This window comes from Bacillus rossius, assembly GCF_032445375.1.
Source record: "Bacillus rossius redtenbacheri isolate Brsri chromosome 9 unlocalized genomic scaffold, Brsri_v3 Brsri_v3_scf9_2, whole genome shotgun sequence".
In the NCBI taxonomy this organism is placed as follows: Eukaryota; Metazoa; Arthropoda; class Insecta; order Phasmatodea; family Bacillidae; genus Bacillus; species Bacillus rossius.
In genome coordinates, this window is record NW_026962013.1 from 4,881,647 (window position 1) to 5,025,825 (window position 144,179).

At 41.6% G+C, this 144,179-nt stretch overlaps 1 protein-coding gene and 1 non-coding gene across 2 annotated transcripts; one reads left to right on the plus strand and one right to left on the minus strand.

Annotated features, from left to right (window-relative positions):
- Nucleotides 1-11,073: 11,073 nt before the first annotated feature.
- Nucleotides 11,074-11,188, plus strand: Trnal-caa (transfer RNA leucine (anticodon CAA)). The gene is made up of 2 exons: nt 11,074-11,111; nt 11,144-11,188. It is a non-coding gene; the product is annotated as a tRNA-Leu (tRNA).
- Nucleotides 11,189-34,953: 23,765 nt separating this feature from the next.
- LOC134542808 (protein drumstick) lies at nt 34,954-99,473 on the minus strand. The gene is made up of 4 exons (XM_063387353.1): nt 99,344-99,473; nt 43,458-43,805; nt 39,636-39,695; nt 34,954-37,320 (listed from the first exon to the last, which is right to left on the minus strand). Exons 2-3 carry the CDS (start codon nt 43,670-43,672, stop codon nt 39,680-39,682), a joined length of 231 nt encoding a protein of 76 aa, XP_063243423.1. The 5' UTR covers nt 43,673-43,805; nt 99,344-99,473; the 3' UTR covers nt 34,954-37,320; nt 39,636-39,679.
- Nucleotides 99,474-144,179: the final 44,706 nt, after the last annotated feature.

Sequence of the window (144,179 nt, forward strand, 5' to 3'; positions counted from 1 at the left end):
CCACGAACTAAAATTAAAAGGAGGTACTCCCATTATGCTATTGAGAAATTTAAGCCCTCCCAGTATGTGTAATGGTACAATACTTTTGATAAAGGAATTACGAGACAATGTGATTGTAGCAACAATCATCACTGGGCCCGCGGCCGGACAGCTCGCTCACATTCCGCGAATCCCGATGATTCCGACAGATTTGCCTATATCCTTTAAAAGGTTACAGTTTCCTGTGAATATATCATTTGCCCTTACGATAAATAAATAACAGGGACAAACTTTTTCGATTTTTGGCATCGACCTAAGAAAAGAGTGCTTCTCTCATGGGCAATTATATGTTGCCCTTTCTCGAGTAGGATCTCCTGAAAATCAATACTTATGTTTTGTTATCACCTACAAATACCACTGCAAACATAGTGTACAGTGAAGCTTTAAGGTAAAAGTTTTGTAAAATAAAAGTAAGAACCAATATAATTAAATAAAGCTTTAAAAATTACAATGACAGAAAAACTCTTTAAAATAAATACACACACCTAAAACAACAAAAAAATTTAAAAAACAAAATTTATTAATAAAAATGTATATATAAAAAAACTTAGGAAATTTAATTAGGTAGGATCAGATAAAAATGGAAAATGTTAATAAAAAATACCAAGTAATATGTCTCCCTAAAGATTAAATAAGTTAGACTACTATAGTAAAAAAACAATGAACAAATTCGGATTGTAAGTATAGGCCTACATAGATAATGTGATACTGTGTTAAAAATAATTATAGAAATTAAACAACAAAAAAATATAAATAAAAGGTAAAAATATAAAAAAAATCAAGTCCACCCGTGCGAAGCCGGGACGGGCCGCTAGTGTATAATAAAAAAAATCTTTTTTCTCGTTCTGTAATCACGTGATACGGCCTACTGGTTAAAATTAACTAATTTATTCTACTAAATAATTACAATAAAATCAGAATTTTCAATAAAAAATGTGAGATAATAATAAGAAATATTTTTGCAAAACTCCGTTCCCCCGGAGAAACCCCCGGAATGGCCACCGCATGGGGAGCCCAAGAAAAGAAACGGGCTCCCCATTTGGAAGCCACCTGGAAGGTTTTTTTCTGTTCCACCCACCGTTTCTTTGGTAGCCTGACTTGTTACAAGGGATTGTATTCCTACCAGAGAAAATGCCGCCATTTTGTCTGGGCAATCCGCCTTGGAGGAGCCGGGGCGCGAACCCGGGTCCTACAAGTCACAAGGCAGGCGCTCTACCCCAGAACCAGAGTGGTAGAGCGGATACTTGCAGTCTTCTTAACACTGACATGATGTTATTCCAATAGTGCACTGTAGTTATTAACACGTGTTTATTTCTGGCAGTTGATTTGGGAAACAAAATTACCTACGTAAAATATAATAACCACGTGAGCGGTTGTTTTATTACGGTGATGTATAACATCAACTTCGGTAAACAGCAAATTAAAATGTTTTAATGTTGCAAAAACACTAACAAAACGAAACTCGGACACGAAATTTAACGCAGAATTATTTAAAAAAAAAATCTGAGTTAAACGTGAGGTTGCGAATTACATCGTTTAGTGGCGCCAATGGTTCCAGAACCACACCGGGTTATTTTATAGGCAGAATTTCATGTAGATTTATGTGTAAAGTATATATATATATATCTTTCTGTTCTAGTTTACATTGCAGTTATGTGGTTTATGGTTATTACGAGTATTAGTATATGTTTATAATGTTGTAAATTTAATTTTTAAGTTATTATGTTACGTTAAGTTTAATACTGTCGTAAGATTCTGCAACTTAGTCAAATGGTTAAGTGTGAGTGACTTTGCAATAAAGTCGTAAATGAATTTTTTAAAAAAAATATGAAGGAGTCTTTCAGTACCCGCCAGTGATGTGAAAACACCTAACCCCAGGAACGTTGCAAATAAAAAAAATTTAATACAAATCTCGAACAAGAAATTTTACGTAGTATTTTTTTTTTTTTTTTAGTAATGCCGAGTGTGTTTAATATACGATAAATGTGTTTTCAACTACAGTTCTTGACGCGAATTGCACGTAGTTTCCGCACCCGCCACTAGAATTCGCTACCGGAGCAGCTATGTCGACCATCGAAATTTTGTATTGTATAATTAAACGACTCCGATAAAAGCGAAAACGTTTTGAAAAAAAATTGGTTGTCTGTAAATTCGTTTTACGGACGATAGTTTAACGTGACAACATCATAACAAAACATTGCTGAATTGATTGCATACTTTTATAAATAAAATTTAAACATTTTTATCGAATTATCACTATTTTGTATGGATACAAAGGAGTGAAATTAAATGTACAATTTAATTAATAAATTTACTTTTATTTGCACTCATTAATTGAAATATATTTATTACTTTTGAAATGTTGCGTGCGCCATATTTATTTTTACAAGTACAAAAAAATCGCAGCTACCGGGATTCGAACCGACAACCTTTGGATTGGAAGTTCAATTCAATTCAATTTAATAGGTTTTTATTCATACATTTTCACACTTTACATGTTTTGGACATTTTTTGGGATGGCACCCCAGCACGCAGTGCTCTTTTGCCAAAGTTATTTTATAACTATTTACAATTATCCATATTATTTACAGATTTCGGTTTGAATAAAAGGAAAATTTTTTAAAACCTTTTGTTTTGTTATTTGGAGCCTTCGTTGGCTCTATGTCTTTTTCATATAAATTATTTACACAACAATTTACATTACAACTATATACATTATGGAGCACTATTGCTTTGAACTATTTCACTTACGACACTGTGGTGGGCGTTCGTATTTGGTCACTGCATTGGAAGTTAGCGATGCTGACCGCACGGCCACGAGGCCATACTTAAAAATTAATTGTTTCAGATGTTATATACAATTTATAAAAAAAAATTTCACGGTAGGGGAATAATATTATTTCGTTTTTATAACAAATATGCATCCCAAATACACCAAACTTATCTATAATGTGTTTTAATATTTTTTAAAACATTGTGCCTAAGATCCCGGGTGTAATTTGAATTATTATGAGTTACTGTAAAACACCATTGTTGGTTCATAACGTATTAGAATATTCCACATTACTTTTAAATAACCGTACCGATTGTGCTGAAAATCGGTGGACGATCGTTAAATTACATAATATTAATCATTCAAACGACGAAAATATGATTGAAAAGTAAAATCGATGGTTGTTCCAATCGAGTGAAAGAGAGATAGTTGCGGCGCAAGCGTACAATGAGCGTAACGGGACACAGCGTACGGGACACTTTCGTGCGTGCAGCCGGCGTTCATCGATTTATTAGACGTCACGTCAAAAAAAAAATACTAAAACCCGGTTTTAGACCTGATTTTCGACAAGTAATTTTACTTAAATATTGTTTGTCTTTTTTAAATTTTTTTCGCGCATTTTGCCACAGATTTACTTCCCAACTTCCGTCACATTCACGAAATTACTCCTACCAATGCCGTTTCCCGAGGCCGTCAGCGAAATAAACCCTGAAGACGTGTCCGCGGCTGGGGGTGCTGTCACAACTTAGAAACACATAATATAGAATCTTCTAAGTTATGCCTGTTCTAAGTTGTGTGTTTCTTAGTTGTGATGGTTCTAAGTTATTACTTTCTAAGTTGTGACGTTTCTAAGTTGTGTGTTTCTACGTTGTGTGTTTCTAATTTATGTGTTTCTAAGTTATGATCGTTCTAACTTATGACAGTTCTAAGGTAAGTGGATTTTTTCGAGGTTTCTAAGTTATGACTGTTCTAAGTTGTGTGTTTTGATGTTATGTGTGGTTCTCCGCGGCTGCACTGTTGACGTGGCGGCTCGCGTGGTGAACGGGACGCAGCGCGCGCCGGCCGGGGAAAGCCTGGGAAAATTCCGGGAAAGCCCGGGAAAGCCGGGGGAAAGTCTGAGGAAGCTCCGGACACCGCGACAAACTGGCGGAGGGTTAACGGCCCCTCTTGGATCCCAGGGGGGTGCTGGGGTCGTCGGGTGGCGGGAGGGGGGCAAGGCGGAAATATTTACGGTTTTATTGTGACAGCGGGCGTGAAGCATCGGCTGCTGTCCCTCGGGGTCGCTGCCCTCTGACGGACAACAGCCGGGGCCGGCACCTGGGGGACACCGACCCTCCCCTCCCTTGGACAACAGGACACAGCTACTGCCCCTGGAACAAAGGCTGCTTTCACTCGGCAAACAACACCCCCGTGGGCCAGCGCGCCCGCAACTAACTGCCCCTACCCCCCATTCAGCTACCACCAGCAACCCTCCAGCGCCACTGAGTAATACATCTGTACCATCACAAAACTGTAGTTTGTCTGTCTGTTCGACGTTGGCGCAAAAAGCTACTGGACCGATTTTGATGAAAAGTTTTTTTTTTTTATTATTTAAAAATCTGGTGTAAATATTTATCTTGCTGCAACGGAGGGAGCCGGAGATATAAAGTTAAAACCTCAGAGGTGTGTCTGTCTGCTTGTTTCTTTGTTTTATTTGTTCGAGCGTGCAAAATCTAATGAACCGATTTTTATGAAACTTATTTTGTTTAAAAGCTTATTATTTATACGTAAAAACTGGCATGTATTTGATTTAGCTACGACAACGTGAGCCGGAGATATAAAGATAAAACCACGTGTTTTGACGTGATAACGTCTTATAAATCGATGATCGCCGGCCGCACGCACGAAAAAGCATGACTCATTGTCACGTTCCGCCTGAGCCGAGCGTGCAAGAACCGGCCAACCACCGTGCGAGAAAATTTTCTATAATATCAAACAGGTTAAGGTGTGCAATTTTTCATCAATGTTTTCTTATGACGTTATCGCGTAAAATTATCGTCCGTAAACCGACTTTACAGACAACCAATTTTTTTTTTTTCAGTCGTTCCCATCACAAGAGACGTGCGGAGAAGCACGGGAGCCAATCAGGAAGGAGAGTGCAACAGTTCCGCCCGGAAGCCACGAGACCCGACTGAGGACGTGCCCAGGGGGAGGGGTGGGGGGAAGTGTTTTGACGGCCCGGCGGGGGTCGGGAGACCTGGTGGGTAAGGGGAGTGAGATATCAGGAGTTTCTCGCGGGCAACCAGCGACGGGCTACACGCGCTCGCATGTAAATGTTCGGTGCGAGCGCGCGCCGACGCCGGAATACGAATGGGGCGGCAGGAAGGCAGCGGCGATGGGGCCCGCGAGCGGTCCCTGGAAGGGGTCCCGGGGGCGGAGGGCGGGGAGAGGAGAGGCCTCGACGGCGCCAGGAGAACGGCCTGGCTGAGGAATGTCCGGCGACAAACCGCCTCCCGCCGGCCGCTAAGTTATTTACTACTGACGTCACAATGACAAAAAAAAATATTTCATTTTAGTTATTCAAATTATAAATTTATTTTATTCTATTCAGTCTCAAAATAAAATAAAAATATTGAATATGAGTAATTGAAACAAATTAAAAATACTAAATATAAGTAATTAAAATGTTCATTTGTTACAATAAACTTCCAATCAGTAGGGACGCCTGTATTTCGCGAATACATTTCGCGTCAAGGTATTTCACAAAATACTACAGCTTTTCTCCTGTGGTTATTGGCTGAGGTCGGTGAGAGGTGTCGCCCCGCTCTTGACGGGGCCAATGGGAATGTGGTCACCGTACTGCTGCACCCTCACAATTTGCCATGACTCTTAGAAACAGCTACAGTGTTTTGTGAAATACCTTGACACGAAATGTATTCGCGAATTACAGGTGTCCCTACCAATTAGCCATTAATGTTCACGTTATATAATCGTTTCAGCTAAAGCGTCAACACTACATGGAACCTTTTTTGTTATCTTAGAGCAATCAAGTTTTTCTACTTGGAGACCATCCAGTGACTTTACGTGACTAAGAGCTGCATATGCCTGTACGGCAGCAAAGAGACGCTATCCCAAATAAACAACTGCATAATCTACAGTATAGCCTCACATTTTATGCACTGTAGATTCCCAACTCAGTATTAATGGCACCACGCAACGAAATTTTCACACGTTGGAAAAAAAAAGCTATATACAAATAAAAGTTAAACCTAAATATGCCTTTAAATCATATAATTTAGTGATTCATAATGAACACTAATCCATAAAATTTAAAAATTATTAGTGTATTTTTAAGTATTTATAAGCATAAGAGAGGTCATGTTCCCGTATGTGTAAACTCTTTGCATTATAAATGATAAATTTTACATTATTATTTAATTAAAGTGAATAAAATAATATCGATTATTTATCTATTAAATTATTCGTGTATACACTTGTTTATGTTACATTGGGTACCTACTGAGAATTTGTTTCATTTATTTTTTAATTTTATTGTATTTATACTTAACCAAACGTATTGATAATATCACTCCAGTCTTTTTATTATTTTTTATTTCCATTAATTATTTATATGTTAAATTAAAATTATTTTGATCACGCCAATTAATTATAACTTCTTACGCGCGCACATAAGAACATGCAACTTTTTTTTTATTTACTTACTAATGTTAAAGTGGGGGAATGACATCATTGTTTAGGTCATAACTATCTTCTACCGTTAAATTTTCAAAATTCGGCTCCGTCAAAGCATAATAGATGTATAAGTCAGTCGAATGCCTTAAGTTTAAAGTGATTGTCTGTTACAATAATTTCTTGTGTGAAGTCATTGGCAGTTAGTATTAATTATATATTTGTAAATGACTAAAAATTTCATAATACTACCATTATTAGACACTATTACGTTATCTCTGCCTTAAAACCATGGCCCCACTATGGTGGGGCTGGGTGGATACCTGAGTCCAGGGCCCGGGCCTGTTTATTGTTAAATGTTCAACTATCATAATTTTTTACAAACTAGAAAAAAAATTGAATGTATTGTAGAGTCAGCTAGTGTAAATATTGAAATTATTTAATGTATTTAATAATTTCGTTTTCTCTAGCCTACCTCTCTCAGTTTTAAGAATTGTATCTAGGATCTTGTGTCTGAAAGTCATAAAGTAAAGTGTGTCAAAAGTATGTTAAATACTAATATCGTGACTAGACCTTGTAATAACGTGTAAACAAATTCAAATATAATATTTATATTTGTGTGTAATGTTTGTGAAGACGGTGACAATACACTTTGACATGCACAAAATCACACTTTATATAAATAAACTTATCTAACTAAAATAATTTATTTTAAACTACAAATGGAATTTGTTATTACTCTCAACTTCAAAGCATCTAACAATTCTTTCACTTGAGTGAATTATCTTTACAATCAAATGTTAATTATTTGGATGTTATTTATTTTAACTAACTTCAGTCCGGTAGAGCGTGGACTACTGGGTACGTAACTTGCAGTACCAGTCAACCAAAATAGCAATACGTTCTTCCAATGTCAAATTCCATCTATACTAGCTAATATTATCTAGTTCGGAATCGCGATTCCGGAATTTGATTTGTAAATCTAAAGATGAACAAGTTAATCGGTTTTTCTGTACAAAGAATATGCTCTATAATATAAAAGATTCTAGTTCTGCGAAAATGTTCGTCTTGTTTAAATTGTAATTCGTTAGGGTACTTCTATATTCAGCGAGTCTTCGGGTGATGGGGTAAGGGACCAAACCTTGCTGCAGGATACCCACGAGACGTGTAGGTTCTCGGAGAATCCTTGGTTCGACTCATCCAGGACTGCGAACTTGGTGTTGCACCTCCGGTCTCTAGCGTGCGGCAGGAATACGCGCCGTCACGACTCCATCCTTCAGACTATGAGCTGCAACTGGGCTGGACTGCGCAACGGTCATCCTTCCCGGGCTCGAACTGCGACTTTTCAATCTTCGACAGGATTCTTCTTTCTTCGGAATTGTAAACGGCATTTATTCTTCGTAGTTTCAAAGCAAATTAAAGTCATTTGACGATCTCTCGAACATGTATATTTGTCGACTTCTCTTCTTAAGTAATTATTTAAAATCTTGACGTCTGAGTCTTATCTTCGTCGATTAAAATTATTATTTCCTTCAAAATCTCAGTCAATATTGGCATTTGGCATTAATAACCATTTTCAATCTTCTATAAATATTCAATTCTAAATTAATGTCAAAATCGTTGCGTTCTAGCTGTTGTCTTAATCAAGTCTCAATTCGTTCTAAAGAAAAATTTTCCCGTCTCTAATAAACTATTTTCTTTAGTTTGTTGATAAAACAAAAACTAGTAAAATTACTTACCATTAGATACTGACGTGTTCATCTTTAAATTAATAGTGGTTTCAAAAAATACTGCTATGCTAGCCTTGACAATATTTTTAAAATAAAAATTAACATAGAGTAATACATAGACAAAACGATAACCAAAGAAATTTACAGTCTGAATTAATCATAGATTACAAATATAAACATACGGAATAAAATGTAATTAAACAAAATAAATATTAAAGGAAATTAAATATTTACTTTCTATAAAGTGTAAATATTGTCTTTATAGTATTATAAATAATGTTTAGTTTGGACTTCTAAAATAGTAACCATAACCATTCCCAGTATTTTTATGTTAATTATCATTCTAAAAAGAGTGTAGGTCATAAATAAGCATTCAATTATAATGTAGCACGTGACTGTAAAAGTGTTTTGGGGGGGGGGGGGGGGAACTTCTCCGAAGCTGGGTCCAGGGCCCGTAATCGAATGTGGAGGCCAAGCTAAAAATGGCTAATTTTCTATATCTGATGTTTAAAAAAAAATTGTTGAGAATAATGTGATGTCTTGATTTTGTCTTGAATGAAGTACTTTGAAGAAAGCACAACGCTTGAAAAAAAAAATGGTTGTCTGTAAAGTCGGTTTACGGACGATAGGTTAACGTGACAACGTCATAACAAAACATTGATGAAATGATTGCATACTTTTATAAATAAAATTGAATAATTTTTATTGAATTATCACTATTTTGTATGGATACAAATAAGGAGTGAAATTAAATCTACAATTTAATTGATAATTTTACTTTTATTTGCACTCATTAAGTTGTGTGCTGCCACTGTCTTTATTCTCCTCGGACGCATAGGCCAATCGAGTGGAAGAGAGATAGATGCGGCGCAAGCGTACAATGAGCGTAACGGGACACAGCGTAACGGGACAATGTTCGTAACGGGACACTATTTCGTGCGTGCAGCCGGCGTTCATCGATTTATTAGACGTTGTCACGTCAAAAAATAATAAAGTTGTGAGTAGAAGTGTGCGTGTGTTGTGGGAAACCTGGGCGGTTGAGCGGTTGTGTCGCTCAGGTCGCGGTTACTAACAGGGCGTGTGTGGCGGGCGTCGAGGCACGACGAGTCACGAGTCACGACGAGTCACGAGTCACGACGAGTCACCGCAGCGATGGAGGGTGGGGGGAGAGCGGAGTGTGACCACCCCTCCACTCAGTCACGTCACACACGAGGCATCGCAACCCAAGGCTGAGGCATCGTGCATACGCTCCGGTGCTGCTGCAGGTAAGGCGACATACGTACGTTGTTCCCCTTGCAGGACTTCAAATAAATACAGGGGGAAAAAAAATTAATTGCGATTCAATATGAAGTAGCTTGGCTTCTGGGTTGTAGCCGTGTCATTCATTTGCAAATAATTCACCGACGTTTCGGTCGACATTGCAAGTTGCCATCATCGGGTGGCAGTTACCTACCCGGCGACTGCAATGTCGACCGAAACGTCGGTGAATTATTCGCCAAGGACGGAACTACAACCCAGAAGCTAAGCTACTTCAGACAATGGCCGTGAAAGCCTGCGAACATTGTTACTTTTCAATATGTTTATTCGGTATAGGCCTACGTGACAAAATTAACTGTAGTTTTTTTTTCTCGTCATTTACATTTCTGTAAACTCAACATCATACCCAATTGAATGCGTTGTTCTGTCATAAATTGGTACGCCAATAAAAGAATGCCCCATTTTCTATGGTATTATTATAAAATTTAAACTAAGTATTTACAACGAATCATACAACACAAAACGAACACGTTCAAGCTTATATATTTGCTGTGTTGTCCAGGTTTTGTTGCCTGTCTGCATGTACTGTTATTATTGAAACTGTCTCGTCTTTGTTAGCCCGCTGTGTTAGTCTGTGGTGGGGTTGTTTTTTCCGTGACTAAATTCCTACCACGGAATTCTTGTGCTGTCTGAAATTTAAGTTTGAATGTGTTCGTCTGTGCTGTGATCGTTTTTTTTTTGTCCGTAATACCTTCTTAGGTTCATCTGTTGAGGTTATCTGTTTGACATCAGCTAATTTAGTCTTGTTTTCTTTTGTGTTTATGTTTTAATTCTTTTCATATTTTGCATTTATAAATTTTTCCCATGCCAAACAGTGCAAAACTACAATAGCGTATGTCCAAGAAATTCTATTAAAGCTTTAATTTATATATTTTTTTAAATATCGGGTGATAAACTTTTCAGTTCAGCACATTTTACTAAAGTATTCTGACTCAGAAAGTGACATAAAATTTTGTTCCGATGAACAAATTTTTTTCCTACTAATTCCTTCTCCATAATTTTCTGTGCTACGTTTCTTTTTTTTTACATTGCCTTAATTTGGCTTGTTTTCTGTGTGTCTGCATATTTATCTTTCTTGTCTGCTATTGAGGTTTTCTTGTGGCATACAGTCTAATAAACATTGGCGTATTTCCTTAAATAGGTACAACTTGAGTTAATAAATTTAATGTGAAGTCTGTATGCGGAACATGAAATGTCTAGTTTACACGAAACTAACACTGAACATTTTTTTTTAAATAGGATTAACTTTTTATAAACATAACTTTTAAATACCACTCAGCAAAATAATTTTTTTATTTTAACATGCATGTAAAATGTATGTCTTAGTTCTAGGTATCGCTGCCGGCACCATTCAGTTGGAGTCAGCCGTGACATCACAGGCAGTAAATGTTCCTTTGTCATCTTGCTGGTGTTTTCTCGGACACTGAAGTCATGTTTGTCACGACAAATCACGAAAACTACTAGAGTATTAGAGTGTAATGTTTAATATGACAACATGCATTAAAATAAATCACATCTATAACATCATTATTAGAACACTATTAAGTCAGGATGGCCGAGCGGTCTAAGGCGCCAGACTCAAGAATTATCTTGCCTGAGATGTCAGGTCTGGGAATTCTGGTCCACTCTGTGGGCGTGGGTTCAAATCCCACTCCTGACAACCTTCTTTATTTTTAAATTTCAAGGTTCATACTAATTTATATGATTTTAATATAACATGCAATACAGTATGTCCATAAAATAATGATCCTTTTTTAATGGTTTATATTATCACAGATTAATTTAGACCATTTACGACAAATCATACATCAAATCGAAGGTAAACTAACCTAGTTTTTCTTACAAATATCCATTATGCGCACCTTTAGTTACACGGCAAAAATCCCCAGATACCAGCATTATGGGTATTTACTTCCCACTCAGGTGAAAATATCATGCGATAAAGAAAGTCATCTTTCCGTTTAAAACACTTGGAGTACAAAGTTGCATCGTACACCGTAGTAATCTGGCTTAAAGGCATGAAGCATCTGTAACCGGTATGGACGCATGTGTAAACGTGTTGTTAAAACCTCCCACCCGGCCGTCTTGGCCACTGAAGTTCAAGACTTGCTTTCCGAACGGATTTCTCAGGACTACGCAGGTAAGATGCTGTGATTCGGTCGACATCCTGTACAGACATTTTTTGTCGTCCCTTTACCAACACATCCTTGTCGTCTTTAATGCCTCTGGCATCGGCTGATGTTTTTGCCACGTGGGGGATCGCAGTTAAAAATTCAAACGAAATGGACGCCGAACTGAAATCACAGATTCACTCTAGCAAACTGCAGAACACAAAACGCCTAGGAGTCGCCACAGTGCACAGAGACGTAACAAATGGCAATTAAATAAGATTGCATTTCAAGGTTACGAAATTATCATTTGAGTAAAAAAAATAATTAAGTTTCGAGATAATTACACGGTCGGGATTTACATTCCGTGGAGGCGTGTGGCCCGCCTCGCGAGAGTTTATCCTTGTTTTGCTATAATTCTGTTACTGCCATTTAGGACGTATTTATTTCTTTAGCTCTAGTTGCCCTTTAGTTGTATTGCCTACTGAGCAGTTTTTTGTGTTTAGTCTGATTTTATTATACTGTGTTCATATTCATTTGGGTAATCTAATTTGCACAGAGACGTGGGCAAATATTTTTTACACTCGAACCACGCGTTAGAGACTTTGGCTGGGTTGCAGTACCTGAGTGAGCAAAAGTGACAGTTGGCAATGGTCAGTACCTTTTTGTAAGAGTTGGTAGCAAGTGCCGTGTGACGCGTAGTGCGAGGGGATGCCTACAACTCACGTAGTTTCGGTTCCCTGCAAGAATTTCCGAAGATTTCCGAAGTTTTGCGTTTTGATACTAACGCCACTTCAGCCGCTAAATCAGAAGTTTCCAATGAAAACAAGCATGTTGTGACTGACCTAACCTAACCTAATCCTTCGATTTTTTTTTAATTTCAATTTTTGAGATAAATCCGAAGTTGCACGAACGTGGTAGGGAACCGAAACTACGCGAGTTGCAGGCTTCCCTAGTGCGAGTGCGTTTCGGGGGGAAGCCTACGATTCACTCATCCTTCTGGACATACCCGAATACTCACGTTGGCAAGCCTTCTTTCAACAGACGAGAGGCGAACGCCCGATCGTGCATCTTCGGTTTTTTTTTTTTTTTGTTTATTGTAAATAAATATGCAACTCATGAAAACTAATGATCAATTAGGTTATGTTAGCTACATTATAAATACTTCAAAACATTGTGGATGGTTGATTTGGTTAGGATAGCTACATTAAAAATACTGTGAAATCATGTAAACGGTTTCCTAGCGCTGGATAGCTACATATTAAAAAGTTATTTGCTAAGCAACCATAAAATGATTTTACAGTTTTTTTAATGTAACTATACTTACCTAATATAACCAACCATCCACAGTGTTTTAAAGTATTTTTAATTACTTCTTGCTAATTTTAAGAAAAGAAGGCTTGCCAACGTGAGTATTCGGGTATGTCCAGAAGGATGTGTGAATCGTAGGCTTCCCCGTTTCGGGCGGCTGTGACGTCAATGACTGACAGTGAGACGAGTGTGTGGGCCGACGCGCGGCAGTTGCGATCCGCGACGGGAGTGAATGCCCGGCAGCAGGGAGCGAGTTACCGGACAGCGAGTGTGGTCGCTGAGGACGAGGCGGAAGCAGTCGTGTGCGAGGCGCACGCGACCCAGACGGCTGCAAGCACACCCAACAGGGGCCTGAGCTGGGGGCCTTTCGACAACTGCAAACCACGAGACATTCAAGTAAGGTCGTCGCCGTTTGCCCACCCCTCGACTCGTCTTTAACCCTCTCCTATGCAACATTAACGTGTCGCCTAGATTTTTGAAAAAACTGTACTGATTGAGCGTCGCCTCTGATGTAAGATTTGGTCCGCTATTTAGTGATATTTCTACATTGACTTTAACGTTTGCGAAGTTGACCAGCTGCAAGATTAGCTTTCACGAACAATGTAATTGAGAACTCATAACGCTAAAGACTGGAAGTTTTGTTTAAATCATTTAATTTCTCCACTTCAGCTTTTTTTTTCGTTAAAAACGAGCTCAACCCATTTAACACCGGTTGCTGTGCACGCTTCGTGACGTCACTACGTGTCACCTGCGCACCCAACAAGTAAACATGCAATAGACAATCAAAGGTCTTTCAGACTTTGCATTTCCGTAAAAAAATCTTGGTACGAGTGCAACCTACGGACTTGGACTCTTATCTTTGAACGTACTGTAATATCTTTTTTTTTGTGTTACTGTTGTAAATTAATTTGTATTCAGACGTGTAAGATCAGGCGTGTAAAACCGTCCCTTTTTATGAAGTCAAGCTTTTTGTTTGAAAATAAATGTATCGCAGTCGTAATCCAAGAACAAGTCATTGTAAGTTGTTTGCACACCATGTAGGACCTAACGTTGCGCTTATTATTCTCATAATATTCTCCGCTAATGTTTGTTTTACTCTGCTTGTTTGCGTGGGTTTAGACAGTGCGTTTAGTTGGTCGAATTTTTGTGAGATTACAGCTGGTCTAGACCCAATATTTAAGTTGAGGCCCACCCTGTGGTTTAAAGCCTCATCCGAATAAATAAAACACACTTAATAGAACACTATAAATTCTTATACCTACTTGAAAACAATTTAAAGGTGTCTCGAACATAAGCTAACATGGCTACCACCGCAGCCAAGCACGCGCGGAGCGACGTAAGCGTAAGAGTTGAGCCCTGCCGAGCTGATCCGTAATAGGCCCGTGACCGCATGCGTGACGTTACGTAAACCCCGTTCCGAGAGATACGTCTCCGCTTCCGTGTCGACGTGGAACAGGGCCTCGGGCCGGTCAGTTCCCAGAGAAAAGTGTTTCCTTCGAGCCACGAGGCCCGGCTAACAGTTCACGTGACCCGCGCTACTACCACACACGCGCGGACAGCCTTCTTTTCACAGACGAGAGAGACAAACACCCGATCGTGCATCTTCGAGTTTTTTTTTTTTGTTCATTGTAACTCATGATAACTAATGGCTTTGAATATATATATACTGTATAGAAGTCGCGAGTGGATAGGATTTACTCTACGTTTTTCAGAAGCGTATGATGAGCAGCTTGGGAACTTCACCGCTGCAGTGCGCTGCCGTAATGCCCTGTATCGTCTTAGTTGTTATTTACACGTTAGAGCGCAGCTCTGTCGCCCGCTTTCATTCCCCGCACCCCCCATCTATCATTCACTGCAGCTCGAGGTCGTACAACGGGTGGGGAAGGGGTGTTTGAAGAGTTCGACACTTGTCCGCTAGGGACCACCACAAGTCGATGCCCTAGAGATGGTGGCGATTGCGGCGGTGAATTAACCAACTACCTCAAAACCATATTAGAAATTTTAACCTGGGCTGGCGACTTCTATACAGTATATATATTCCAAGCTAATGGTCAATTAGGTTAGGTTAGCTACATTATAAATACTTTAAAACATTGTGAACGGTTGATTTGGTTAGGATAGCTACATTAAAGATACTGTGAAATCATGTAAACGGTTTCCTAGCGCTGGATAGCTACATATTAAAAAGTTATTTGCTAAGCAACCATAAAATGATTTTACTGTATTTTTAATGTAGCTATACTTACCTAATATAACCAACCATCCACAATTGTTTTGAAGTATTTATAATGTAGCTAACCTATCCTAATCGACCGCAAAATGTAATGCCACACCGGTTTATACAATGAGATAGAACGGGAAAAAAAAGCGAGCATGAACTTCGGTGAACTTCGGGTGTGTATCTCTCGTCTGTGAAATGAAGGTTTCCCCTACTACCACACACACGTCCGCAGAGCCCTCATTTCACAGGGTTGGAAGCGACAACCACAACACGAACCGTTCCGAAATGAATGCAATGAATAATAATTCTTTATTCCCCCCCCCCCCCGGGAGATTGGGTTAGGTTATCGTAATCAACATTGATTAGGTTACGTTAAGGGGCCCGCCTCGTCAGGGGTGTATGTGTGTCAGTGAGGCGGGATGATAAGCGCGACGCTCGCTGGTGCTTCTAGCGCGGTGTCGCCTCTGGACTGGCGCGCAGTCTTCTCGTCGTACACAGGATAACTGCTGGTAAATTTGAGCGGTGGTCGTAACGTTATATGGCCGAGAAATGAAGATAAAGGTGTAATGCAAGTCCCTTAAGTGCTTTCAAGAATCTGTACCGGTTGTTTCACGCATAAAAAATACTCTGAAAACATGCGTTTTAGACATTTTTAACTCTTCTAAAAAATACGGGTTAAAAACTTAAATCCGAAATCAAAAGTACTTTTCGGCCCTCGGCGAACTCTTAAATGCTTTTCGTAAACAGACCAACGCTCGGATATCTTGAGTAGTTTTGAAATCGCGTTGTTTTTCCTGAAGTTCTGCCGCACCGTGTGTGTGTCCGGGTGGGTGGAGTCCTTAAGGGTTATTTACGGCCGTAAAATATGTATATTTAATTGCAATGTGGTAGGTAGTGTTTCACGGGGTATTCGAGAAACTTCGGAGAACTTTCGGGACGGTTCAATGTGTGGCTCTTCGTCGCTGTGAACTATTGGCTTCCTGGAGGAGTCCGAGCTGGTGACGTAACTGAACATGTTGGGGGGGAGTGGGGGGGAGGAGTGTAGCCGCAGATCGCGGCGCGAGATATCTGCGTCCGGGTGTAGAGGCCTCAGGCGGCCTGCTGACGGCCCGTCAGCGCGTGCTAACCCCCTCCCCCCGTCACAACAGCTGCCTGTGTGACGTGACTCACTGCCTGTGTGACCTGACTCACTGCCTGTGACCTCAGACACGGCAGCATTCCCGGCCCGGTATCCGCGCGAATAAAAACTTTTTTTTTTGAACCATGAAAAAAAAATCGAAATTTCAACCATTTCTCTTTATTTTGTTTCATTATGCTTATTAAGGTGCGCAGTTAATACTGGAAAGCTATTCAGGAAACGGATTAAAAAAAAAACTTCAACTATTGGAGGTACTGGGACAACAGAAAGCATAAATGCCCTACCCGAACCCCACTTTTGAAATGATACAGTTGTTTTCATGTAAATGTGCAAATAAAAGAAAAAAGGGGGGGTATGTCTGTAAAGTCGGTTTACGGACGATAATTCTACGTGATAACGTCATAAGATAAACATTGATGAGAAACTGCATACTTTTTTTAATTTTCAAATATTATTTACAGTTTTTTTTTTTTGCAAATTTAATTTAAATAATTCGTTTAAATCTAATCACGAGCAATTAGTTAAAAAAAGCCCGCCTTAACCTGTTTGATATTATAGAAGATTTTCTCGCACGCTGGTTGGCCGGTTCTTGCACGCTCGGCTCAGGCGGAACGTGACAATTTTTCGTGCGTGCAGCCGGCGTTCAGCGATTTATGAGACGTTATCACGTCAAAAAAAATTAGATAAATAATTGTTTTTGTTATCATTTGAATCGGCACATGCTAAAAGGGTCTCAGTCACAAAAAAAAAATGCAAAGTGAGTTAAGCAGGAAAGCGCATGTTATAGGATAGCTTAAACTAGCTATGCTAAAAGGGTTTGAGTCACACGCTAATATCAGCTAGGGAAAATTCTTAATGTATGCTAAAAGCGTTGCTTAGAGACAGATTTATTAGTTTTTTTCTCAAAACTGGGTTGCTTGGACTAAGGACCTTTTAGCATGTGCCGATTCATTTGCAGACTGTAAAAGCCGGACAATACTGTGATAAAAAAATATAGTTTACATGTGTTTAAAAAATATATAATTTTTATTTTAGAATGTTATTCTACGATCCAAATGTAAAATTATATCACTTTATAGTATATATATTTAACGATCTAATAAATTCTGGATAGGGTATTTTATTGCTTACTGTACCGAGTAAGTAACTTCTCTGATTATCAAAATTCACGCATCTTGTACGTTGATAAACTACGAAATTGTCTAAAACTGAAATATTATTTGAATTTTACATATTTTTCACTTTTTTTATGTAAAGTTCAAAATAAATAAGTAAAACAAAAATATTTTATTAATATTTAAAAATAAATTTCTGCAAATTTTAAATAAATTCTGCGTGGTTTTCATATCTGGTTGTAGAAAGTAAGGCAATTTAAACTTTCTTATGAAAAAATGTATTCTCTATTTAATTAAATTATGTATTTCATACATATTATTAAATTCCATAAACAAAGACAAAATAAAAACGTGTCAACCCGACACAACTGAAAATAAAACACCTAATGATCATCAAGGAAACTAACCAAAACCATAAACCAAAAATCTTATCACTTTTCAACACAGTCGAGAAACTCTAAGCGGCCTGTAACTGTGGGTGCGGCGCAGGAAAGATAAAAGGATGTTCGCCCCTGAACACACGCAGCCTGCCCACTCCTGTAATGACACCTCCTTGGACCACGGTGCCTGGGGCTGTGAGCCGGACACACCCCGTGCTCAGCGCCTCTTGGTCCAAGGAATAACAACCCCCGGGGGGTCGTGCAGATGAGCAGGGATGCTAAGCGGGTGTTTGCCCCTGAACACACGCAGCCTGCCCACTCCTGTAATGACACCTCCTTGGACCACGGTGCCTGGGGCTGTGAGCCGGACACACCCCGTGCTCAGCGCCTCTTGGTCCAAGGAATAACAACCCCCGGGGGGTCGTGCAGATGAGCAGGGATGCTAAGCGGGTGTTTGCCCCTGAACACACGCAGCCTGCCCACTCCTGTAATGACACCTCCTTGGACCACGGTGCCTGGGGCTGTGAGCCGGACACACCCCGTGCTCAGCGCCTCTTGGTCCAAGGAATAACAACCCCCGGGGGGTCGTGCAGATGAGCAGGGATGCTAAGCGGGTGTTTGCCCCTGAACACACGCAGCCTGCCCACTCCTGTAATGACACCTCCTTGGACCACGGCGCCTGGGGCTGTGAGCCGGACACACCCCGTGCTCAGCGCCTCTTGGTCCAAGGAATAACAACCCCCGGGGGGTCGTGCAGATGAGCAGGGATGCTAAGCGGGTGTTTGCCCCTGAACACACGCAGCCTGCCCACTCCTGTAATGACACCTCCTTGGACCACGGTGCCTGGGGCTGTGAGCCGGACACACCCCGAGCTCAGCGCCTCTTGGTCCAAGGAATAACAACCCCCGGGGGGTCGTGCAGATGAGCAGGGATGCTAAGCGGGTGGTTGCCCCTGAACACACGCAGCCTGCCCACTCCTGTAATGACACCTCCTTGGACCACGGTGCCTGGGGCTGTGAGCCGGACACACCCCGTGCTCAGCGCCTCTTGGTCCAAGGAATAACAACCCCCGGGGGGTCGTGCAGATGAGCAGGGATGCTAAGCGGGTGTTTGCCCCTGAACACACGCAGCCTGCCCACTCCTGTAATGACACCTCCTTGGACCACGGTGCCTGGGGCTGTGAGCCGGACACACCCCGTGCTCAGCGCCTCTTGGTCCAAGGAATAACAACCCCCGGGGGGTCGTGCAGATGAGCAGGGATGCTAAGCGGGTGTTTGCCCCTGAACACACGCAGCCTGCCCACTCCTGTAATGACACCTCCTTGGACCACGGCGCCTGGGGCTGTGAGCCGGACACACCCCGTGCTCAGCGCCTCTTGGTCCAAGGAATAACAACCCCCGGGGGGTCGTGAAGATGAGCAGGGATGCTAAGCGGGTGTTTGCCCCTGAACACACGCAGCCTGCCCACTCCTGTAATGACACCTCCTTGGACCACGGCGCCTGGGGCTGTGAGCCGGACACACCCCGTGCTCAGCGCCTCTTGGTCCAAGGAATAACAACCCCCGGGGGGTCGTGAAGATGAGCAGGGATGCTAAGCGGGTGTTTGCCCCTGAACACACGCAGCCTGCCCACTCCTGTAATGACACCTCCTTGGACCACGGCGCCTGGGGCTATGAGCCGGACACACCCCGTGCTCAGCGCCTCAGTTAGAGAAAGAAAGAAGAAATAGATAATGGACGACATGGAGAAGAAGATAGTCTTTGAAGGTTATGAAAAAAAAGAGAATCCTTGACTTCTAATGGTACATAAGAAAATAGGTAAAGAGATGTAATGAATAAAAAATGATTATAAACGAAAGGAAATTTTATATCTACAGAGATAGACAGGAGAGAACAACAAGGTAGACAAAAAAATAGGGGTAGTTAGATAAATTTTGTGAGGACTTGCTATCTAGCAGGGCATGATTGGAGTATCTTAATATGTATTTGAATGTAATTGATTATTATACAGAAGTCATTAAAATCAAAATTGTAGCCAAATATAGACACAAATATTAATATATATGATGCACTAATACTGAAGCCCCTAGAAAAAATAAAATATAAAAGGGATTAATTTAAAATCTAATGCGAAATCTAAAACCTCTAGTATACCCAAATATGTTTCGGATATAGGTGCTAAATATATATATATATATAATTTATTAATTTATTTATTTATTAAGTACCGGACAACATACATATTCAGAAATAGGCTTGCACTATTAAAATATAAAACCATGACATTGAAAAAACAACATAAAAATAAAATAAGGAAGTATATGTATTGTGAGAATTAACTGCTGAGTGTGCATCGTCATTGCTGTCTGTCGGAACAACTGCCGAGTGTGCACTGTCGTTGCTGCCCGTTGGACAGTGTACCGCTCATGTTGTCCGCCTGACTGTAGGAGACCCACTTGCTGCAGTACCGCGTTTATTCGAGGCACATAGTTCGAAATGAAGTCTTGAAGCCGCCACAATTTCTACACTTCCCATCTATTCTGTAACATTATTTATTCAAAAAAAAAATAGCCAGTCATGGGGACTGTCAACAGAAGTGAAAACTTAAAACTTTGTTTTTAACGTGTAAAATGACATCATTTCTACGTCAAATATACGTAAGAAAATGATTTTGGTATTATACCAGTACGATGTCAGCATGATATCATTTTTCCTTACATCATTTTTTAGTCACAACAGATGTCAGTGGTATGTACAAATTATGTCAAAATGCATTACCTAGCTATGACTTACCAGTGATGTCAGACCTAGTTCATGTATTCACGTGGTCAAATTAACTTCACTTACTGCTACTACAGCATGTCGGTGATGCGAACTCACGAGATTTTACCCATCCAAAAAAAAGAGTACAACACGCACATGATACAGTCAAGTATATACAATGTATTAGTGTGTATATTCGTATACATGTACACAGGCCGCTGAGATTCGCCAGTCTGGCGCAACACGTCACTAGCATGTCGGTGACGCGAACCCATAAGTTTTGCCACTACCGAAAATCGCTCAACGCGGCTTAAGAAGTTTTCACTTCAAAAATCCATTTTACTAGCGAGGATGAGGACAGTTTCTTCCAGTTTGCTGTTGGTAACATTACTCTTTTGAGAACACCAATCCTTTTTTTTTTCTGGAGAATTAAAAACCGACTTATATGTAAATCAAGCAGTGAGTTATTTTGTGGCGAGGACTTGTCTTGGTTGACAGTTATGCAGTGTTACGTCTTGGAGAGGATTTTTGTGTTGGGGGGGGGGGGGGGGGGCAAACTGGGGTCCCTGTTGGAGTGTCCGCAGAACTAACTGTATGACTCACATTTACACGAGCAATTGACGAACTTTTTGTCGAGACCAATCACAAACCGGACATGAGTCACCGCTTGAGGGCATAAACCACGATCTGTTCACACGTCAGGTTGAAACTCAGATACGTGAAGCGCTATCGAGAGAGAGAGAGAGAGAGAGAGAGAGAGAGAGAGAGAGAGAGAGAGAGAGAGAGAGTTCAAAGCTGCCGCGACCACGATTGTCGAGCGCTATCTCCGAATATTGATTGTAATAATCGGCGCTGTGTGCGTCGACGGACCTCATGTGGCCAAGGCGGGAGGGGGAGGGGGTAAGAGGCCCCCCAACAAGCCCCCAGGGAGGGGGGGGGCGATGTGCCAATCACTTTCACTGCATCGCCGCCGTGTCAAGGTCACACGGCCCGAGGTCATCTCCTCTCCTCTCCTCAGACTCTGCCCGTCGCTAGAGAGTGGAAGCCAGCCACTCATGCAACTGTGTGTGTGTGTGTGTTTCCCAACTCACACTTCTCCAGGCGCGTCATGAAAATGTGTTTGGGAGTTAATTTTTACGATGCCCGCGTACCGTGCAGCGAAATTATACCAACAAAAAATGATATACCTATGTACGCTTTTAAATCTTGTACCTACTCAAGTGATTGACATTGAACACTGATACGCAAAATAATAACATAACTGGAGTGATGTTTAAAATACGGTTTGGTAAATTATAAATTTAATCAAATTCAAACAAATAAATACTCAGTAGTCAACATTAATATAAACACGTGTATGTAATTAATTATTTAATTTATTAAAATAATTGGAAATTTTTAAATTAAACATGTAAATCAATAAATATAATGAATATATATTCTAATTGATAGATTTTAATTATTTATTAATTAATATAAAGATTTTTAATGCAAATAAATTATAGATGGAAAATACACTTGAAAAAGCTTATAAACGCAATTTATATCACTAATTTATATAATAAATTAATATTTTTTACTATATGGACCAGTATTCAATATCAATCACATATATAATTTTTATTTGACTGTAGCCTTTTTTTCATCCTGTAATTTTAGTTGCATGCTGCGCGGTCATCGTAATAATTTATTCACTCTCATCATTTTTTCATAGCGTGCCTAAATAAGTATAATCTAACTTCACTTATATAAATAAACTTTAAAACGTTTACAGACACAATTTTTTTCACTAATACTCACGATAAATATATATATGTATATTTAAATTATATGGACCAGTATTCAATGTCAATCACTTAATTATAAGATTTAAAAGCACATATAGACTATAATTTGTATTTGTGTATATCCTTTTTTTTTTTTCAGCCTGTGAAAATTTCGTTAGATGGTGCGCGCGCATCGTAAGAATTCACTCTCATATTTTTTTGACGTGATAACGTCTTATAAATCGATGAACGCCGGCTGCACGCACGAAAAAGCATGAACTCATTGTCACGTTCCGCCTGAGCCGAGCGTGCAAGAACCGGCTAATCACCGTGCGAGAAAATCTTCTATAATATCAAACAGGTGAAGGTGGGTTTATTAACTAATTGTTCGTCATTATAATTAAACAAATTATTTAAATTAAATTTTGCAAAAAAAAATGTAAATAATATTTGAAAATTAAAAAGTATGCAATTTTTTTTCAATGTTTTCTTATGACATTATCACGTAAAATTATCGTCCGTAAACCGACTTTACGGACAACCCCCCCCCCCCTTTTTTTTTTTTTAGTAAAACGCGTCTAAAGAAGTATAACTTCAAAAAATATCTGTATGGGAAAATGAAAATAATATGCGTTGGACACACGAGACTGCAGGTACTGCAGTAGTACTGGACGGAAAATGGCTTCCAATTTTCTTCATTAAAAAATTTTATGCAGATAACATCAAATAATTTTTCAAACATGTCACACTATCAAGGTTTATTTTCAGTCTGATCTATCTCAGACTTTTCAACTACTAACCCATTTTGAAATTAAATAATTCATCAGAGTGCTGGATGCAATTTTCTGAACTTGTTAGGCTATTAGGGCATTTAAAAATTTTTAGAAGATATAATTTAACACACATAAATGCTATATAAACATAATTAAATTTTTTAAATAAAATTATTTTGCATACGACATTCATATTGACATTATGTAAGTAATTTATCTTTCACAACTTCTTTAACCGGCCATGTGTTCTCCGCCATTTTAAAGATTCGTTGAATCGGAAAGGGATGTCAATGCCGTTTTCGCTAGGCACGATTCTGATTGTCTGATTGCATCAAAAAAAAATTTAGAGCCCACCATGCAAAATATCTGATGAAAACTTAAGTCATCCAACTTGTCAAACAAACAAGTCTCCGGTAGTGACTTTTCAAATGACGACATTGCCCTCCAACTTTATTTGACGCAACATATTGTAATTTTATGGAAGCGAAAGTTTGACAGTTTGACAGGGCCTTAGCCACCTTTAGCCCTTTAGCCTTTAACCAATTCCGCGTTTGACTCCCTCCACCCCGGGTTACTGCGTAATTCTCCGCCTCACACCAATCATTCTCAATCACGTCCGCGCCGCGACATTACGATTTAGTGTTTCCCGTCGACTACTTGTTTGCCACGCCTGTGTCACAACCACCCCATTGCCATAGAGTCAGGACTGGCGTAAAGGCTCCCAGCTCCAAGCCAATCCACGACCATCCCTCTTGCCATAGAGTCATGACTGGCGTAGATGCTCACAGTTCTAAGCCAGTCCACGACCAACTCCTTGCCATAGAGTCATGACTAGAGTAGAAGCTCCCAGATCCAAGCCAGTCCACGACCAACTCCTTGCCATAGAGTCAGGACTGGCTTAGAGGCTCCCAGCTAAAGCAAGTCCACGATCATCCCCCTGGCATAGAGTCAAGACTGGTGTAGAGGCTCCCAGCGCCTAGCCAGTCCACGAACATCCTTCTTGCCATAGAGTCAGGACTGGCGTAGAGGCTCCCAGATCCAAGCCAGTCACGACCATCCCCCTTGCCATAGAGTCAAGACTGGCTTAGAGGCTCCCAGCGCCAAGCCAGTCCACGACCATCCTTCTTGCCATAGAGTCAGGACTGGCTTAGAGGCTCCCTGATCTAAGCCAGTCCTCGACCACCTCTTTGCCATAGAGTGAAGACGGGTGTAGAGGCTCCTAGCGCCAAGCCAGTCCATGACCACCTCTTTGCCATAGAGTGAAGACTGGTGTAGAGGCTCCCAGCGCCAAGCCAGTCCACGACCATCCTACTTGCCATAGAGTCAGGACTGTCGTAGAGGCTCCCAGCTCCAAGCCAGTCTACGACCATCCTACTTGCCATAGAGTCATGACTAGAGTAGAAGCTCCCAGATCCAAGCCAGTCACGACCATCCCCCTTGCCATAGAGTCAAGACTGGCTTAGAGGCTCCCAGCGCCAAGCCAGTCCACGACCATCCTTCTTGCCATAGAGTCAGGACTGGCTTAGAGGCTCCCTGATCTAAGCCAGTCCTCGACCACCTCTTTGCCATAGAGTGAAGACGGGTGTAGAGGCTCCTAGCGCCAAGCCAGTCCATGACCACCTCTTTGCCATAGAGTGAAGACTGGTGTAGAGGCTTCCAGCGCCAAGCCAGTCCACGACCATCCTACTTGCCATAGAGTCAGGACTGTCGTAGAGGCTCCCAGCTCCAAGCCAGTCTACGACCATCCTACTTGCCATAGAGTCATGACTAGAGTAGAAGCTCCCAGATCCAAGCCAGTCCACGACCACCCTCCTGCCACAGAGCAAGGACCGGCGCAGAGGCGTCCCCACCACGCACCGGAGTGACTCGTCAGCGGGTCACGGCCCAGCACGAGCCCGCCAGCCCTGGGCGCCGCGCGGTACCCGCCCCTCCCACCAGCTGCCGCGGTGAACGGTACCCGCAGACACGATGCCCGTATCGGGTGCCCGCCGCGTGGGCGAGCCGCTGCCGTCGAGTTGCGCTGTGAAGGCGCCGACCCGCCGCTTCCCACCGCGCGCGTACACCCGCGCGAGTTCCTCACGTGCTGCCGGCCGTCTAGCGGGTTTTGTTCCGAGCTTCTCGTGCATTCCATCGCAAGCCCTCGACATAGAATCCGACAGACTTTTCACTCTCCGATCAGAACATATCAACAAATGCTATTCTTAGTGCTCTGACGGTACGTGGGTACGCTCTCTGGCAATGTTCAGGTCTAGCGTAACATTACCGTAATATTTTTCTAGCTTGCAAATTATATTTTTAACAATTTTTTTAGTAGTATTGACACCAATTCATAATGAACGGTTTTCAATATTGCTATTGCTTATTGTTAAAATATTGTAGATGTATATATTTATTGTGTGCGTTAGCATTATGTAATGAAAAATTTAACATTTTGCAGTAAGCACTGTCGTGCGAGAATTACCATCCCCATTACAGAGGTTTTTGTGTAGCAAGAGACTGCCAGAATGACCAAGGTTTTTTTATTGACATACATATCGTTACTGTTGGTATTAACGATTAAATATGTTTCTTTGGCTCTGCACACCTGCTCTTTGCTTTCGAGTTTCCACCAAACTCAACCAGTTGTTGGGACAGGCAACAGTACCAGGCAGCCAAGAAACGGGAGGTGACGAAGTGTGGTGGGTGTACCAGGCAGCCAGGAGGACGGGAGGTGGCGAAGTGTGGTGGGTGTACTAGGCAGCCAGGAGGACGGGAGGTGGCGAAGTGTGGTGGGTGTACCAGGCAGCCAGGGAGGCGGGATATGGCGAAGTGTGGTGGGTGTACCATGCAGCCAGGAGGACGGGAGGTGACGAAGTGCGGCGGGTGCGGCGGGTGTACCAGGCAGCCAGGAGGACGGGAGGTGGCGAAGTGCGGCGAGTGTACCAGGCAGCCAGGAGGACGGGAGGTGGCGAAGTGCGGCGGGTGTACCAGGCAGCCAGGAGGACGGGAGGTGACGAAGTGTGGTGGGTGTACTAGGCAGCCAGGAGGACGGGAGGTGGCGAAGTGTGGTGGGTGTACTAGGCAGCCAGGAGGACGGGAGGTGGCGAAGTGTGGTGGGTGTACCAGGCAGCCAGGGAGGCGGGATATGGCGAAGTGTGGTGGGTGTACCATGCAGCCAGGAGGACGGGAGGTGACGAAGTGCGGCGGGTGCGGCGGGTGTACCAGGCAGCCAGGAGGACGGGAGGTGGCGAAGTGCGGCGAGTGTACCAGGCAGCCAGGAGGACGGGAGGTGGCGAAGTGCGGCGGGTGTACCAGGCAGCCAGGAGGACGGGAGGTGGCGAAGTGCGGTGGGTGTACCAGGCAGCCAGGAGGACGGGAGGTGGCGAAGTGCGGCGGGTGTACCAGGCAGCCAGGAGGACGGGAGGTGGCGAAGTGCGGCGGGTGTACCAGGCAGCCAGGAGGACGGGAGGTGGCGAAGTGCGGCGGGTGTACCAGGCAGCCAGGAGGACGGGAGGTGGCGAAGTGCGGTGGGTGTACCAGGCAGCCAGGAGGACGGAAGGTGGCGAAGTGCGGCGAGTGTACCAGGCAGCCAGGAGGACGGGAGGTGACGAAGTGCGGCGGGTGTACCAGGCAGCCAGGAGGACGGGAGGTGGCGAAGTGCGGCGAGTGTACCAGGCAGCCAGGAGGACGGGAGGTGGCGAAGTGCGGCGAGTGTACCAGGCAGCCAGGAGGACGGGAGGTGGCGAAGTGCGGCGGGTGTACCAGGCAGCCAGGAGGACGGGAGGTGGCGAAGTGCGGCGGGTGTACCAGGCAGCCAGGAGGACGGGAGGTGGCGAAGTGCGGTGGGTGTACCAGGCAGCCAGGAGGACGGAAGGTGGCGAAGTGCGGCGAGTGTACCAGGCAGCCAGGAGGACGGGAGGTGACGAAGTGCGGCGGGTGTACCAGGCAGCCAGGAGGACGGGAGGTGGCGAAGTGCGGCGAGTGTACCAGGCAGCCAGGAGGACGGGAGGTGGCGAAGTGCGGCGAGTGTACCAGGCAGCCAGGAGGACGGGAGGTGGCGAAGTGCGGCGGGTGTACCAGGCAGCCAGGAGGACGGGAGGTGGCGAAGTGCGGCGGGTGTACCAGGCAGCCAGGAGGACGGGAGGTGACGAAGTGCGGCGGGTGTACCAGGCAGCCAGGAGGACGGGAGGTGGCGAAGTGCGGCGAGTGTACCAGGCAGCCAGGAGGACGGGAGGTGGCGAAGTGCGGCGAGTGTACCAGGCAGCCAGGAGGACGGGAGGTGACGAAGTGCGGCGGGTGTACCAGGCAGCCAGAAGGACGGGAGGTGGCGAGCAGGTAATGGCACATTCGCACGGCCCGCTGCAGGTCTCCGCGCTGACCCGGTCGTGACCCGTGACTCCCGCGCACAGCCGCGCTGACCCAGTTCCCGCGCTGACCTGCCCCCTTCCCCCCCGCCCTGTTGCAGTGGCGAGGGGGCGTCATCGCGTCTCGTTCCGGGGGATTGGGCACGGCGTGCCTCACACTTTCTCCTTTAGTCATTTTCGTTCGGCTATTTAGTGGCCCACTTTCTCAACTGCACTTGGGAATAATACCTTTCCACTTACCCCGGGTTGCATAATTTTCTTTTTGTTTCCCCTTCTACAACTTAAGGACTTCGTTAAAAACACGAATTTAGTACATTTCATTACCATGTGATTTAAAACATTATAGTTTAAAATCTTTTGCTTGCATGTTTGCCTTGTTAAATTAAAAAAAAAAATAGTTGAAAAATCTATGACCCTGAAAGCCTACGATAAAGATTAAATGTCTACATGGCGAGAAGATGTTTTAGGTTCTAGATAACTGGACAAACTGGACCTACTCAGCAGAATCTGATTGGCCAGGGCATCACCCAACCATGCCTACGTTTTGGCCTACGTTGCCAGAAGACCAGGCCTTCAGGTGTTTATCGTCCTGATGATGGCTGCACCTCATGCAAGCCGAAACGTGTAGCACTTCATCAATTACGTGGTCTAAACACACACACACACACACCTTACTCCAACTCCCAATAGTTGAGCGAGCCTTCTTGTACTCGCCAGATATGCGTGAACAACAGACCTTGGTAACGAGAAAATTTCATGTGCTCTAATGTTGCAAACACACTAATAACACAAAACTCACGACACGAAAATTAATGTAGGATTCTTTAAAATATCGATAAGCGCAATAAATATAGGCCTACGCAAATTGTTGTATTTTCAACTGCGTTTCTGGACGGGAATAACACGAAGTTTCCGTAAACCCCCGCTAGAAAGCGCTGCTTTAGCAAAAATTTTAAACTACGTATGTAACCTAACAGCTCCGATGAAAGCGAAAAAGACTTCGGGAAAAAAAAAACACCGGTTTTCTACAATAAATTGTATTAAAATCAACTAAAAAGTTAATACTGTAAAAATTCCCATTGGATTTTTGATCTTTGCTTTTCGCCATTCACCACAGATGGCAGCACCGTTGTTGCACATTTCCCATTCACTCCTCGGAAAGAGTCGAGAAGGAGCTGGGAGACCGTCGCCAGGTAAGCTTGCGACGAAGACCACAAACGCTGGCTGCAGAAGGCGCGCAGCCGCGCCCAGACCTTGTCAGCTCTCGGTGACAGTCCTTGTCAGACCCGCGTCTGAGACTCAAGGCCCCGCCCGCAAGGGCGTATCTCCCATTTCAAGTCATGGTTTTATATTTATATTAATCACCGATCAACTTTTAGACTTTTTCGATTGTTTAAATTTCGCGACGCTCGCTGGTGCTTCTAGCGTGGTATCGTCTCTAAGCGCAAAGGCTGTGTGGACTGCCGTAGTTACATACGACAACTGTGAGATTTGAGCGGTACTAGGCAAATGAAGATAAAAGATGCAATGCAATTCTCTGGAGTGCTTTACAAGACTTTCAACCGGGTGCTTAATGACTAAAAATTATTCTGACAAATCGCACACACTTATAAAAATACATTTTTTAAAAAACTAAATAAGAAGTATTTAAATTGTATGGATTTTTTTTCCAAACCTCTGCGCACCGTAAACAAGAGGTAAGAAAAAATTCTGTAATTCTGTACTTTTACAAAAGATTCCTGTGGAAACCAGTTGCCAAAATTTTGTTTTTTTGAAATATTTCAAAAAAATATATTGTATCTGACTGTGTACAACACGTGTCTATGGCTGTTTTTGCATGCATGAAATACGTTCTTCAAGATAATACTGAACATTTCTTACGAAAAATAAGCGCATAATTTTATATATTATGTGAAGTTTCATTCAAGCATGATTTATTTGATAGTTTGACATTGTCTTGTTATAGTGTGGTTCCTAACGGGCGCAGTATTGCCGCGACCGCGTAACATAATTTAGAAAATGTTTGAACTCATCTATCCAAATATATTTTTAATGGCGAAAATTGGAAGCCAAGCAACCCAATCGTCGAGTCTCGCAGCCAGTAGCCAATGTGAAAATAAATGTTCGTAAAAAATCAATAGTATTGCTGCATGAGATCACTGTACGATGTTTCCCGACGATCATCATAAATTGAGGTTGCTTTCTAAACGTCCAGCTGTGCTTTTGTGCAGAGCACTTAAGGGGCCCGCCTCGTCAGGTGTGTGTGTGTGTGTTGGTGAGGCGGGATGATAAGTACGACGCTCGCTGGTATTTCTAGCGAGGGTTCGCCTCTAAGCGCAAGGCTCTGAACTGACGCGCAGTCTTCTCGTCGTCACAGGATAACAGTGGGTTTTTGAGCGGTGACCGTAACATTAGCTACATGGCCGAGAAATAAATATAAAGGTGTAATGAAAGTCCCTTAAGTGCTTTCAAGAATCTGTACCGGTTGTTTTACGTCGAAAAATTACTCTTTTAGCCATTTTTAACTCTTCTAAAAATACAGTTTAAAAACTCAATCCGAAATCAAAAGTACTTTTTTGCCCTCAGCGAACTCTTAAATTCTTTTCGTAAGCAGACCCCGCTCGGATATCTTGAGTAGTTTCGGAATCGCGTTGTTTCTCCTGAAGCTCTGCGCACCGTGTGTGTGCCCGGGTGGGCGGGGGACCTTGAAGGACAGGCTGGATCGCTACAGATCATTCCGACCTTACGGCCGGCGTTCTCGCGTTCCCCTCCCACATATGCGCCCTAATAGGGTAGGGTGGGAGTAACATTACAGTTCTCTTGATTTTAACATTCCAGAGCTTTTAAAGTAAACTGAACTGCTAGGGATCGCTCCCTGTTGTTTGATCGGGAGGGTATTAGGGCTTCGGCACCGACCAGCGGCTGGGACCACCAACCCAGCTGACCAGACAGTTGGCTGTGTCCTGAGCCCCGAGACTATATCAGCACTGCTGGCGTCTTCCCCGATCTCCCACATTACGCTGGGACCCAGTGAACCCGTGGTCCGGTGGAGGCCTATCCAACCTCCGCCAGCTGTCCAGGCTAGCACCGGAGCTGTGTCGTCGCTCACCACGTCGACTCCGCATCAGCTAGGGAACCCTTGGAGCCTGCTCCAAGCGATCGGAGCACCACTACCAAGTACGAGGCCAACCCAACAAGAATCCAGGGCCTTGGAGGAAACCTCAGCGGTACACCGTTCAAACTTGATGGATCCTTCCCGCACTACTACCAACTTGGCGTCGATTCTGCAGACTGTCCGCCAGCTGCTAACCGACTGCCACTCTTCATAGTTACTCCACTGGATCAAGCGCGGCTCCAGGAGGGGGGGGGGGCGACAGCCCCTCCCGAGAGACCAATATCATTGATTAGTGTATATTTATGTTTACTTAAATACTTAATTTCATATGTTAAACTTTTATCTCATCGAAAGTTGCATGGAGCTACTAAGGTTCTGCATTTGAAACCTGTAATTAGTAAATAATATTCCAAGGCCAATATATCTGACCACTTTCATTTTTTTTGCAACTACGACCTTTCTTTGTGCGAAAAGTCATCCTGAAGCCGCCGTCGCACTGGATGTCCTCGTCTCCTCGGACTACCCTCCGACCCGCGGTACCTCGACCCGGGCGGATGTACAGCCGATTGAGGCCCGGAAATGCCCGAACTCGTCCGGCGGCGGACGCAGGAAGCCCTGGCCGGGAACGACGGAGCGGTCGGCTGGGGTATCTCCCCGCGCGGAGAGACGCCTGCAGGGTCAGGGCAGCCGCCGAGGACCGCCGCGGGAAACACAGGCGCCGTCAGCCGCGGGCGTGACACGCGCGCTTTGTTCCCGCGGGGTCCATTGTTCGCGTCCCGGCCCGGGGCCCCGCGCCGGGACCATTGTGAGACCCGCGGGGCCCCTGCGGTATGACCGCCAGGAATTTGATTCCGAGGGTCGATAAAAGATCCACCACCCCCTTGCCCCGCCTCTCCACCTTTCCTTTTTCCACCCCCTTCTCGCGGGCCCGCGGTGGGGGGCTGGTTGGGAGGGGGGGAGGGGAAGGGGGGATAAGGTCGCCGGGGTCAAGTATTCAGGGAATTTCAATAGGCGGCGAATCGGCCGCGCTCTCTGCCCCGTCCATTAGTCATCGGGCGCGCATCGGCACGTGTTACGGGAATTATAACACGACCCGAGGGCGGAGACGTCCCTCAGCCAGGTCCTCGTGGTCTCCTGCCCCCCCTACCCCCCCCCCCCCCAAACAAGGCCATACCACCTCGAGGTCACCCTCACCTCCTAGAGTCGGGACTCAGTCGGGAGTCGAACACAGAGACGTGTACCCGGCGCTGGTTACCGGCGGTTTCTGTTCCAGCTACGGTTATTTATGGTCGAATCTGTAACTTCTGTGAAAATTATTTTCTTATATATATATATATATATATATATATTGAACGTGAAATTTCAGAACTCAATATAAGTAGTCTGAAAAGTTTCCGACTTCTACATCTTAGATAATACTGGTTTAAGAGTTCCCCAGTATCATAGTCGACTTACGTCTACTTTCTGTACAATCAAGAGAAAAAAAATGATATTATTTTTAGATTAATTAGCAATTATAATCGATTAGACCTAATGGTAACAAGCTTAACCAAGTAATAAATTAGTTTAGTAGCACTTGCAGTCAACTCAATTAAATGTGTATCTTTGTTTGGTAGCATTCTAAATTTACTTTTATTCTAAATTCATTAATTTTCTGTATTTTTTAATTTATTAATTTTTGTTTTTAATTTTTCTTGTTTTGTGTCCTTTGTCTGTCTCTTGTGTATTATGTTTGTTTTTTTGTACCGTGCACACCCTTGTAATCTCTTCCCAGAGTGTTGGTGTACATGTCACAATTTATAAATAAATATAAATAAATAAATAAATAAAACATGAACATGGCAGCACTGGTCAAAAATAATTGGGGTATGTGTTTGCTCATACTTATAATGTACTCTCTGGCATTTCAGCCATTTTGGATGTGTATTTTTTTCTTTCTTTTACCAGTCGCGTGAGTCGATGTACGTGTTTTTTTGTTTTTTAAATTGAATTTTGAGTGCCTGAGCTATCATCAAATATTTTTTTTTCGAAAGGCAATATGCATACGCAAATGAAAGACGAGTTGAATGCTGTGTACCGGGACTCTGCACCAACATTTGCAGCAGTGATATTTTCGGCCAGCTGAATTTGAACGTGGTCTTACCAGCTTCGGTGACTACGAAAGTTTGCGACGGGGGAATCAGTTTAAAAAAAAAAAGTAAAGACTGTTGTTTCTTTGGCCGAGAAAGTGATGATGACAGTTTTATAGGATAGTCATGGAGTTGTCTTAATCATATTATATTGTTCGGATTACTGGATTGGATCTTCGTATTTGCTACGTCTGATGACGACTTCGAGTTGAGTGTTTTATAGCAAACAGGGTAAACACACGGCGTGGGAGGAAATATAATGTTATTTTCTTTTGCTGTATGTTTAGAGACCGGAAAAATTCGCGGATTCATTTCGTGATAGCCTGAAATTCAAACATGTGTACAATTCTGCTGGTTCTGCTATTGGCTCGCAGTTTAAACTGTAGCTCTCTGGGCCAATGAGGGACCATCGACCAAAGAAGCGTCGAATCACAAGCTACACAGTGGAGACGACTCACAATTTAGTACCCAATGAACACGCGTGTTTACTTGAGATGTGCAGAGGTTAATGGAGGCTATCCTAGAGGTCATTGAATCCGCGAATTTTTCCGGTCCCTATGTATGTTCAACAAGATTCTGAATGTTTTGTTAATATGATAAGAGTTTTATTATTGTCTTATGTTGAAAGTACACTTCGAAGAAATGCCATAAATTTACGAAGATCTTCGTAAATTTACGGTGAAAGGTGATTCCCCATGGCATGACTAGAGACTGGAAAAATTCGCGCTTTCGATGACCTCTAGGATAGACTCCACAATCCCCTACACACTCAGGCAAATGCCACCTGCTCATTGGCTATTGACTCGTGACACCTATTAACTGGGCCGCTGGCGATTCGATACTTTTTTGGTTGAAGGTTTTCCATTGGCTCATAGTCCTTCACAGAAGAAATATAAAGATACAGTTGTTTGGATTCTAGCATACCGTGAAATGAATCCGCGAATTTTTCCGGTCTCTAGGCATGACAAGCTAGGCCTCATACGCCATTTTGATTTTTTTTTAATTTTGTAATTATATTTACTAAAGGGTAATATCTAATATTTTAATTCGATACCTCCTTTATTACATTTATTGTTATAAATTATATTATCAATTAATTTCCATTAGTGTGATATCATGGGTGTGAAAACTCAGAGTATAGCTTTACTTACCATTAGTTTGAGGTCTGCAATTTAAAGCACACTCACTCTCTTTATCAAATGTACTGCATCTGTTATTAGCAAAGTTTTAGACATTACTTATATCATGAAATATTTTTTCGTCACCCAATATTAAAAAATAAAAATTATCCATCTGGCGAACAGTGGGCGCCATTTTCTCTGTAGACTGTTGACATCTAATCGCGAGGCAGACTACGGCAGTAGATCGGCGAGCGTGGTTGGTCAAGCAGAAGCATATACGGCTCGTATGCCGCAAGTTAACACACCAATCTTATTATGATAAGGCCCCAAATTGGTTTTCAATAACCATTCCGATACCTGCACTTAAAGAAACCGGAAAAAATTCGCTGATTAATTTCACGATAGGCTGAGATTCAAATACGTATCTATTTAAGCTGCTTTTTTGGTATTGGCTCACTGTTCATCTGGACGACTCTGGGCCAATGAGAAACCTTCAACCAAAGAAGCATCAAATCGCAGGCAAACCAGTTGAAACGACTCATGAATCTGCAGCCAACGATCTGGCGTTTTTTTTCCCGAGTGTACAAAGGACTGTGTAGTCCACCATTAAGATCGTCGAACCTGCGAATTTTTCCAGTCCCTGCCTATACTTGTTACGTAATAGCCATGCTGCTCTTTCCCGCTTTTTTTAACAGCGTAATAAACATTTTTCATCTTTGTTTACCAGACGTGTTAAATTCGTCCATTCCTACTTCTATTCTGGAAACTTTTTCGTTAGTTGTTGCATTAATTCAAAGTTTAAAGAATTTCTTTTTTTTTTTTTCATAATGTGAACAGCATTTACTCCCTGAAAAAAAAAAATTGTCGTTGTTTAAAGTAAATTTAATTCAAAAGAAAATAATTTTATTGTTAATCATTTTCTTAAAATTTCACTGGTTTTCCCAGAACACATATTTTATAAATTAATTGTTTAAATTGCATAACAAATAAAAAGGTTTTTTTATAGTTTATTATTAATGCAATGTCAAAGTGTTCACTGTATTTCCTGAAACAAGGAATGTACGTCTTGAATATGATTTTTTTTTGTTCCTGTGAAAACAGACGCTACAGGAAAAAGGTTTTTTTTTTTTAAGTACGCTCGCTCAAGCTCAAGAATAATTTTGTTCTTTTTTTATTTAGCAAACAGAAGGGACATTAAGATAAATATATATGTTAGTCGTGCATCATTCATGACATCATATGTTACAAGTCAATCCTAACATCTGTAATCACTAACTTATTTAAACATATAAAGTTGTTACAACACAAAATATAACACTCGAAGAGAATCTACACAAAATTTCATGTCTTCGTTTTGATTGGGAATCAATTGCTGAAATTAAATAACAAGATATTTTTCTTTACAAATATACTGTGAGCTAAAACTTGAAATATATATTTATATAACATAAATCTAATCTAATTTATCACAAATATTTACACTGAACACACGCTCACTTATAAGCTCTACATCATGCGTGATGAAACTATGCTTATTCTTAATCGATATTGTACAGCCATTGTTACTTAAGAAATTGAAAACATCGCAAGAAATACAGTATAGGCATATGTTAAGACATGTACTACATTCAGACTAGAATTAGTTTTACTGTACGGACTACCAACTATTGTGCGTGCTTTGGCAGTTCAGTGTGAAGGTTCAAAATTTTCAGTAGCGAAATAAAAGTTTTTAAATCACTGGCCAAAATTAGAGGATGCGGAATCTAAAAGTAATGTTATTGTTTACTTTTTGCATCGGATAATCATATTCGAACTCTGAAACAAATATTTAAGCATGTTGGCTACAATAAACATAAAATCAAATGGTAAATAATTTATATTCTATACAGAATAGGCACAAATAAAATTTTATCTTGAGGAGACAGAAAAAATTACATCTGCCTTTTCACGCACATAGAAAAAATAATACTTCCTCAAAATATTTATCCTAAAATGTACATTAAAATATATTTTGCCTCCGTTTTTATCGACATGTCATTATGAATGAAAAATATTACAACTTAGATATTTCTCCGTTAGCTAACAAATCACAGAATCTGGACAAATTAAAATTATTTTTTTAATGAAATGGTAGGTAGGTTTTCCCTATAATAGATCTAACGAAAAAATATATAAACATTGTTGAAAACTATACACAAACATATTTACTGGGTGTGATACAGGCTACTAAGACAGTTCATTAGGGGGCAAAAACTGGTAGTTATATACATGGCGAACGCTCTGACTAAATTTGAAACAATTGCACATTAAAACATCTCATCAAAAGTCAGAAAACTCACAAACGATTTTAAGCCAATGTTATCAGAGTACAATCTGAAGTGTACGATGATTGATGTAAGCGCGACCATGATTTATAAATAAAAATGTATTCCTGCTATCTACAACTATAATCACACACTCTATTTAAACGCTTGCTTTATGTGGTGCTAGTGCAAAGCGTATAAATTAAATTGATTCTTTAAAAATATATTTTGCTTCAATAGATTAATAAATTATGTCTCTATGGTCAATATATTACATACTATATTTTCAGAGTCTAGCAAGTTGTGGCTACCAAGTGTTAATGGTTCGGTATCTGTGAAGTCACTTGTTATTCAAAGTGTTGAATGGAAGGCCACAGAGTCAGGGAGAGATTTCAGTTTGGATTCGCAGTCACTGTCTGGTCTATTTGCTTGTGGTTGCTTTGTAAAAGTTGACGGCACAATGCAGCATTGCGTTACTGTTTACTGGCCGCAGACAGCGATGGTGGTTCATTTGACGATGCTGCAACACAGTCATAGCACTCTCGTCAAACGAAGCCATGCTGACGAGGTTGGTCCAAAGGAAGGGGCCCTCTGGAAGTGGAAGATCTCTCCTCCCTGCTAATTTCACTGTGGAAATCACTTCAGAAGGCCCTTCAGTCCCGGTCCTGTACTGTTCGGTTTACTCTGCAAACTTGCGCACTCGGTTGGCAGCACTGGGAGAGCTCGAGAGTGGAACTGTTGGCAGTCCTGGTTGGGTGTCCCACGCCGTGTTCAGTCCGCGCGGTGGGTCGGGGGATCCCCGGCGCGGGAGAGACGGGAAGTGTTTGTTCGTGAAGCTGCACTGAGTTGCACTACACTGCACTGCACTCGGCCGGTGGGAGGGAGGGAGGGAGGGAGGGAGAGAGGTGCTTGTCTTGTTGTCGAGGTTGGCGGCAATGCAGTCGGGTGGAGTCCTGCACCGCGCCGCACCGGGTCCTACACCGCGTTGCACGCAGGGTTGCACGGCTTCCGCGCTACTACTCTGCGCCGCACGCTAGGTTGCGCACTGCGGTCGTGTGGTCCGGGTGGTGGTGGTTGGTGGTTCTGGTGGCTGAAGAGTCGGGAGGGGGGGAGGTTGTGGTCTGTGACGACTGCCTGGCCGCCCGCGGAGTGTCTGCTGGCGTCCGGAAGAGAGTCCATGCTGCGCTGTACAGGGTGGGTGGACAGACCTGCAACACAACGTCTTCAGCACCTCACTGCGCATCTCAACACCTCATGTCGATTGACTCAATACCACAATACGTTCTTTAAATAGTTCATGCAATGGGGAATTTAATTTTTATTTAAAATAATTTTTGGTCATACGCCATTGCTAGGGACACCTGTATTTCGCGAATACATTTCGTGTCTAGGTACATCGCAAAACACCGTAGTTTTTTTCTTGTAGTTATTGGCTGTGGTCGGCGAGAGGTGTTTTCCCGCACTTGACGGGGCCAATGGGAATGTGGATACCGTACTGCTGCACGCACACGATTCGCCATTACTCTAAAAAAAAAAAAGCTAGAGTGTTTGGTGACATACCTTGACACGAAATGTATTTGCGAAATACAGGTGTCCCTAGTCATTTCACTGTTTGTAATGAAAAAAAAACTCAAGAACGCAAAACAAGAACTAAAAGTGAGAACATGTACCCACAGATATCAAGCCTTGTTAAATGCACCATTGAGATTTTTCCGTGACAAACAGTACAGAACTGCAATGCCGTATCTAAAAAAAAGTGCACGTGAGCAATTTGTCATAATTATTACATCTGGCAGTACAATAAAACCTAATTAATTATATAAGCAAGGGTGATTTGTATTGTTTGGTGGTTGTAAATATCGTAATCCTGTCCGAATGCAGTATCCCAAGTAGATTTCTTGGTCTCTATTCCAGTCAAAATTTAAAAAACTGGAACTTAAAAGTTATAACTTTGCTCTACAATAAAATACCTAGTTCTTCTCAAAACTGCAAGCGAAATTTTTTTAATTTTTTGTACACATTTCTTGTAAGAGTATAAATTAAACCTAGAACGTTACACAATTTATAATATTTACAACCTACAGAGAATTTCATTTACTATTGTATTAAGTTTCACCTGGTTGACAAGTGTTGTTAAAACTGAGGTACGAAAATGCTCCTCTCAAGAATATATAGGTAACAATTATTCGTATTTAAGGATGAAAATCAACAAAATAGATTATAATTTGCTTACAATAATATCATTCTCATTCACTTAGCTCCTAGAAATATAAGGTAAACCAAGAAAAAATTTAGAAATTAATAATATATTACTTTCAATGAGATATTTACATTGTCGAAGTTTTTTCCCTTTCATAGACGTTCATGCTGTTAGAAACATTTTATACCTACATGTCAAAAAGGAAAAAAAGAAAAATAGCAAGAAATGCTTTACTGTAGCACATATAAAGTATTAAATTTTTTTAATTTAGGAAGTCCGTCATCAAATGTATAATTTCAAGCTTCATTTCCATTTTTTTTAAAAATAGTATTAGCATAAATCAAATATCTACACTTACAAGAGCTCTGACAACACGTCTTTGTTCCTATATGTTGAAACACGATTATTTAGAAAAAAACATTTCTTCGGCCACAATCTTGAAACAAAAAAGCTCTCGATTTTTTTCCCGCCATAAGTAACGTTATTATCTGCAGTAAAATGCGTTAACCATCTTCCCGGTGAAGTGAACACAGTCGAACACAGCACCATAATGTAATTGAATCGTTTCGTTATAGCTTCCTTCATTCATCTGGGCAAAGCTTATGTACATCACTTACCGGTGTTGTGAATCATGTTCCTGGTTAAGTGAAGAGTTTATTTTTTACTGAAATATCTTCTCAGCCATGCAAAACACTTTTTTTTTTTTTTTTACAATTTGGGAATCCTAGGAAAAACCCTTACCTGCGAAGAAACATCACAAGAAAATGTGTATGTGTTATGATTTTGGGGTTTTAACATTGAATATTGATTTTTTTTTATGTTTTTAGTTACAGATTTTTTTAAACTTACTCTCGTCAAAATGTGTAGCATTGTTTAGTGTACACATTTTAAAGTGTCTTGCCACGAATTTTTAGAGCAGTTGATCAATGGTAGTTGTGCTTGATTATCGGCATCATCACGTATGTTTAAATTGCTAATGGCTAGAGACCGGAAAAATTCGCGGATTCATTTCGTGATAGGCTGAAATTCAAACATGTGTATAATTCTGCTGGTTCTACTATTGGCTCGCCGTTTAACTGGAGCTCTCTGGGCCAATGAGAGACTATCGACCAAAGAAGCGTCGAATCACAAGCTATACCCAGTGGAGACGCCTCACAATTTAGTACCCAATGAACACGCGTGTTTACTTGAGAAGTGCAGAGGATAATGGAGGCTATCCAAGAGGTCATTGAATCCGCGAATTTTTCCGGTCCCTAGTAATGGCGGTAAACAACAACACCGTGTGGCCACGCCGACAGCGCAGGTCCTGGAAGCCGGACTTACACGAGCGGAAGGCGCGGGCAGGTTCTGGTCGCCTGGCCGCCGCATCACCGCCACCCGCACCTGCGAACACACACACACACCCGTCCGTCAACAAGGGCACACTCGGGGCAACGTCCGCCACGTCTCTCACCGGCGAGGGATGCTGTCACCACTTATAAACACACAACTTAGAAACACAACTTAAAAACACACAACTTAGAAGCACATAACTTAGAAATACACAAGATAGAATCTTCTAAGCTATGACTGTTCTAAGTTGTGTGTTTCTAAGTTGTGTGTTTCTAAGTTGTGTGTTTCTAAGTTGTGTGTTTCTAAGTTATGTGTTTCTAAGTTGTGTGTTTCTAAGTTGTGTGTTTCTAAGTTATGATAGTTCTAAGTTATGTGGTTCGGCGTTGTGTGTTTTTAGTTTACGTGTTTCTAGTTATGACCTTTCTAAGTCGTGTGTTCTAAGTTGTGATAGTTCTAAGTTGTGACTTTCTACGTTACGAAGTTTCTAAGTTGTGTGGTTCAGCGTTGTGTTTCTAGTTTACGTGTTTCTAAGTTATGACAGTTCTAAGTCGTGTGTTTCTAAGTTGTGATAGTTCTAAGTTGTGGCCTTCTACGTTACGACGTTTCTAAGTTGTGTGGTTCTGCGTTGTAGTGTTTCTAAGTTACGTTGAATTTCGAGGTTTCTAAGTTATGAACGTTCTAAGTTGTGTGTTTCTAAGTTACGCGTGGTTCCCCACCGGGGCGTGACCTCGCCGAGGGTCGAACACCTGAACACCAGTGGCTGGCGGCCGTCAGCTGGAGACGTTCGCTGCCTTGATTGCCCGGGGTCGCTCCCGCGCCGAGATACTGTGACTGGTGTCGCAACACTAGACATGAACTCGCCCAGTCACGAAACACAGACGATGCTACAGTGTTTCAACTTTCAGCCAGTCTGGGAATCTTCTCGCGAAATATTGATACCTCTGTTCATTGCCCTTCTTTCATCACCAAAGCGTCTACGTACCTACACTCTCTACATTACACTTCCGCATTATTTCAAAGTTTTAGTGGTTTAATATTTTAATTAAATAATGTCTATTATCTAGCCTGTACATATAATACATTAAACATTTATTTTTTGTACGCACTAAAAAAAAAGAATGGAAATAATCGAAAAATGTTCCGATCTCGTGTCTTCGTGGGACTGCAACGCGCAGTGGCAGCGACTGTCTCGTTGGGCGGCTCTGCCTGGGGGTTGTGACCCATGCCAGGAACAGCAACGCGCAGTAGCAGCGACTGTCTCTCTGGGCGGCTCTGCCTGGGGGTTGTGACCCACGCCAGGAACTGCAACGCGCAGTAGCAGCGACTGTCTCTCTGGGCGGCTCTGCCTGGGGGTTGTGACCCACGCCAGGAACTGCAACGCGCAGTAGCAGCGACTGTCTCTCTGGGCGGCTCTGCCTGGGGGTTGTGACCCACGCCAGGAACTGCAACGCGCAGTAGCAGCGACTGTCTCTCTGGGCGGCTCTGCCTGGGGGTTGTGACCCACGCCAGGAACTGCAACTCGCAGTAGCAGCGACTGTCTCTCTGGGCGGCTCTGCCTGGGGGTTGTGACCCACGCCAGGAACTGCAACGCGCAGTAGCAGCGACTGTCTCGTTGGGCGGCTCTGCCTGGGGGTTGTGACCCACGCCAGGAACTGCAACGCGCAGTAGCAGCGACTGTCTCGTTGGGCGGCTCTGCCTGGGGGTTGTGACCCACGCCAGGAACTGCAACGCGCAGTAGCAGCGACTGTCTCTCTGGGCGGCTCTGCCTGGGGGTTGTGACCCACGCCAGGAACTGCAACGCGCAGTAGCAGCGACTGTCTCTCTGGGCGGCTCTGCCTGGGGGTTGTGACCCACGCCAGGAACTGCAACGCGCAGTAGCAGCGACTGTCTCTCTGGGCGGCTCTGCCTGGGGGTTGTGACCCACGCCAGGAACGCAACGACGTAACAGCGCAACACGTAACCAACACGGAAGGAAATCACAGTCGTTTACGAAGCACGCGAGTCGCAAGACGTTACCAACCATGGAAATTAAAAATTGTGAATCAGTAGAAAAATTACTACCCCGGGCTTCTTTTGGTAATTCAAGTTTATCATGAAAAACAAAATAAATTTATTTAAAAGTGTTAATTTTTTCACTGTTTGAAAAGTTAAACAAGTGTGAACATGATGTAGGTATGCACATGCAGATAACATTTGGATTTATAAACGTATTCGGAACACATCTCTTCAAATATGGCCGTCGAAAAAACGCAAGAAAGTTGGGAGCTCAAAAATACTTGCGCTGAGTTCTTGTGCCTTACATAGTTTATATACAAGCCCTCGAGGCTGGTTTACACCGTGCCAGTAATTTAGTAGAGTGGTGAGTGGGCGAGTGGACGAGAAAACGGTATACGAAGGCGAGTGGGTGTTCGCACGAGGAAAGAAGCGAGTTTAGTGGCTAGTAGTTGTTCAAGTGCAGTGCAATAATGACCTCCCTGTAGAGGGCTTGGTGGGGGAAGCTACTGGATCATGCTCACTCGACTGAACAAGGCCAGTTCACGGCGTGAAGCGGCCTGACTGGCAGCCGTGCACGAGGTGACGCAGTGGTAACAAGCTCGACTCGCACTCGGGAAATGTCGAGATGGTTGTCCTGTTCCAAGCTCCAAGACATGAAGTGGGGGACGCACCACAACGCCGAAATACCACAACGCCGAAATGCCAAATTGACCACAACGCCGACAGCTCTAAAACTGCTGTGTACCACAACGCCGAATTACCACAACGCTGAAATACACTAACGCCGAAAAATGTCATTGCAGGACTTCCACAAAGGTTAGGTTAGGTTAGACTAGGTTAGGTTAGACTAGGTTAGGTTAATCTAGGTTAGGTTAGGCTAGGCTAGGATAGGCTAGGTTAAGTTAGGTTAGGTTATATTACGCTAGGTGAGGTTAGGTAAGGTTAGGTTTGATTGCGGTATTTCGGCGTAAAGGTACATTTAAGAAACACACACAATTTCATTCAGTTGTTGTTTCGGCGTTGTGGCACACAGCAGTTTTCTAGCTGTCGGCGTTGTGGTCAGTTTTGACATTCGGCGTTATGGTATTTCGGCGTTGTGGTAACGACCCCATGAAGTATTGCGTTCAAACGGCAAGGCGGCTAACAGGTGTCACACAATCACAGGTATCTGACCACACATGGACATTCAAGTATTTATTCCCCGTGCAGAGTGTGGTCAGTCCCGCTAACGAGCACACGTCAAGACCATATTTCATAGATTTTTTTTTATTTTTCCACGTAAAAGAGTTGTGCATGGACACTAAAATTGTAGTTTTTTTTTTGTTTAAGAAGCATAATTTTCACAATATTTCACTTCAAAGTTGATAATTCACGTCTTTTTTGTACCAATGTTTTGATTAACTATCCATTTTTTTCCCTAATGAATTGTATTTGATGTGATCTTTACAGAAATATGCCCAATAAAATAACATATTACGAAAGCGATAAATCAATGGCTGAATGTTTGCTGTAATCATCAGTGTCGCTTGAATTTAGACGTTATTATTTTGATTAAAAAAAACAACCATTAATCTCTCGATGAAAAAATTTCAGATTTTGTTAATCGCTAGTTTGAAACTTAATCTGTAAAATAAAAATAAAAATGAAATAAGAATCATCTGTAGCACAAAGCTGTAATTTCTCAGATATTATGCCGTTAAATAAAAAAAGACCTTGTTTTCCAGAACATTGCTCGACCAGGGCAGCACCGAGCAAGTACTAAGTACCCAGCGGTGTCCACACCGCCAAGCACCGAGCAAGCACCAGCTAGGTACCCACCTGTGCTGCTTGAGGTTGTCCTGGCGCTTGAAGGTCTTGCCGCACGTCTCGCACGTGAAGGTCACGTCGTCCTTGTGAGTGCGCTCATGGATCATGAGGTTGTAGGGCTTGGTGAAGCGGCGCTGGCAGTACTTGCAGATGAACTCGCACTTGGCCCGCATCTTGCGTCTGAACTCTCGCCGCTCGTCCGTCTCTATGGGCATTATGGCGAACATCGCAGAGGGCTCTGGGTGTCTGTCGCTCCTGCGGCCTCCAGAGTTGACGACGGCGACTGTTGCTGTGCCCTGGGCGGTCCCCCTGGTCGGCGACCGTGCTGCTGTCTCCTCGCCTGCTGCGTTCCTCTTCCACCTGCGGGCAGAGGGCGGAGTTCTCTCTCACTGACACTTGGGGCTACCTGTACCTAGGGACCGGGAAAATTCGCGGATTCAATGACCTCTAGGATAGCCTCCATTATCCTCTGCACATCTCAAGCAAACACTCGTGTTCATCGGTTATTAAATTGTGAGGCGTCTCCACTGGGTAGCTTGTGATTCGACGCTTCTTTGGTCGATAGTCTCTCATTGGCCCAGAGAGCTCCAGTTAAACCGCGAGCCAATAGCATAACCAGCAGAATTATACACATGTTTGAATTTCAGCCTATCACGAAATGAATCCGCGAATTTTTCCGGTCTCTACCTATACCAGTCACACCTGTATGTACTTTTACAAGGATAGTCAGCGATGTCACTTGTGAAGTTTGCGTGGCAGAGCTTCGTACCATTTTGCAAAGCTATTAACTGCGATTTTTTTAAAGTGATATCTTTGGCAACTGAGTTCCCCAGGATTTTCCTTATAAAAGGTACACTTTTTTTGTTTTAAATGCACTGACTTCTTTTTCAATTAAAATATCATAACTTATAACGTCCATTAACAAATGCCGTACACAGAATATATCTGCTGTTTCGGCAAGGGGAATTATTTATATAATTCCTCCTGAGAATCGACCCTCACACCTAAATCCCGAGAGACGCTGTCCCCGCCAGTCTTAGGTGCCTTGCCGGCATTTACTGTAGTGACGTTGATAAAAAAAACTCAGGAAACCACCCAGGTACCATCATTTTAAAGCTCGTGTAAATAGCTACACTCTCCCAGGCCTGCGCCCACCTGGGAGGTCACAAGCAAGTGTCTCTCTCTTTTAAGGACGCCGCCTACCTGGGCCACGCATACCGTCTGTGCAGCTTTCAAACAAACCACGCGATTGGGAAAATTGCTGCCGAAGATATTCCACTGGAGTTTGTTTACGAAACGCATTCTAAATGGCCTGTTGTGGACGGATCAGTAGTTCTGTTTCCGGATTTAGTTTTTAAACTATATCTTCATAAGAGTGAAAATGTCTAAAAACCGTATAATGTTATGGTTACCACTCAAATATCACAGTTGTCCTGTGACGACGAGAAGACTGCGCGCCAGTCCAGAGGAGACACCGCGCTAGAAGCACCAGCGAGCGTCGCACTTATCATCCCGCCTCAACGACACACATACCTACAGCCCTGGGGACATCCAAAACTGCAGCTGACTGGGGACCTCCCTGTGCCAAAAAGTGATTTGGTGGGGGGGGGGGGGGGTCCACCACATGGCACACACTCCCGCAGCAGCCGACACTGTCCTGATTTCAAGTCAGCGCTTGGCATCAGTGGACGGATGGTAACTGAACCGTCAGCTTGCTGTTTCTGACTGGCAACTCAGTGTAACATGTGCTTGTACACCAAAGGAGAATGACTTCAAGGTTTCCTCGAGAAGCGCATCTCCGCACTTACGCCCTTACGAGATAACTTTTTTTAAATCGATACGCGACATGATTCCGAACGCACGTTTTTTTTTCGGTACATATTTCATAGTTAATTTGGGGGGGGGGGGGGAGGGGAGGATTCTCCTACATGCCAACCTGAAACAATGAAGCAACCCAGATATTGGTGGTTAGAAAATTAAAAATGCTACAAAACTACACTGACTAGCTGTTCCAGGAACGTGCCTAATAAACAATTTAATTGGCCATTTCACACTGTCTTCTCTCAACTCACTGCACTGTTAGAAAATACAATTAAATTCACGAACTTTTCAACGAAGAGGTTTTAATTATTTCACATAATGTGGACATTCGCAAGGGATCGATTTTTAGAGTAAAACCAGAAATAATGTTTTTGTTTTTTGCAGGGAGTTTTTATCATTTTTTTTTAACGTGATAACGTCTTATAAATCGATGAACGCCGACTGCACGCACGGAAAATTGTCACGTTCCGCCTGAGCCGAGCGCGCAAGAACCGCCCAACCAACGTGCGAGAAAAATCTTTTACTAATATCAAACAGGTTAAGGAGGGATTTTTAACTAATAGTTCGTGATTTAAATTTAAACAAATTATTTAAATTAAATTTTGCAAAAAAATGTACATAATATTTGAAAATTAAAAAGTATGCAAATTTTCATCAGTGTTTTCTTATGACGTTATCACGTGAAATCATTAGGGACCGGAAAAATTCGTGGCTTCAATGACCTCTAGGAAAGCATCCATTATCCTCTGCACATCTCAAGTAAACACGCGTGTTCATTGGTTACTAAATTGTGAGGCGTCTCCACTGGGTAGCTTGTGATTCGACGCTTCTTCGGTCGATAGTCCCTCACTGGCCCAGAGAGCTCCAGTTAAACCGCGAGCCAATAGCAGAACCAGCAGAATTATACAAATGTTTGAATTTCAGCCCTTCACGAAATGAATCCGCGAATTTTTTCCGGTCTCTAGAAATTTTCGTCTGTAAACCGACTTTACAGACAACCCCGTATTTTTTTTTTGATAGTATTGACGACAGCCGGGTGCAGGACGACTCCGCGGCGGCGGAAGGGACATCACCGACACCTGGTGGGAGCGCTGCTCGGCCCACCAGACACGCCGACCAGCTGGACCGAGAGCCAATGGCGGCTTCAGGATGACTTTTCGGGAGGGGCTGTCGCACAGAGAAAGGTCGTAGTTGCAAAAAAAAATATTGTGGTCAGATATTGGCCTCGGAATATTATTTTGCAAATTACAGGTTTCAAATGCAGAACCTTAGTGGCTCCATGCAACATTTGATGGGATAAAAGTTTAACGTATGGAATCAAATGTTTAAGTAAACATAGATATACACTGACCAATGAAATTGGTCTCGGGAGGGGCTATCGCCCAAACGCCCCCCCCCCCTCCTGGAGCCGCGCTTGCCGAAGAGGGAGGACGTACACACGGAGGTTGCTCCGGAGGAGTGGTGTCGGAGGCTGGGCGTATGCCCCGGGTGTCGACGGCGGGGACCCAGGGGGGCGCGCGCAGTGACCTCACCTGGCTGAGACCGCGGCTCTCCTCGCGGGCGCGACTCTGGCGAACATCTGCGGCCCGGAGAAAGCCGCCGCGGCGGGCAGAAGGTCCGCACCTTCCCACCGCGCCGAGTCGCGACCCCACCTCGCGCCGCTGTGGGTGGTGGGGTGGGGGGCCCTCCGCGCTCCTGGGTCATGCTTTCCCGTCGACCACCCACCCCTGCCTCCCCTCCCCGCCCCGGGGTCCCTGCTGGCTTCCTGCAGGCACCTGTGCACCGGTGTGCAGTTGCGAGGCGCCCTTCAACGGTAGCTATCCCGTGGAGTAACAGTCGCGTCTCGCTGTTCCTCCAGAACACGCGTCTGCGAAGACCGAAACAACGAGACAGAAATCTGCGCGATAACCTACATATCTCGTGAACTGAACAACATTGTGCGATATTTGATAAATGTTTGAAAAATAAAAAAGTAGGTATGCAATTTTTCATCAATGTTTTCATATGACGTCACGTGAAACTAAACCGACTTTACAGACATTCCCCTCTATTTTTTGCAGTGCTGCAGTTTCTTTCGTGTAAATGTACAGATGAACAGACCTGTGCAGTGTTGACGCAGAGTTGACGCGAGAGCAGATTCAGTAGAGTAGTCGTGCGCCGGAAAGGCGGAGAGCGAGCAAGGTGCGAGGCGTGTTGCCGCCGAGCAGGGGGCGTGCGGGAGGTCAGTACCGCGTGACCCCTGACCCCGGCCCGCTAGCCGCCCCCCCCCCCCCTTCCCCCACTGCCGGCCCCCGCCGCACGGTAGCGCCGACTCCCCCAGGTTTCCCGAGTGTCTTGGCCACGTGGTGCGGGTCAATGCAACGAGTTCCTGCAGACCAGCGGGCGATTATCATTTTTGACGTGACAACGTCTAATAAATCGATGAACGCCGGCTGCGCGCACGAAAAAGTGTCCCGTAACGCACATTGTCCCGTCACGCTGTGTCCCGTTACGCTCATTGTACGCTTGCGGCGCATCTATCTCTCTTCCACTCGATTGGAACGACCATCGTATTTGACTTTTTCCAGGCACAATTTAACTTGGAACACTCCCATTCGTTTCCTACTTTTCCTATCATCGTCCTATCCTTAACAGAATAACACAGATTGGAAGAAGTTAAATAGCAAACATGTATAAAAGTTATAGTTAAAATAATCTGTTCGTTAAAGTAATAAACATATTTGAATTAATGAGTGCAAATAAAAGTAAATTTATCAATTAAATTGTAGATTTCATTTTTCTCCTTCTTTTTATCCATACAAAATAGTGATAATTCAATAAAAATGATTCAATTTTATTCATAAAAGTATGCAATCATTTCATCAATGTTTTGTTATGGCGTCACGTTAAACTATCGTCCGTAAACCGACTTTACAGACAACCAATTTTTTTTTTTTAAGATGCAAGAAGAATTGCGTAATGAAGGATAAAATCACGTTTTCAGTTAATAAGACTTCTGCACAGTGAAAGCAAAAGGCTCTTTTAAATCAGATGATTAAGAATTTCACACGTGTTAGTGTAAACATTTAATATGATAAGAAGCACGACGAAGAAAAATTCTTCTGTAGTTTTACAGTTTCAAATTGTTCACGGCTTGTGACTTGAGTGTTTTATAAACTACCGTGGTTTCCTTAGGGTTTTTTTTGCTTCTTTTTTTTTATGTTCTTGTGCTTTTTCGTTTCTTTGTAAGCTTAACTGGCGAGCTCGCTCTGACTAACGGCAGCAAAGAACGCCACGAAAACATTAAAAAAAGGTAAAACAAAACTTGTTATTTTATTGAAGTGAAAACTTATATGGGAAGGTTTCGATAGGGAGTAAATTCGTGTAAGTCGTCATCGACATGGTCACGTGACGTGTTGACGATAACACTATACTTATCTGTTCCTATTAGTGTTCAAATTGTGTTTTTGTTCAATTTTTATTTAAAATCTAAAGTATACGATTACTGTACAGTTAAAAGTGAGTATAAAATATATTAATATTCTCACAAAGATATATAAGTAGTTTGAATAACGAAGAAAACGGAGTCTTTGCAGCAATATAACCTAAAAGTTACGAAACTCATTATTTATTGTTTTAATACTTAAAATTAGAATGCAATGCATATGTATAGTAATTTAAGAGTTATTTTACTAACGTGATAAAACAAAATTGTTGTGTGATAATATTTTTTTCGTAAAAATTGAGAAAAATTCTCTGATTTTTGTCAAAAAATATTGTCTTATGTTACACAATTATATTTTACAAAGTTAGTATTTCTTATTTCAAATTATATTTGTATTTTCTTAACTCTGTTATTAATATTAATAATGGTTACCTTGATTTACAAGTTTTAATTTAAGATCAAACAATTAATTTGTATATCCGAAAATAACAACTGATTGTTTATAGTTTTTAAGTTTTCACTTCTGTCGGCAGTCCTCATGACTGCTTTTTCACTACATAGTATAAAACAAAGTCGCTTACCGCTGTCTGTCCCTATGTATGCTTAGATCTTTAAAACTACGAAACGGATTTTGATAAGGTTTTTTTTTAAATAGGTAGAGTGATTCAAGAGAAAGGTTTATATGTACCTATAACACATGCATAATACCTATAGTAGAGAAACACTGATAATTTTAGAGATTTCTAATGTGATGTAAATAAACAAAATTTTTGCGCTTACATTGCAAACGCTGGCTGAACCCTACGAGATATATCAAAATAATGTACTACAGTATTGTACACCTTAAAAAGGTCTACAAAAAAGTCCGGATGGTATATGTATTTCTCTTAGGGATAACCCACAATAACCATTTTTTATCCTTTACTTTTTACGAGGAATAATGCGGTACCGGAGAAGATGTATTGATTCCCCGAATTCCTCTGATGCCATCGGATTTACCGTTCCAATTTAAACGCCTACAATTTCCGGTAAAGATATATTTTGCAATGACCATTAATATATCGCAGGGTCAAACTTTCAACGTTGCAAGGCTTTGATTTATTTGAGCGTTGAGTGTTTTTCACATGGCCAATTATATGTCGCTCTTTCAAGAGTAACCACTAGAGAAACACGTTTGTATTGTCTAATAACAAAAAAATCTGTCAACGTTGTATATATAAATACATTCTGTAGTTTATTTAGTACCAGCATTGCACCCGTGCGAAGCCGGGGCGGGTCGCTAGTTATGTAATAATTAGGGACAGAACAAATTCGCGGATTCAAGGACCTCTAGGATAGCCCCCATTATCCTCTGCACTTCTCAAATAAACACGCGTGTTCATTGGTTACTAAAATGTGAGTCGTCTCCACTGGGTAGCTTGTGATTCGACGCTTCTTTGGTCGATAGTCTCTCATTGGCCCAGAGAGCTCCAGTTAAACCGCGAGCCAATAGCATAACCAGCATAATTATACACATGTTTGAATTTCAGCCTATCACGAAATGATTCCGCGAATTTTTCTGGTCTCTACCTATTAATAGAGACATGCAAAATTCGCGGATTCATTTCGCGATAGGCTAGCTTCAAAACAACTATATCATCGTACCGCTTCTGCGATTGGCCCACATTTTATCAGGGGAACTGTGAGATAATGGGAAACACTAAACCAAGAAAGTGCCGAATTACGGACAGCCTAGTTGAGACGTCTCACGCGTCAGTAGCCAATGAACAGGTGTCATTTCCGCGAGAATTTAAAGGACTGTGGAGTCTATCCTAGAGGTCAATTAATCCGCGAATTTTGCAGGTCTCTACCTATTAATATGTACTTAGCTACAAGTTGCAAGTGCCACTATCGCACGCAACACCGCCGTGTGTCCGCGTAAGGGAACGAAGCCCATGCGCCCACGTGGTCACGCGATGAGAGACACAGTGTACTTCACCCACGCTATCCGACGGACGATCTTTGCGTGTCTGCGCGTCCTCTTTCTCTCATTTGCATATCCGCGTGGTTTTCTTTCCATCCCGTCCGTCTAGTTCTCATCCCACGATTCTTGTTCGACGTCATTCGCATTAAGTTCGGGGGGAGGACACGCCTTTTTTATACTAATTTGGCGTTCCACCCATTCACGTGCTAGGGTTCCATTATTTATTACGGTGATTCGAGTTGTAATTTGTTTCAATATTTCGTAGCCAGCAGGCACAACATTTCCAGAAAAAAATAACGGCGTGATATATATTGTTCATACGTGTCCGCGCATCTTTTGTAATTTGCCTGAAGTTAAATTAATAAATGAATAAATTAAATTCGTTTGATTAAAATGAAACTTTATAAACACACGCATGGCTTGTGTACATGGGAAATATTCTGTATTTTTTCCAAAATATATCTTTGTAAACCAGTTGCCAAGTAATAGTTTGTAATATTACAAGAAAGATATCGTAACTTTGTACGACCAATGGCTATGGTTATTTCTGCATACATGATAATGCCGATTATTCCTTTCGAAAATTGGCGCATAAATTTTATGTTTTAATTTATGTATCATTCAAGCATATAAGCGATTCTTTTAAAACACATGAAAAATATAATCGAATGTTAAATTATTGAACTTCATTTTGTTTTATTATGCTTTGTGGACGTGCGCAGTTAAAATTGGAAAGTTATTTAGGGAACGGCTTACTGGGTAAAAACCGGAAGGGGGGGGGGGGGGGAAAATTGGTTGTCTGTAAAGTTGGTTTACGGACGATAGTTTAAGTGACAACGTGATAACAAAACATTGATGAAATATTTGCATACTTATATAAATAAAATTGAATCATTTTTATTGAATTATCAATATTTTGTATGGACACAAAGAAGGAGTGAAATGAAAACTACAATTTAATTGATAAATTTACTTTTATTTGCACTCATTAATTCAAATATGTTTATTAATTTAACGAAGAGATTATTTCAACTATAACATTTATACATATTTGCTATTTAACTTCTTCCAATCTGTGTTATTCTGTTAAGGATAGGACGATGATAGGAAAAGTAGGAAACGAATGGGAGTGTTTCAAGTTTAATGTGCCTCGAAAAAGTCAAATCGATGGTTGTTCCAATCGAGTGGAAGAGAGATAGATGTGGCGCAAGCGTACAATGAGCGTAACGGGACACAGCGTAACGAGACACTTTTTAGTACGTGCAGCCGGCGTTCATAGATTTATTAGTAGGGACCGGAAAAATTCGAGGATTCATTTCGTGATAGGCTGAAATTCAAACATGTGTATAATCTTCTGGTTCTGCTATTGGCTCGCGGTTTAACTGGAGCTCTCTGGGCCAATGACAGACTATCGACCAAAGAAGCGTCGAATCACAAGCTACCCAGTGGAGACGCCTCACAATTTAGTAACCAATGAACACGCGTGTTTACTTGAGAAATGCAGATGATAATGGGGGCTATCCTAGAGGTCATTTAATCCGCGAATTTTTCCGGTCCCTATTTATTAGACGTTGTCACGTCAAAATTTTTTTTATATTAATGCAGTTTTTTTCTGTGAGTGTACAAATTTTAAATTTATCTGTAGTTTTACGTGAACATTCCTGTTTCATTTACAAACACAAAAACAAAATGGCGGTGCTGACGCCTCGTCATGCAGGCGAGTCGACGCGCACAGACAAAAAGGTTTGATTGAATCAGACAAATATTTGTTCATATAATGGCGAAACAAATATTTACTTGGTGGAACAAAATATTTTTATTAGCTCAACCAAACTCGGTAAGTAACAAAAATGATTTGTTACACCTAACCAAATATATATTATTTGAGTTAATAACATCATTTTGTTGGGTCAACAGAATATTTCCTACTACAAAATATTATAGTGTTTTAAATAACAAAAAATATTTGTTTCGCCATATATAAACAAAAATTTTGTTGAGGCAAACAAACCTTTCTCTCGGTGGCGGTGTTGGGTTCGCAAGATGGCCGCCGCGAGAGACGTCCCCTGGCCCTGGAAGTTGGCGGGGTTGATAAGGAAAAAAGGTAAGAGGGGGAGGGGGGCAGAGGTTGCTGATCGCAAATATCTCCCCTCGGGGCGGAGTCGTGGGCGATAAGCGTTATTTACGAGCGGGTGTCACGTCATGGCGGCGGGGAGTTGCGAGGTGTGACGTCACTGCTGCCCGCTGGACAGGAAGGAAAGAAAAGTGCGCACTTACTTATGTACGCACGTCAGAAGTTACACTTCCTTTTGATTTAAGACACTGAACTATTTTGAAATTTACTATAACAATTAACAGATATATCAAAACATGCGTATAAAAAGTATTATAGTAATACGATAAACAGATAAAATGTATTCATATATATTTGCTTAAAGCACAATGTGTAGATATAATCTAGTAAACTGTAGAGACCGGAAAAATTCGCGATTTCAATGACCTGTAGGATATACTGCATGATCCTCTATGCACGCGGGGAAAATTACATTTGCTCATTGGCTACTGACTCGTGACACCTGTTAACTGGGACGCTAGTGATTCGATACTTCTTTTGTTAAAAGGTTTTTCATTGGCCGGGTATCATTCAGATAAATTGTGGCCCAATCACTGATGCAGCAAAAGGGCAAACTTTTTTTGGATTCTAGACCATCCCGGAATGAATTCCGCGAATTTTTTCCGGTCTCTAAAACATCTGTCTTCGCGCAAGTGTAGAAACGCAGACATGTCTGCGCGGGAGATGGCTGCTAGTGCCGGCAGAGAGAAGTCACGTGGTGGCGGGCAGGCCTGCGCAGTGTCCGTGTGTCCGTGTGTCCGTGTATGGCGCGGGCGGTCGGCGCGACGTAAACAGCCTCCATCCTGGGCAGAGACCGGCAACCCGTACAGCCTCATACCTCATACGGCATACACACGCACCCAAGCGGCGCTTCAGATCGCACCATAGATAGCGCTACTGCAGCTACACAGTTCCTATCTCAACTCATAGATAGGGACCGGAAACATTCTCGGATTCATTTTGTGAAATGCTACAATTCAAATAATTATACCTTAGTGCTGCTTCTGCCATTGGTCCACTGTTAATATGGAGTAATGAGGGCCAATTAAAGACCCTCACTCGTAGAATTGTCGAATCACAGGCCACCCAGTCGAGACGACACACAAGTCAGCAGCCAATGAACAGGTGGCATTTGCCCGAGTGTGTAGAGGATATTGGAGTCTATCCTGGAGGTCAATGAACCAGCTAATTTTTCCGGTCTCTAGTTTTTACCCGATTGATTCTATAATAACTGATGAAAATGAAATCATCAATTTTTAAAACGAAAAATAAAATAAAAAATCAGCTTTCTGAATTTGCATCGATCACAGTCTTGGGAGCGAGGCTGATAGTGACTACGTTTGAGCTTCAAAAAAAGAAACTGTTGTCGATCGATTTTTTTTTTCAATACATTCTATCTTCACGCAATATCGATCACGTTACTTCATCTTGAAATATCTAGATGGCAGTGCAGACGGTGATTTCATGCGGGTACGGGAAAACAACGCAGAGTTTCCAGTTTTTCACATGTTGTGGTCGTTGGTCGCTTCGTCGACATCTCGTGCTCTTCAGGCGACCTTAGGACATCTAGTGCTTGTCAGGTGGCCTATTCAGGGACAACTCACTCCTACCACTACCAGTACAAGTACACCCCATTAGTGCGCCTCTTCCTGACCTGCGGAGTCCAGGCGCTTCTCCGTCTCTCTGGAAGGTTCCGCAGGTCCCTAGAACACCATCACGTGAAGTGGAGTTACTAGGACGCCGTTGTTCTCGTAGCTTCGAGTGCTGAGTCGGATGGACTCTGATGGGGCGACACATAGAAGAGAGTTACGAGACCTTTCCACGAGATTTATATGACGGGGTGGAGCTGCAGAGAAAGAGAGGCTGGTGAATCTTTGGAGCGATACAAGAGTGAAGTGAAGAGGGTGAGCGACCTTCCTTGGCGAGCGATAGAGGGCGACGAGATACGAGTATCGTAGCATCGGGGACGGTGTTGTGTGTGCGGCGGACGTGAGTAGCGCGAGGCAGTCTGTCGGGACCGAGGTGCGCGATAAGAGACGAGCAGTAGTGACAGCCACTGTCTCTAGATAGTAGAGTAAACTGTTTTAATTGTTGAATTTAACTATCAGTGCTTTACTAGCTAGTAAAAATAACCGCGATTCATTAATCAGACCATTATTTACTGACCTCTTTCACCCACTCGTAAAAATATTCATTTTGAAATGTTAAATCACCATGTTGACTCCCTAGGAAGCTGTATGATTTAAATGCATTTTTCAACGTCCCATATTTATGCACAGAAGCAACATTTTTTAAACAACCGTGTAACCCTGTTTGCAAAGGACGACAGTTAAAAAAAAAATATATTTTTTTTTTTAGAATATTTCATTACAGGGTAGCCTTCAAGCACTCATTCTCTACCAAGTTTGTTTATTCGAGCACGTATAAAGACTTGCATGTACATAGAGAATCACGTCACTTCCACATGTAAGACCCTCTCTCGGAGATATCGGCTAGCGAAGAGTAGAAGAGGACTGAGGCGCTCAGCTATGAAGGAGTCTTCATGGCGAAGAGACCTCCTCGTGACGCTGGTTGGAGGAGGAGGAGGATAATTGCTTGATGCGAGAGAGAACACTTCTTGTGATCACTAGAGACCGGAAAAATTCGCGGATTCATTTCGTGATAGTCTAGAATCCAAAAACCTTTGCCCTTTTGCTGCATCAGTGATTGGGCCACAGTTTATCTGAATGATACTCGGCCAATGAAAAACCTTTAACAAAAGAAGTAGGTATCGAATCACTAGCGTCCCAGTTAACAGGTGTCACGAGTCAGTAGCCGATGAGCAGATGTAATTTTCCCGCTTGCATAGAGGATCATGAAGTCTATCCTAGAGGTCATGGTAATCGCGAATTTTTCCGGTGTCTAGTGATCACGCTTAAGGCCACAGCACACACGAGCTGTCGCTTCTGCTACATTGCGAACTGCAGTCGTGAATAAGATGCTTTGCGTGCGGTACAAACTCGAGTGACGCGCGCATCGAGTTAAATCAACGGATGCGTATATATATATATTTTTTTTGCGTTGATATTCGGGACGTAGAATAAATTGTAATCAAATAGTGGTGTCGTTCGAGGAAAACTCCTGCTGGAACTCTATAACCAGTAACTCTCTTCTTGGCTACGCTCATCCTGAACCCGTGAAAGGACTTCTCGTCAGGTAGGTACGCACGTCTGGTCCACGGTGTGCGAGTCGTAAAAAAGCACGGGTAGTCAGGACGGCCTACCATAAAAGGCCGCGAATGGGGTTTCCCCGAGAGGAGTGAAATGCGATGCTTAAATGCTCGCTCATAACTGATTAACATCCGCCGGGATTCTGTTCGGCCAATTATATTCAACTGGCTTCTTGCCACGTCGGCGCATATACTCACTCTCTCTTCTCCGTCTCTGCTCATTCCCTCCCTTCGTGGGGAATGTTCCGAAATAAGAAGATACCGAAAAATTTCACGGATTCATTTCGTGATGAGCTAAAATTCAAATATGCATACCTATGTGCCGCTTCTGCTATTGGTTTAATTTTAATCCTGAGAAATCTGGACCAGTTGGAAACCATCAATAGGGACCGGAACAATTCCACTTTTCAATGACCTCTAGGATAGCCTCCATGAACCTCTATGTACTTGTGCAGATCACACCTGCTGATTGGCTACTGACTCGTGACACGTGTTAACTGGGAAGCTTGTGATTCGATACTTCTTTTGCCGGACGTTTTTCATTGGTCCACGAGTCCTTCAGATAAACTGTGTCCCGATCACTGAAGCAGCATAAAAGGCGAATGTATTTGGATTCTAGCCTTTCGCGAAAAATGAACCCGCGAATTTTTCAGGTCTCTATAATTATCACAGGAATATTTCACAGTGTCCGAGTCTGCGACATGTGACGCACGCACTCGGTGTTCGGAACGCAGCGGCCGCTGGAATGTCTCGTCCGACGGACAGGCCTTATGACGACGACCCCCGCGGCGCGCGTGGGCGCCCCCTCCCCCCCTTCCCCCCCCCCCATTCGTCCGGGCGCGGGCGCCGTTTAGCCCCCGATTTATCGCGCGGCCCGGCTACCTCGCGCCACAACAACAACGGGGCCAATCAGAGGGGCCGGCGGGAGGCTAATTCCCCCGGGGGCGCGCTCCCTAGTGAAATGTTTGACGAGCGCCCGGAATTTATGGAACGATAACACTTCCCCCTCCACGGCGACGACGACGGGGGACCGTGATGACATTATAAAGCCCAGTTTATCGCCCGCGCCCGCTACTCTCGTGTCGCGCCGCGGGGTAATGCGTGTTTACGACGGACCCGGGGGGTCAGGCATGCTTACAAAGTACGCGCGGTCGTTCCTCCGGACGCGAGGGCTACAGTGCGATGACGTCCGACCTCGACACAGGCCGTGCCGCAGTGCCACTCCACGTCGTTAAGTTTCCGACACGAATCTCACTGCGTTCGGCCGAGGATTCGACACCACCAAAAAAAAAAACTCGTGAATAGGGACAGGAAAAATTCGCGGATTCAATGACCTCTAGGATAGCCTCCATTATCCTCTGCACTTCTCAAGTAAACACGCGTGTTCATTGGGTACTAAATTGTGAGGCGTCTCCACTGGGTAGCTTGTGGTTCGACGCTTCTTTGGTCGGTAGTCTCTCATTGGCCCATAGAGAGCTCCAGTTAAACTGCGAGCCAATAGCAGAACCAGCAGAATTATACACATGTTTGAATTTCAGCCTATCACGAAATGAATCCGCGAATTTTTCCGGTCTCTACTCGTAAATCATGAAAGCTACAGAGTTGAAGTAAATGTATCTGAGTAAAGCAGATTTTTTCTCGTGGTCGTTACGTGTGACTCTGACCGGGTTAAACATTTGCGGTGATGACATAACGAGCGTTGGTGGGGGAGAGTCGAACTGAAGTCAGCGAGAGCTGCGACTCCGAAGGTAGTCGACCGACTGCGTGAGTTAACTTCGAGTTGCCCGTGAGAGAGCACCGAGTGGTGCTAGTTGAGTGGAATAACTATATAAGTTACTAATATTGGTTTTGGAGCCATTAATAGCAAAATGCCTAAGCGAAAACAGGTTATGTTGGTGGGAAAAAAAAAAGAAAGACAAAAGCGAAATAGCCCGAGCAGAGAAGCAATTTAAAATGCAGAGAAGTGACGTGGGTACTGAATGAGGCAAAAGGTAGCCGAGAGAAATGAGCCAGTGGGGCAAAACGAGTCCCCGAACGAGGCGCGGAATCTGCGCTCGAGCGAGCCTCAGCCGCCTCGCGACGGGGAATGCAGGACATTGTTAGTAATGGACGTTGATATGCTCTATGATGATTCTGATGTTGATAAGTAGTCAATTTAGCCAGTGTCTGTTTACCATGGACCAAGTTTGTCGCCGTTTTGGTGTCGCGACCGTCAAGTAAGACGTTCATCATAATATTCATATATAAGAAAATTAAAGCAACGTCAATTTTGTTGGGTTATTCTGTTTATATCGTACACAGCATTCCTAGAGACTGGAAAAATTCGCGCTTTCAGTGACCTCTAGGATAGACTCCACAACCCCCTACACACTCAGGCAAAATCCCACCTGCTCATTGGCTATTGACTCGTGACATATGTCACCAGGGACGCTTGCGATTCGATACTTTTTTTTGGTTGAAGGTTTTCCATTGGCTCAAAGTCCTTCTGACAAACTGTAAGCCAATCACAGAAGCAACATGAAGGTACAGTTGTTTGGATTCTGGCATAACGCGAAATGAATCCGCGAATTTTTCCGTTCCCTAAGCATTCCCGTTCAGCGCGTTTGAAATCCACGGAACAACCCCTGGAACACGCAGCAGAACGTAGCCGTGGACGAGGCGAGGACGGACGCAGCCTCCCCCTGAAGAACAAAGAGCTCTCCCGCCGCTAACGAGCTATGCCCCGCGGGCCGCCGGCAACTGTGTTTACACGGAGCTGGCCAGATCGCGAGGCTGCGCGATGGAGCCGTTAGCGGGGCGAAACAAAGGGCCTCCAGGGGGGGGGGGGGGCTCGGTGTATCTGGGGTTACCCCCCCCCCCCCCACACCCACCCCTCCCCGGGGCTACGCCCTGCGGCCCAGCTCGGCGTGTCGCGGCTCGGGTGATGAATGAGGTCTCGACGGGCGGTCGGCGCACCGCGAGAATGTTTATCGCCGACGAGCCGCTAATGGCGCGGGGGTCTCCCCCCTACCCCCACCATCCTACCCCCCCGGGTGTCTCCGGGGGACCGCACTTTCAACTATATTTCAAAGGGAATACGTCAGCAGTCCCGAACTATGAGAAAAGAAACGAATTTTTTAAAAGAATGAAGATAACGAACGTTTATAGCAACCGGCTGGCTGAACATTCTAAAAAGACCACACGAAGATTTATGAAGAGGAAAATTTCGAAGAAAACCAGAAAACCCATTCCTATATATACACACACAAGCACACTAGCTGAAGTACCCGGCGTTGCCCGGGCTAAACACATCACAATATAAGGAACACCACTACCGGGTTTCAAGTCTGTAGGACATACACTTGAAAAAAAACTGGTAATTTTTTTTTTTTTTTTTTTTGGATTTTAAAGGCCCATTGATTACACAATCTCGGCGCATCAAGGCCACGCATCGGCAAAACCGGGACGCCAATCTTCCAGTTTCATTTCGTGGTAAGGCAGGCAACCCCTAGGCAAGACGTGACGGACGCACCATAACGATAGCGCGTTGCAAATTCAAGGCAACACCATCTATTGACGATGTCCTAAACGAAACTTTTATTAGCGCCTTTAGTTCTCTAGCAGGCGAGGAATTTCAAACACTTGGGGGCGAATAAAGGAAAAAAAAAAATGAACCAAATCTCTAAATGTTTATCAGTTGGCATTTATTTCCGCGACTGTGCAATATTTCTCTTAGTATTTTGGTGTTATATGTAGGTATAGTTAGAGACCGGAAAAATTCGCGATTTAAATGACCTGTAGGATATACTGAATGATCCTCTATGCACGCGGGAATATTACATTTGCTCATTAACTTACTGACTCGTGACACCTGTTAACTGGGACGCTGGTGATTCGATACTTCTTTTGTTAAAGGTTTTTCTTTGGCCGAGTATCATTCAGTTAAACTGTGGCCCAATCACTGATGCAGCAAAAGGGCAAACGTTTTTTTGGATTCTAAACTATCACGAAATGAATCCGAGAATTTTTCCGGTCTCCAACTATCAAATACAATGTACAATGTCCTAAGGAAGTAACTTTGTGGAGGGGGGGGGGGGTAATAGGGGGTTAGAGGACGATTGTTGTTTTAAAGAGGGAGTGATGGACACCCTCTGATTACTTAACCTCGTTGGACTGGGACAAGCACCTTTTTTCCGCTTGTCGGGGGGAACTGTCTGCGTGTGCTGTGTCGTGAACTAACTTGTCTGTTCGGCGACAACTGTTGCGTGAGGCGGGCGGCTCGACGCACCGACGCGAGAGGGGGCCTACCATATTTGTCCGAGTGCCCACTTCTCCGAACGACCACTTGTCCGAGCTCCTTTTGACGCGAGACGCAGCGCGGTGCGGCCGCAGGTAGCGCGCCGCAAGGGGCTCCCAGACGCACCGCGTCGTACATCAGCGCTCCTGGGTCGGTCCTCCGGGCCAGGGGGTGGAGGGGCGACGGGACGGATTGGCCGCTGTAATTTACACCCCAGCTCCCCGCGGGCGGCGCGGCGGCGCGAGGAAGCGGACATAAAACCTTCTCCGCCGGGCCTTTGTGCCGCCGTGGTCGCCGTCGCCGTCGTCCGGGTCTCGGGGGCTCCCGACCGACGCACCGACGCGACGGCGACAGAGCGTCTCAACTCTGGCTGCGAGCTGGCCAGGGCTAGAGACCGGCAAAATTCGCGGATGCATTTGGTGATAGGTTGAAATTCAAACATGTGTACAATTCTGCTGGTTCTGCTGTTGGCTCGCGGTTCAACTGGAGCTCTCTGGTCCAATGAGAGACTATCGACCAAAGAAGCGTCGAATCACAGGCTACCCAGTGGAGACGACTCACAATTTAGTAAACCAACGAACACGCGTGTTTACTTGAGAAGTGCAGAGGATAATGGAGAATATCCTAGAGGTCATTTAATCCGCGAATTTTTCCGGTCCCTATGCATCGGTGATTGGGCCACAGTTTATCTGAAAGATACTCGGCCAATGAAAAACCTTTTAAAAAAGGAAGCATCGAATCACTAGCGTCCCAGTTAACAGGTGTCATGAGTCAGTAGCCAATGAGTAAATGTAATTTTTCCCGCGTGCATAGAGGATCATGGAGTATATCCTACAGGTCATTGAATCCGCGAATTTTTCCGGTCCCTATGCATCGGTGATCGGGCCACAGTTTATCTGAATGATACTCGGCCAATGATAAACCTTTAACAAAAGAAGTATCGAAGCGTCCCAGTTAACAGGTGTCACGAGTCAGAAAGTTAATGAGCAAATGTAAATTTCCCGCGTGCATAGAGGATCATGCAGTAATTATATCCTACAGGTCATTGAAATCGCGAATTTTTTCCGGTCTCTAGCCAGGGGTCTTGTCTTCGTGATTCACGGCCGTTTGGGTTTCCTTACCGCGGAACATTTGCAAGCACAGAACTGATATTTTGACTATAATGTTGTTGTTTTTTGATCCTTTAAAAACTTTCCTTAAATCCTTCTAACACAATGTCTCTTCTCTCTCTCTCTCTCTCTACCGTTTTACCCCTTACAATATTTACGATTCGAGGTACGTGCATGTGTATTTCTACTACAACTGTCAGTTGTATTTTGTCGCATCGTTGTGTAAATATAGGTACCTACATTTAGCTACAATAAACATGTAACTATTTTATGTTTTGATGAAAAATGGGTACTTCGAAGAAACTTTTGTCGTAAAAATAGATAAACACATAGTAGGTGTAAAATTTAACTAACTTCGGTGTGCATTCTACTGTCACATTTAAGTATTTTTTTTTTTCGTAAAATCGCATCATTATATTTTTATGGTGAAAACATGCGTCACCCCCCCCCCCCCACCCAAAGCTCGCGCTGGTTTGGTTTCCCAGTTTTAAAAAAATCAGCTTATGCCTTTTTTTTTCAAATATAGGTCTGGTAGGAGAAGCAGTCATCAAACCACTTAATCTGAAATGGCTAGGGACCGGAAAAATTCGCGGATTCAATTACCTCTGGGATAGCCTCCATTATCCTCTGCACTTCTCAAGTAAACACGCGTGTTCATTGGTTACTAAATATGAGTCGTCTCCACTGGGTAGCTTGTGATTCGACGCTTCTTTGGTCGATAGTCTCTCATTGGCCCAGAGAGCTCCAGTTAAACCGCGAGCCAATAGCAGAAACCAGCAGAATTATACACATGTTTGAATTTCAGCCTATCACGAAATGAATCCGCGAATTTTTCCGGTCTCTAGTCATCAACCGTGGCGCGAACGTGTGCGCGGCTGTCACGTGACGACGATTACGTCAGCGTGGGCAGGCACACGCGAGGTCATCTCGTGACCTCGGAAGCCCGAGGTCACGCCCGACTGCAAACAACGTCCCAGCTCAACACGCTTTGCGCGACACTCACACCTGCGCGCCCAGCCTGGAACAAGCGTCCAGAATGCTAGAGACCGGAAAAATTCGCGATTTCAATTACCTGTAGGATATACTGCATGATCCTCTATGCACGCGGGAAAATTACATTTGCTCATTGGCTACTGACTCGTGACACCTGTTAACTGGGAAGCTAGTGATTCCATACTTCTTTCGTTAAAGGTTTTTCATTGGCCGAGTATCATTCAGATAAACTGTGGCCCAATCACTGATGCGATGCAGCAAAAGGGCAAACGTTTTTGGATTCTAGACTATCACGAAATGAATCCGCGAATTTTTCCGGTCTCTAGTCATAGCCCTATATTTGTGTTCCCTGCAATGTTTCCTAACCCCCTTTGTAGGGGCAGGCATTTTTCGCGAAAAGATCTGAACACTTACTAGACTGCAACAAGGTATACCCGCACCTGTGGTTTCTTCCTTGTGATTGGCGGCCATCTGCGAGAAGAGTCGTTGCCTTGTTTGACTGAGTCACTCAGGACGTGTTTGCTTCCGCATTGAATCACTGTGATTGGTTTTGTTACAATCGATTCGTACTTCGGAGTAACTCACCCAATCACGAAACACAGACTGTGCTACAGTGTTTTAACTTGCATCTAGTCTCGAAATATTTTCGCGAAATCTGCATGCCCCTACCCATTTGTGAAGTGTCACTGCTAACACACCATTTTGTGCCAGTGTGTTTTAAACGTGTGCTATATGGTGGGGCATTTATGCGATAAATCACTGTCCCACCCGTCGATTGCTCGTCTTGAATTAACTCGAACAGCAATTCTTGTTACGTCTCAGCACGTCATGCTTCAAGGACGCAGAATATGCGTTTCCAAACCGGTAAGTACCTATAATTTACGTGTTAAAAAAAAATACATGTGGGCGTTTTTCGTTCTGTGAGGAGGAAATAAAAATGAAATTCGAAACGGTCAAAAGCGTAATTCATCCGTCATGAACAACGCAATAGGCGCCTCGACTTCGTAAATCGATTCGTCGCAGCTGAATCCTCGCAAACTTCGAATCGACGAGTGTTTACTTTATCCGACTCGAATCCTGTCGAGACTGACGAAGAGGAATGCGCAGTAAATTTGGCCGACGGAAGATAAAGCACCGGTGTTTTATAGCAGGTGTGTCTGAGCTATGGGGGAGTTGCGCTTCTCTTCGATACCTGTGTGGGGGCGTGGCAACAGACCTAACATCACGTGAGCACATTAACTTGAAGTAGTAGAAATGTTGTGAGACAACGAAATACCTGCAATATTTTTTTTTACCGCAAACATGGTGAATGACCTGCGGTTTACAGGGATTTCATATAGAGGAGGCAAACTTTTAGCAAATGACTTAGAGGAAAATGCTTGAAGGTAAAACGTATCTAATAATGTTTATGGCAAACCTTTAACAAAATAAAAAGGGTTGTCTGTAAAGTCGGTTTACGGACGATAATTTTACGTAATAACGTCATAAGAAAACATTGATGAAAAATTGCATACCTATTTTTTATTTTCAAAAATTATTTACAGTTTTTTTTTGCAAATTTAATTTAAACAACACAAGCCGAACGCTTAGGCCCATCGTGCCTTTCTGTAGCTTGTTCCGCGCTCTCGCTTGCACGCTCGGCTCAGGCGGAACGTGACAATGACTCATGCTTTTTCGTGCGTGCAGACGGCGTTCATCGATTTATAAGACGTTATCACTTCAAAAAAAAGTGTGTTAACCCAGGGAAAAAAAGTTAAGAAAACTTGTCTAGGGCTAACACAACATAGAAAACATAACTCATTCGTATTTTAGTCGCAAGAAACTCTATTGAAGACAAAGAAAATTCTGCTATGCCTCTTGCGCCTAAATTACCTACCCAATAAAAATATTCTGAGTTTAACGAACAACTCTTTGGTATATTTAGATGCCGAGACAAGTTTCACAACACTTCTACTAGAACATTGTACTAGCTAGATACCTACTTGTTACAGATCACTGCCAAACATTGAAAATAATGTTTCTATCCACACATTTCTCAAAAACATGAATAAAATTAGCAGGCCTGCCTACTTGCTTTTTCAGATGTACAATAAGTAGGGGCAGGCATTTTTCGCGAAAATATTTGAACCTATACCCGCACCAGCGGTTTCTGCCTTGTGATTGGAGGCCGTCTGCGAGAGAAGTCGTTGCCTTATTTGACCGATCCACTCAGGACGCGTTTGCTTCCGCACTGAATCTCTGTGGTTGGTGTTGTTACAATCGATATATGTATCTGGAAGCAACTCACCCATGCACGAAACACAGACGATGCTACAGTGTTTTAACTTTCAGCTGGTCTCGGAATCTTTTCGCGAAATATGCATGCCCCCCTAACCATTGGGAAAGCAAGCGTTGGTTGAAATTTAGTCTGAGGCCGAACGAATTTGCGATGTTCCGTGGTATCTACGAAGCGAGAACGGCGAGTGCAAGTGGATGCTAGCCGGCGTGCCGCAGCGCGTAGTTCGCGCAAGAGCCGCCAGAGGCGCGGCGGGCGCTCGGCGTCGTGTGGGTGGAGGGGGGAGGTCGCGGGCCGCGGCGATTGGTGCGCGCGTCACACCAGTAGCCGGCCGAGTAATTGAAAGGGTTCGCGGCTACTGGTGTTCGCCCGCAGCGGTGGAGGAGAGGGAGGAGGGTGGGTGGCCAATGGGGGAACAAAAGAACCCGCGGCCGCGGCCTGCTACTGGTTACCGCCGCCTGCTTCCCCCCCTCCAACACACCTTACCCCCACCAGGCGGCTCGTAGGGGGGCAACCCTTCCCCTCTGCTCCCTTTGCGCGCGGAACAGTAGCCGGCCGGGCGTCGGGCGAGAAGGGTGTGTCGTGTGCACTGCTCGGTACGTCTTCGCCGGCCCGACACACGTCGAGTACGAGTGCACACTTGCAAACTGCGAGCTATTGGCTGGTGCCATGCTAGACTCCACTAACCTGTTCTTAAGATACTCGGAGTCAGTTTATTACCAGAGACCTGAAAAATTCGCGGGTTAATTTCGCGATAGGCTAGAATCCAAATGCATTTTCCTTTTATGCTGCTTCAGTGATTGGGACACAGTTTATCTGAAGGACTCTGGACCAATGAAAAACGTCCGACAAAAGAAGTATCGAATCACAAGCTTCCCAGTTAACACGTGTCACGAGTTCAGTAGCCAATCAGCAGGTGTAATCTGCACAAGTACATAGGGGATCATGGAGTCTATCCTATAGATAATTGAAAACGCGAAAATTTCCGGTCCCTAGCAATGACTTCTCTTGCATACGGCCGCCAGTATTAAGTAAGAGATCGCTGGACTAGGCATAAATTGTTGTCGGTCCAATAAGTGGATTTCCACTTCCCCCCCCCCTCCAAAATAGCGCCGTTCCGTGTTTGTGTAGGTATACGTAGAGGCATGCAGATTTCGCGAAAAGATTCCGAGACTAGACGAAAGTTAAAACACCGCAGCACAGTCTGTGTTTCGGGATTGGGCGAGTTTTTCCGAGGTACAAATCTATTGTAACAACACCAATCACAGTGATTCAGTGCGGAAGTAAACGCGTCCTGAGTGGCTCTTGTCAGACAAGGCAACGACTTCTATCGCCAGACGGCCGCCAATCAAGAGGAAGAAACCCCCAGGTGCTGGTAAACCTTGTTGCAGTCTAGGAAGTGTTCAGATTTTTGCGCCAAAAAATGCCTGCCCCTATGTATGAAGCAAGATGTACACCAGTGTATGACAGTTGTCTACATGGGCTTAGATCCCGGGGGGTGTATGAGGCGCCCCCCCCCCCCCCCCCCCCGTGGAAATGAGGTCCGTTGCGCTTGCAACGTGTTTGATGTTAAAACTTGTCTCATGGAAAACTTTCTGAACCTATATTATAAAGTTTTTCGCTCTTTGCATGCATATAGGTCAAAATATAGGCAGTAGGTATACAACATACAAGCACCCTACCCAAAGATGACTTGTGTCAGTCGAAACCCACCCGCAAAATTTCGCATCCCCACCCACCATCCGCCCAAAAAAAATATCCGTGAGGCCCTCTTGTGAATCCGTCAGATATGCGTTCCTAGTTGTCTATAGGTCCCACTGTACCCGATAAAAGTGACCATAGGAATACAGGCTGTTGTTAGTGCCTGTTCTAAGTTGGTGTTTCTAGGTTGTGACGATTAGGTATAACGTATAAGTTATGTGGTTCGGCGTTGTGTGTTTCTAAGTATGATAATTCTAAGTTGTGTGTTTATAAGTTATGTATGATAGTTATAAGTTATGTTGTTCAGCGTGGTGTTTCTAAGTTACGTTTCTACGTTAGGATAGTTATAAGTTATGGTGTTTCTAAGTTATGTTGTTCAGCGTTGTGTGTTGCTACGTTAGGACAGTTATAAGTGGTGTATTTCTAAGTTAGGGTGTTTCTAAGTTATGTTGTTGAGCGTTGTGTGTTTCTACGTTAGGACAGTTATAAGTGGTGTATTTCTAGGTTATGGTGTTTCTAAGTTATGTTGTTGAGCGTAGTGCATTTCTACGTTAGGACAGTTATAAGTGGTGTGTTTCTAAGTTATTGTGTTTCTAAGCTATTTTGTTGAGCGTAGTGCATTTCTACGTTAGGACAGTTATAAGCTATGGTGTTCAGAGTGGTGTTTCTAAGTTACGTGTTTATTCGTTAGGATAGTAATACGTTAGGGTGTTTCTAAGCTATGTTGTTCAGCTTCGTGTGTTTCTACGTCAGGACAGTTCTAAGCTATGGTATGGTGTTTCTAAGCGACGCCGCAAGAGCCCGGGTGATGCGTGACTCACCTCGCCTGCACCCACGCCGGCAAGTCGACGGCCTGGCGCGGCTCGTAAACGCGGATCGCTTTGATAAATGTGTCGCCGGCTCGGACATAACGGGCGCCTGGGCGTGGTGGAGGGGGAGGGTGGAGGGGGGAGGGTCTACATCGCGACGGGGACAGCTTCCTGAGCGCGGGTAGACAGACTGGCTTCCGCAGCTCCGGCGGCACCTAGCAACACGCTTCCGTCGACGAGTAGGGCGAACCTCGGTGATTTCGCGATGAAACACTATTTTTTGATCATTTAAATGTTAGGAATAATTGCAAATCAATCGTTAGAGAGCGGGAAAATCCGCGGATTCATTTCGCAAATAATTGTACATTAATGCAACTGTTGAACCTGGAGGACTGCGGGCCAATTATAGACCCTCGGTCAAAACAGTATCGAATCACGAGTCTCCCAATTGAGACGCCTCACAAGTCAGCAGCTATTTAACAGGCGACGTTTGCCCGAGTATGCACAGGATCGTGGAGTCTATCCTGGAGGTCATTGAATACGCGAATTTTTCCAGTCCCTATCAATTGTTAATATGTCAGCATAATAAACACATTTTAATTCAATAGTAGTCTATTGATGTAGGCTATTTTAAATTGTATTATACTAATATTGTTATTTATAATTAATGCTTTTCTACATGCATGTATAATTTCGTGGAAATACCATAATAGGTACTTTCGTTATTATTTCTTACTGAGTTAACTACATTAAGGAAAAAATTTTAATAAGTTGACGTCAATTTTAATATGCTGGTTTTTAAGTTTTGCATGTTCATTTCTTTTATTTATTCCCAATAACACTAAAAATTATGTTAACCATTTCTGTAAAAAAAAAAATTCATAGCAAATTATTGGAACATAGTTTCAAAATATTAAAAAGGGATATTTCAAACAATGAAACATTTACCTATCCTACGTAGACTGCTCGCTGTAGCCGAATGTATACAAGCAAAGTCCAGGGAAGGGAAGTTGGGGGAGGGGGTAAAGGAGTGATAGCATCACCCGAGCCCGAATTTCATTGATGTGTTTTATTTTTAGTCCATGTTTATGTTTACTTAAATACTTAAATTTGTGTGTTAAACTGTTCTCTTTCATCTGGTGGCCCACACACAGCTTATAAACACACAACTTACAATTGTCATAACTTAAAATTCTCGAGAAAAAAAATCGTCATAAGTTAGAACGACGTAAATTGGATAACTCATAACACCACCGAAACACACAACTTAGAGCTGTGATAACTTAGAAACACGCAACTTGAAGCACGAATAATTTAGTAAAATTTTATCTTGTGTGTTTCTAAGTTGTATGTTCATAAGTTATGAAAGCGCCCATTTCATCTGTTGTTGTATGAAACTGTTATTAAAGTTTAGTATTCGAGACTAAACATTCGTAAATATTTCAAGACCTATCTCTAGAGACCGGAAAAATTCGCGAATTCATTTCGTGATAGGCTGAAATTCAAACATGTGTATAATTCTGCTGGTTCTGCTATTGGCTCGCGGTTTAACTGGAGCTCTCTGGGCCAATGAGAGGCTATCGACCAAAGAAGCGTCGAATCACAAGTTACCCAGTGGAGACGACACACAATTTAGTAACCAATGAACACGCGTGTTTTACTTGAGAAGTGCAGAGGATAATGGAGGCTATCCTAGAGGTCATTGAATCCGCGAATTTTTCCGGTCCCTAATCATTGATAAGGCCAGCTTATGCAACTCTCTGTTTCTGCTTAGGTACGACCTGTGTGGCCCAACTGCCGTGTATCGGTGATCGGTGATCGGTGGGACGCCCAAGCGGTGTCTCGAGATATGTTCCCAGTCGCCTGATTGTTTTGCGATTGTTCGGTAAACGCGCCGAAGAACACATGGAACACTTTACAACACGGGTGGGTGTGATTTCCCTTAACCACCCCGTTTCTCTTGTCAGAGGGAGGTGGGGTTTTTTTGGCGTGGTTTGGAGGAAATCCGTCGAGGCTCTGCGCCAACGCGAGTTATGCAAATGTCTGCCCCGCCAAGAACGTCTTGGACGACACAACAGTCCGTCAGACTGTGGGGTGGGGGTGGGTGGAGGGGGGGGGGGTGTTAGCCGGGCCGTGATTGGCTCGCTGCAGGCGCCCACGCGCCCTCGGTAACGACGTGTTTTGTCCTGGTCGGCGCGGGTGGTGGTCGGTGGGAACAATGGCGCCGCCCGGAGAATCGAGAGCGGGCGGTAATTGCGGCGAGAGCGATCGGGCGCGTGTGCGTCTGTCGTCAGGGGGCGGCTACACCCGCCCCCGCCCCCCTGCCCCCGCCCCCCTGCCCCCGCCCCCCTGCTGTCCGGGTCGAGGCCACGGGTGGCAGCAGCGACCAATGAACGCCACGTAACCACATACCAGCATTCCACCACAGCCGAGAGGCCAAACAGCCTCCCACCCTGCCACGGACTCCAGAATCATTTACACCCAAACAACAACAAAAACGTACACACAGATATTCGCGGATTCAATGACCTCTAGGATAGCATCCATTTATCCTCTGCACTTCTCAAGTAAACACGCGTGTTCATTGGTTACTTAATTGTGAGTCAGTCTCCACTGGGGTAGCTTGTGATTCGACGCTTCTTTGGTCGATAGTCTCTCATTGGCCCAGAGAGCTCCAGTTAAACCGCGAGCCAATAACTTAACCAGCAGAATTGTACACATGTTTGAATTTCAGCCTATCACGAAATGAATCCGCGAATTTTTCCGGTCTCTATACATAGTTGATTTCTCGCCTCTGAAGTTGCCTGACGTAACGCAGAGCAAAAAGTCGGTTCATTCTACCACTTCGACGCAAGCTAACTTTGAAAACCAACCTAGTTCAATATTTCTGGCTTGTTCAGTAGGTATCCTTGGCTATAATCTCTTGTCTGAGATGGGTGCAGATTACTGCCAAGAATAAAGCCTAATTCATTTTTTTTTCCTGGAGGCGTTGTTAATTTCTTTAAAGTTTTACTCTGAGTTAGTTTAGAGGACATTTCAGTCAGGTTTACCCGGGGGTATCACACAAAGAGTAAACTTTTACTGTTTTTTTCTGAATAAATATTGACACATTCTATACTCGTGTGACTTAAAATTGTGCCTATCAAAAACTTCCTTGTTCTATCTTGTAGCCACTCTCTATTTCCATGATACCCAAACTTGAGTACGCACTTTAAAAAAAAATTATTCAATGAAATCTCAAGCGATGAAAATATTCCTACAATTTTTTTTCTTCGCCTTTTCAGTGTCGCATACATTATTAAGTCCAGTAAAACGCATTTACACCATTCATAGCTCTTTGATGCTGTACTGAAATATTTTCAAGGTATTTACGCTCAACCTTTCTGTTTTTTTTTTTAAGTAACTCATTATGGAAACACATTTTTAACTTGCGTTGAGTATCTTCCCATTGTATGTAAATGTTGTTTTGTTAGCCGCTCGGAACACGTTGCGACGCGCCTGCCCCAACGGCGTTTCGAAATTAAGGCGTAGGACTCGTCGTCGGAACCAATTTCCTTGCGCCATGTTGCATGGTAGTTTGTAGTCATTTAAAAACATTAAAGCATTTCAATTTCTGTGATTTAAAGAGAGGTACGACACGAATAATCGATGGGAAAAAATGTAAATATTTTATTTATATGCAGTTGAACATTTTCAGTTTTATTCCTGTGTCACATTCATCCCGAGCTGTATACATCTGTGTAACAACAGAATTAATTAACTGAGAAGTAGGGGAGTCTGGGGACAATTGTAACAATTTTTAGTATTTATTTTTTTTCGCCACTAATTATACATCATTAGATAACGCTGATAGTTATCGGAGACAGTACTTTGATGATCTGTGGTACCTACTAGTCATGCAGTTAAAAATAATTTCAATATATAGGTACCTATATCAATAATGAAACACAGGTGTATTTACAGTAATGTGTTCTGTTACAATCGACCCCGTTTGAGGGTCATTTGTAACACATATAAGGGTCGTTTGTAACACACATAGCTACGGACACATGTATTTCGCGATTTAATTTCATGTCAAGGTATTTCACAAAACACTGCAGCTTATTCTAAGAGTCATGGCAAATTGTGAGGGTGCAGCAGTACGGTGACCACATTCTCATTGGCCCCGTCAAGAGCGGGACGACACCTCTCACCGACCTCAGCCAATAACCACAGGATAAAAGCTACAGTATTTTGTGAAATACCTTGACACGAAATGTATTCGCGAAATACAGGTGTCCCTACACATAGCCTACACGACATAAACTGTAACAAAATTAGAAGCATTTTTAAATTCGTAACAAATATAAGTAAACACTTATGCATATTGCCCTATACAAAATACGCTCATGACATATAAAGTGTTTGGTTGGTGAAAATAATCTTTATTCTTTCGAAAAACGTTCCTTGATCTACACTCGATCTTTCATATGGGTATCGTGTCAAAAATGTGATGTTTTGATATAAGCCCATTAATATTGTGTACTTATTCCATTGGCTCTTAAGTATTTTATACTTATGCTACTTTCGTCACTGAAACGCGCCTGAAGAAGTATAACTTCAAAAAAAATTATTGGTGTGCCACACTTTTGTAATGCCAAATAGTAACTTAGCCAACTGTACGGAGAATAGGCGCCTTTTGATATCATTTTTTGAGAATGTAATAAATTAAATTAATACAATACACGCAATTTCTACAATAAATATTTAAAGTGCCACTAAGTGGCCAGTTAGAGTTGACAAAATTTTGTTGCCAATTATATATATTTTTTAAAAGCTATAGAAACCATTATTTGGCTGTCAACGCGAAATATTATTGGTGGAGCCTATATTGACAAAATATTGTGTGGCAGCGCTGCGTATGTATGTATGTGTGTATGTATGTGTATATCTTTACTAATATTATAAAGCTGAAGAGTTTGTTGTTTTGAACGCGCTAATCTCAGGAACCACTGGTCCGATTTGAAAAATTATTTCAATGTTGGATAGTACATTTTCGAGGAAGGCTATTATCAATAACATTAGGGATCCTTACTAAAAGTCCAATTTAGAATCAAATGCGTTGGAGGGGGTTAGATACAACATGCAGTACACGTACGAATTGTGTGTTGGCGATGCCGCAGGCGCTAGAAGTTAACGACTATTTCATTGTTAGTGCAGTCCTCATCACCGTTGCAATTTTGCGGGTACTTTAAATATCAAAAATTGCCCCTTTTTTCAAGTATATATATTTTACAGACTTGAAACTTCACAGTAATGTTCCTTATGTTACACAGGATGACATTTTCCGAAAATTAGATCCCATGGGTGGTTAAAACCAGGCAACAGTGGGTACTTTGTCTGCATGAGAACAGGATTTTGCATTGTTCATGCCTTCTGCGTCTCCATGGCAACGGGCATCGCGCGGCAGTGGCGTATCCACAAGGAGGGGCATGTATAATGAGCGGTGCAAGAGTGATCTGCCTGTAGACTGCCGTAGCGAAGTACGGGTACATCAGTTGTACGTTGCGTGCACGAGTCGGGAAACCATCGGTGCTATTCGTTTTCTCTCCGGTACATTATACAGCATTGTAATATATTTTCACTGAATTTTTTTTTATTTACCATTACTGTAAATGGGAGATGTGGCTTATTTTTTTTCTATTAGTATAGCCGTGCGAAGCCGGGTCGGGCAGCTAGTATAATATATACCTATATGGTGTTCTGGATCCAGCTTCGAACATGCACCAGTATCCATCACAACCAGGACAACGGCTGGACTGTAAAAGTATGTGCCAAGCTTCCATTGTTTCCGGGAAATATGAACTACTGAAGCAGATGCTTATTCCGAATACCTCCTGGACCATTTAGCACGTAGTTGTGGCGGGCGGGTCAGTATCGGCTTTGAATATATATACTGTATAGAAGTCGCCAGCCCAGGTTAAAATTTCTAATACGGTTTTGAGGTAGTTGGTTAATTCACCGCCGCAATCGCCACCATCTCTAGGGCATCGACTTGTGGTGGTCCCTAGCGGACAAGTGTCGAACTCTTCAAACACCCCTTCCCCCTCCCGTTGAACGACCTTGAGCTGCAGTGAATGATAGGTTGAGGGGGTGCGGGGAATGACAGCGGGCGACAGTGCTGCGCTCTAACGTGTAAATAACAACTAAGACGATACAGTGCGTTACGGCAGCGCACTGCAGCGGTGAAGTTCCCAAGCTGCTCATCATACGCTCCTGAAAAACGTAGAGTAAATCCTATCCACTCGCGACTTCTATACAGTATATATATTCAAAGGTATCGGCGAGGGTCGCGGAATGACAGGGGAGGGGGGATAGGGAGGGGGGCATGCCGGGAGGAAGTGGCGCCCTCGATGTAGCCGGGACAGGATGTGCCGAGTCAACAGGTGGAGGGACCTGGGGCCCCAGCGCCGCGGTCAATATTTGACTGCTTTGTCTCGGCGTGACGCCCGCAAACAGGCGGGCTATCTGCCCCGCTGCGCGCGGGCACACATCCTGCCCCCCTGGGGGGGGGGGGGGGTCTGGCTGTCCGCTTGTCCAAACAAGTGGCCGGCCCCACCGCGGGCTGACCGCCTCGTCATGTCTCCTGTGAATTCCTACACGTTAATGCATGCCAATTCGCATCCCGCATGAATGACGTTTGCAAGCCGAGATATAGGTACACCGTTGAAACAAATTTTCTGCTCCGAATCGTCCTACCGCTCAATACACAATTCTACAAAAAAAAAAGAATAAAAAATTGTTAACAATAACAACAGTAATAACAATTTATACACGAAACAAACACAATGCGATACACGAAACCGGAGCGCCCCGTTTTTTGATCGGTCACCTTGTTCATAGGACTATCACGTTTTCTTTATTTATAATATTTTCAATAATTTTAATTCTCAAATTAAAATTATAAACACAACTGAATGCCCCGAATTGTAATGTGAGAATTAAATTTGTGTATATAATTTTATTAGAATTATAATTATGTACATAATTTTAATTTCTCAACAGAATTTCGTGACTTAAAAGAATGCACTTAATTTTATTTTAAATATTTTAACCTTGCACATAGTGAAATTTGGCAATGTATATTTTGGTGGGCCCAATACAAATTCCGTCCGATATAAAATGTATTTAAATTAATTGAATTATTATAATTATTGTGGTATTTAAATTATAATTTGAAATAGCACGCAGTCATATAATTTTAATTCATCGAATTTAAATTAAAATTATTGTGTGGCCCATTAAATTTTACCAGCAATTTTAACGACTTTGAAGCTGAAAAAATGCATTAATGTTTTCTTATACCGTAATAAAAATGAACTAAAATGATATCTAGACAAAAATATCAATTCCAGGTTTTTAGTATCCTTTACTGTTATGTTTTGAATTAATTTTATGTATAGACATAAAATTCTTCTTTTGCAAATAAGTATTCAATTTGATATACAAATAAATATTTTATAAGGTAAAAGCAAAAAATCTATAAATAAAATTTTATAAAATGCATAATTTAATATAAATAATATTTAAATTTTAAATTTCATCTTAAAAATAATACGCATTCAATTTGATGAACAAATAAATTTTTGTGTGGCATAAATTCATATAAATTAATTATATCAATAAAATTTAATGTCCAGGCACAAAATTATTTCATTATTTTTACTCTGACTGAAGAAAAATGGTTTCGGAAACTATTAGTTTATGTTAAAATGAAATATTGTTTTATTTTTATTTATTTATGGTTCGCTATTTTTTACAATAAATAAGAAAACGACGTGCCATAAGCAACACGATTCTATTTCAAAACGGCGCGCTTATACGTCGATACATAGGTATAACGCTCGACACATGACGGCCAAAGACGAAAAATACTAGCTAACGCGTGAGATAATTAAAAAGAGACGTCAAATGGTTCCGTCTCTCACTCGCACTCTCTAGTCATGACGGAGAGGCCCGAGAATAGCCGAAGACCCTTCGTTTGTGTTTAGTTCACACGTACGCTCGCCCGCACACTATGCTTTACTACTTTCTCTCCAATATTTCTCGCTCATGTTTGCAAATACGAAGATGGACCTGAGAACCTTTTTTATGTATTTTTTTTATTCTTCACAACATTTGTTTGAAACTTTCTTCGTTTAAACTCCTAGATTCTGAGAAAAACTGAGTCAAACCAATTTTTAACCCTTTTCTCCAAAAACTTCACGTCCGATTTCAAAAAAATTAACACCATTCGATTCAGAGTCCTCCAATTACCCTTATATCAAGTTTTCAGGTCTGCTGTTAAAAAGTTCTTACTTTGCCTTTGTTGGGAGTCTGAATTACGGTGTTGTTTTTGCGAAGATTCATTTATCTGAAATAACGAAGAATTCATTGTCTATTTGAGGTGAATTCTTCGTTGAAAAGTTTGTAAAAATTACTGTAATATCAAACAGTGCGCTGTTGCCATATTTATACACCCGGCTTGTTGACACAGAAAAATCCTAATTCTGTAAGCCCATCTCCCACCACCCTCGCGATGTGGAAGTCCCAGTCTGCGTAACTGGGACGCCACTGTTCTGGGATCTTCGGGTGTCAGGTCGACCCTGATGACGTTTGCGCTCCAGAGGCCTGTGAGATCTTTCCAGAACAGAGCCGAGAGGCGTGTAAACAGCGAAGCGAAGAAGGCAAGGGGTAGCGGAAGACGAGAGACGGGCTTCGTGTGCGAAGATTAGGTGCGTCGGGGAACGCAGCATCTGGGGTTGTGTTGTGTGCGCGGCGGACGAGGCAGCAGAGCGAGGCAGTGTGTTGGGACAGAGGTGCGAGGTAAGAGACGAGCTATAAATAGAGACCGGAAAAATTCGCGGATTCATTTCACGATATGCTAGAATCCAAACAACTGTACATTTATATTGCTTCTGTGATTGGCTTACAGTTTATCTGAAGGACTTTAGGCCAATGGGAAACCTTCAACCAAAAAAGTATCGAATCGCAAGCGTCCCAGTTGACAAGTGTCACGAGTCAATAGCCAATGAGTAAGTGGAATTTGCCTGAGTATGTAGAGGGTTGTGGAGTCTATCCTAGAGGTCATTGAAATCGCGAATTTTTCCGGTCTCTAGACATAGTGCTGTGAATCAGTCCAGTCACTTCGGCACGACAGAGTCCCGCTGCGAGGCGACCGCGAAGCCAGGGGTTGTCGCGCGCAGGCTGGCAACTTGACGGAGCCCGGCCGGTCAGAGCAGGGTCACCAACTGCTCCAGTCTCCTCGGGGGGCCTAAAAGACCGGCGTGGATCTGCAGGAAGACGGGAGGGGTCGCGTCGGGAAGACAGTTTGGGGAAACGAGGTGTTGAAGTTGAAACCGGTAGATGAAGAACGACTGTAAAAGATAATCGAAAAAAGAAATCCCGGGCGGGTGCATAAAGAGGGACTGTACTGACAAGCGCGCGGAGGAGGATATGATGGATGGAAGAAGGGACGAGAAGGGAAAGAATCCGGTAGGTGGAATGACGTAAACGTTGATCGGGGAAAAAAAGGGACGGGACCGATGAACTGGACCTTGAACGGTTTTCTCGTCGTGGCCGCAGGAGGGCGGCGCTGTGGTCGACGAGTCTCGCCCCCAACTCGGGACTCACCAGCGTACTGACGGGACTAAGGGGCGACTGAAATGATGCCCCTTGGAAGGGCAGCCCTTCAGGATTTTTCTGACAATGGTGTTTTTGAAAGGTTGTCTGAATTGTTGCCCCTTGGAAGGGCAGCCCTTCAGGATTTTTCCGACAGTAGTGTTTTTGAAACGTTGTCTGAATTGTTGCCCCTTGGAAGGGCAGCCCTTCAGGATTTTTCTGACAATGATGTTTTTGAAACGTTGTCTGAATTGTTGCCCCGTGGATGGGCAGCCCTTCCAAGGGGCAACAATTCAGACAACCTTTCAAAAACACCACTGTTAAAGATATCCTGATGGACTGCCCTTCCAAGGGGCAACAAATCAGGATTATAAAATTACGAAAATAGACACATTTTAAGACACTGGAAGGGCTGCCTTTCCAGTCGCTTTACAAACTAAACACTGTCAGAAAAATCCTGAATGGCAGCCCATCCAAGGGGCAACAATTCAGACAACCTTTCAAAAACATTACTGTCAGAAAAATCCTGAATGGCTGCCCTTCCAAGGGGCAACAAGTCAGCTCCCCCTGGACTAACACCTCGGGACTTGTGCCCTCGCACGACTCCTGCGTAGCGAGACGAGTTTTTAATGTGGTCGCCATGACTACGGACCTTGTCGTGGGAACCAAGCGAGTTGGGAGCTGGTCAGGGTCTCCAGTTTCCATATAAATATAAATATATTTATTTATTTATTTATTTATTGCCTTATTTTAAGTGGCGAAGACCGGAAAAATTCGCGTTTTCAATGACCTCTAGGATAGACTCCATGATCCTCTATGTACTTGTGCAGATTACACCTGCTGATTGGCTACTGACTCGTGACACGTGTTAACTGGGGAGCTTGTGATTCGATACTTCTTTTGTTTGTCGGACGTTTTTCGTTGGTCCAGAATCTTTCAGATAAACTGTGGCCCGATCACTGAAGCGGCACAAAACGGCAAATGTATTTGGATAATAGCCTATCGCGAAATGAACCCGCGAATTTTTCAGGTCTCCATTCATCGCATTTGCCCTCGGCAGCACACGTGGGTTCGAGTCCCTCCCGCCGATCCCGACAAAGAAACAAAATTTTCAACAACACCTCGGAAGTAACCCAGTATCATCCTTCTCACGGACATCCACACATCAACAAGAGGCAGCGGGCGGCACTCCGCAGCATGGAACTCCTCGCGGGCCCTTGGTTCGATGCTCGGCTCTGACACACGGACCACGAGGTTCGCAGTAGCCGTGATGACAATACAGTTCGCGGCACACTTGAGTCGCGGTGTTGTCTGATCAATAGGAACCGGAAAAATTCGCGGATGCAATGACCTCTAGGATAGCCTCCATTATCCTCTGCACTTCTCAAGTAAAACACGCGTGTTCATTGGTTACTAAATTGTGATAAGTCTCCAATGGGTAGCTTGTGATTCGACGCTTCTTTGGTCGACAGTCTCTCATTGGCCCATCAGAGAGCTCCAGTTAAACCGCGATCCAATAGCACATGTTTGGATTTCAGCCTATCACGAAATGAATCCGCGAATCCGCGAATTTTTCCGCTCTCTATTGATCAAGAAAACGGTCTGAGCAGACGTCGACTCCGCACATCGGGCTATAGGGAACCCTCGGAGTCCAGCTGAAGCGGACGGCGGGAGGCGGGGTAACGGTACCCGGGGGATGACGGCTCCGCAGGTCCTCCAGAGGACCTGTGTGCGGAACGTGTCCGAGTAGCGCCGCGCGGGTCCATGAAGGTCCCCCCCCCCAACCCCCCGCGGCGATAAGCCCGTGGCGCGAACCTCAGGCACGGCCGTAGGTGTGTCTGTGGTCGCCACAGTAGCCTTCAACACCCCCCCCCCCCTTCCTCTCCTTGAGGGTGCGGCCACACGCCGTGCTGGTCCACTCTGGAGCGCTTGGGATTAGCCTCCCGTCGACAGGAGACATGTCTCTGGACATCCAACAAGAGATTCCTCTGGCGACCAGTTGCCAAGGGAAACTACCGTACAGTGTATACACAGGGGCACGCGTTTTACGCGAAAATATCTGAACACTTATTAGAACGCAACAAGGTATACCCGCACCTGGGGGTTTTCTTCCTCGTGATTGGCGGCCGTCTGACGAGAGAAGCCGTTGCCTTGTTCGACCGGGCCACTCAGGACGCGTTTGCTCCCGCACTGAATCACTGTGATTGGTGTTGTTACGTTGTTGTACCTAAGAGAAACTCGCCCAATCACGAATACACAGACGATGCTACAGTGTTTTAACTTTCATCTAGTCTCGAAATCTTTTCGCGAAATCTGCATGCCCCTATGTATACAACACATTGCTGTGGTTGGTTTTTTGCAACGGTGAAATTACGTTTTTCGAGATAATACTGAGCATTTATTGTCGCGCCTACGAAAATTTGCGCATAATTTTATATTTTGGATTATGTTTTCTACAAGAATAAATGTTTTGAAACTTGGAAATATTAACCGAATATTCAGTAATTTTATTGTTCCCCTCAAAGTGCGCAGTTATTACAAGAAACCTATGTTTTACAAATCACTTTAACAACATATTATCGTAGTACTAGTTATATAACACAGTAGGCTCCCTATGAAAAAAAAAACAGTTGCGACGTTTCGGGAAATTTGAGTCTGTTTTCCGTCATCAGGCACAAACAGACTCGTATATGTAGAGGACACTGATCTGTCGTCGTTGTGTTGTGCATCATACCTGTTTATTTCAACGTTGTGTTCGTCTGTTTGCTGTGTTGGGCCACGTTTTTGTCTTTCTGCATTGACTGTGCTTGTTTAAACAGTCTCGTTGTTGTTCACCCGCTGTGTTCGTCTGTGCTTTTTTTTTTTTTTCAAAACTAAACTCTTTTCAAAACTAAATTCTTTCCACAGAATTTTCTGTGAGGTTTGGTATATAAAGTTTGTCATCAGCTGATTTAGTCTTGTTCTTGTGGGTATAGGATTTCATTTTTATTTCTTATTTTGAATTCTTATTGTTTTACTTGACAAACAGTGCAAAACTACAATGGTTAATGTCCAAAGAATTGTACTTATTAAATCAATACTCCCCATTGAATAAATCATTTTAAGAACTGCTATATTATTTGTACAAATGCGTTTGATAATTAAACGGTATCATTTCGGTATCAAATCAAACCAGTGTTATTATTTTAGGCGTATTTTGTAACACATCTAAAATAGCATAAAATATTTTTTCTCAGATTTCTTATCACCTGAGTACCACATTTAATAATTTATGGCTTACTATAGTTATCATATTACTCTACCATTCTTTTAATTCTATTATATTTATCATGAAATACTTTCCCTTGATGGTCCTCAAGTCCTGTGATAGAGAGCCCCTGAAGTCAATTATTAGGCCTATAGTATTCAATGCCACATTTGGCAAAACCCCTACAAATAACCTTTGCTTGGTGCCATTTTACGTAGGTAATAATACCACAATTCCCTATTTGTTATTAGTAGAGTTTTCATCAGGAACATCAAGTAGCCTACAGATTTAAAAATTATATTTTAAATTTTTCTTCGTAGTCTTATTTGGGTCTACAATTCAGAACTTATTGTCTGGGGTGAGCTTAAAAGTTCAAAGGGTAAATTTATTATTTTTAAATGCTTGTTTAATTGGATGTGTGTTTATTAATTTGCTCAATTATAAATACACAATTACGATGGATAGTAATGCGAAAAATGAGATAAGTTACTTTGTAGTACACCAAAAATTAGAATAACCCGCATTTTAAAGAAAACCCATTTTTTCCCCAAAACTTATCTTCAGTATGAATTTTTTTTGTGCAAGCACACTAAGAATATTTCAAACACGTATCACCAACTTATTAATTTTTTTAATAAATAATAAACTGCAGTCTTGTCTGCAGAAATTTACAGGTAGAATAAAAAATAAGTCGTCGAAGTGTGGATGGTAATGCTTGAAGAAGCAAATTTGGTGCGCGTACTTTATACGGGCGTTAGTAGTAATACTTACTTAGTGTAATAAAAAACTAACTTTCTTGCATGCAAATGATTAATAGAAATAAAATAATAAAAGGGACTGGAGTGATAAACTATTATCAACGGTTAATTTAAAGTATAAATACAAAATAATTTTAAAAATTAAATAAATACGTACTCAGTATTCGATATTAAGATAGACACGTGTATAAAATAAATTATTTTATTAGTATAATAATCAAGATAGATTTTAATTAATAATGAAAATCAATAAATATGCTGAATATTTATTCTAATTTATTAACTTAATTATTTATTTAAAAAGTCATAATTTATAACCTCACAATCACTCCCACGAAAGCGGCCATGAGACTACTAAGACACTCCTTGCCAGCGACAATGTAAGTTTACAAGCAACCTGACATAGTTATAAATACGGGAGCATAACCTCACTTATGTAAATACACTTGAAAGAGTTTTGACACACATTTTTAATCACTAACATTCGCAATGAATAAATGTGTTTTTTAATTACATGCACCAGTCTTCAGTATCAATCACTACAGTATGAAATTTTAAAGCACATTTATAATTATTTGTATGTAGCCTTTATTTTTTCATCCTGTGAAAATTTTGTTTCATGGTGCGCATGCATCGTAAACATTCACTCTCATTATTTTTACATAACGCGCCTAGAAAGTATAACTTCAAAATTAAAGCTCTCAATAAAATGTTAATTTCTGGTAACCGATACGTTTTATCTCTTGCGGGTAGCACGAGCCTGCGCTCTGTGGAACTACTTGAAGAAATAATACATGGCCCTTTAAATCGATTGCGGGCACCTAACTAGCTCTTACTCTTAATAAATAATTTCGTTGTCAAAAAAAATATTTAGGAATTTAATTTGAAGTGGTAATTTTACCGTTGGTATTAGTACATATTTGTATCCACACCTCGAAAACCAATATTATGTTGTGTTTTTTTTTTTTTTTATGTGTAACATCTTAGTTTTCGGTACACCGCATTTGGTAGGAGAAATTTCGAGAATACGACAGAAGTCAAAGAACGACAACCACTGTGCTGCCATCTGTAGAAGTTGGAACGAATCAAAGTTCACAAAAGCAGGGGGAAACAATATAGTATGAACGGGTTAGTTTAAAATTTTAACAAGAAGGCAGTATTCTAAAAAAATTCCTGGCAGAAAATCTAGTCCAAAGCCCGAGTTAGGTATTTTCTATTTAGGTCTTTATTTGATTTTACCGCAGGCGTTTCATTATGTAGTTTAAAAAGTTTGCGGTCTGCAAATCGAATGATTCTATTTTCGACGTAGTTGCTCCGACAGCGAATACTAGCGGAGGGTGTGGGAACTAAGAGTGATTCGTGTACAGAAATGTAAGTAGTTGAAAGAAAAATTGCTTTTATTTATCCCTCTGCCATGAATATAAACATTTTTAATTTTAAATTTAATGTCCGAGTTTCGTATTAATCGTAATAAATTTTCTCGTTGCCTTGGTTAGAATTTACCCATCTCTGATGAGTAGGTACTGACAGACGCGCTCGCATTATAATAGACGCTTCTAACGGATTTATTGTATGGGGATACTAACCTTAGAGAAATTTCTTAATTCCTAATCAATGAATCCACGGGAGGGCCACGTCCGAACGTTATCATGGCAATCAGCTCATTTTCAGCGCCAAGGTTGGTGGCCATAGGCCAAAATGTAGTGTTTAAAATTTCGGAAAACGTTTTACATGACTGTCTTTTATGGAAGTGACTGTATTCAACAACGGCGACTCTAGTTCACACGAAGATGATGTGGCCAACACTGTTGGGCGTAACAACATGGCGGTTGAGAAAACGAGAAGAGACTTGAACTATACGTCACAGCAAATGGCGGCTTCAGGATGACTTTTCGGGATGGGCTATCGTACAAAGAAAGGTCGTAGTTGCAGAAAATGAAAGTGGTCAGATATTGGCCTTGGAATATTATTTACAAATTACAGGTTTCAAATACAGAACCTTAGTAGCTCCATGCAACTTTTGATGAGATAAAAGTTTAACATATGAAATTAAGTATTTAAGTAAACATAAATATACACTAATCAATGAAATTGGTCTCGGGAGGGGCTATCGCCCCCACCGCCCCCCTTCTGGAGCCGCGATTGGTCTCAGCATGTCCCAGCTCCGTGAACTAAACTTCCCTGTGGAAGCATGAAGGAGATAGGAACCGTGGCTTGGTGACGTACACCCGCGCATTATCTGGCCGAGCTGCTGGAGGGGCGGCGCCGCTATCAGCTGCAGCTGCAGCTGCTGTGAGAGCGGCGATAGTGCGGCCGGCTGCCTGGCGTAGCGGTGTCTAGCCCGAGGCGTGTGTTGTCCCGGGGGTAGTCTCGCGACTTTGCCCAACTTTGCTTGTTTTCTTTAATTAAGAACATTATATTTTTTTTTTGATACGAGACCGACTGGATGTTGAATCACTTGATCATAGGCTGTGTGCTACGCACCTGGTTTAATTTTTATTTTTGACGTGACAACGTCTAATAAATCGATGAACGCCGGCTGCACGCACGAAGAAGTGTCCCGTTACGCACATTGTCCCGTTACGCTGTGTCCCGTTACGCTGTGTCCCGTTACGCTCATTGTACGCTTGCGCTGCATCTATCTCTCTTCAACTCGGTTGGAAATACCATTGATTTGAATTTTTCGAGGCACATTAAACTTGAAACACTCCCATTCGTTTCCTACTTTTCCTATCATCGTCCTATCCTTAACAGAATAACACAGATTGGAAGAAGATAATAGCAAACATGTATAAAAATTATAGTTTAAATAATCTCTTCGTTAAAGTAATAAACATATTTGAAATAATGAGTGCAAATAAAAGTAAATTTATCAATTAGATTGTAGATTTCATTTCACTCCTTCTTTGTATCGATACAAAATAGTGATAATTCAATAAAAATGATTCATATATATTCATAAAAGTATGCAAACATTTCATCGATGTCTTGTTATGACGTCACGTTAAACTATCGTCCGTAAATCGACTTTACAGACAACCAATGTCTTTTTGCACACGAAAAACAGCCATTCAGTGCGGAATCAAACGTTTGTTAATATAAGGTAATGGCTTCTCTTGCCTAAATCAAGAAAAAACCACTTGCATGGGTTTAAGTTATTTCTGTTTAATGAGCTTTCCGTTTTTTGACTTGTTTAATATTAGACCCTATTTTCTGCTGATATTATCTTTTGGGTTATTTTTCCTACTTGAATTTTTTTTATCCTATTTTTGATAACTATCTATAATTGTTCAGGATTTTTTTTTTTGTGTTTGCTAATTTTTGGTAAGGAAATTGTTACTAACCATTTGTGCAATGTTTCCGATGGGCTCTTATGTCGTATGTTTTTCTGTTGGTTTCATTTAGCCATGTCATGGTGGGTTTTTTTTTTTTCGTAGCATGTTTGTTTTCTTATTCGCACTCGTATCCCGGCATTGGCGAACGTCAGTTCGGATCGAAACGCTTCGTCGGTCTCGCGGATTGAAGACTTCACAGCAAACAGAACATTCCGTCGCTGTTGACGGGCCGAGGTCGCACCTGCCGCCGATCAAAGGCGCCGCCCGCGGGCCTATCTCCCGCCGCGCCGACAATGGGATAACCCCGGGATTACCCTCGACGCTTTATGGCCGCTCTCCCCCTCCCCCTCCTCCTGACGGAGCCAGGGCAAACAGGCGTCGCGGCGCGAGTGTTTGCCCGCCGCGGCTGCCACAGAGAGGCGGCGCTTTTCGCGACGTCTTCTCCCACCCCCCCTCCTCCTCCACCAGTGGGGCACCCCGCTAAGCCCTCGCCCCAGCCAGCGCCAATCAGCGTCGACTCCATGTCATCAGAGTGTCTCCTCCTCGGCGTCTCTCTCCGACACACCATGTCTTCTGTCCGGGAAGCATTCTTTTCACAGACGAGAGAGTCAAACGCCCGATCGTTAGGGGCAGGAAGTTTTCGCAAAAAAAAAAAAATCTGAACGTCTACTAGACTGCAACAAGGTATACTCAAACCAGCGGTTTCTTCCTTGTGATTGGCGGCCGCCTGCGAGAGAAGTCGTTGCCTTGAATGCACGAGCCACTAAGGACGAGTTTGCTTCCACACTGAATTAGTGTGATTGGTTGTTGTAACAATCGACATGCACCTCAAAGTAACTCACCCAATCACGAAGCACAGACGATGCTACAGTGTTTTAACTTCCAGCTACTCTCGGGGATCTTTTCGCGAAATTTTCATGGCCCTAACGATCGTGCATCTTCGGGGTTTTTCTATTTGTGACAACTCATAATAACTAATGGTTAGGAGCCGGCATTTTTCGCGAATAAATCAGAACGCCTGTTAGACTGCAACAAGGTATACCCGCACCAACGGTTTCTTCCTTGTGATTGGCGGCCGTCAGCGAGAGAATACGTTGCCTTATTTGGCCGAGCCACTCAGGACGAGTTTACTTCCGCACTAAATAGCTGTGATTGGTGGTTTAGCAATCGATATGTGCCTGAAAGAAACTCATCCAATCATGACACACAAACGATGCTACATTGTTTTAACTTTCAGCTAGTCTCGGAATCTTTTCGCGAAATATGCATGCCCCTACTAATGGTGAATTAGGTTAGGTTAGCTATGTTATAAATACTTTAAAACATTGTGGACGGTTGATTTGGTTAGGATAGCTACATTAGAGATACTGTGAAATCATGCAAACGGTTTCCTAGCCCTGGATAGCTACATATTAAAATAGTTATTTGCTAAGCAACCTTCGCGGAAACTTCGGGTGAGGCTCTCTCGTCTGTGAAATGAAGGCTTCCCCGTCCTCTGTCAGCGCTGTCCTTGTCTCGCCGCGCTGTTGCCAGATGTGCGCAAAGAGCCGTGGTTGCTGATCCCTGGTGTAAGCCAATAGCAAAATTATCTAAGAGGTAGGTATAGGCCTATGTGTTTGAATTCTAGCCATCGCCGGATGAATCCGCGAATTTTGCAGGTCTCTATAGATGACTCGTGACGGTTAAAAATCACGCGCAAATCTCCCCCGCCCCCCTTTTTTTCCCCTCTCCAACAATCGGTGAATTTCTTTGCGATTCCTACTGATTTGCGTCCCTGAAAATAGGACCAAAGTTTTAGACACAACCTTTTTTATTTATTGAATTTTTTTATAAAATGTACTTTTACAAGTGTAGTCCTTGGAAAACTCAGTTGCCAGCGATGTCACTAGTGAAATTGATAGACAAGAGCGTTGTACCATTTGCTATTTTACAAATCTCTGCCTTGCAATTTACAGGTGATATCGCTGGAAACTGGTTATCCAAGGATTTTCCCTATGAACTGTAAAAAAAAAAAAGTTTTACAGGGTTTTATCAGACCGCCTTGACTTGGTATTTCCATAAAATTTCTCAGCTGGTTTTAAACTTTGCCCAAAAACTAATTTTTTTAAGAATAACGTCGAGTTTACTCATGACATTCCAATTTTAAGTTATTTACAGGTTTTTTTTTGTTGTACATCATGTTAAAAAACAATATGGAAAATTCTAATGACGATGTAGAAACCCATTAAATCTTTGAGCAAAGCTAAGAACTTCAGTTATAACATTACAGCTCCAATTGGTGATTGGATACCTGGCTACCTACTTCACACGGGAGCCCATATCAAGGGAAATTAGTTCATTAATCTGTCTTTGAAAACATTAGACGAAACTTTCTACAACACTCCTTTGAAGAATAGTTTAATGACTACAATATATCGTCAGTTAAGAACGCAATATTTGTGTGATAGTTTAGAAAAATTTCAACTTTGTCTATAATTTTGTTAAGTATTTTTTTTTTTAATAAGATGCAAGATATTTTGAGAGACTGTATTTCCCAACGTCGCTCGTGTTTCAAGGTCGGCAGCACTGTGGCAGTCAGCTGTCCGCGCGCAAGCCACGTCAATCAAAATGTCGCGACCGCTTCATTTCGAACGACCTGTCGAAAGAACGTTATTTATGTCTTCGCTCGCTCACAACAGCCAATGAGAAAAGACAGTTCAATGACGCATAGATAATTACGAAATATGTGCTATTATCTATCTAATGCATGCTGCGATTTTTTTAAAGCAACACTTTACTAACGGGGTCTAATATTTGGCTAATTCTTTGTTCGGCATGAACAGGCTACATGTGTTACCAAAAAAAAATCTCAATTGTGATGGCTTTATCTCTAAAAACGTTCATGACGTTCAGTGTGTATTGTATGGACGAGGGGGGCGGACTATAGGACTAATCGTAGCCATAAACTTTTTGAACTTCCTGAAATAATAGGTATTATTAATTATTGTATAATGTGTTTCAATAAGTATTTTACCACCAGACAAATGTATGGTAAAGTTATATTTGTAAATATTCAGGCTTATAGGTTAATCATAATTACAATTATTTGTAGAGACCGGAAAAATTCGCGGATTCATTTCGTGATAGGCTGAAATTCAAACATGTGTACAATTCTGCTGGTTCTGCTATTGGCTCGCAGTTTAACTGGAGCTCTCTGGGCCAATGAGAGACTATCGACCAAAGAAGCGTCGAATCACAAGCTACCCAGTGGAGACGCCTCACAGTTTAGTAACCGATGAACACGCGTGTTTACTTGAGAAGTGCAGAGGATAATGGAGGCTATCCTAGAGGTCATTGAATACGCGAATTTTTCTGGTCCCTAATTATTTATATTGCTGTATTTTTGGTGCGTGGACTGTACACTACAACTGTAGGCACTAAATTATGTGTTTTTCGCGGGAGGGGGAGGAGGAAAGTCTTTTGGACACCACAGTTTTTTTTAACGGTACTGTGTCAAATAATTTTAATGACGTGACAATTAGGTAGGTATGAAATACTTAGGTACCTAATTTTGTGGCGTCCTGTAAAACTCTTTGTTGGTGCTGAAACACAATGTTGTAGTCAAAGATTCACAGCGAATGGGACTGATGTGGTCATTGCCCGTCACAAACTATGTGAATGTCAAGCGAACGTCATCCTACTTGGTGTTTAAGGATAGTCTTTAGTTTTGGCAGGCCAAGGATAATGTGAATGTAAGATTTCACTTCGCATCTCCAAACCACACGTATGGGATAGAAAAAGACACCATTTTGAACTGACACTTCTTCAAGGTTGTCGTGTTGCCCTTAAATGGCGCCCTATTAATAGAGTTGTTTTTTTAATTTTTGTTTACCGTCTCTAATGGCTATAGGAAAAATTCGCGATTTCAATGACATGTAGGATATACTGCATGATCCTCTATGCACGCGGGGAAAATTACATTTGCTCGTTGGCTACTGACTCGTGACACCTGTTAACTGGGACGCTAGTGATTCGATACTTCTTTTGTTAAAGGTTTTTCATTGGCCGAGTATCATTTAGATAAACTGAGGCCCGATCACTGATGCAGCAAGAGGGCAAACGTTTTTGGATTCTAGACTATCACGAAATGAATCCGCGAATTTTTCCGGTCCCTAGCTATAGGCACTAGAAAAATTCGCGGTTCAATGATCTCAGGATGGACTCCACAGTCCACAGTTCTGCGTCTCAGGAGAGACTAAAACTGCGAAAACCAAACATCTTCAAAACGTTACTTCTTCAGAACTGATGAACCCAATGTGTTCGGTCTCCCTCGATAAAGGTAACGGAACCTGAGAGGTTTTTTAGTGAACTCCAAGTTATTTGTTAATATAAGTATTTGTGATTGATCCCGAGAACTGGATTCGATCTATCTCCTCAAGAACGTGTCTCGCAAGAAGTGAGGGAAAATCTTGGATGTTTCACTGTTAAAAATGTTCACCTTAAATTTAAGAACAATGCTGGTTGAACATTATCCACAGATCTTTGTAAATTTATCGTAATTTTCATAGATTTACGGGTACTAAGTTTACTTACTTATACTTACATAAGAAAAAGAATCCACAAGATTAATCTTGGTATATAAGTAGAAAATTCAAAAACTGGTTAAGACTACTGCAAAAACACAATCATATATTCCAGGTATGTGTTTACCCTGTTTATAACGCAAAACAGAACTAGGAAGTCGAGTTGTTTCTATGAAGACCGAGTCATCTCAAATTACGAAGAACTTCATTTTTTTAGAATAATTCTGCGTGTAAAAGTAGTAAATTTACTGTTAATTCTAAATGTGTGGAAGTATGTGAGGCCGATAGACTGGCGATGTGTGAATCGCCCCTTTAAGGGGTTAATACCCGTTTATCGTCATTCTTTTATATTTACGTTAAACACGGTTAAACTTGTAGATTTTTTTAGTGGCTTAGATTCGACAAAATTATATATATATATATATATAGAGAGAGAGAGAGAGATAGAGAGAGAGAGAGAGAGAGAGAGGGAGAGAGAGCATACATTTGCATAATTAGCTGGCAAAGTTAAATTTTTAACATTTTTGTGGAGCATGGATACGGAGAACCAAATAAATAACTGAATTTATTTTTGGATTTAAAAGAAATGCTTGTGAATTCTGAGTGGTACTGTTTAAAATTTTTTCAGAAAAATTAATTAATTTAGTTTAACCTTTTAGAATCATAAAAATTATGAGGATGTAATAAAGGCTTAGGTTAAATTATATAATTTTTTTCTTAAAGAAATTTAATTATATCACTTAGCAGCATGTAAAATTGAGTTAAAACCTAAAAATTCAAGTTTTATATTCAATTGCATTCTCCAAATTCATACTTAAAAAAATTTTAGGCAGCAAATTATACAAAAAGTATGGGATAGATACATTCTTTTTTCTGTCTTTTTTTTTTTGAAAGTGCAGCCACTCAAAAAGTCGACAGTTTTACACAAACTTAAATACTTAAATATAAAATAATGATCTGAAACGGGACATGCATCCCTCAGTGACGTACTTGCAGGATGCCTATAAGGTAGGGGCTGTGCGAAGGAGAATCGAAAGCAAAAGCCTGACCACAAACAATAAACAGTGCGCAAACAAAGAAGTTAACTAGACTGCAAGGCGTGCATTTGCTTAGGCTGTGCAAACTTCTATTATGATAATGAATGGTATTTCAAACAACCAAAATAACCCCTGCAAAACATTACACGTTTTATGGAGAGAAAAAAACCTGTTTTCTTTTTTGAAGTCATAAAAAAATTAATAGCTGTCAACGAGCAGCAGTAAATAGAAGCTAAAATAAATTACCACAGAATAAAAGAAAAAAAATAAAACCGAAGAAATAAAAGATGTTTGGTTGATTTGATTTCCCAAATCACACGTATTTTCCTATCAGCCCTACCCCCTCGTAAAATTATTTCCTCGTGAATAATAAATTTCTCGAGCAATAAACAGCCCATTCCCGCGATGGCTGTGGATGCTCAGCGAGGCTCGTGATAATTAAAATAAATCATTAGAACATATCGAGAGAGTTTGCCCGTATATCTCCTCCTCGGGGTGGTTTATTTACGGCAGAGGCCTTCGCCGCTCTCCTCTCTCTCTCTCTCTCTCTCTCTCTCTCTCTCTCTGTGAAAGGAGGGGGGATTGGGGGGGATGCTTCTCGTTCGAGAGACCTCGCTTCGAACATGCCTGCGATGGACCAGTGTCACTGAGAGAAAGGTTTGTTTGCCTCAACAAAATATTTGTTTATATATGACGAAACAAACATATTTTGTTAATTCAAACAAATATTTTGTAGTAGGAAAGATACTGTTGATCCATGGGCGTCTCGCAACCGGGGGGGACGGGGGGGACACGTCCCCCAATAATAAAATTCTTCAATTTCGTCCCCTCCAATAATATATTTTGTTTCGTAGTTATATTAAAAATATGATTTCTGTGATATAACCCATATGTTGCGCATGGTGCAATAGTCCAATCGTGGTAATGTGAGCACTGTGTTTTTACAAATTTGTTCTCTGAAAATATTTTTTATATAAAATAAATTATATATTGCTACCCACTATAATTAGAATATTTAGGAGAGAAAAATGCCTATAAACCACCTTTTTGCACCTTCAAACCCCAAAATTTCCCGGGGGAGGACCCCCGGACCACCCGCTTTTTTTTCCCAGGGGATGGATATTCCTCAAAAACTAAATCAATTGCAGTCCCCCCCCCCCCCCCAAAATATATCCTTGCGACGCCCATGGTTGACCCAACAAAATGATTTTGTCAACTCAAATACATATTTGGTTAGGTGTAACAAATTATTTTTGTTACTTACCGAGTTTGGTTAAACTAACAAAGTATTTTGTTTCGCCAAGTAAATATCTGTTTTGCCATATGTAAACAAATATTTGTTTGATTCAAACAAAACTTTTTCTCTGTGTGATGCTGCGTCGCTCGACACTTATTTACCCACAAACACAATTCAGCATTCCCGTTTACAAATTATTTCGTGCTTTCAAATTGTAAAATTCTAATTTTTTTTGTAAATGGAACATAAATTATCATGTAAAATTGCAGATGTAGAAGAAGAAAAGTATCACTACAAAATAGTGTTAGCAGTATTACTGGGTTCATTCTCACCCGGGAATTTGTGCTCAGTGTTGTCCCATAGTAGGTACCGCCAATTATTGTGAAAGTTTATTGGTAAACCGTTCCCTGAATAAATTTCAAGCTTATCAGCTACGCTCATTGTAAGCATAATAAAAAAGTATATACAGTCCAATGATTGAATAATCTATTGTCTTTCCCGTTCTTTCAATTTATAATGCTTGAATGAAACATCAATTAAAAAATATATAAAGATAGACGGTGATGTTCGTAAGAAATACTCAGTGTTACCTCGAAAAACGTATTTCACGCGCGTGTTTCTTGCAGTAGGTACTGCGAACTATTACTTGGCAACCAGTTTTCCAAAGGAATTTTTTTTTTAAAGTACAAATTTTTTTTTTCTGTGTAGTCACTGGCTGATTTTTAACTGAGGAACTGCGTTGAGATCAAATAGTCTAGTGTTGACAATTATTTTTCCCGCGGTGACAGACACTGATTTTTCAGTTGTTTCAACGACTTTGCATTAAGAGCGTGAAGATCTCGGTGGTTCGGATCCCGCCGTTGCCTTTCAACTTCAGCTACTTCATCATCCGCCTCTACGTCATCATAGTCACGTGGTCCTTCAACCAAACTAATGCTACCTCCCGTGCCTTTATCTGCAGTCGAGTAGGGCGCAAACATACCAAATATTAATTACTAGAGACCGGATTTCGCGATTTCAATGACCTGTGGGATATACTGCATGATCATCTATGCACGCGGGGAAAATTACATTTGCTCATCGGCTACTGACTCGTGACACCTGTTTACTGGGACGCTAGTGATTCGATACTTCTATTGTTAAAGGTTTTTCATTGGCCGAGTATCAGTCAGATAAACTGTGGCCCAATCACTGATGCAGCAAAAGGGCAAACGTTTTTGGATTCTAGACTATCACGAAATGAATCCGCGAATTTTTCCGGTCTCTACCTATAAAATACCACATCGGTCATTACTTTGATAGCTAAGTCTCCTGTCTGAGATGCAATGCATCTCACGTCAAATATACTGTAACGCTGTAGATGAAATAAATTTATTACACCCAACCTAGCCCATTTCGTGAGTTTGTGGTTTGCAGAAAACGATGTGTAATAATTGGTAAATAACATTAACAGTCCTTCGTAATTTACAAATTGAGCACGTAGATAATATTATTATGTATTGTCTTTTTTCAAAAAGAAATAATAATGTACGAGCTTTGCTTTACAGTTTAAGTTAGAATTATTTTTAAGTTAAGGGTCCAAGCTATTTCGAAATAAATTAAAACATTTCTGCATAATATACCTACTGGTAAACCTTAACTTTCTAGGCCTGTCTTTAACTGGTATGAGCAAAATTATTTACTTTCCGTAAACATCACCTACTTATTCACATTTTTTTAGCATACCTATTGAACAATATAATTTTAACACAAAAAAATACTCATTAGAATACTTTTAAAACTAACTTCTTTAGTAAGTATGTACACATAGTAAATCATAGACTAAATTGATGCCACCACAAGATATTTTGTGAAAATTCACCCTTTCAGTTGTTTGGAGTGACACAAAACTAGCTGGTTTGATAATTATAATAGTGAAAACTAGAAAACTAATAAAATATTTTGTTTTTTGAATGTAAAATTTCGTTATTGTAACTGATATTTAACATTGTTAATTTTTTAATTAATCATTTACAAACAATTTTTACCATCATAAATACGTAAAAATCGATACAAACAAACCTTAACTGGCAAAACATGTTTACATCACTTACATAAATCTTTCTTCAAATCGACTTTCGTCTGCATAACAGAAACCAAACTTTAAAAGTTTGGAACGTGAGCTGTGCAGGTATATCACTTTGCTATAAAATGTTCCATTAAATTCAATCTCGCCTTAGCGCAGACATTTTATTTGTCGCAATACGTTAGGCCCAAAAATATGGGTACTACAGAAAATAAGCAACATTGCCTGAAACTTAATGGCCCTTGGGGGGGGGGGGGAGGAAATGTCTAGGTATTTGACGATAAGCCTATAGAAAAATGCAGATCAATGCCTGCAATTTAATATAGTGTTACCATACCTAGCGTTGAAATGGGCTATATATACAATGTAATTATTTTTGTTTTTCAAATGTAACTGAAATAAACATGTAAAATTACAGATATTTCTAAATTTGTATATTTACATGAAAGCAACGGTATCGCTACAAAAAATGTTCGCAGTAATACTGTGTTCGATTTCTTGCCCATGCCTTTTTGCTTTTGTGTTGTCCCAGTACCTACGTTAGTGAAAGTTATTTATTTGTAAACCGTCCACTGAATAACTTTCCAGTATTAACTGCGCACATTAATAAGCAAAGCAAATTAAAGTATAACTGTTAAATATTTAATAAACTTTTCCATGGTTTAAAAATGTTATTCTTGTACGAAACATCAATCAAAATTATGTAATTATGCGCCAATATTAATTTGTAAGCGTGGCAAGAAATATTCAGTATTGTTTCCAACAAATTATTTCAGATATGCAAAAGAAAAAATATATATTGTAAATTGTTGTAAAAATCTACAATATTTTTTATTGTAGCTTAACAAACTTTTTCTTGGCAACTGATTTCCAAAGGAATCTTTTGTACTTTTTTTTTTGTTCTCTCTTCCAATTGTTTTTCAATAGCGATGATATTTTGCACATAGACCACAAAGATAAGAATTTTTTAATGTGTTTTCATAAGTCACCCATAGAACAAAAAAAAATCTATGCGTGAGTAAAGAGAAGTGAAGTAAACTTGAGAATATAATAATCTAATTTGTTGTGACCACCACCAGTAGGTATTTTACAACGACCGTGCAGTCAAAACTATTGCAGGAAAGTTTTTGTCAGCCACCAGAGGAAAAAAATATTATTTATATTAATATAAAAGTAATCATTTTACAGTTCTTAAATGTACGTTTTCCCAGTAATTGTATTTTTTTTTTCATGTATATTTGGCTCACTCAAAGAGGCTTGTTCACTGGAAGGTGGTCTCTGTTGCGTAGGGTCTATGTATTTGACTGGCAGTTGAAATGGTTCGTACACATTGACTACAGCAGAAGCATTTAACCACCGCAACTATCGCCACAGCAAGTCTCAGCCTCTGGAAGTCGTCTGAGAAACATTCGTCGCTAACTAATTAGCTAGGGGCATGCATATTTCGCGAAAAGATCCCGAGACTAGTTGAAAGTTAAAACACTATAGCATCGTCTTTGTTTCATGGTTGGGTGAATTTTTTTTTCAGGTACATTTTGATGGTCACAGCACCAATCACAGTAATTCAGCAGGAAGTAAACGCGTCCTGAGTGGCTCGGCCAAATAAGGCAACGACTTCTCTTGCAGACGGCCGCCAATCACAAGGAAGAAACAGCTGATGTGGTTATACATTATTGCAGTCGAATAGGTGTTGAGATTTTTTCGCAAAGAATGCCTGCCCCTACTAATTAGGTATGCGTGATAGGAAAAACCTATTAATTTGGATCGTAAAGACCTGAGCAATTCAAAACAATTAGTTTCTTTTGTAGGACTATAGCTAAGGAACAAATAAATTCTGAACGGTAAAGTAAAACATTGTGTAGCCAACACTATAAAGGTTCGCTTCAAGTTTTTAACTGTTAAAAACTACGGCCCATCAGTGGGAATTCAGTGGACAGTTGTTGAAATCGCTTCATTTCCAGTCCGTATGGAGCATTACCAGTGAAATCCCGCTGATTTCCAGTAGTTAATATATTTTCGTGTTTTTGGAGTGTGCGCTAAAGTAGTTATAATCAAAACAAAGTGTAATAAAAGTCGCACTCTGATAAACACGGCAGTAAAAATATTTTGACGTTCAAATACGCGCCGGGGAAGGCTGTAAAAAAACATTTTTTCCGGAATGAACCGTCAACAGAATATCTCATCCTTTACGGTTGGGCCGCCGCGTGGAGATGACGCCAAGGGAGGGGCGGGTTTTTACGGCTCGGTCCGTGGGGCGTAAGTGAGGCCGGGCCGGGTGAATGGAGCCGCGCTGGTCACGTGACTGACGTGGTCCGGGGAGAACCAGGGCCACCGACATACCGCGGGCAGGCGGTCTCGCGTCTTCAGGAGGCCTCGCCGAACACAGGCGAGGGGAAACACACGCAGAAGCGTTTGTCTTCCAGTCGAGTGGCAAAAACACAGCCAAACACAGTCATGGGGACTGTCAACAGAAGTGAAAACTTAAAACTTTGTTTTCAAATGTGTAATATGACATCATTTCCACGTAAAATGTACGTAAAAAAAATTTTTCTTTGTATTATATCAGTACGATGTCAGCATGATATCATTTATCAGTTAACAGTGAACCAATAGCAGAAGTTGCATAAAGGTACAATTATTTGTATTTCAGCATATCGCGAAATGAATCCGCGAATTTTTCCGGTCTCTACCCATAGTAACATGAAACCTCGAATAACGAGCAAATTCATACGTTCTCGCGTTGCAAATACACTTGTAAGTTAATACGAAACTCGGACACAAAATATAACGCAGAATTCTTAAAATTAATAACGAGCTTGATGAATATACACAAATAGTATTTGTAGAGGCGAGTCAAACGTAGTTTCCACACCCGCCGCTAGAATTCGTTGTCGGAGCAGCTACGTCGACTATCGAATAATTTGATTGGCAGGCAGAAATTTTAAACTATGTATTGGTAGGCCTATATAATGAAACGGCACCAACGAAAGCGGAAAAGACCTCCTTTGGACCTGAATTTCAACAAGAAATTTTATTATAATGATGCTTATCTTGTTAAAATTAATTAAACGGTTAATACCGTAAATTTTCCCTTTTTTCTGTTATATTTTTGGTTCACACGATCCGCCACAGATGGCAGCATCATTTTTGTTACTCATTTCCGTTCCTTGACTTCCATCGCATTCGCGAAATTACGCCCACCATGTATACAGAATACCGAGATCTAAGATGTTACACATAAACAACTTGCTGCGCGCTTCCAATACCTTCGTGTCTAGAGGTGCTACAGCCGGAATGTATGGTGAAAAACAATTTTCAGTTTCATTTCTGAACATACGATTAAAATTATTCATCCATAGAAAATTTATGTGAGGAATTTACTATACAAATACCTATCCTACAATTCGTAATCATTGGACGTAATTCTAAACATGTGTAGGTATAAGAGATGTAGCTACACATGGATTTTTCGCAAATACATTTACCCAACGTTTGAGTTAATAACTCCCGTTAAATATTTGGTAACAATAACAAAATTTATTTACAGAGTATATTTATATTATTATCACACAAGAATTATGACCTAGTAATATTCACGTCGAGAGAAGTTGCCCTAAAATAACGCGCGCGATGCTAGCCAGGTAATAAACAATGCCAATTTAAAGATTTGAAAAAGACATCGGAAATTTGAGTGCGCTGCATGTAGGTACCTAAAGGCCCGAACTGAAATACGTAGCTACCAACTCTAGAAACATTATAAAAAAAATTACAAAAATATATATTAAAGAATGAAAATGATGTAGTTAAGTATATGCATTTAAAATATCAGAAACGTAGGCAAAGTTTGTGCTAAGTCATAATTGCTGAGTGATAAAGTATGCATTAATCCTGCACATTAGGTATTTGCAGCAATATTAGGTTCAATTCGAATGGTTTCAAAACAATATAGGTACATACATACCTACCGTTTACATATTCAAAACAACATAATTGTGACCATACGCAAATTGTAGTTTTTCATTGTTAGTCACAGCAAAAAAAAAGTGGTTTTGTAACAACTCATAACATAAAATTTTCAAAATAAATCATTTAAACAGCGCTGATTAACAAAAATATGCCAGATAACGACATTAGGTAGGCGCAAAATTTACCGGAAGGTTTACGTTTCAATCGCATTTTGGAAGCTTGTGTTTAAATTTCCTTTACTGCAAAGTGTAAAATTGTGTCAGGTTTGCAAGTTAAAACATGTATTTATTTGCAAAAAAATTATTTCAGGTCCATTATCATTTCCTTAATTAAAAGCTTACACTTTTTTTTCGGAAATATAACATAAACATTCATGTAAAATTATTATTTTTTAATAAGTTCAATAAACATTTTGTTTGCATCGTTGTATAAGTCTGAATTATACAGCTAACCACGTTGTGTTTGCAACATTTGACTCAGAGCAAGCTTACAGGAAGCAGACAATGTGGGCGTTTGGACCTGGTTTTATTACAAATATTGTGACATCTTATGAAATCATACCTAATGTTATAATAAATAAAATGAAACATATCCTTTGTTCATTTGAAATAATGCAACTTAATAAAATTGAAGAAACTTTTTTTATATCGGTCCAGTAGTTTTAGATTTTATTTCATGCAAACAAACAAGAAAACTCACACTGCCGTATACGTATAATATTATAGACATAATATATAATATATAACTAATAATATAATAGATTCCCTGGTACTTTGCTGTGGTACACTCAGCGTGTAAGCAGCAGCGCTGTGTGATTCTGTGGACTACAATCCTTGCTTCTTCAGCTGTATAATAAGTTTGTACCTAATTTTCATAATAATGTATGGTAATAATTTAACCCGGTCCAACTGTAGATTTAACAAGAAAATGTCATGATAAGAAAGAATTTATTTGTAAGATTACCAAATCAATTACAGTGCATAGTGTTAGTCAAAGATATTATTGTCTTTTTCAGAAAATTTATACAAAAAATTTTAGTTTTCCCCCGCAAAACATTTGGTATTGGGAACTTGCCTTTATATGAAAATAAATGTGTTTGGTTGGCTAGCAAAAAGCTGATTATGTCTAGAGAAATATAAAATAGTTAACAAAACGTTTAACTTGGCTCAACAGAATATTTCCTCAGTGAAATTTTTGTTGGAATAAACACTACACTAAATTTGTCTGGCAATGCATTAGTTATGTCGCTGAAGTACACAACATAAATTTTTATAGCTCAACATAGATGATTACTAGAAATGGCGTGGAATATTTATTTACAAAAGGTTTGTGTGTCGGTAATCGCTGACACTAGGTACACCACTTCCGAATCAATAATTAGAGACCGTAAAAATTCGCGGATTCATTTCGTGATAGTCTAGAATCAAAAAAAAACGTTTGCCCTTTTGCTGCATCAGTGATTGGGCCACAGTTTATCTGAATGGATACTCGGCCAATGAAAAACCTTTAACAAAAGAAGTATCGAATCAGTAGCGTCCCAGTTAACAGGTGTCACGAGTCACTAGCCAATGAGCAAACGTAATTTTTCCCGCGTGCATAGAGGATCATGCAGTATATCCTACAGGTCATTGAAATCGCGAATTTTTTCCGGTCTCTGTCAATAATATTGGTTTTAAATATAGGGTTCGTGCAACTGATGTCGTTCTCGACGGCGGTGCGAGACACCCGTGTGTTCGAACCGCGCTAACACCGGGTGACAGACCCGGGGCGTCGCTGGGGAAGACGCGGCTTGCCGGGGGACACTCGGTGAGACGGGGGCCGCCACGGCCAGGCCAGTGCTCAGTAACCTCCAACCAGAAGGCCGCGGGGAAAATAGGTACCTACTCCCCGAAGATTGCCGACGGCGGTCCCGAAGGAACAAGCATTGCCATTTAAAATTATATTGCAAAAAAATTGATGCAGTCCGTATTCCGCCATTAAAAAATAGTTTTGATGCGTTATTACGTGAAAAGTGCATAATTATAGAACTCCATACAGTTTTGCATAGGAGGTCTTGTAGATGTTTTCACCTTAGCTATAAAGGAAACCTTTGAGACCTTCATGTGCTAGACTCGCAATTGCATGCGAACTTGTGAACATTTGGTGATCTAATGATTTCCGCGTGTAGGTTTTTGGCCAGTAATGTCCGTACAGCCTCGGTAGAGACCCCGGGTTTATCCTGTGTAATAACCTCCCAGTTCTCCCGACTGGCTGGCGGTTGTGCGGACAGCAGAGCGACTCGGAGGCGCGGGTAGCGGGTAGCGGGTAGCGGGCGGCCGGCGCGCGGCCACGTGACCCGGCCGCCGCCGGTAGCTACTCACCTGCGCGCCTGGGGTAGCTGCCGGAGGAGTCTTGGCGACGGGTAGCACAGCTGGGCGGCGAGTTGCGGCGACTGCGGCTCCTCAAGTGAGCCAATATAGCAGTCCGGGGCTGCCTTCTGGTCGTCCCTCGCCGCCTGGTGTGGAGGGGGGGGGGTGTCCTCCCCCCCACTCCCGCCATGCCTTACCGGTCTATATCCTCCTGCAGGAGGGGAGGGAGGGGAGGGCCCGAGCCTCGGCCGCCGGCCGCCAGGGGCGCCTCGCTCGCGCGCAGCGTGGGAAATGCACGGTAGCCGTTGGCTGCGCGCCGCGTCTACCAGGCGGGTCCGGCTGCCAGGCCACGCCCACCCGCGGCTTAATGATTGGACGATTGAATAATCGCGGGGGCCGAGCCCCGCTTTCGCGCTACTTTCCCGCCTCCCCCCGCCAGACGACGGCGTCGCTTTCATCCCCCCCTCCCCTACCACTTTTTCCCAACACCCCCCCTTCTGAGGTGGTGTCGCGGCGTGATGGCGCTATTAACGACATGCGACACCGCCGTTGGCAAATGAGGCCTCGTCATTATGCGACGACGCCGCTTGTTAGGGGCCTGAAAACCTCCACCCATTTGTATCTCGCGGCCACATTTCCCGGCGCGTGTACAGTCCCTGCAAGGCGCCGCGGGTACTCCCCGGTAGGCCCCCGGCGGGCGGACTGTACCCTGACCGCTTGTGGCGGCGGGTCAGAGGTCACAGGCACGCATCGCACAGCTCCGGACTGTCTCCGGTGACGAGAATAGATCTGTTACAGAAGCGTATGGCTAGAGACCGGAAAAATTTGCGAATTCACTTCGCGATAGGCTGAAATACAAATAGTTATACCTCAGTGCTGCCTCTGCTATTGGCTCACAACTCACCTGGATGACTCTGGGCCAATGAGAAACACCCAACCAAAGCTTTTTCGAATCACAGGCTGCTACGTTGGGACGTCTCACAAGACAGCAGCCAATGAGTGGGTGGCATTTGACCGAGTGTATGTATAACTATGGAGTTCATCCTGCATGTCAATGAGCCCGCGAATTTTTCGGGTCTCTAGTCGTTGTAAGAGACATGAGAAATTCGCAGTTTCGATGACCTCAAGGAAAGACTGCACGTCCTCTGCATACTCGCAAAAAATTAACGCAATTCATTGGCTGCTGACTTGTGAGGCGTCTCAATTGGGAGACACGTGATTCGATACTGCTTTGACTGAGGGGCTATATTTGGCCCACAGTCCTCCAGGTTAACAGTGAACCAATAACAGAAGTTGCATAAAAATACAATTGTTTGCATTTTAGCATATCGCGAAACGAATCCGCAAATTTTTCCGGTCTCTAGCTTAGACACGTGTTTGGGAAGAAGAGGATAAGTTTTAAGAGATGATGTTCATTTAAGTACAGCAAGATTATTACGCGTTAATGATCAAAGCAAGACAGCTCAGAGGATATCAGTTTATTTTTGAGTATCAATGGCTAATTTGTGACTGGTAATTATAGTAAATTTATGGTAAATCATTATAATCTTGTACTTACAAGGAACCAATGTCAGCGATGTAAGGCCAGTGCTTGTCGAAAACAAAACACTTGAAATCTTTACATATCTATATTAATTATTTAGTTTTATACATTAATTATTTGAATTTTTCAACCATTTTGGTAATGTAACATGTTAATTAAAATTTTTACAATGTGATAGGTATAAAACTTAACCTAAACACTTTATTATTTAAAATTCCACACACACAAAAACTGTATGGTTGAAGTTTTATTTCGAAAATTTGCCTAAAACAAAACATTTGGTGTAATCAGTAATGTATGCGTATAAGAATGATCTCATCACAAGCGCAGCGTTGTGAGAAACTGAATATGCAATACATGTTTATAAGTGAATTGCCTTTACATTGGTATTGGCCTTCATTTTAAGAATAGTTAAACCTAAATTTAAAAAAAAAAAAATATGCATTATACACGAGCTCTTTATTTTTGTTTTCATTCGTCACAAAAAAAACACGTCACAATTAATGCCAAAATATTCTATACAGTAGAACATACACGTAGGCCGGCTTATATCGATACCTGCCCGCTGTTTATTAAATTATATGAAAAACCATCAATAGAAACTAGTCTACTGTTAAGTTTTCGTTAAAAAGTAATTCAATTAAGCTTTTAAATCTCTTACCTCATTACTGTGTATTAAATAACATTTTTTAAAAATAAAACTGCCCTAAAAACGCAAATTGAAATTGTATCTGCCCATCGATTCGTAATGTGGAATGGGCTATTTCTTATCATTACGAAATTTCTCACAAAATTAAATAAACCAACTTAGTTTTAAATAAGTTATTCGCAAAGGGCTGCGTTTAAACTGAATTCCGTAGATTTGAAAAAAATTAAAAATAATTGTTGCATGAAACAATCTTATTTTCGATGAAAATATATGTCGTGGTGTTCCGAAGAAAACCTTGCCCCAACATCATGCAGGAATAAACACTGCCTCTAAAACTGCGCGTCTAATTCTCAGGAATCAGTAGGTACCTACTTAGTTAAAATATTTTGTGATGCTTGCTTGCTCAGGTAAACCATTATTATTTGTCAAAAATCCAACTGAATGCTCTGTAAAATTGAAACTGTTCTATTTTTGGATTTACATGAAAATATTTGTTGCGACTCTTCCCAAATAATTTTTTTTGTTAAGTTGCAATTTTTTTTCGCAATGCAATAGATCAGTATATTGGGCATTGGGGATTATATATCTACCACGGCTTTTTGGCCTAAAATATTTTTCATTTCAAACCAACAAATGAATGGAAATAATTTTAAAGTAAACAGTGGGAAAAGTGGTTCTATTATCTCTCCCCCCCCCCCCCCCACCCAGGAGCAATTTTCCATACCCAATCCACGGGTAAATGATATGCTTTCGACTTTCCTGCCTACACAGAAAAAAAAATTCCTAGCTTTTACAAAATATTCCTTTCAAAACCAGTTACCAAGAAACATATTGTAACTTAGTACAACACATGGCTATGGTTATTTTTTTTCGAGATAATTTTGAGTATTCAAGCATACTTTTTTTTTGAACCATGAAAAAAATCGAATATTCGACCATTTGTCTTTATTTTGTTTCATTATGCTTATTAAGGTGCGCAGTTAATACTGGAAAGCTATTCAGGAAACTGTTTTTAAAAAAAACTTCAACTATTGGAGGTCCTGGGACAACAGAAAGCATAAATGCTCTACCCAAAGCCCACTTTTGAAGTGATACAATTGTTTTCATGTAAATGTACAAATAAAAAAAAGGGGGGTTGTCTGTAAAGTCGGTTTACGGACGATAATTTTACGTGATAACGTCATAAGAAAGCATTGATGAAAAATTGCATACTTTTTTAATTTTCAAATATTATTTACAATTTTTGCAAATTTAATTTAAATAATTTGTTTAAATATAATCACGAACAATTAGTTAAAAGCCCGCCTTAACCTGTTTGATATTATACGTAGAAAAATTTCTCGCACGGTGGTTGGCCGGTTCTTGCACGCTCGGCTCAGGCGGAACGTGACAATTTTTCGTGCGTGCAGCCGGCGTTCAGCGATTTATAAGACGTTATCACGTCAAAAAATTTTAAAAATGTAATTTTGCATGAATATTATTTTTCATTTACAAAAACAAATTGTTCAGTGTACGGGCATGGCCGTAGACGTTTGCTGTGGTTATCGTAGAACACACGGAATAGCGTGACGAGTATGGACGAGGGGGTAAGGGGGGAAAGGGGGAGGGTTGCCACTACCATCTCGCTTTTTTTTTTCTAACCTAACTAAAATTAAGTGTATTTGGGTGGGGTTCGGGTTAGGGAGGGACCTAGGTGCGTCTCAGGCCGAAGCCTATACGCCTAGTCATGCTGGGATTAGCCATGCAAGGAGAGGGTCGCATGCATCATGTGCTAGGAGGGGATTGGCCAGCCACGGCAACGATTGGCGCCATGACTAACTCCCCTCACTCTTAAATCTAGACTATAACTAGAGATAGGCTGGGCCCAGGTGAAACCTGCACAGACACAGGGAAAACCCTGGGCACATTCATGCGGAATGCAAATTGGCATGCATTACGTGTAGGAATTTACAGGAGACAGAGGATTGTCTGGATGAAGTGTTAGTAGAAAAGAGTCTACCATGCGGGGGTTGGGCACTTGGACTCGCGGTCCGCTTTGAATTTTATTTGTATCTGTAATATTTGACCAGGGACGCAAGCGCCCCTGGTGGTGAGTGGTTACACTGACCACTCACTCCGCCGCCAGTCAGCACCTAAAAAAACTAAGAAACTAAGACAGAAAGCCATCTCGCTCCGCGCGGCTGAGACGGCGATGAAGGCGCCTAACACACGATCAAGGGGGGTGGCTAGGGGGAGGGGGGAACACCGCTGCCCCCCCCCCCCCCTCCCGTGACGTCACGACCCGGCCCAAGCATCCAGAACATTCGCGCGCGTTTCCTGTGCGGTCCGCAACTCCCACGATGAGCGACTCGGAGTAACGAGAAAAGAAAGCAGACAATGAAGCGCAGTTCGAATATCTTTATTACCCTGTGCCGCGTCAACTTCGAAGAAATCTGTATGTGTTGCACACATTCATGCGGTTTAAAAAACTAGGCACGTAAAAAGCGGATGAAGTACCTACCTATTCCGTGAAAATGTTCTAAACTTAAAAAAAAATTTTGTCACAAAAACAGCACTAGATACCTATAAATTTTAAATTCTGTTTATTTTTTAAAACTTTCGTAAATTTAAAAAAAAATCGGAGAAATGATTTATTATTAAACGCAGTTGATGAGTATACTTTTTAAGGCGCGTTTTGAAGGAAAAAAATGATGAAAGTGAATTTTTTCGATGCACCCACACCGTTCAACGAAAAATATCACAGGATGAAGAAAAATTACTACAAACAAAAAATAAGCAACGTAGCTACAAATATTAATACGTATTATACTTTAGTGATTGATCTTGAATACTGGTCCACATAGGTAAAGACGAGTTCTCGCCCCGGGTGGAAACTGCACACTCCATTCACGTCCAGATCCCGCGCAGGCTGCGCGCTACTGGCCGATAAGGCGCGCTACCCGCGGAGTCGCTACTCTCCCGGCAACACAGGACGGGCTGTCGTGGGCTTGCTAGTAGAGCGCGGGAACCTCACTACCCGCCGCTACCCTCGTGTTTCCTGCTCGCTACTCGAGTAGTGCGGACAAGAGCCCAGTCCGGGAGCAAACACAGCTGCAGCGACCAACATACGCAACTGCTGGTAATTAAGACGAGTAATTGCTAGGGACCGGAAAAATTCGCGGATTCATTTTGCGTTATGCTAGAATCCAAACAACTGTACCTTCATGTTGCTTCTGTGATTGGCTTACAGTTTGTCTGAAGGACTTTGAGCCACTGGAAAACCTTCAACCAAAAAAAGTATCGAATCGCAAGCGTCCCAGTTGACAGATGTCATGAGTCGATAGCCAATGAGCAGGTGGCATTTGCCTGAGTGAGTAGGGGGTTGTGGAGTCCATCCTAGAGGTCACTGAAAGAGCGAATTTTTCCAGTCTCTAGTAATTGCCCTGGCTGTATCTTACCATTTCTTTGAAGCTTCTCTTATTGTCGATCGGCCCATAGATCATCACCTTTGTCACTTTGTTTGCAGCCTGTCAGCTGTCTCTCTCCGTCTCTCTTTTTCTATCTGACTGAGAGAGAATACACAGGAGATGCATGGTGATAAGGGCTCAGTACCACCCACCCTACCCTGGATTAAAAAAAAAGCCCCTCGCTTTGGACTCAAACGTAACTCAAACAGGAACGATAAACGTACCTAATAGTAAAAATAAAATGTCAAAATTAAACCTTAAGAAAATGTTTTTTTTAAATATAATTTTTGTTTTCCGCCTATAGGTATCTGAACCGTTTAGTAAATGACTTGCGACGTTTACCCACATGCGTGTAACACTTGGGCCGCAGATTTAGTGACCTTTCCCCCCCCCCCTTTTTTTTTATTTTCACTCTAAAACAATTACTATGCTAACTTAGCATTTGATATCAGCTCACTACTGCCGTGTCCTTCGCGTGTGTTTATTTTTTTCCGTCCATCCTTGAGGTGTTGCCGTGACAATGCGCGCGCTACCGGGAGGGTAGCTCTAGCAGGTACTCGAGGACAGACTCGTATACTCGTACATGACGGCGAGTCCAGATAAGCCCTGTTATTAAAGTAGTACCCGGGGTGATCACGGAGATCCATCCGCCCGCCTTGTTGGAGGTCGGACCAGCGTGTGGTTACCACGTGCTCGCACAAAGAGCGCGCCGCGCCGGCGATAACAGCTTTGTGCGGGACAAGACGAGCGCTTGTCGCCGGCGATAAAAGAGCTCAGGCGCGCCATTAGACACCGACACCCCCTCCCCCGCCCCTGATCGGGCGGTGAAGCATGTGCGAAGCCCGCCGGGATTGTTATTCACACTCGTCACCGCGCGACGGGCAAACATCGGCTCTCGCTCGCCGCGCGCACAACGGTCCGCGGGGTGGGAAATTTTTTATTGTGTGAGTTCCGTCGAGAACAAATTGAGCGCTGGTCACAGTTCATTAAGCTACAAGCCCGTATGTGTAGTCATTCACTCCACCCTCACCCCACCGCAACACTCTTCTTCTTATTTTTTTTTTTTTTACCAAGACATGAGTTCTTGTTGGTGCGAGAGTGGCTCATATACCAAGGAAAACAAAAAAAAAAGTGTGATTATTCATTCCGCAAAAAAAAATATTTTAAGGAATACAAAATGTTGCTATCACCCATGGGCGCAGATTCCGCGGAGTGACTGTAAAAATAGGGTTGATAGACGTAAACATAAAAAAACTATGTTCCATGGATTAATTTCTGTATATTTTTACAGTTTTCTGCTTATTGCATGCGTATTGGTAGGGACCGGAAAAAATTCGCGGATTCAATGACCTCTAGGATAGCCTCCATTATCCTCTGCACTTCTCAAGTAAACACGCGTGTTCATTGGTTACTAAATTGTGAGTCGTCTCCACTGGGTAGCTTGTGATTCGACGCTTCTTTGGTCGATAGTCTCTCATTGGCCCAGAGAGCTCCAGTTAAACTGCGAGCCAATAGCAGAACCAGAAGAATTGTACACATTTTTGAATTTCAGCCTATCACGAAATGAATCCGCGAATTTTTCCTGTCTCTGTCCCTACCCATGGGCGTATATTCCGCTGGGTGGCTGTAAAAATGGGGTTGATAAACGTAAACATAAAAAACTATGTTCCATGGATTACTTTCTGTATATTTTTACAGTTTTCTGCTTATTGCATGCGTGGTATAGGCCAAGATATGGGCGGTGTACAACATACAATCCCGGTGTCCATAGACGACTTGTGTTGGTTAAAACACACGCGCAGAACTCTCGGGTCACCCCCCCCCCTACCCCCTCCTCCCAGTGGTGGATCCAGGGGGGGGCACCAGGGGCAAGTGCACTTGCCCCTGGTGCCCCCCCCCCCCCCGAAAAAAACCAGTGGTCTGCTACATCAACATTGCCGACAAAATTTTATTGTTTCTGAAACCAATCAAATATTTTAATATAAACAATGTGAAAATCCTTCACAGTGACTGCATCTCGCCTCTGGAGCAGTCTCTACTAGGATGCTAGACACCAACGGTCTACCAAGATATTTCAAAAAAAAATCTATCAATGTGCATGGGAGTGTGTGAGAGTATGACAGTATTATAAAAAAATAAATTTAATTATATTTTTAAAAATTTTATTTTTTAAAAAAATATTTAATATGTTTTAGGTTAGTATTTTTTTATAATTTTTATATATAATGCAATATGTATATAGTCTTTGTTAGTCTTAAACTTGAATGTTAAATTGGTAAATGATTTATCAGTTATTGCTGTAATTTTGTAATTTCTTAGTATGTAATTTCATGTTTGATTCATAGATAAACGCATTATATGTTTGGTTAAGTCACATGGTTCAGTGTATGAGAAAACGTACACGCCTTAAACGAAATCCGAGTAGATAGATGGATAAAGAATACATTCAGAACCGAAGGGAACGGCAAGCCGAAGAAAGTGAGGGTCAAGATGAACTCGAAAAGCTCCCTAAATATGGTCAGTTGCACCACCAGAGTTCAGGAGTGAGTGATGTCCAGTCATCAGTTGTGTGATGTGTCTTCCGCTCGCCACTCGGTTTATCCCGCAGCTGTTTGGTTAGGGAAGCCTTCTTTTCACAGACGAGAGAGCCAAACCACCGATCGTGCATCTTCGGTTTTTTTTTTTGGTTCATTGTAAATAAATATGGCGGTGTTGATAAAAGGAAAGACCATAAACAAGGCAACGGTATTTATTTGTACGCCGCCATATTTTTCGTTTGCCGTGTGTCCGTGAATTTTTATTTTGGACAACTCATGATAACTAATGGTCAATTAGGTTAGGTTAGCTAAATCATAATTACTTTAAAACATTGTGGACGGTTGATTTGGTTAGGATAGCTACATTTAAGATTCTGTGAAATCATGTAAACGGTTTCCTAGCGCTGGATAGCTACATATTAAAAAGTCATTTGCTAAGCAACCAAAAAAATGATTTTACAGTATTTTTAATGTAGCTATATACCTAATATAACCAACCATCCACAATGTTTTAAAGTATTTATAATGTAGCTAACCTATCCTAATTCACCGCAAAATTTAATGCCGCACCGGTTTTTACAGTGAGATAGAACGGCGTATGACGTAGGCTATGAGTAAGCTACATCCCAAATAAATACACCTGTTGTGGTACGGGGGAAAAAAAAGCGAACATGAATTTCGGGGAACTTCGTGTGTGGCTCTCTCGTCTGTGAGATAAAGGTTTCCCCAGGGCCGGCGCGTCCATACAGGCGAACCAGGCAACCGCCTAGGGCGCCAAGTAGCTGGGGGCGGCGCAGCACGACACATAACAGCTCATATAATATGTTTAACGATTATTGAAACTAGATGAAAATGGATTTTTGTAACAGTTTGGAATGTTTATATCTAATAAGTAATTATTTAAAGTCCACGGTGACCTGTTTATGATTTGTAATAGTAATAAGTAAAAAAGTAAAAAAAACACAAGCCTGCTCACATTTGATTGTTGACAAAATCTTAGGCTTACGTGATGTATCTTGAGGCAAGGAATATTTTTTTTTGGGGTGTCCGGGAGGGGGGTGGGGGCATTAAGGTTTTTTCGCCTAGGGCGCTAATTTATCTTGCACCGGCCCTGGGCTTCCCGTTTGGTTATCGGGTGTTTGCCAGCCTGACTGGTACTCCGCGCTGCTTCTGTGAGTGCGTGGTGCTACTGCGGTCGGTAGTAGTTCCCGTGGCTACCGCTTGGGGCGCGATACCGTCGGGAATTGCTGTGAGCTGGGCGCCAGTAGCTATGCTAACCGCACGGCCACGAGGCCTTTTTTTTTGTTTCAAATATTCTATTAAAATTCTGTTAATTACAGGAAATAAGATTTATTCAAATACTCAAATTTACATGGCATTACAACAAAAAGAAGAAAATTGTTCCAACACCAATGGAATGGAAAATTATTAGATAACAATGAAGAAATTATTTGGTGTAAGCAGCTGTGAAGAAATAATTTATTTTATTGTATTTCAACACCATTGAAAATAAAAAAAGCAATTTACAAATTTTTTTACAAATCGCACAGTTTGCTATGCAACTACAATAATCAGTAAAGATAAAATAAAGCGGCCAACTTCGGTTCGCGGCTAGGGGAGTGTAGTGCTGTGTGGTTGGTATAGTGTATTTCTCACATTTCTATACCGCTCGTCTGCTCGCAGTTGTTGAAGGGGGGGGGGAGAGAGAGAGAGAGAGAGAGAGAGAGAGAGAGAGAGAGAAATAAAGTGAGTTTAGGTAACTTCTTTTTGTAAATCAACAAATTTAATTAGTTTTGAATTTACATTTATTCGTGAATTTTAAAAAAGAGTATATAATCTTCATCTGAGTTTGTTTATGGGAAGTAATTTTTGAAATATAGATACATACAAGCCAGTAACATTATGCAGTTTGAAAAGTGGTAATGTTTCAGAGACTTGTATTGTTTTAAGTCAAATCACATAATAATTCATGGTACTGTAAATTTTTCCCTTGTACGATATAGAAGCAGAGTGATGATAAACTGGAGCATATATCTATATAAATGTGAAGCTAGTCTCCGCGTCAGGGCGATCGTGGAACGGGCCGGCCGCTAGAGTGCTCCGGTGTCGCCGCGCGACTGCTGACTGAAGACGTGTGGACGGGTGTCTCCGGGGGTGGACTAGGGGGGACCAGGGGACAGGGGGTCGTCGTGTCGGGCCCCGACTATCGCGAGGTCTGATCGCGGGGCGCGCGACGAGTACTAATTGAGCGGCGCAGTCCCCGGCCCATAAACCTCGGCGGCTAATTCAGGCCACCCGGGGCGGGCCGCGCCGGTGATTTGTACGTACGAGCAGACGGTAAACCTTCCGCGGACCCGCGTGTGACCCCACACGGGGGGGGGGGGGGGGACATCCCTCCTTCCTCCGGGGACCTGCCCGGGTGGTCGAGGGGCAAGAGGAGGGGGACCGTGGGAAACAGGAGTGGGGGGCGCCCTGTCCCGGGATTCGAACCCGCGACCTCCCGGGCGACAAGCGGAGCTGCAGCTGTCATCGCGAGGACCCCGTGCTCTGACAACAGGCAACGGCGACTCAGGACCAACACAGGCTGTACCGTAGCCGTCGGTGGGACTCGTGTATCAGCAGCGACTATAAGTATCAGATGAAATCCCGCTACCCAGAGGTTCCAAATCAATAAAAAAATTAATAGGCTAGCTAGTTTTTGAAAAAAAAAAATCTCATTAAAAGTACGGTTTCTAGTTATTTAAACGAAATTTTATTGATGTACTACAAATGCAATTATATGAACGTTTCATTCAAAACTGTTCACTAGGCTACATGAAAACATGTTATTTGTTCATGCGGATTGAAATATAAGTTTCCGTTTAAGTTTATAAAAAAAACCGTATAATCATTTAAGATATACAAAAAAATTTCATTAAGCAACGAGTCACCTCCAACAACTGCAGGCTTGTAATAATCTTTAAAATAATAATTAAATAAAAAAATAATATAAAAAAGTTTTCAAAGCGGACTAAAAAGTATAAAATAATTTTTCCTAGCTCCGTCAAGGTTCCTAACCCCTAGAAATTTGTGATTGTTGTTTTTTTAACACTTATGAATTAAATTGTAAGATTCAAAAAGGGGTGGGGAAAAAGTGGGGCGCATGCGATCGATAATAGTAAGAAGTGTATGGAGTAGCTGTCGATGGAAAAGCTAGCACAATAGTTCATATCATTTTCAGTGCAGTGAAATTGTTCGTGAACTATTCATGCATCAATTAGGCCTATCTGTTGCAAGCGCCCAACATTTTTCGTTTGAAATCTTACATGCTAATTCACAGGTGTTAAAAATCAATAATCACACATTTTTTTGAACAATCTGTGTGGGGTTATAAATATTTACGGGACTATGAGATTATTTTACAATTTTTAGTCCGTTTTAAAAATGTAATATTTAATATTGTTTTTATTTAATTACTTATTTCTGCTTTTAAGTCTTGTGTGAATGAAATTTTGCAATATTTTTAATTTAGTTTTTAGAAAAGATTGCATTGAAATATTTTTTATTGTGAATTTTAAATACCTATAAAAATACCTGTAAGGTTTAAAACTAAAAATAAGGGACACTTGCAATAGATAATATTAAGGGTACAAGCCGTGACGGACGCTCCAAACGACAGTGCAACGCCATCTATTGAATAAGTTCTAAAGTAAACTATTTTCAGGATCGTTAGTACGCTGATCGCCGCGAGCTCCAATAAGCGGACGGGTCTCGCCAAGGAGAAGGGTAGGAAGTTTCCAGATCTTACTATATGACCGTGTGGCGTACATTTTGCCTATCCCCGCATGCGTGATATAGGCACCGCCTGCGAGTGTTGCGCTATGCATCCCGCAACACTATACTGTTCTGATCGTAGCATAATGCCACGAATCCGGGTGTTTTGATAAAGAAAACCAAACAAATGTGTAGCAAACGAACAAACAAACTAAATATAAAGCGAGTTAATATTGCATTGTCATCCAGTTCTGAGCTGTGTTCGAAGTTTCAAGTCTCTAGCACATCGGTAAGTTAGTTTAAAATCGATTAAAAAATTTGTACAAACAGACACACATACAGACAAGAAAGCGAATTAATAAAAACATTAAAATAGTACACATTACGATGAACAGGATATTATTTAGAAATTATTGCTTCGAAATAAAATCGTTGAAGTCTCCATGCTTCAGTGCGTATGTCTGGGGCAAAACGTGGAAAAGGGCAAAGAACTTAAACAAGTAACACAAGCACTCAAAAAAAAAATTTGTCTATAGGCCTACTCTTTATCTTAAATACACTTTTTTTTTCTTCCAGTGAAATGATTAACGCACTGTAACCAACTTTATGTTGGCTAATAGTGTCTGCAGAAATAAATGTTGCATAGTTTTGAAGGTAATTGCATGAAATAAGTAAATAGTAATGCTTTGAAATATTAGTTGCAACTTAAAATTAGATTCATGAGTAGGGACTGGAAAAATTCGCGGTTTCAATGACCACTAGGATAGACCCCACGATTCTCTATGTACTCGGGCAACTATCACCTGGTCTTTGGCTACCGACTCGGGACACCTGTTTACTGCGATTCTTATGATTAGGGACCGGAAAAATTCGCGGATTCATTTCGTGATAGTCTAGAATCCAAAAACGTTTGCCCTTTTGCTGCATCAGTGATTGGGCCACAGTTTATCTGAATGATACTCGGCTAATAAAAAACCTTTAACAAAAGAAGTATCGAATCACTAGCGTCCTAGTTAACAGGTGACACGAGTCAGTAGCCAATGAGCAAATGTAATTTTCCCGCGTGTGCATAGAGGATCATGCAGTATATCCCACAGGTCATTGAAATCGCGAAGTTTTCCGGTCTCTACTTATGATTCGATACTTCTTTTGTTGAGTGTTTGCCATTGGCTCAGAGTCCTTCAAGTAAATTGCGGTCCAATCACTGACGAAGCATTAAGCTAAACGAGTTTGGATTCCAGCCTGTCTCGAAAGGAATCCGCGAATTTTTCCGGTCCCTATTCATGAAACAAATGTAGCTTTTACTGCAGCAGATTTAAATACGCTATGCAGTGAAGAGGACCGTGGAATGAGGAGCAGAGAAGCGAGGAGGCCGCAGGACAAAGAAAGACGGAACAGTCAGGAAGACGCAGGAAACCGCCGGGTGTGGAGAAGGTGCTAAACGCAGAATCTCCTGTCGGCACGCTCCTGCTGATAGTCTCGGCCACAAACTCGCCCGATAAGCATAGATGCTCACGAGTTCCTGGGAGGGAGGCCGCCCCGTCTTCAAACAAGGCAGCAACGGGAAGCGATAGTCAGTCCAAACAATCGCCGGACGGGAAACACGGGGGAAAAAAAATGCCTTCGAACCAACGAGCGTGCAGCATTCTGCTTCGAACTACGCAGATTCGTAGAAGTAACCTCACCTTTGGCTCTGTCCACAAAAACGCGAATGCACAAAGGAAAAACGCATTCTCACTTGAAAGTTTTTGAGAATAATTTTTTGAAGATGTTGTGGCCGGCAGGGCCACATTTTTACTTGTAATTTATTTTTGTTGCTGGTCTCTAGTTTTATATGGTTTTTTATTTCACGTATTTTTACGCTTTTTTAATAAATGTTAATTTATCTGTAAATTTTTTTAATTATATTTGTTTCTGTTAATTAGTTATACGCCTTTTGGTAGCTATCGATTATGAGTTTAAGAATATCGATTGTGTTTCACGTAAATACCACTTGGTGAGCGCCCGGCGGTTGGGTGATGACGTCAGACATTCGGCTTGCCGGGAAGAAAAAAATCAGCTGGGCCGGCGAGAGAGTTTGTGCCGAGCGACCGTCGATGACAGAGCCATGTGACGGCGCGGACTGGTATGCCGGACGGCAACGGGCGACGAAGAGTATTGGGTTGGAGGCTCCACGATGGGTGACAGGGCAAATGGATTGCCCTGTGGTACAGAAGAAATCAAGGTAAAGAGAGGCCGCGATTTTGATTTTTACCCTCGTGGTGCTGCACTGGTTTTTGGCAAACCTAGTGAACTGTGTATTTTCCCATACTAAATTTTATTTGGACGGAACTTTTATTAGCCTGTTTGGTGAAGAGGCCCATTTGTTTCACACGTTGTTCCAGTGTGGGATTTTTTAATAAGGTCGCCCGTTTGCCTGTAGTTGCCATAAAAGTATAAGTTTGGAAGAAACGAACATTTTGCAATTTGTTTTTGAGACTTTGTCTTCGGAATTTGCATACTTAAAGTTGGCTTTAGCTAATATATCAGCTTGTGCAGTATTATTAAAAGTATGCGATCGGTATTGGACTACATGCGCAGCCTGATGTTGGTTGGTGCGGCCATTCTACGTTTTTATAAAATCATTGGCAAGTTAATAAAGAAGTAAGACTTTGTTTGAAGCTGATGATAAATACTACTGTGGTAACATGGTTATGTTACGTGAAGAGTTTTTGCTACATTTCCCTTAAAAATAAGATATTTTTTTTTTGATCATCGTTCACGCCTTTGTGAATTCGTACCTATGGCCCGGCGTGGCATTAGACTCTGGAGTTGGTGAGGAAGGTCAGGAAGCCAGCGCACGCCTAGGATATTAACTTTGTTTTTTTGGCAAGTCTTTAGCAACGAACATCTGAAGAAAGACTAAACCGTTGATTGAGAGTTTAAGAACTTTATTTAAATAATTTGTTTGTACTTCAGTATTATTTTTGTAGTTTTTTTATATATTTGTATTGATTGTCTTGTTTGATTTTTGGTATTAGGGCAGTCAGTAAATTTTGATATTTTATAGTGGCCACGCCTCACGCCCTTATATATTTTTATACTTGTTGTTATCAGTATTTATATTTTTACGATTTTTTTAAAGGTTATTGTTAGTATCGCAAATGGGGATAAGATGCTGCCATTATTAACGTCAGCTTTTGTAACTAAGCTTGTATGGTTATGTATAGTAAAAATTATTTTTGCAAATTTCTATTTTTTAATAACATACGTCCAAAGTCTTGCCTCTTGTTTGTTTAATGGTTACTCTACTATTATATCCTTTGAATTTTTTTGGCCTGACCCCTGGGCAGTGGTGTGGGGAATTTATATTGTTTAGCTTTTTATGCCTGGTTTTAATATTTATTTTTTCCCTTCGCGCCCAGAGTGAGTCGGGGACGCAACCCCTCTTCCAATTAAGGAGGAAGAAGGGTTACAACCTGCGCCACTCTGCTTGGCAGAGACTTTGGACTTTTGCGATTTTGCTGACTTTTTTGATTTTTTTAATAATGGCAGTTTCTTGGATTTATAAACTTCCCAAAGAACAGGTTTACGCTAATTTGCAAGCAGCGGGAGTAGAGAGTGGTCTGGAGGATGACATTGATACCTTACGCAGGAAATTAAGTACCCACATTAAAGAAGGGAGGAAAAAACCTGTTGAGGAAAATGTGGAGAATTCGGAGATCAGCCAAGTAAATTCATTGAATACTGCTATGCAAAGTAAATTGCTTTTTAAGGAACTGGATAGGTTGCCATCTTTATGCTCCGGTGGGCCAAGAGATTTAATAAAGTTTTGCTTGGGGGTAGATAGTTTGAAAACTAATTGTTGTTTACTAAATGAGCAAGAATTGTTAAGGTGTATTTCGACTAATTGTAGCGGGATCGCTAGAGACGTGATTACGTCAGGTATAAATAAGTCTGTTGGATGGTCGGTAGTGAAAGAGAATTTGTGGGAATATTTGTGCCCTAAGAGGGTGAAGGACGATCTAATTAAGGAATTGATTTTCCGTTTTCAACGGGAAAATGAAAGCACCTTAGAATTTATACAGGATATTAGAAATCACGTTAATGTATTTGGTCTGCAGTTAGATGATCACCGTTTTGTAGCTATTATTTTGGAAAATCTAAATCCTGCCATCAGACACGAATGCGCATTTATTGGCAGACCTAATAGTGTGGAGGAACTCAACACTTGGGCTATCCAGGTTGATAATATTTTTTACGCTAAATGTGAATTCGATAAGTGTAAAGGCAAAATCAATTTTAAACCGGTTTGTTTTAAAACGCCGGGTAATGAAAAAATTGATAAGACTTGTTTTAAGTGTAATAAGGTAGGGCATTTTGCTAAGGATTGCTCGGTTTCGAAGGTTAATAAATTTGTTTGTGGTTTTTGTGGCAAAAATGGTCATTCAGAAAAATTTTGCTTTAAAAAGAAGCGGGAGCAAGAACAGCACCAGGAATTATAGTGGTCTTTAGTTTTTGTTTTTTTTTTTTGTTTTAAGAGAGAAGGTTTTGTTTAATACGTTTCGGACTTGACTTTGGAGCTTGTTTGTTTGTTTTGGCATACTTAGATCCCGTTTGTTCGGTTTGTGAGTTTAGTTTGTCTTTTCCGTTACTTGTTGGAAAATCCTTCTCTTGTTTTTTTTTTTTTTTTGAGCGTTGAAATTTTGACTGAGGCTTTGGAGGCAAGTTTTCCTTGTTGCAGGTTTGTTTGTTTGAGTTTGGGCTGGTTTGTTGGATTAGAAGTTTTTGAGAATACTTTGTCTCCAAGTCCAAGGTTTTTTTTGACGTTTTAGTTTTTTAAGGTTGCTGTTTAAATTTTTTTTTTGTTCAAGGCGGAGGTTGTGGCCGGCAGGGCCACATTTTTACTTGTAATTTATTTTTGTTGCTGGTCTCTAGTTTTATATGGTTTTTTATTTCACGTATTTTTACGCTTTTTTAATAAATGTTAATTTATCTGTAAATTTTTTTAATTATATTTGTTTCTGTTAATTAGTTATACGCCTTTTGGTAGCTATCGATTATGAGTTTAAGAATATCGATTGTGTTTCACGTAAATACCACTTGGTGAGCGCCCGGCGGTTGGCTGATGACGTCAGACATTCGGCTTGCCGGGAAGAAAAAATCAGCTGGGCCGGCGAGAGAGTTTGTGCCGAGCGACCGTCGATGACAGAGCCATGTGACGGCGCGGACTGGTATGCCGGACGGCAACGGGCGACGAAGAGTATTGGGTTGGAGGCTCCACGATGGGTGACAGGGCAAATGGATTGCCCTGTGGTACAGAAGAAATCAAGGTAAAGAGAGGCCGCGATTTTGATTTTTACCCTCGTGGTGCTGCACTGGTTTTTGGCAAACCTAGTGAACTGTGTATTTTCCCATACTAAATTTTATTTGGACGGAACTTTTATTAGCCTGTTTGGTGAAGAGGCCCATTTGTTTCACACGTTGTTCCAGTGTGGGATTTTTTAATAAGGTCGCCCGTTTGCCTGTAGTTGCCATAAAAGTATAAGTTTGGAAGAAACGAACATTTTGCAATTTGTTTTTGAGACTTTGTCTTCGGAATTTGCATACTTAAAGTTGGCTTTAGCTAATATATCAGCTTGTGCAGTATTATTAAAAGTATGCGATCGGTATTGGACTACATGCGCAGCCTGATGTTGGTTGGTGCGGCCATTCTACGTTTTTATAAAATCATTGGCAAGTTAATAAAGAAGTAAGACTTTGTTTGAAGCTGATGATAAATACTACTGTGGTAACATGGTTATGTTACGTGAAGAGTTTTTGCTACATTTCCCTTAAAAATAAGATATTTTTTTTTTGATCATCTTTCACGCCTTTGTGAATTCGTACCTATGGCCCGGCGTGGCATTAGACTCTGGAGTTGGTGAGGAAGGTCAGGAAGCCAGCGCACGCCTAGGATATTAACTTTGTTTTTTTGGCAAGTCTTTAGCAACGAACATCTGAAGAAAGACTAAACCGTTGATTGAGAGTTTAAGAACTTTATTTAAATAATTTGTTTGTACTTCAGTATTATTTTTGTAGTTTTTTTATATATTTGTATTGATTGTCTTGTTTGATTTTTGGTATTAGGGCAGTCAGTAAATTTTGATATTTTATAGTGGCCACGCCTCACGCCCTTATATATTTTTATACTTGTTGTTATCAGTATTTATATTTTTACGATTTTTTTAAAGGTTATTGTTAGTATCGCAAATGGGGATAAGATGCTGCCATTATTAACGTCAGCTTTTGTAACTAAGCTTGTATGGTTATGTATAGTAAAAATTATTTTTGCAAATTTCTATTTTTTAATAACATACGTCCAAAGTCTTGCCTCTTGTTTGTTTAATGGTTACTCTACTATTATATCCTTTGAATTTTTTTGGCCTGACCCCTGGGCAGTGGTGTGGGGAATTTATATTGTTTAGCTTTTTATGCCTGGTTTTAATATTTATTTTTTCCCTTCGCGCCCAGAGTGAGTCGGGGACGCAACCCCTCTTCCAATTAAGGAGGAAGAAGGGTTACAATGTTTTAGCTGATCGAAAACCAAAACCGTATATTTATTTTTTGTAAACAGCTTTTAATACACACTACTTAATCCTACATAAAATGTAACACATAAAATAATTAACAACTATAAGAAAATTTTACCTTTCGAATTTGTTTTTGACGTGATACCGTCTTATAAATCGATGAACGCCGGCTGCACACACGAAAAAGCATGAGCTAGGGATCGGAAAAATTCGCGTTTTCAATAACCTCTAGGATAGACTCCATGATCCTATATATACTTGTGCAGATTTCACCTGCTGATTGGCTACTGACTCGTGACACGTGTTAACTGGGAAGCTTGTGATTCGATACTTCTTTAGTCGGACGTTTTTCATTGGTCCAGATTCCTTCAGACAAACTATGTCCCAATCACTGAAGCAGCATAAGTTGCAAATGTATTTGGATTCTAGACTATCGCGGAATGAACCCGCGACTTTTTCAGGTCTCTACCTCCCAAGGACTGCTGTGAGTAGATACCGGAAAAATTCGCGGATTAATTTCGTGATAGGCTGAATTTCAAACATGTGTATAATTCTGCTGGTTCTGCTATTGGCTCGCGGTTTAACTGGAGTTCTCTGGGCCAATGAGAGACTATCGACCAAAGAAGCGTCAAATCACAAGCTCCCCAGTGGAGACAACTCACAATTTAGCACCTAATGAACACGCGTGTTTACTTGAGAAGTGCAGAGGATAATGGAGGCTATCCTAGAGGTCATTGAATCCGGGATTTTTTCCGGTCTCTACCTGTGTGGCATCGAGCCAGGAACCCCGGGGGCGGTAAGCCATGTCGTGGGAAGAACAACCACCCGGGTGTCAGCGAGGGCGTTGGTGGTCGCCCGAGGACTAACAGGAGGCCGACGTGTGTGTGTGTGTGTGTGTGTGTGTGTGTTGTCACACCCGGGTGATATGTATACAGTTATCTAAATCTCTCGGTGCTTCGTTACACTCCGGGGCCGGGGAGGGACCACAAGCACTGCTTGATAGCGGAGACGCGCGGCTCCTCAGCACGTCGTAAAGATATCACCGGACCGCCGTGGTCCATCTGTGGCCTCCTGATGCTTGCGAGGGGTTCCCGCGCACCTCCCGGGCATTGCGTGTCGCACCGCGGTGATGCATGTGCCACCCCGGGCAAGCATGCCACGTTCTGGGCATGATGCTGGCGTCTTCGGGGGTCATCTAGGCCGCGGGAGGATTTGTCGTGTAAAGAAACGATGCATCTTCGAGACTGGTCTTGGAATATATGGCCTCAAATGCAGAACTTTGATAGTTTCAAACAAATTGTAATGAAAGGAAAGTTTAACAAACGAATTAAAGTATTTTTATTAAACATTAACACACAAACAACCAATGAACAGCGACCTGTAAAATTCGCGGATTCATTTCGCGATAGGATAAGAGTCCAAATACTTTTGACATTATTTTGCTTCAGTGATTGGGCCACAGTTTATCTGAAGGACTCTGGGCCAATGAAAAATCTTTAACAGAAGAATTAGCGAATCACGATCATTCCAGTCAACAGGTTTTACGAGTCGGTAACGAATCAGCAGATGTAATTTGCACGAGTGCATAGAGGATCATGGAGTCTATCCTTTAGGGATTTGAAATCGCGAATTTTACATGTCTCTACCAATGAAATACAATTCAGGCACGAGAAGGGAGGGAGGGAGGGCTTCAGAAGTAAAAATTGAATGCCATCAGAGAACGATCTTGTTGAAATACATCAAGAAAAAAGGTATTCCCGAGATAAGCATTCCGAATGTTCCTTTGCAAAACACAATATGTCAGGTACCATCATTGAAAAATGGCATTAGTAGAAACCGGAAAAATTCGCGGATTCATTTCGTGATAGGCTGAAATTCAAACATGTGTACAATTCTGCTGGTTCTGCTATTGGCTCGCGGTTTAAACTGGAGCTCTCTGGGCCAATGAGAGACTATCGACCAAAGAAGCGTCGAATCACAAGCTACCCAGTGGAGACGACTCACAATTTAGTAACCAATGAACACGCGTGTTTACTTGAGAAGTGCAGAGGATAATGGAGGCTATCCTAGAGGTCATTGAATCCGCGAATTCATCCTGTCCCCAGTCATTAGTTTACAGAAGTAGCGGCCAGCAGAGCAGGAAAGAGGGAGTCGCGTGAACACGGCCGGGCAGCTCGCGATGGAGGAGGGAAAGAGGGAGGGAGGGAGGGAGGGAGGTGATAAGGCGGCGGGCGCAGCGCGGTCTGGGAGCCACGCCCTGTTCCCACGGCCTGATAACAGCCGGCAGATAGCAGCCCGCGCGCCGCCCCGCGCAAACACGGCAGGTGTCGGCGGTCCGTGGTGCTCTTTGCTGACGCATCCCTGCGGTGCCGCTCTCCCCTCGACACCTCGTCGCGTCGAACAAGCCAGACGCGCCTGCTGCACTCGGTTATTACCTATTTACACACATGCTTTTCATAAATTACCATTTATGTGGGAGTAATATTACCTATCCCTTTTTTCACAGTGTACAGTGGCGTGCACGGAATAACTTCAATGTAGGCAATCAGGATTATATGGAGGCGTAAATTGCCGGGGGAAATGTTTTTTTTTAATCATCAGCCAGTTATATAACTAGTTTCATAGCATTATCATGCTCTAACTGATTTTAACACAAAATATCCAATTGATATGTACCTATGTTAGTGCATTCAACAACATAACATTACCTATTTGGTATGGAAAAGCACTAGATTTAAATTGTAATACACTACTTTATTTCGCCGTTCCATTAGTTCTAAACTAATAACGTTTTGTAAAATTACTTTCTAATTTCAGTTCATATATTTATAATTTTTCTGTGTTTCTTGATATTTCGAACTTAATTATTGGTGTTGGCAATAAATTATCAACCGCTCAGTTTTTTATCATGAAAAAACATATTAAATACTCAATGTAATTATTTATTTATTTTTTCCAGGTTAATCTTAAAATGACATTTTATGTTTATCAAGTGTAAATAAGTTGACTCGCTCTGCTGGTGAGTTCGGGCACTCGTTTGAGTCGGCACGATCCGGCCAGCTCTGGATACTTCTGTGACTGCGTGGCATCGCCTGGAACAAGCAGTTTTAGAGCGTTTTGTAAACTGTGACCCGGCAAAAACTTTTCATTCGACGACTTTTCTTCTTTTTCAGAGCACCTCAACGTCTACACGATGACGCACAGGTAACTCGCGTAACCCTCTCCCACTGCGGAGTCATGACTCATTCTTTGGTCGCGCTGAGAGACTTTCGAGGCTCTTTTTCAACACCGCCCCTCCCTTCCCCTTGTTCACGGGCTCGATGACGTAGGCGCACGATGGCGTAAGTGCACCAACAGGCAACGCAAAGTGCTCTTCTTTTTTTTTTCTTTCTCACAACGCTTGGCTATACAACCCTTGAGTCACGAGATGTATCAACAGAGACCGGAAAAATTCACGGATTCATTTCGTGATAGTCTAGAATCCGAAAACGTTTGCCCTTTTGCTGCATCAGTGATTGGACCACAGTTTATCTGAATGATACTCGGCCAATGAAAAATCTTTAACAAAAGAAGTGTCGAATCACTAGCGTCCCAGTTAACAGGTGTCACGAGTCAGTAAGCCAATGAGCAAATGTAATTTTCCCGCGTGCATGGAGGATCATGCTGTACCCTATATCCTTCAGGTCATTGAAATCGCGAATTTTTCCGGTCTCATAGATCAAATATTTTTGGCGACGGAAAAAGCGTTCCATCGCAAAATCTGGTGGAACCTTAGAATGGAAGCCCCTTTTTAAAACAAAAAAAAATGGTGTTCATGTTAGAACCCTGGGGTGCTGCAGCAGGCGGAGGGGGGGGGGGGGGGGTAAGCCGCTGTGACCTCGTACCTGCGCATCACTGGCGTCGCTGGCGCAACAAGGCGAGGTCTTCCCGGGAACAGCGACACTCACCGGCGGTGTTGCCAAGTCTGGTGGCACTCGCGCCCGACACAGACGCCTCGCTGACGAAGCGCTTCAACGCTAGCTCCTGCTCGGACTATGTACCTACTGATTTAGATAGAGACCGGAAAAATTCGCGGATTCATTCTGTGATATGCTAGCATTAAAACACATATACCTCTTAGATAATTTTGCTATTGGCTTACTGTTCATCTGGACGAATCTCAACCAGTTATGAACCCTCAACCAAAGAAGGTTCGAATCACAGACAAACCAGCTGAGACGACTTACAAGTCGGCAGCCAATGAACTTGCGTTTTTGCCCGAGTGTACAGGGGTATGTGCAGTCTATCCTGAAGGCCATCGAAACCGCGAATTTTGCAGGTCTCTATCAATAAGTGTTTATTTAATGTTTTTTTTTTTAAGAAGGATAACCACTAATTTTTTTTTTCAATCGTACCGGTAGTAAGTTTACAGCTACGAATTGACTGTATGTAGGTTGTCTGTCGTAAAACACGTACGTAGGTACACACGCAGCCATCTTGTTTTGAACGCAGACGCGGCCGAGACGTAGCTGGGTTCTCAAGGCAGCGGCAGTGGCCAGTGCGTGCAGAGACACGCTGAGTCTGCCCCAGCCATGGCCGGCTCTGTCCAGTCGCCTTGAGCGGCGCTGCGAGCCTCCCGCGTGACCTCGCTGTCGTCGGGAGAGACGACGGTGTATAAATATGAGTGAAGCATGGGTTCCCCGACGGCTGGAGGTAATTGCAGCTTCTCTCTTCCCCCCCCCCCCTCCCCCCGACCCTCGGCACGCCGTCGGCTCCTCCGCCTCGCAGTTCCTCGCCGCCGAAGGTCGCCGATTACCGCCGTCCGACGGCGAAGGTTTCCATCAACCTCCCCCCCTTCCACCCCCGCAACAAGATCTGCGGTCGCGAGGACAGCGCGCTCCTGTTCTGCAGACGCGCCGGTCTCCTGTTCTGCAGACGCGCCGGTCTGCTGTTCTGCAGACACGTCCCACCGTGCTCCTGAAATCGCCCTCAGCACAGCACGGGTTCGAGTCCTGACTGCAACCCCCCGCCAAACCACCCGAACCCACAACACCTCAGGGGTCACCAGACATCCGTTATCAACATCACCATTAAAACCTAACATATATTTCCACAACTAGAGGTAGTGGGTGTACTGGAACTCCACCCAGGGGCCTGTGGTTCGATGCCCGGATCTTGCATTCGGACCTCGAGGCCCGCAATGGCTATGATGACAGTACAGTTGCAGCCGGTCTCCTGTTCTGCAGACGCGCCGGCCTCGTCGACACTTGCGCCATTCTGCCCTTCAGTCCGCGACCCGAAAAACGATCCGGCGATCATCCCTCGCGTGAAACTGGACTGCACGTGCAGTTCCAGTCTGCGGCAACAGGCGGCCAGCAGCGGCGTCGGAGGAATGCTAAACTGCGATCGCGTCGGCGGGCGAGTGGTCGACGCGGGCACCCGACGGTCGCTCGACGCCTGGCAGTTGGGCGGTTGTGGCGCCGACGCGCGGGCCAGGGTGTGACCGCGGTGTGACAGGACCCGCGCCTGTGTCCTCGGAGGGCGAGACACGCCCTCCGATCACACCACCCCCTCTGCCCTCCTCCTCCTGGGGTGGCTGACCCCCGCGCGCAGACTACACCCGGCACCAGCACGTGCTGGGTCCTGGTACAATCCTTCCAGACCCATTCCCGAACACTCGCTGGCGGGACGACATCACAAACTGTCGGGAATTTCTCCACTACCTCTTTCTTTCGTTGGCGGAATAGCAATTCCTCTGGAGACGTTGAAGTTTTGACGTGATAACGTCTTATATATAGTGACCGGAAAAATTCGCGGATTCATTCGGCCATAAGCTAGAAGTCAAATGCATATACCTTTGAGATGATTTTGTTATTGGCTTACTGTTCATCTGGACGAATCTCAACCAGTTATAAACCCTCAACCAAAGAAGGATCGAATCACAGACAAACCGCAGCTGAGACGATTTACAAGTCGGCAGCCGATGAACTTGCGTTATTTGCCCGAGTGTACAGGAGTATGTGCAGTCTATCCTGAAGGCCATCGAAACCGCGAATTTTGCAGGTCTCTACTTATGAATCGATGAACGCCGGCTGCACCCACGAAAAAAGGCATGACTCATTGTCACGTTCCGCCTGAGCCGAGCGTGCAAGAACCCCGGCCGACCGCCGTGCGAGAAAATCTTCTGTAATATCAAACAGGTTAAGGCGGGCTTTTTAACTAATTGTTCGTGATTATATTTCAACAAATTATTTAAAATTAAATTTGCAAAGCTGTAAGTAAATAATATTTGAAAATTAAAAAGTATGCAATTTTTCGTCAATGTTTTCTTATGACGTTATTACGTAAAATTATCGTCCGTAAACCGACTTTACAGACAACCCCTCCCTCTTTTTTTTTTGTGTTCTTCGGAGCTTCGATCTGCTGAAAATTGAGGCTCCTTTGAGGTTCCGAAACACTTTGAATTCGCGTGGACTGTTTGTTAAAATAGGTTAGCTGCAAATAAGCTTTGTAAAATAGTGTGGATGGTTAAGTTATATTAGGTTAGCCATATTTCAAACCAGAGTAACTCATTTATGTAGTTCTATTATTTGATGTGTAATAAAAATAATAATACTGTAGGTAGGCCTTTCTCCGAGTCGTAGGTTAAATTTGATTGAAATTTAATTTAATCGTACTTAAATGAAAAAAAAGTTATTTATATAAAATCATATAGCCTATCTATGGGTGGGGTTTAAGAATATGTCCAATTTACTGATTTTAAAAATTGCAACATGAATATCATCCCAAACCTATAAAACTTGTGTGCTTGTGAGAAATATCTTGTAAAATGAACTAAAATTTAAAATTTAAATATATAAATTTGTGTCTATTTTTTGAAATGTCAAACAGAGTCTTAAATATTAACGAAACTTACATTTGTAATTTTTCATGACATCTTACATGAAATATAGCGTAATTTTCGTGGTGTGGAAATTTGATACATATTTGTTAATTGTGTCATGTGATAAGCACTAATTCATCGTTTCCGTATAACCCAATTCGTTTTCCAAGCTAATTATTGCATAAATGTGTTATTATTTGATTGCATTAGAACTACAGTGATAGGTTTATATAAGCTATGCACATTTATTCGTAAAAAATCATACCTATTGCGGGTTTGACATGCACTCCAAATGAGTCCAGTTATATATTAATTTCGCTCAATGAAATTTGATTGTGAAAATCTGGAGCTCTGCTTCTATAGGTTGGGTAGTCATCATCACCAGTTTGTGTCTCAGCATGCGGTAAACCTCTTTTCTGCCATTCAACGCTGTAAACAAAGGCCTTAGTTGGTCCAACAATGTATTTTTTTTATGAGGTCTAATTTTTTTTAGTTTTTAATGGAAAACACTTGAAATCAAATCATGTCTATGTTGCAATTTTTTATATGGAAATAACTCTATTTTAATTTCTGGCCATTCTGGATTACAGGTGAAGGTGTTAAAAAGAACTGGTCTCTCAAAGTTTCTAACTTATGTCATGGCGTCTTGTCTCTTTCATTCATATATCGTGGATATTCTACAAATAAAGAAGACAATATAACATACTGACCTATAATAGAAGCATTAACATTTTGATAATTTACAATAGCGTCTTGTAGATGTAAATATTCATCAGCTCTCCATTTTTTTTATTCCTTCGTATAAATTCAAGCCGTTCAGATTTCATTTTTGCTGACACCTTTTGATTAAAATATCCTCTGAAATAATGTAAACTGTTCATATCATTTGTTCTAACCGTATACCTGAAAGCATAAAATTGCAGACATGATACTGCCATAGGTCGTACAGCACCGTTTTGTGTTGAATGTTGATGCAGTACCCATCATCTTCTCGTGGGAAGAGCAGGGGATACTGCAGTGGGTCATACGATCTATGTAACTCTGAAACTCTTTGAAGACGACCATCTCTAGTACTTAACACAATATCTCTCGGACCTTCATCTTCATCTACCAAAAGGATAGCTACTTCGTCTACAATTGCGCATTATACCTACCGCCGTGATCGTTGGGAGGTTTTAGATCAGCGTGGATAGTTAGTTTTAGATCGTGCGCCGGTCTGTTTTCAAGATTATATTTTAAACTTTGAATACAACAATTACGATCGTGAAGATCTTTTTTGCAAATGGTCAGTAAGGTCACTTCGTAGACTCGGGTTTAAATTTGAAATTTGATTGGGGAAAAAAATATATATTTGCAAAAATTCGGGTTACGCACTTTGAGCAGGAAGTAAATTTCCTATCAAGTGGTAAACTTGTCAGTGTATCTTAAATATATGCATTAAATTCCCCGCGGGAATTTCTTTGGCACCAAATAAAGTCATTTGAAATATTGTTTTAAGTATATTGTCTTGTATGACCTGAAACATGTTTCGAACCTGAATGTTTACCTAAGAATAATTCTTTCAAAACTGATGTTGGTACCGGAATTTTAGGGATATACCTATACTTGGCCGGCGCTGCTGCAACATAAACCGGGCGCTTCAGTTTTCCATTTACATGCTTGGCAACTGTTGCAAATATTATTCATTCTGCAAATGGCAACGTCGTTTATCTCGGAAATATCTACCTACATTAGAGTCATAAACAAATGCCAAATTGAGTAATTTGGTTTGTCTACGTGCTCTAATAACATTTGGCCTCACTCGTTGGGTTAAACGCTGAGAACCTTCAGCACTCGATTACCTAAGTCGGTTTTGTACGGTAATGTCACTCTGACTGTCCAACCTATTCACACGCTCATTTCCGTTTCAATTTCACGCGAAAGTCTCAGACGCTTTGATGTTGCAGACTGCCGAGAAAGCTGAGAATTTCTTCACTTGAAGAACTGTTTTCTTCGCAGATGAATATTAAAGTTTGTCAACACAATAAAACACTGAGAGCGTGCAGAACTCGATAACCTATTCATTCGCTCATCTTCCGTTTCATTTTTAAGCAAAAGTCTGTAACTCTGTGATGAATTAAACAAAATAATCAACAAAAAATAGAAAAAAGCGTCAGCTATTTATTTCACTTGAAAAAAATGTTTCCTTGGCAAAATAATATTAAAGTTTGTCAGCACAGTTTGAAAAAATAATTCAAAAATAGTAATATTAGTTTGTTTTTTTTGTCAAGAAAATTATCTATGCTAATATATCTATGGAAATAGCAGTATTGTTTCCCACCTCCCACCACACTGCATGCGCTATCACGTCGTTTACGCTTAGCATTTTTTCTGACTTTTTTTGCTCCTAAGCATCGTAGCGTGATGTTAAATAGTCTTCCTCAAGAATGGGACTATCAAATATAAAAATATTTCTTTCAAATCCGATTGGTAGTTCCAGAGATCAGCGCGTTCAAACAAACAAACAAACTCTTCAGCTTTATTACATTAGTTTAGATTATAACGGATTTTATAGTATACCTGCTAAAAAAGATTTTTTTTTTTCAACCGTGTTATTTTCACCCGTGCAGTAATGGTTGGTTTCATACAAATTTACTTTAGACAAAGTTTTTTTAGACCAAATTAATAGGAATGGATTCAATAATATGCATGGTATGGAAATTGTATTTTACTTTTATCTATTCGAAACTATGTTGTTTTTTTAATCCCTTGCAGTACCTAATGGTTCGTCGTATCAAAAAAAAATTGATTCAGACTAAAATTTGAGATGATTTTTAAAAGATTTACAATCAATTGTTATAGATTCTAAAGTTTACCTACAAGGGAGGAGTTATGACTTTTTTTCCCCTTTAAATTCTGTTTTTTTTTTCCCCACTCTTTGCAACAGTGGTTGGTTGTACCGAAAAAAGTTTCAGACAAAGGTTTTGAATATAATTTATAAGGTTTACAAACAATCTGAACGGATTTAATAGTTTGTCTACTAAAGGAGTTATGGATTTTTTTTGTCATAAAACCACCGGGTTTTTTTTCATACCATGCAGAAATGGTTGGTCGTATAGAAAATTATTTCGAAAGAAAGTTGTAGATAATGTTTTAAGGTTTTACTATAAGTAAGAACCGACTTAATAGTGTACATGATAAGGAAATTATAAAAAAAAAATTAACTCTACATTTTTCCATTCTCTTGATAGAGTGGTTCGTTTTATGAAAAATTGTTTTAATGGTTTTAGACAAAAATTATACGAATTAAAAAATCTGAACTAATTTGATAGTAGGGCCTATGCCTATTAAGAAAGTTATAAAAAAATTTGTTCTGCAAACGTGACCTTTTTTTTCACCCATTACTATAATGGTTAGTCGTATAAAACTTTATTTCCAACGAAAGTTCTAGACAATATTTTAAAGTTTTATAATAAATAAAAACGGATTTAATAGTTTAAATGGTACAAAATTATTGAATTTTATAAATACTACCCCTGTTTTCTTCTTCCCCTTGCTCCAATAGTAGGTACTTTTTATCAAAAATTGTTTCAGAAAAAAGTTTTAGTTAAAAATAATACGATATACAAACAATTTGAACGGATTCGATAGTGTGTCTATTAAGGGGACCGCCTCGTCAGGGGTGTATGTGTGTTAGTGAGGCGGGATGATAAGCGCGACGCTCGCTGGTGCTTCCAGCGCGGTATAGCCTCTAAGCGCAAGTCTCTGAACTGGCGCGCATTCGTCTCGTCGTCACAGGATAACTGTGAAATTTGAGCGGTGACCGTAACATTATATGGCGGAGAAATGAAGATAAAGGTGTTATGCAAGCCCCTTAAGTGCTTTCAAGAATCTGTACTGATTGTTTTATGCCAAAAAATTACTCTGAAAACACGTGTTTTAGGCATTTTAACGCTTATAAAAATACAGTTTAAAAACTTAATCCGAAATTAAAAGTACTTTACGGTCCTCAGCGAACTCTTAAATGCTATTCGTAAATAGGCCCCACTCCGATATATTGAGTAGTTTTGAAATCGCGTTGATTTTCCTGAAGCTCTGCACACCGTGTGTGTGCCCAGGTAGGCGGGCCCCTTAAGAGAGTTGTGGATTTTTTTGTCCTTCAACCCTAATTTTTTCCACCCCTTGCTAAAATGGTTGGTGGTATGAGAATTATTTCGAACCTAAGTTGTAGATAACATTTTAATGTTTTACAATAATGAAGAACGGACTTAATCGTGTACCTACATGGTACAGAAATTATGATTTTTTTAAATTCTACCAAATATTTTTTTCGTCCTGTCGTTGCAATGGTATGTTATATCATAAATTGTTTCAGACAAAAGTTTTAGATAAACGTTATGCGATATACAAACAATCTGAACGAATTCGATAGTGTGCCTACTAAGGGAGTTCTGATATTATTTTCCCCCACCTTTTGCAGTTATGGTTGGTCGTATTAAAAATGTATTTCGACAAAAGTTTTTGGTATTTCTACTAAGAGTTATGATACGTTCAAACGGATGCAATATGTGTCATATTATAGGAGCTATAGCGATTTTTTTTTGTTTTTCATAAAACCCCTTTTTTACCCCTTTTGCTGAAATTTTGCCCATTAACGAACTCGACCGAGATTTCCCATTACTTTATTTTATGTATTTGTGATTGGTGCAAAATTATGGTAGGTATCGTGTCATAATATTGTTATATATATATATATACTTTTGGGTTAACCATTGTTTTGGGGTCTATGGATATTGAAACAAAAAACTATATAAAAATTTCCTGAAAGTCGCACCATGGTAACGGCTACAATATAGGTATAGAGTAAGATCCCAGAGCGATAAGACATAACTTATTTTTACACAGATCAAACCTTAGGTTCTCAGTAGCGTCTCGTGTGCTTTGAATACCTGCGTGCTTGTAGAGCTCGCCCCGTGACACCTGGGCAGGTACCAGGCGAGAAAGTTAACTAAAAGCAAGAGTTATTTAACTTAAAATTATATGGCTGATTTTTATATATATATTTTGTAGAATATTATTCTGAAGTCGTATCGTAAGTGTCAGACACTTATTATGGACCAGAACTTTTGTCAGACGCTTTAAAGCTCCACAAAAAATAAACGAATTTAACTTATTTTTACATGTCTGATTTTTAAAAATGTTATTAAAGTAAATATTACAAAGTTATATTTCATCAGTCAGACAAATTGTAGTGACCAAACATCCCCTAAACACAAAAATTATTCAGCCAGGAGTACGAGCGCGAGAGCACTATGCATGCGTTTCAGAGCGAGTGAGAAGTCCATAATTTCGGTACCCAGAAATCAACTTTGATGAAATCTTTGGAGAAAGGTGTAGGACACAATTCACCTGATCAAATAGATATCTTATTAATTTATGGATCCTTTTTGCTTCACACCATGAAAAATGTCCCAAAAACGTTTGGAGCTATTTCGAAAAAAAAATGCTACTAATGGTAACGCAGCTCAAAGCGAAAAAAATGACGTTATTTTTGATCAATATTTCTCTCCTTCGATCAAAGACTACGAAAAAGGTCTTCGCCAAGAGTCTACTCAACTGGATTTCAACATTGCTGGACCCGATCATGTTAGACCGTCAGGGTTTTTTAAAAGAACTCAAAAATGTCCATTTTAAACAGGCTCTCGTTGATTTTTTTTATTCAGCACTGGGCTTCTGATGAAATGGTGCCATCTGTTGAGAATCAACGGATATTTATTAATTTTAAACAAAGTAGTTCTTACATCGTTGATAGTAACAAAATTTTATCATATGTAAATGACAGTTTATCGTGTCCAGAGCATGAAGAAGCTGACACTAAAATTGTTTTTCATGTTTTTAATATAGACGTTCAAGCAAATTTTGTTATAAGATGTTCTGATACTGATATTGCGATAATTATGTTAGGACATATACATAGTTTGAAAAATGATGATTAAAATGTATGGTTAAATGCAGGCACCGGAAATAAGCAAAGATACATTAATTTGACAAATGTTTACGAGCACTTGGGACCATATTTGTGTAGAAGTTTGCCAGGATTGCATGCATTGACTGGGTGTGACTTCAATCCTGCCTTTTTTTTTAAAAAAAAAAAGGTAAACAAAACCATTTAATATATTGATGAAACATGAATATCAGCAGCTTTTATGCAGTTTGGATATCCAGAGTCGTTTACCGATGAGCACATACAAGAAGATATTTTCAAAATAGTCCAAAAATTTATCTGCGAAATTTATAGAGTTCCTGGTACACTCGACGTTGATGCTGCCCGGCTTCAGCTGTTTTTAAATAATTACAGCATATCTAATGTTAACGAAGAATTCAATCCGAGAAATTTTAAAAAAATTTGATGCTAGCAATTTTCCGCCATGTAAAACTGAGTTATTGTAACAATTTCTCCGAGCAAATTATATTTCTAGCATATGGAATAATGCAAATGTAAAAGAACCAACCATTCTTACTCCTGAAAACAATGGGTGGAGGTTAGAAGATAACCAGAATCACTTTCATTGGTTTGATGGTGACCAATTACCAGGAGATGTTAGTGAATCCCTTCAAAAATCAGGTAGGTAGGCTACTATACTTTGACTTCAAGTTTAAAATTTATTATATTTGTAATTTAATGTTTTTTTAATTCTGTGAACTGTTTTTTTGCAGAAGAAGCTACCAGCAACGACAACATAACTGATGAAGATAAGGATGATGACTGAATGGACAGAATTATGATTGGATGAATGATGAAAATTCTAATTATTGTGACGAAGATTACGATGACTAAAAAAATAAACAAATATTTGCTTTAATTAATCATAGTTAAATATTTTTTTAATATAATGATTTTTTCTTAAAATCATCCCAACTGGTATCTTTTTTACAATAACATAAAAATAATTCCTAATAAAACTAAATAGCTCCGAATATATAAATTATCCCAAATATATGGAATAATTTATTTTACTTCAATATTTATTAATTATAACCTTAATGTTGAAGTTTATCTTATTGAAATAGAGATGCAAAAATCTTGGATCTAAAGCAGTAAGTATTTTTCATACATTTAAATTTTTTACTCTGAGATGCATGCGCATAGTGCTCAAGCGCTCGTACTCCTGGCTGAATAATTTTTGTGTTTAGGGGATGTTTGGTCACTACAATTTGTCTGACTGATGAAATATAACTTTGTAATAGTTACTTTAATAACATATTTAAAAATCAGACATGTAAAAATAAGTTATATTCGTTTATTTTTTGTGGAGCTTTAAAGCGTCTGACAAAAGTTCTGGTCCATAATAAGTGTCTGAAACTTACGATACGACTTCAGAATAATATTCTACAAAATATATATAAAAATCAGCCATATAAATTTAAGTTAAATAACTCTTGCTTTTAGTTAACTTTCTCACCTGGTACCTGCCCAGGTGTCACAGGGCGATCTCTACAAGCACGCAGGTATTCAAAGCACACGAGACGATACTGAGAACCTAAGGTTTGATCTGTGTGAAAATAAGTTATGTCTTATCGCTCTCGGATCTTGTACTAGTAGTCTTTCTTCGAAATCTACGTAAAATAGTGTTTAATTAGGCTATGGGTTTTCTCCGGGTTCTGAATTTAGGCATATGAATGTCAAAAAAAATACATGAATTCTGAGCTGTTCATTTATGTTAAAATACATGTTTTTGCACAGAAACCTACTGGTGTCAACATATGAATTTTAGATGTCATAACTAGAGACCGGAAAAATTCGCGGATTCATTTCGTGATAGTCTAGAATCCAAAAACGTTTGCACTTTTGCTGCATCAGTGATTGGGCCACAGTTTATCCGAACGACACTCGGCCAATGAAAATCTTTAACAAAAGAAGTATCGAATCACTAGCGTCCCAGTTAACAGGTGTCACGAGTCAGTAGCCAATGAGCAAATGTAATTTTCCCGCGTGCATAGAGGATCATGCAGTATATCCTACAGGTCATTGAAATCGCGAATTTTTCCGGTCTCTAATCATAACTCACATTGCAATTAGATATGTATAACTAGAGATACGGAAATTGCGCGCATTCATTTAGTTGCAAGCTAGAATGCAAACTTTCACACTCTCGCACTGTGCTCGTGATTGGACCGCAGTTATTTAGACACGTCCCTCTACGACCGTGAGCCAACGATGCCCAGCTAGGATAGAAGTATGCGAATCAGGCAGTGCCAATTAACGAAGATAGAAAAGTTCTCGCTAAGAAATCAACCAATGGGAAAGCAAATATGACTTTTAATTCTACCCTGAAGTTAGACAAATCCACGAAATTTCCGGGTTCCTATGTGTGTCTACCAGGTCACACAACGGATGCCTTGCAGCCAATAAACATTTGTTTAGGCTACTGAAAAAAAAAATAAGTAACACAGATTGTAATGAAACAAAACAGTTGAAGACAGACTCACTGAAATCAGAGCTGGTCAATTATTGGTAGGGACCGGAAAAATTCGCGTATTCAATGACCTCTAGGATAGCCTCCGTTATCCTCTGCACTTCTCAAGTAAACACGCGTGTTCACTGGTTACTAAATTGTGAGTCGTCTCCACTGGGTAGCTTGTGATCCAACGCTTCTTTGGTCGATAGTTAAACCGCGAGCCAATAGCAGAACCAGCAGAATTATACACATGTTTGAATTTCAGCCTATCGCGAAATGAATCCGCGTATTTTTCCGGTCTCTAATTATTGGGAAGAACATGGGACAAAGCAGCAACAGCAGATAAGGCTGCTAGTGGTTTCAGAACTTGCGGGTTACGTCTTTCCAAATCCAGTGTCATTCTAAATTGCACGTTTGCCCATTAAGATGCTACGAAAACTTCAAATCTTCCAACCCAGCATGGTTCCTCATCAGTACCAGATTTATGAGTCTCTGCTTTTTAGCGCCCATACAAACTGGCTTTGACAGTACCATCAGTACAGCCATGATCATTAAAACTCCCGGCTGATCCACATTCTTCTCCTACACATGATAAGTAACCAGTCTACACCCACCAAATTCTTAAACAAAATCAGTCCATTGCTCAAGATGAAAACAGCAAAGCGAAAACAAAGAAAGCGATCGGCATTGGTGCCCAATTCATTGGGAAAATTGAAAATAAGAAGGTCGGTTTACGGACGATAATTTTACGTGATAACGTCATAAGCAAACATTGATGAAAAATTGCATACTTTTTATTTTTCAAATATTATTTACAGTTTTTGCAAATTTAATTAAAATAATTTGTTTAAATATAATCTCGAGCAATTAGTTAAAAAGCCCGCCTTAACCTGTTTGATATTACAGAAGATTTTTTCGCACGGTGGTTGGCCGGTTCATGCACGCTCGGCTCAGGCGGAACGTGATACATTTTCGTGCGTGCAGCCGGCGTTCGTAAATTTATAAGACGTTATCACGTCAAAAATATTTTGAGAGTCGTGGCAATGAAAGAAGATCGAGCTCATTGAAGAACAACGTGAAAGTTGGTAATCCTCTTCTGGATGACACAAGTGATTGTTCAGAGTGCTGGGAAAACTATTTTGTTACTCAGAAGAAAGCATACTGGATTAATAGTTGTAAGAGTTGAAAATGGTTGCATGAGACATGTACTGTCTGTGAATGTCTACAACGATTGTGGTAGGGATGAAGCGAGGAAAAAAAAAATTTAATATCCAAAAATACATTTACCTTCGTCATAATATGGTCAAAATAGGTATCTAAAAACTGAAATTTTTTGGTTGTGTTTATTTACATGTGACTTTGCTCTACACCACACTGAAATTTGCTTAGAACAAGCCAAAATGTTGTTTGCATTTAAGTAAGGAAAAAATATTTACTTTGCTCTAGTTCTTTATACGAGATAATTTTAGAATTATTTTAAGAACTATGTAGTAGGTGGATTAGCTTTTGCACTTTTTTCCCCTATTACCAGCAAAGAAAAAGTTTTTGTATGTTCTGTGTTTAGATATAAATATTTACCTGTGTTTTGATTAGAGGTGGGACGATACCACACTTTCGATACTCGATGCTGTATTGTTTTTTCAGTTCGATACTTCGATACTTTCGATACTTTCGATACTCCAGGGAAAAATATTTTCCCATTAAGTAACAATTATTACAAATTACATAAATTAGTTTTAAACTATATAAATTCCCTCTTTATTACAAAAATACAAACTGCAAACAACTTTAAATACTTGAGTATAAAAAATAGAAGCGAAATACAAACTATCTTCAAGAGAGTTAGCCCTTTATTATCCAGTACACTTTTTTTTACCGCGAACAAATGTAAATAAAAAGAAAATCAGAAATGTTTTCTTGTTTGTTTCATTTTACAAACAACTTTATGCAACAGAACAATTGTAAATAAAATTTTAACGTGAGAAACGTCAAATACAAAACAATCCGATCGTAAGAAAACAATAACATACGGGTATATTCAGTTCAAAGATTAATGAATGCACAAAATATGAGATCCGTGCCTTGGTAAAGCGCGTGCACCATTTTCATAATCATTGCTAGTTTGCGCCACTAGTCTCGCTTGGTGCTGGCCATAGATGCTACTAGCGAAGTGCACAGTCTTCCTGATACTATCCATATCTATGGTGCGATAAAGTTATTTTTCTATGTTTGCAAAGGTAAACAATGAACATTTTCAAAATAAAAGTATTAAAACGTAGTTTATCAGGAGGAATATAACAAAAAAAATTTGTGAATTTTTGGACTTTTCCGCTTCGTAAAGACGTATGAAACGGGAAATTAATTATTTTATAAGTGTATGTTCCGGGAAAGTAAACCATTGTAAATATAGAACTTTCGGCGGGACCAAAATTAATCGGCGTATGACACGGGAAAATGTATGAAACGGGAACGTATCATCGAGGTTCTACTGTAGTTGTATTTTGTACGATGGCGACTCAAAACTTAATTCAATACAAATGAACAAGCATTCCGGTATCGAAAAAATGTATCGAACTTACAGTTTCGATACTCGATACTTTGCGATACCGTCAAGTATCGAAGGTATCGAGGTATCGAAGTATCGAAAATTCCATCACTAGTTTTGATGAATATTGATGTCTGTGCCGTTTGTGCCACACCCTAAGCCATCTTACCCAGACGTACAAAGACAGACAACGCAAACCTTCACTTTTTAAAACATGTACAGATTTTTTATTTGACTTGATACATTTTAGCTGTGAGGCATTTTTCATAATGTTTCAGTGGGCAGTAGCAAGTCATGTAGGTATAATGGTTGCAACTTTTTACCAGCATACAATTTGCACCTGCAATTAAAATGTAATGTGCGCCAACTCACCTTGTTTTATCTTACAAACCGCGATTGACACATTAAATGTAGTTATAACTAGGGACCGGAAAAATTCGCGGTTGCGATGGCCTTCAGGATAGACTACACATTCTCCTGTACACTTAGGAAACTAACGGAAGTTCATTGGCTTGTAAGACTCTTGTAAGTCGTCTCAGTTGGTTTGTCTGTGATTCTATACTTCTTTGGTTGAGAGTTTATAATTGGTTGAGATTATTCAAGATGAACAGTAAGCCAATAGCAAAATCATATAAAAGGCATATGTGTTTGAATTCTTGTCTGTCGCCGAATGAATCTGCGAATTTTTCCGGTCTCTAGTTATAACAAGTAAAATTAGGATAGTAGAGTTTTATGTTATGCTGAGTACTTTTAAAAGTTTTCGTATATTTCTGGTAGTTTCTACCACATTATCACAATTCAAGCTGCTAATATCCACCAGTGCTGTGGACATCTCGACTGCAAAAGAAACTGGCGTTTTCCGGGTTTCCATCGCCGCTACTCCGGTGACACCCGTTCTTTGTCTTCCGAAGCTACAAGAAATACGGAAATTTCCTTAGTTGGAAAAAATACTAAAAAAAAAAATAATCGTCGGCCAGGTTCTCGTAAATTTACAGTATTACGATTCCGTGAAATGTTCCTTAAAATTACAAAAATTTATAAGAGTGCACACTGAGAAAACTGAATGGTTATACAAACAGAAATGGTGTTAGTAGAGAGACAGCAATGAGATAGGTACCTAGGTTGGAACCAGAGGCGCGACCTTAGAGAAATGCCGTGGGGTTACTCGACACAGTAATCTCTGGACAGGGGGCTTGTCTGTTGTACAACCACCCGAACATACATGTAGTAAGCAAAAAAAAATGTATAATATACAGAAAGTTTCCCATAAAACATGGTTTTGACGTTTAGGTAAATTTATCCACCCCGTTTCACAGTCAGAATTCTGCAAGCGCAAGCAGATCCCATCACTGTAGGAGCATGCATAATTTCGCGAAAAAAGATTTCGAGACTAGATGAAAGTTAAAAAAACTGTAGCACAGTCTTTGTTTCGTGATTGGGTGAGTTTCTCCGAGGTACAAATCGATTGTAACAACACCAATCACAGTGATTCAGTGCGGAAGTAAACGCGTCCTGGAGTGGCTCGGCCAAACAAGGCAACGACTTCTCTCGCAGACGGCAGCCAATCACAAGGAAGAAACCCCCAGGTGTGGGTATACCTTGTTGCAGTCTAGTAAGTGTTCAGATCTTTTCGCGAAAAATGCCTGCCTCTAGCCATCAGCGAAGGGCTGCTTAATTCCAGGGGAGCACAGACCCCCCCTGCCCCCACCTCCTTATGGGTTGTATGAGACACCGAATTACGTATTATAGATTATATTTATCGCTGGAAAATTTACTTTTTTTTTAGGCTTCAATACACTTGTTTTATTCCGAATACTAGCCAAGTGGATCTCTTAGCTTCAGAAATCTCGCAAGGGATGCCGATGCTTATTGCGTGCATATAGGCCAGAATATGGGCGGTATACGACATACAACCCCGGTAACCAGACACGACTCGTGTAGGTTAAGACCCACGCCTCCCTCCTGCATGCGCCACTGGTTGCTGGTACGAATCCAGAGTGCTGCGACCTTGTGAGCTCACTGCAGAACTGTCCTGGTTAAACCTGCACGATTATTCGCACTCTAAATTGAATTTCCATCGATAGTACAGACAAGTATGAAGGATGCTACCTAGGTACTTGCATTGTTGGGAAAAGTTCGCAGAGTCTGTTAAAAAATAAATAACGTTTGTGACAGAGACCATGAGATAGAGACCTGAAAAATTCGCGATTTCAGTAACCTGTAGGATATACTGCATGATCCTCTATGCACGCGGGAAAAATACATTTGCTCATTGGCTACTGACTCGTGACACCAGTTAACTGGTACGCTAGTGATTGGATACTTATTTTGTTAAAAAAATTTCATTGGCCGAGTATCATTCAGATAAACTGTGGCCCAATCACTGATGGCAGCAAAAGGGCAAACGTTTTTGGATTCTAGACTATCACGAAATGAATCCGCGAAATTTTCCGGTCTCTACCATCAGATATTCGCATTCGAGGCTATTAGAGCCCCTCGTGAAATCTGTACGATAGTTCGCACCATATAACAGACATGTATGAAGTATGCTAAGTATGCTAGTAGCTCCTGTGTTGGTTTCCCTCGACGCGAGAGCCGCTGTAGGCCGGCGGCGAGAGAGCGCCATCGCGGACAGGGTCTTGTTGCGCAGGCGGCGAGGTCGGCACCGCTGCGCTGCAGGATGGCAACACCGCCGAGTCACGCCTCGACCAATCACCGCTCGAGCCTGCGTCTGAGTGCGACTGTCTCGCGACCGGCGACCGTGTTCCGGCGGCGACTGCAGCTCCGCGGGACTTCACTCGCCCGGCTCCACTGCATCGCTTCACTACTTCACTTCCCTCTCCTGGCTGCACTACTTCTCACTCGCCCGGCTCCACTCCATCGCTTCACTACTTCACTTCCCTCTCCTGGCTGCACTACTTCTCACTCGCCCGGCTCCACTCCATCGCTTCACTACTTCACTTCCCTCTCCTGGCTGCACTACTTCTCACTCGCCCGGCTCCACTGCATCGCTTCACTACTTCACTTCCCTCTCCTGGCTGCACTACTTCTCACTCGCCCGGCTCCACTGCTCCACTTCACTCACCTGGCTCCGCTGCTTCACTTCACTCTCCTGGTTCCACTGCTTCACTTCACTCGCCTGGCTCCACCACTTCACTCATACTCTCATCTTGTTCAGACAATCTTCGTTGATGTGCAAAATCTTAGCTCTCGGTATACGGCATTTGGTGGGATCAATTTTGTGAATGAAACGGAAGACTCGCGGAACGGAAACGTTGCTGCCATCTGTGGCGGATGGCGCGAACCAAGTTCACAAAGCCGAAGGGAAACCTAATAGAAACCTTTTCAATGAATGTCAACAAGATTGTCAGCTGGGTATAGTAATTTTTTTTCAAAATTTTTTCTTATCTTTTAATTGGAGGTTTTTCATTAAAATGTAAAATTTCTGTTTGCAAAAGGAATGATTCGATATTCGACGTAGCTACTCAGGCAGCGAATTCTAGAGGATGGTGCGGAAACGACGTGTTTTTCGCGTCCAGAAATGTCGTTTGAAACACAATTTGCGTATATTTATCACGCTCGGTATTATTTTTAATAATGCTACATTGAATTTCATGTTCGAGTTTCGTATTATAAATGTTTTTTTTTTCCAATATAAGAACACATAAACTTTCTTGTTACCGAGTTTAGATGTTACACATCTCTGGCGAGAACTGGAAGACTCACTCTTTGACGTGACAACGTTTAATAAATCGATGAACGCCAGCTGCACGCACGAAAAAGTACCACTCATTGTCCCGTTACGCACTTTTCGGAATAATTAGGAAAGTTCATCTGCGAATTCCTACACAAGTTTCTTGGCTGTTCTTCTTGTGTTTGAGTAATCGAACAGTCGGATTGAATTGATTTTAATTCTTGTACTTGAAAGAAAATGTATAAGTAGTATTAAACAAGCAATATAAACCAGATCTCTCTAAAAAAAAACAAAGATTAAAATGATGACGGAAATCTATACCCTGGAAACTTGAGTAAGTCCGATAAAAGGAACAGATTTATTTATTATATAATATAAACTGTATCATATTATATCATATATATAATCTTGTGTGTGTCTATTATAATTTGTGTACTAAGTACAATTAAAATATACTACTCTCGCAAACCTTGAAAAAGGATTATATCCAGAGTAGTTTTAAGTAATATATATAACCCATAATAAATTTCTTTATATAAGCTATAAGATAATCTGTCCCGTTACGCACATTGTCCCGTTACGCTCATTGAACGCTTACGACACATCTATCTCTCTTCCACTCGATTGGAACAACCATCGATTTGACTTTTTCGAGGCACCTTAAACTTGAAACACTCCCTTTCGTTTCCTACTTTTCCTATCATCGTCCTATCCTTAACAGAATAACACAGATTGGAAGAAGTTAAATAGCAAACATGTATAAAAGTTATAGTTAAAATAATCTCTTCGTTAAAGTAATAAACATATTTGAATTAATGAGTGCAAATAAAAGTAAATTTTCAATTAAATTGTAGATTTCATTTCACTGCTTCTTTGTATCCATATAAAATAGTGATAATTCAATAAATATGATTCAATTTTATTCATAAAAGTATGCAATCATTTCATCAATGATTTGTTATGACGTCACGTTAAACTATCGTCCGTAAACCGACTTTACAGACAACAATTTTTTTGTTTTATTGCGTGGTGTTTAAAAGGAAGTAGGTATGTAGGTATAATCGTGTTGAACATATAAACAAATATAAATTTTATTTAAAAATTAATTACTAAACCCATGTATTTAGGCATATTTATTTTTAATTTGGTTTTATGTTCCCTGGGTTGACAATGATGTCATTGTTGGACGTACATAGGCCTGCGCATAGCCTACATATGGTTACCACTCTTCTCCTTCAGACAATTTCCCTAATATTTTCTGTTTACCTTGTCACGTCTAACGTTTTTTCCTGTGTCATCACTATATATTGCAAGATAACAGATGTATTACTAAACACAGTTCGCACCATTATCTTTTTTTTTCTTACACAACGCACACTGCTAGTCTGAAAAATACAACTGATATATTTATACGAATAATTTGACACTTTATTGATAGAGACCGGAAAATTCGCGGATTCATGTCGTGATAGGATGAAATTCAAACATGTGCACAATTCTGCTGGTTCTGCTATTGGCTCGCGGTTCAACTGGAGCTCTCTGGGCCAATGAGAGACCATCGACCAAAGAAGCGTCGAATCACAAGCTACCCATGTGGATACGACTCACAATTTAGTACCCAGTGAACACGCGTGTTCAATTGGGAAGTGCAGAGGATAACGGAGGCTATCCTAGAGGTCATTGAATCCGCGAATTTTTCAGTTGTCTACTAACAGCGGATACACGTGTAAATTTGAGTTTTGTCTTGCGGGGCTCGCCGAAGAACGGTCGAGTCAGCGGACCGACGCTTGTGGCAGAGATGATCGTGATCCGACACAGCACCGCCGGCGCCCGCGCGTGGCAGGCGTGTATATCCGGCGAAGACAGCCTGGGGCTACCACAGTGCGTCCAGTGTCAACAGCACGGGCGTGTATCGTGGATGAGGGGGCGAGAGGCGTTGCGCCAGCGGAAATTCGTGACTGTGGAACGGAGTTGACAGGAAAAGTTTCCGTGTAATTATAACGTAGCGGCATGCAGATTTCGCGGAAAAGATTTCGAGGCTAGACGAAAGTTAAAACTTTGTAGAACATTAGTCTGTGTTTCGTGATTGGGCGAGTTTCTCTCGGTACGGATCGATTGTTACAACACCAACCACAGTGATTCCAGAGACCGGAAAAATTCGCGATTTAAATGACCTGTAGGATACACTGCATGATCCTCTATGCACGCTGGAAAATTACATTTGCTCATTGGCTTACTGACTCGTGACACCTGTTAACTGGGACGCTAGTGATTCGATACTTGTTTTGTTAAAGCTTTTTTCATTGGCCGAGTATCATTCAGATAAACTGAGGGCCCAATCACTGATGCAGCGAAAGGGCAAACGTTTTTTTTGGATTCTAGACTATCACGAAATGAATCCGCGTTTTTTTTCCGGTCTCTAGTGATTCAGTGCGGAAGCAAACGCGTCCCGAGTGTCTCTGGTCGAACAAGGCAACGACTTCTCTCGCAGATCACAAGGAAGAAACCCCCAGGTGCGGGTATACCTTGTTGCAGTCTAGCAAGTGTTCTGCTCAGGAGGCTGACGTCTCGTGGGACGCCGGCACGGACAGGAACCGGCAAGTAGCCTGTATTCGCGAGCCACAGCCCCCGCTAGGGAGGGGGGTGTAGTGAGGAGGGGGGCGGGAGGTAACGCGGTGGCGGAGCTGTTAGGCGGGCGTGCGCGCCGCTCCATTGTTCCCGCGACTCCGCGCCAGGGGGGGAGCAGGGAGGGGGTGGTCCAGTGGCCGGAGGCTGGAATGCACCTCCAGGTTCCCACGCTCCGAGCGCAGCCCCGGCCGACCAGGGGAGGAGTGGGGGGGGACAGCCATCGGCTCCCCCCATTGGACGCTACGAATCAAAAGTAGGCGTACACGCGCGCCGCCGTGTAGAGAGAGGGTTATAGCTTCTCCTTTTTTTCTTTTCTTTCTTTCGTTGTTCTTTCTTTTTTTCCCTTCCCTTCCTTTCTTCTCCTCCTCTTCTGCCGGGCGCTGTCGCCGCCTCCCCCACGCGGAGGCAGGCAGGAACATTGTTGACCGCAGCGCCGCGCGGCGGTGCGCCCGGCAACTACTGGCGTCGCTCCACGTCATAGACAAAATGCGGTTGGCAATCTCGCGAATGGAACCGTGCTGCCATCTGAGGTGGACGGCGCGGAAACAAAAGTTTCACAAAGCCAAACACAAAACTTTTACGAATTTCGAGACAAGACGAACAGTATTTAAATAAAATCCCCCTTGTCGAAAATCAGGAGCCGTTTCATTACAAAAAAAAAAAATAGAAATTTCGGTCTGCAAATGTAATGATTCCACAGTCGACGTGGTTGCTCCGGTAGCGAATTCTAGCGGCGGGCGCGGAAACTACGTGTGATCTGCGTCCAGAAATGTAGTTGGAAACACAATTTGCGCTCGGCATTATTTTAAAGAATTCTACCTTTAAATTTTCTGTCCCGGTTTCGAATTGTAAGCGTATTTTCAACATGAGTTTAGATGTTACACATCTCTGACGAGTAGGTACCTACTGAAATATTCACTCAATTTTTTTATACGTAATGAAATTAACGTATTTCTTTCCTTTCAGTAGTGAATTTAGGTATATTTTAACCCAAGGATGGATCTAGGAAACACGGGAAGGGCCAACAAATATTCTGCAGACTTCAAAAAGTGTGAAATGAAAGTTTGTACTCGTTATCAATAGGCCCAATCGAGTTTTCAATTGAGATCTTTACCACTCAGTTTCTAGTGAGTTTGAGCGGAATGCTTGCATAGAGGTCGTGCTTTGGACACTAATTTTCAAATTAATAATTATGTGTGTCCGTTGATCCTTGAAAAAAAAATTAATTTTGATAAGTACGTACTGTAGACCACGTGAAATAAACACACCGATAAGAACTCGGGGTTTTATAAAATTAAACTTCCAAATACATTGAACACGGTTTAAAAACAAATTATGCCTCGTACGTTTACTGGTGGGTGGTAAAGGTGGGAAAAAGGATTTGGTGTTTGGGGGGGGGGGGAGAGTAGTTACAATTTTTTATCGGGTAAAGGAATGCCTAGTTACATCCCTGTAACTCAGTGAATTTGATTTTTTACATTGATATCTCAATGAGCTAACAGCACTTTATGTCATTTTTGGCTCTTCAGGATGAATTGCTGGTATATATATATATATATATATATATATATATATATATATATATATATATATATATATATATTTATTTATTTATTTATTTATTGCTTCACTACATAGTATAAAAAAAGTCGCAAGTCGCTTCCCGCTGTCTGTCTGTCCCTATGTATGTATACTTAGATCTTTAAAACTACGCAACTTATTTTTATGCGGTTTTTTTAATAGATACCTAGAGTGATTCAAGAGGAAGGTTTATATGTATAATACATGCATAATATAGTAGAGAAACACTGATAATTTTAGAGGTTTCTAATGTGATGTCGTAAATAAACACATTTTTTTGTGCTTCCCTACATTGCAAACGCTGGCTGAACTCTTCGAGGTAGATCAAAATAATGTAATACACTATTGTACACCTTAAAAAGGCCTACAAAAAAGTCCGCAATGGTATATGTCTATCTCTTAGGGATAACCCACAATAACCATAATTTATCCTTTAGGTACTTTTTACGAGAAATAATGGCTTATTTACGAAGCGATTTTAAGCAATACACCATTAATCCATATCCAATTAGGCCTAAGTACCTTAAATACATTGTGCATTTAATATAGATCAATATGGCCCTTACAGCATGTAATTTAAATGAATATTTTCGAAGATATTACAGATATAATGACATAAAG

Excerpts from the sequence above, each read along its gene's own strand:
- LOC134542808 (XM_063387353.1), bottom strand. The coding sequence starts at position 43,672 with ATGTTCGCCATAATGCCCATAGAGACGGACGAGCGGCGAGAGTTCAGA.